Here is a 144,179-nt window from a genome sequence, read left to right as displayed (position 1 = left end):
TTCTGCTTGGTGAAGCTTCTCATCTCCTTCACTGACCTGGTTTGTCAACTCTAAAACCTTCTCTTGTAGGTTTTTCTTCTCCTCTTTTACAGACTCTCTAGGGTTTGCCCGACCTCTTCAAGGGCGTAATCATATAAATTCAGCGCTGCAGTGAGACGGTGAATCTCCTTCTGAGAGACTTCCAATTCAGCCTTTGCCCCTTCATCCCTGGTGGCAGGAGCTGCAATTGACCGCTCAAGGTTAGTCCTCATGTCCTGGAACTCTCTGCAAGTGACGCTTTGTCTTCTCCAAAGTTACACACTTGGCGATCGCTGCGGACAGACCCCTCTGTAGCTCAGTCTTAGCTTCTTACTCTTTAACCAACTGTTCGTGGAGGAGATCATAGTCATGTTTGGCATCTCACAATGCATCTTTAACCTGGCTCAAAGAATCATCAACTTTTTTTCTCATCTTTTTCCTTTGCCGTCTCCTTTTGAATCCACGCCTTCATCACTGGATATTCCGCCATTCCCAGGAGAATTCCGCCAGTCCCTATAGGCTGCAGAACATCTCAGCTCCCTTTGGAATTATGATTTCCTGATGTCGTAGGCTCATCATTAATTGTTTCTGTACCTTCCGCTGTCAGTCGCGAACTTTTCTTTTTCCTCTTTTCTTTCTTTGTTTTGTAAGGCTCTGAGGCATTAGCAGTACTGGGCTCACCTTCCTAGCTGGGATCTTCTGAGTTTTCTCCTCGCCCACCATGCATTGCTTGCTGTTGCAGTCACTGGAGACAATCCTCCTCATACTGTCGGTACTCTACATACTCCAGCACGTAAGGTCACGCCTCTTCCGAGTGCCCTAGGTCCTCGCAATCCATACATACTAGGGGCATCTTGCCGTTGCGTCGCACTGTCGCTGTGCAGCCTGGACTTCAGCAAAACATCAATTAAAACTTTTCATTCACCTTTTTCTTCCAGAATCAGTAAATTGCGTCAGTCACGTTTGTATTTGTTTTTCTGCTTCAGCACAGCTTTGCATCAAGTTTCACACTTTTCCTACATATGCTCTAATCACCTCTGGTAGTCTTATGCGGTGTGGCAGTCTTTTCTTCCAGAATCAGTGCCTCACGTAGGTCACCGCCTGTAGTCGTTTTTCTGCTTCAGCACAGATTTGCATCAATTCTTTCACATTTTTCCTGCATATACTCCAATCACCTCTGGTAGTCCTATGCTGTGTGGCAAACTTTACTTCCAGAATTAGTACCGCTCGTGGGTCACTGTCTGTATTAGTATCCCTGCTTCAGCAAAGTTACGCATCAATTCTTTCACACTTTTCCTGCATATACTCCAATCACCTCTGGTAGTCCTATGTGGTGTGGCAGACTTTACTTCCAGAATCAGTACCGGTTGTGGGTCACTGTCTGGTATGCAGCCTTGTTTTGTTGCTTTATCCAGCGCAGTGATCCTCTGCATGCGATTCTTCTGCCAACCTCTGGAGACGCTGCATCCCATATGCGATGGAGCGGCCTTTTGGCGAGGGCAGATAGACGCACAGACAGAGAGTTCTGCTTAACTATAGTGGTTTATTTGCCACCAAACCGCAACCATAACATTGGGGCTACTGCCCCTTTTAGGTAAAACACAAAAGAATAAAATCACATCCTATTCCCGTTAGGGAAACTAACTACACCAGCAGGTCCCTAGCTAACGGCGCTGGCCAACTAACCTGGTTCCCAGCCCAAAACATATAGAACAGTATTTAGGGAGTAATATAGACAGTCTTATCGGAATTGTAGGGATTTCTTCACAGGGTCTCCGTGTCGCTCCTTCACTCCTTCACTCCTTTAGGAACACCGGTTCTGAGGAGCGATCTTTATCCTGGGTGTGATTCCTAGCTGGACCACACAGGCCTGCTTCCTTCAGTCCTAGGGTCCATAACAGTCAGACTCTCCCGGCTGGGAGAACTTTCATTTCCTCTCTCTCTGTGGAGGAAAGCAGTCTCTCTGTCTCTGACAGCTCCTGTCTTTTATCCCTGTTCCAGCAGGAGTTGATTGTGCACACCTCCCTGTTCAGGTGTGCAATCCGACACCCGTGCAGTCTGGGAAGGGAGTTAACCTCTTCACTCCCTTACAACTGTGTATTTAGTTTTATTAGAATGATTGGCAAGTTTCTTGTTGTGTGTTGGTTTATGCCACAAATAAACGTGTTTTTGTTCATAATTAGTCTTGTGTCTCTCTCGAACTTATTCTGTTTAATGACCATGATGTTTTTGTCTAAGTTGTTAATCCTTGCGATTAATTTGGAGTCAAATTCCTTAAAACTGTCAAAGCGTTTACATGTTTGAAATTTTTCCTGTAAGTCTTTCACTTGCTTTCCAATATTGATCTTTTCTTTTTGTTTAAATTGAATTATCAAGTCCATTAATTTGAACGAACAATCGTCTAGGATCTTGCACCAGTCTTTTTCAAACTCCCCATTCTCAAAACCAAAGGTGCTTTTGTCAGACGGAGTCCCCTGGGTATGCGTTTAGTTTTAATATATGTAGCTATATCCCACCGGGCACCCAAGTCCTGAGTCAGGTACCTCTCCATTCGTGTAAAATGCAAGTCAAGTTCTTTTGTGCTATCAAAAATTGATTCAGCTCTGAGGTTTCTAGTGAAAGTATTAAAACAATTGAAAGCAAAATGTGATGAAGTCTCAGCCTGTGAATCCATCATGAGGAACCACTCACAAAATTATGCAATATAAATTCCAATGTACTATGTAATCTCAAAAAGCAATGTATAGTGAGTATAAATACAATCACTGAATAATATATATAATAAAGGAATGCATATATTTGCAATAGTCTACAGCAATCACACTGGGACCCAGAATAATAAAAAAAGAATGTAGAAAAAACGCCCAATTTCCGAGCAGCTGAACGTCAGAAAATTCAGATAGAGAATCACACTGCCATGCACTCCGGTGGGCGTCAGATCCAATAGGGAATCACTATGCCGGAATCGGGGAGAGGTAATATGGAAAATCCTTAGTAGTGCTGTGTCCTGCGACCGAGCTCCTATTAACACCAAAGTTTTTGGGAAAAAAAATTCAGCACATATAAATGTGCTCACTTCCTGCTTGTCCCATAATCCTTGAACCGCGTGGGAGGACTGTTCTGTCATTTTTACCACGCACTCATGCTTTAAATAAAGCCTTTTCTATTTTGCTATACCTTGGTACCCTGTTTTTTCAACTGTTCCTGTTTGTGGACAGCCTGGACATTGTTTGAATGCCCCAAATACATACAACATTGCTGCTGCTTTCCTGACTTCGGCGGCACCACAGGGGGGGAAGAGGAGGTGTTTGTAACCGCGGATTTGCGGTCTCCATTTTCTTCAAGACAGCAGGACAAGGAGGGCAACCACGATTCAAATCGGGAGGTAAGAGGGCTCTTCCTTACCTCAACCATCTTGTACCTAGTCCCCTAAAGCCATCCCTGACTTTCCTTACATCTGTGGGAGTAACTTTGGTGTTTTTAGGAGCTCGGTCGCAGTACCTTTTATAACTCCAGGACACGGCACTACGCCCTAAGGATTTTGCATATTACCTCCCGATCCGGGCATAGTGATTCCCCATTGGATCTGACGTACACCGGAGTGCACGACAGTGTGATTCTCCAGTGATTAAATTCACAGGCTCTATAGTCTCCCCGCTTGCGCACAGCTTCGGTACTGGTAGGGAGCCGGTATTGCTGTTCAGGACGTGCTGACAGGTGTATGCGTGAGCTACCGTTTGCCTATTGGGCGAGGGGAATCAGCGCGTCACTACTACGGCAGTTTGTAGGGCAGCCACAGCGCGAAGAGGGACAACAAGCAAGGAGTTGAGGGACTGTGAGGCGCGCACGCCGCTGTCATGCAGCGGGGACATAGCCTTAGTGTCCATACTCGTGAAGCGAGCGTACGGACACAGGGGTATGGTGCAATTGAAAAAATGTATGTACTCACGAGTGTACATACAGTGAGTGTACGTAAACCAGGGTATGCCTGTATATGAGATTTTGTTATACTAGGTATTTAAATAACTGTGATAAGGTTTGGGTTTCTTCAGTGAGAAAGTGCCACATCATATGAAAGATAATTCTCATGGAGTTCTACTCCTGCCTTCATGGAACTGTTTGTTTTGTGAACCAAGGCCCCTGTTTAATAAGATGTAAGGCATCCCTTCCAATGCCGGAGAAGATTTTATTCCTGAGCACCCATCTCCAGCACAGGGAAGTGGGCTTCACAGCGGGGTGTAGGTGATCTGATACTTTTTATTGGAACATCCTTCTTTATTTATCAATGTGAGTTAATTTTAGGTTTTAAAGCTAAAATGTTAAATAAATGTTGTTAACTTCTTGAGTGTACATATGACATTCTCTTTGTACCACTTATAGCTCAAACAAATAGCACACAGATAATTGATTGGACTTCAAAAAATCTCTTGATATATATCCTTGGTGTATGATAATATTGTCTGGGTATTCGGTAGCTGATAAATGCAGGCATATAGAAATATTTGAAACAGGAACCACAGTGTGCATTGGAGGCAAGGACTGACAGAGGCTTCGGTACACAGGTTTCCTACTAAGAGAGGTATTTTTACTGTTCTTTGTGCTACATATCCCCTACCAGTTGTTTAAATATATATCCCGTTCTCATTATTCTGTCAGTCCTTGCCTCCAACGCCAACTGTGGGTCCTGTTTCGAATATTTCTACATGCCTGCATTTATCAGCTACTGAATACCCCCGGCTCTCTTACAGACCACTTGATTCGGATCCCACATATCATTTTCTAATGGAGCTCCATGATTTACTTGAAGAGGGTAAAGTCCTTCAAGTTCTATCCAACAAGGAGTTTGATTATTTATATTGTTCACATCCCATTATTCCTATTTTTCACCACCTTCCAAAAATACACGTCACTTCACTCACCACTGGGACGCCCTATTGTTTCTAGAAAAGGGTCATTGGGTGAGCACTTATCTATTTATATAGATCATTATTTACAGCCTATTGTTTCCACACTTCCTTCACATATTCTAGACACTTCACAATCATTATCCATATTTCACAATTTTTCTTGGTCCCCCAATTTCTTGTGGAGGACACTTGTTTCTTCCCTATACATTATTATTTCACATTCCAATGGTCTTTGCGCCACCAGTCACTTTCTTGAGCTTGATCCTTCTCTTTCACCAGCACATGTCTCTTTTCTCTTGGATTGTATCCAATTCTTATTAACACACAACTATTTTCTTTTCAGGGGGTTTCTATCTCCAAATACGTGGGACTGCCATGGGCACTTGTTCTGCGCCCTCCTAAGCCAACCTTTCCATGAGTTGGTGGGGGGCGTCCCACGTGTTTGGAGATGGGAACTCATTTTGTCACTTCATTCACTTTTATTGTCGTTACATAGACGGCATTTACTTATTTGGAGTGGTTCTGTAGAAGATCTTAGATTATTTATCAAATAAATCAATGATAATTCACTTCATCTTATTTTCACATCACAGCACCATTCACACCACATTAACTTTCTCTTATTAAATTTCTAGGCCAAATGATACATATGAACATTTTTCGCAAAGAACATTCCAGAAATACCCTACTTCATGTTAATAGTGGACACAATTATAGTATATTTAAAGGTATACCCTACGGCCAATACATCCATCTAAGCCGTATTTGTTCCAATCTGGAGGATTTTCATTCCAGAGTGATCGAACTAACTAATCGCTTTATATCCAGAGGATACAATAAGGAAAATTTACACGAAGCATACCTTAATGCTCAGAACCAAAAAAGAGAAGAATTGATAGACTGTAAATCTATTCAATTAAGATTTCAGAGTCATAGGAGATATAGTAGAGCCAGACAGATTCAATACACATCAGATCTAGACCCTCCATATTTTATTACACAATTCAGCAACCAAGCATATGCTATTTAAAAGATCATAAAAAAGCATTGGAACACCCTTTCAATAGATCCATTATTGGGAGACATCACTGCAGTTAATCCAAAATTTGTTTTAAAAAAATCACAGACTCTGGGAAATATCATTTCACCAAGTATGATTAGGAATGATAAAAATACTATCAAAAGAGAATTTTTTCCTAAACTAACAGGATGTTTCTCCTGTGGACGCTGTAAAATTTGTAAATATGTGCTGAGATCCAAAACTTTCACTAATATGTAGGGGAATAGAATTGATAAGATTGAATCATTCATGAACTGTAGTACCGAATTCGTTTTTTACATGCTTGTTTGTGGTTGTCACAAGAGATATATTGGCTTAACTACTATAATGTTTAAACTCCGCATAATGGAACATATGAGATTAATCCTCAAAAGGGATTTAATACATCCAGTCTCTAAACATTTTAGTGAGTACCAATTTCAAATGTATTGCCATAGAACATATTAATTTTCACATTAGAGGAGGTGACAGAACAAATGCCCTATATAAGAGAGATGCATATTGGATCTTCTCTCTTGATACGTTGATCCCCAATGGGTTAAACACGGAGTGGGATCTTAAATACTTCCTATAATAAACATCAACGGTACATAATCTTTTACAATTTTCAACTGAGAATCAATTGAAAAACATCTCTGCTTAACATGTCCAAAATGTACGATTTATGCTTCTTTCATTCTTACATATTACAATGTTATGGACTATATGTCCTATTGTATATATGGTTTGTTTTTTTATACGGTGCTGTTCTTTAGACATATCTCATTTACATGGGCTGTTCTGTCAGAAACATCTATAACTTTCTAGATCAAATGTATTCATTACATTGATGAATTGCTATAGGTCTAGATTGGACTGATTGATTTCCCTGATAGATCATTTATTCTACTTTATAACATGGTCTCAAACTATATCTGAGAATTGCTTTGTTTTACAATGTTACGTATGTGGCTAACTAATGAGCCCCATTTTCTTTGCATTTCTGTATGTGTTCATCCAGTTTGATTAAATAATGTCTAATCCAGGGTCGAATTTTGACAAGAGTCTTTCCAGTTTGAATATATACCAATATGTATTAATGCTATTGATTCCAAAGAATCTTCTGAAACAACAATATACATACCCATCTATTATTATATCAATTGCAAAGTTAAATGTTCTAATACTTATATGACAGATGTTGTTCTAAGCACTACCAATTTAGTATATGAGACTATTCATCTGTTTTGATATCTAGTGTGTGGCTTAGCAGTTTTGTACTACAGTATATTCACTGTTATTAGGATCACACTATTATCATCTATTTCGCTTCTAAGATTCTTACCGGAATTAGACTCTGTCATATGCACTGATGCCATGACTTGTTAATTATACTATATCGTTTTCAGATGTCTGATTTTATAGGAGGGGCTGTATAACTTACCTTTGACTGTGCCCCAGCATGTTCCTTGAGAAAGCGCTGTATAGCGTGAAATGAATGGGAAGAGAGTTTCCCTGTTTTGTCGCAGTATGTTTTTTGTTTTTAACAATATAGTCCAATAAATGTTTTTTCTTTTTCCATCATCCAGTGAGTTGATCAGTGCTTTTTCCTGGGTCTTGCTGGTCAACCAATTTTCTTTTGCATACCTACGGTATGACATTCACTGGATATCACGAGTGGCCCTTGTGATGTCTAGTGAGCATCATCTTCTTGCTTATTTTCCCTTCCCACAACAGTGAACATGATCTGAACCAGAGAATAGAATCATCCTCTTGTAAGTTTACTGCCGTGGTGACTTCTCAACAACCTTAACACTATTCAAGTACGTGGTTATGAATTGTTGGGACCCTAGGGCTGTGCCTCTCCTACCTGTGAAAGGGTTAAAGAATAAAATGCTAACTTCTATAGCAGCTATTTTGTACTTTTGAATTTCTCTCATTGGCCTGGTTTCTGGCTTTGCCTTGTGAAACAAAAGATAAACTAGTATGGAAGTATAATATTTTTATACTATTTTCATGTATAACTACAGTATAACAAGGTTTTTGTTTTTCAATAGCCATAAGAAAAGGCATGCTTTGTGTTACAGTGCATTATGGATAGAAGTGAAACAGTGTGTATATGTAAAGGAAGGTTTTTTCCTTCCTTAAACTTTCCTTCACCTTATTAAAATGATGAATCTGTTCTTTGCTTGTTAGGTGGGCCCCTCACGTTTCTTATCTGTTAAGTCTCCCTTTGAAGAGTTAGGCAAGAGATATACAGCTGTCAGCCTTGAGGGGGAGGGAGGTGAGGTGTTCAGGTACCATACAGATTTCTTTGTGTTTAGTCTGTTTAAATATATAGCAAATATATAACCAGTAAAGACATCATATAAGATTAGAAAAGAGACACCCAACGAAAGTAATAAATATAGTGACATTATGAAATTAAGCATGCCCGGTTCTTTTTGGTGTATGTTAGATTGCTTAGGACCATTATTTCAGTTCATTTATGTTAGATCAGATAGCAATGTTTGATTGTATGTAAATGCACTCTTGCTGCAGATGTTGCAATAAAAGTCTCTAGACAGATTGCTTTACCTAAAGAATAACTGTGGAGCTCAGGTTTTCCTTGACAATCTGGTGCCGTGACCCGGAGCTATAGCTACTGTATAGCTTAGTGGGGATCCCCGCAGTATCGGCACGCCTTTTTGGCAAAACCCTAGGTGTATAAATAAGGTAAAAGAGACCTTTGTTTTTTTTAACAAAAAACTCCCTTTTTTTTTTAGTGTGGGTTCAAGGTAAAATAGTGTGTAAATATGCTGGGAGCATCCTCATGCTTGCCGATGCCATAATTTTTAAAAACTATTTCAGCAATCTGTTAGACAACTTTTTTTTTGTTTTGGTAAAACCGGTTAAAAACCTCTGCAGGTGGGATTATCTGAGGTGGGGGTTTCAAAGGGAAAACGCCCAGACTCTGGACCCCAAGGGGGTTTGGTCGGTTAGGACCTCTGTTTACGGGACAGTCCGAGGTGGTTTGCTGGCTCACAACAGGGATACACCCCCCATCCCGGATTAAGAATCTTAAATTGAGAGTCTCAAGTATTGCGAATCTCAGAGGGGAACATTAGGTTTAGGTCTAAGGTAGGGAAAATAGTTTCCTCAAAATGTTTTGTTAGTTGTCAGTCATATATGTTAAAAAGTTTGTTTGCAATAAATTACAATGGGAAGGAGCGTTTTGCCATATACAACCACACAACTTTTCTTATTCGTAAGAAGGTGAAAGCAAGGGTGTATGGTGCAACCTTCGGACCTTAAGTAATCCCCATGTGTCTGTGGTAGTGTAAGTATTCGGACTTCGTGAGGCTCTGAAACTAAGGTTATGTGAGGTAAACAATGTCTCGGGGTCAAGAATGCTAGCATAAGCTTACCCTACCTCTTTCCTCAAAGCAATAAGTGGTTTTAGGAGTCAGGTTCTGATACAGAAGTAGACTTGAGCAATCGTTATAAATCCTACCTTATGTGCAAGACCTGTATGAGAGTTGAATCATGGGAAAACTAGGCTCACAATTAGGTCCAGTTCCTCCTATAGGAATGAAAGCTTATTATAAGTATACAAATTACTATCCAGAAACTTGCAAGTCCTTCAAAATTTGAATATAATTAATTACTCACGATGATTCAAATTTATCATTTCTAGCCGAATTTTGTTTATTTTATTTATGGGTGTACTGACATAAATACATAAAGACATACATATATACATAAATAAATCAGTAGGGGCCAATCCAGCACTGCCGATACTTTTGCACGATCCATCTTAAATTCAAGGGAGGAGATGAAGTATTCAAGGAAGGAAATCTTTTTCTGTTCAAACTGACACTTCTTGAGCTTGGCAAAAAGGGAGTGATCCCAAAGTCTTTGGAGAACCTGTCTAAGCTGTGCCCGATGTTCGGACAAAGAACTGGAAACGTGTTGGATTGTGCCTCACAAACCACCGTAGGAATCGTGAAGGTGCAGCTCTTCCCACGCTCTATTGCCAGTTTACAGCCCGTGCTCGTGCGGGTGCTCGGGCACAGATGCAGGCTTGCTCTGGAGGATACCACTGTTATCCCATAACTACGAGGCTGTGCACAAGTAGAGGGGGAGACGGGGAGCTGCAGGTGTCCAGCTATACCACTCTCGAGGAGACAAACACAGCAGACAATCAGAGGTGAAGGAGATCTGGTGACGAGACCCCACAGACCCTAACTGTGATTGGACCAGGAGAGTGGAAGACAGAGATCATCGTCACTTGCTGGAAATCAATTGAAAACGCTGATATACAAGTGCTGTTTGTGAGTGCCACATTATTGTTTTATGCCAGTCAATTTTATTAAATGTATTGTACCATGATATTCTCTCTTCTATTTTTGTCAAGCCATTTTCATGCTTCATCTGGGAGCATTGTCTTATCTAAACTGCTGAAGCAAGCAACCATCAATCACCTGGAAACATATCTTTATTCAAAGAATTGAGATAACATTTGAATCTGTGAGTGTATTTATTTTATTTATTAGATAATAGAGTCATTTACTCACTGCTGTGTTTTCTGCATTTTTTTAATATCTGGAACCATAGCTTGATCCTACGCGCCGGAGGACATCTTTCTTTTACGTGTAGCCGGGTCCCCCTCTGCATGTCACCCCCCTCACCTTGCTGGCGATCGCGGGTGCCGCCGAGCCCAATGGCGGCCCCGTCGCCCAGTCGCAAGAGTGGGGGCGGTAGGATCCTGCTTCAGGGGGTTGCCGGGGACGTGTGCGGCCGGTTGCTAGGGCCGCAATCGCGTTTCGAGGAATCCCGGCGCTCCCAAAGCAGGGTACCGCCATCTTCTATGTGGTTGCGCATGTGCAATGGGATCCCTTATCACAGTGGCCACTACGGAGGTTGGCGCATGCACAGAACAAGGGCGCGAACGGAGGCCAATGAGAGGAGGGCTCCAGTTAAGGACTACAAGTCCCATGAGCCTTAGGGGACCCCACGTGATGCCAGGGAGCCAATAGGGCCGCAGCATCTCCCTGCAGAGGAGATTAGATACATTTCGCGGGGTTTTGCAGCAAGTCAGTCGGCGTCAGGAGCAGCTAGGGGAAGGAGGTAGGGTGCAGGAGTCAGTGACTCCCTACACTAGGCCAGCAGCCCCCTAAGCCCCAGATAGCCCTGAGCCACCAGTAGTATTGAGTTGTTTCAGGGACAGGCCCCAGGTTAGGGACCCTGCCCCTTACTATTGAGAGCCAGTTAGGGACACAGCGGACGCTGCGCTTCCATCCAGAGGCTTGGGATCAAGCCTGCTCAGCAGAGAGAGCGGAACCGTACCAAGGGTGGACCGCCCTCACAGATCTTCTCACCGGAGGAACCGGACATCACCCTAAAGCTCGTTTGATCCTTTGTGAAGAGTCTTTAACGCCCAGGTACCGTCGCACTGGGCAGGTAACGTTACGCACGTGCACACACAAGCGTACTCTCATATAGTGGCAGCGCTGACCACGGGACAAGGGGGGTTATTCTGTGGACATGGTGTGGGGGTACACGGTGGAGGGTGTGGGGATTATGCAATATCCTTATGCACTGCTAACCTTTAATGTGTTTAGTAAATGTTATGCTCATATATACAGTAAAGCCTGTTCTGTTTTACAACTGTTTGCTTAATGTGATTGTTTCCTGTGAGGGCCTCCTCCCACTCCGTTGGGATCCCTCCCAGGTGGAGGCGTTGCACCATGAGATTGTATTATATGTATGTACCCCAGGCTCCCCGAGCGGAGGCTTAGGCTCCTGAGAGCCACACAGGTATACACAGCAGGTAGTAGCGTCTGTATTCACAGGGAATACCCGTTACATTTGGAGGCACTGCTGAGATGTAGCCCTGGGGTGCCCTACTCAGTAGTTCACGTAATATCCTATCAGTCAGCATGCCTGCGCTCACGCCCCAACAAGTGGCCGACTGGGCCGAAAAACTAGGAGAGCTCCTGCGACACGTAGTCGCCGTAGACGGGGTGCCTGCCGATGTATCCATGTTTACTGTCTGCAGCGCAGTAAGGACATTACCTGGTCTGGCAGGTGCCCACCTCATCAGCAAGCATTACAATATTGACCAGCAAGAGAACACTCTACTGCTGGCCACCGAACAAGCTATACCCCCTGATAGAGGCCCATAAGTAGTGTATCTACCAGAGACTTTACCGCAAGGGTGCCCTCTAATTTACCCTGGAACCGTTTACAGTCACGCCACATCCCTTACCAGACATGCGGGTTGGGAAGGCAAAGATTTGGCCGCCAGTACACCCATCAGATCAGTGACTTTCTCTTCTGATGACTACCCCGAGTGACTTTCTCTTCTGATGCTAGGCAAGGAGCCACCAGCTGGGCCGGTAGACCGCCAACATCACCGGTCCCTAACAAGTTAATGAACAGCTTCACACCAACCCCTAACAGTCAGGGAGCGGGGATCGCAAGTTCCTCAGACAGTGGCGGCTCTATGCTAGGAGTGACATTCCCGCAGCTTGTGGAAGCTATATCTACGTCCGCCCAAGCTCAAAATTACAGGAAGTTGAAGGCATTTTCAGGAATGGTTCCTGTCCCCGCAGGCTGAGAAAGCATCGAGTCTTGGAAAGAACACACCCTCAAGGTGATCGATGAATGGCCCTGCTCTGAAGCGGTAAGACGTCAGAGAATCCTGGAAAGCTTCCGACCCCCGGCAGCCACCATGGTCAGTGCACAGCGCGACCAAGACCCTGATCTCTCTGCTCATCAGATGGTAGACTTGTTAGTCCAGATCTATGGCAAAGATGAAGAGGAGAGTGAGCTGTGGTTTAAATATTACGGTCACAGACAAAAGGAGAAGCAAGACCTGTCAGATTTCCTTCAACGAATTCAGCTAGTCCTGTGGAAATTGCGAACTTGCAGCCTCATTCTAGCCTCAGAGATGGACGAATACCGGCGCAAGCAGTTCCTCCGAGGGGCCATTCCCACGCATCACATAGTGATCATGATCTGGTGCTCACTAATGGAGGGGCCTCCCCCTACCTTCATGGACATTTTGGGGATCGTCAAGGGGCATGAAGCCTATACCAAGCTGCATGCAGGCACCAAGGTCAAAGATCCCCCTGCGAGTGACATCCCGGGAGCCTCCGCTCGCCGGATCAAGAAACCAGTCATAGAGGAAGAGGAGCCACCCAAGTCGCCCTCCATGAAAGGCCGGACTTCGGGAAGATCCTCCCCCACTTACCCAAGACGACTGGATCCTAAAGATATCGTCTGCTATGGTTGTGGACAGAAAGGCCATTTCTCCAGAGAGTGCCCTGAAGGAGTCAACCAAGAAAAGAAAACGCCCAGTAAAGGAAGCTCGGCTAGGTCCATGATCTGCTGGATACAAACCACAGAAGCCAAGACATCCGAGGCCACCCCTGCGCCTCCGGAAGCTCCTACTGACCTAAGCCCAGACGATGGAACTCCGGCCAGGGATGGTTACTGTCAGGTAGTCCCCTCTGCCATCGTGTGTGTGGTAGTAGAAGGAGTCTATGCCTCTGCTTTACTGGACACCGGGTCCCAAGTGACCATAATATACCGACAATTTTATGACCAACATCTTAAGCACTGTCCCCTGCGGTCGGCGGAACATATGAAGGTGAGGGGGGTGAGCAATGAAGATTACCCCATCGATGGGGTTGTGAGAGTTAAACTGGAGATAATTCAATTGAATACTGTATGGGCAAGAAACATCCCATGCGTGTGGAGGCAATGGTATGCCCCAAGCCTCAAGGACAGTGTCAGTACCCACTCATCTTGGGAACAAAGACGGATATAGTGCAAGCCGTAATCAGAGCCTACCTGAAAGAGACCAATGGCCAATCCACTCCTTGACCCTGTGCTGAGAGAGGAGTGCAACAGAGTATATACCTTAGAGCGTCACGGGGACCTCTAAAATAGTCAATGCGGATTGACGACCATTTTACCAGGGGGAGTGCAACGCATGGCCGTCTGGTGCTGTTATCCCGATCGAGATGAGACCGATCATCTGTTCTCTCTGGAGAGTATTCCTGAGGAAGAGATTCAGAGAGGGCATAGGGTAATATAAAGGAAAAACCAGGGGAGCGAAAATAGCGCCCCCAGGGATGTGGACGATGTAAGGAACGTCCTGAAGGAAATGGAGACCGCTGGGATATTGACGGAGTCTCGGAGTCCTTATGCATCACCCATAGTGGTGGTAAGGAAGAAGAATGGATCTGTAAGATTGTGCGTCGATTATCGAACTCTGAATAATCGTACAGTACCCGATCAATACAACCTTCCTCGCATTGAAGAGATCCTGAATGCCAATGGTTTAGTGTGCTCGACTTACGATCTGGGTACTACCAGGTACCTATGAGTGCAGAGGACCCCTGGGCTTCTACAAATTTACACGTATGCCCCAAGGTATATGTGGAGCTCCTGCTACCTTCCAGCGACTGATGGAGAAAACAATCGGGGACATGAACCCTCGGGAGTGTCTTGTCTACCTGTACGACATCATTGTCTTCGGAAAGACCCTGGAAGAGCACGAAGAGAGGCTGCTTAAGGTGATAGACCGTCTTGGAAAAGAAGGATTGAAGTTATCCCTCGACAAGTGTCGGTTCTGTCACACCTCGGTGACCTACGTGGGACACATCGTGTCTGCTCAAGGAATTGCTACCGATCCAGCCAAAGTAGAAGCGGTAGTGAACTGGCCGTGTCCCGAGAATGTCACGGAACTGCGATCATTCCTGGGTTTCTGTGGGTATTATCGCTGCTTCGTGGAGGGGTACTCTATGTCAGGAATCGGCGTTCTCCTCGCTTCCCACACAAAGCACTCCCTCTCCGCAGGGAGCCCCTGGACACACAAAACAATCCTGCCTAACCGGCCTCCACGGCTCCTCGCCCCTGCCGCCGTCGCGGGATCACTCCCCTCGGCGATTCCTCTGCTCAGCACCGGGCGCGCCCACGCCCTCCTGCACGCACACCTACACGCACGCCAGCCCCAGACGTTATGTGCATGCATTCCCAGCTTACAGAGCACACGCCTAACAGAGCACTTTTAACCACTGCTCCTGCAGTGAAGCGTCGCCCCCAAGCATCACACAGTTCCATGCAAATCAATGACTACACTCAGCTGGGCTGTAACACCTCCCTCCTATCAGGGAGGACTTCTTGCAGTCCTCCAGGCCTGCCCCCTTTTCCCATTGGCCTGCCCAGCTTTATTATGCCTGTGCTTCCCATCACTCGTCGCTCGACATAGTTCTGGATGGAAGCATTTGACTATTCTCTCAGTGACTCCTCAGGTATTGACATGGATTGGACGACTACCCCCTCTGGCTCTCGACTTTGGCTCTACTTGGACTTCGTGACTTCTGGCATCCCTGATCTTGGCAACGGCAATAACTACTCCTCCTCTACTACCGGTACCGGCAAGTATTGTCTTCCTTACTATACCTGGCCTGGCAACAATAACACCACACTCCGGACACGCTCCCTTTGCTGCTGGTGCGTGTATCCCTACGTCCCACCTCAGCACAGGGGACGGGTCTGGTCTGCGGGCAGCACCGGCGTAACATTATGTCAAGCCCACAAGATGCAGACCAGACCGAACTACAGCAGTTTCTCTCTAATCTGCTTCAGCAAAACCAGGCCATGGCGGATCAAATTGTGGCACTTACATGCCAGGTCGCAGTACTCTCAGACAGGGTACCGACCGTGACCCCGCCAGATGTAAGCCCCCACTCCGCAAGCGCAGTTAGCAGCTCAGATGTAAGGATTCCTCCTCCCAAGCCTTATGCAGGTTAACCGCAAGATTGTAGGGGTTTCCTAAACCAGTGTGAGGCGCAGTTTGAAATGGCCCCCCATCTCTACAATACTGATCGCAAGAAGGTAGCCTACATTTATAACCTCCTCACTGGCAGCGCCCTGGCTTGGGCTTCCCTGGTTTGGGAGCGACATTCTGACCTTACCCAAGATTACCCAGCATTTAAAGCTGAGTTTCAACGGGTATTCGATTCCCCCACTCGTCGGGAGATGGTATCTGTTTCTCTCCTCCAGATCACACAGGGACGGCAAATGGTGACGCAGTATGCTGTGGAATTCCGGACTCTAGCAGCCGAAACTAACTGGGGACAAGAGGCTCTCGTCTCCGTATTCTGGCAAGGCCTGGCAGATCCCATCAAGGACGAACTCTCTCGCCAATCCAGGCCGGATCAACTGGAGATCCTGATTGATTTGGCCGTCCGAGTGGATCAACGCATCCAGGTACGCCGCTCAGAGCTTCAGCGCACTCGCTTCCATAACTTTCAAGTTCCGTTCTCCAGTACTCTCAGCAGCATTCCTGTTCCCTCAAGTGCTACCACACCTCTTCGTCCTGCACTGGAGTTGCCAGAGCCAATGCAATTGGGGGTACAACGCATCCGCACACCGATACGGCAGTTCCGCCACGCCGGGGGATTGTGTTTCTACTGCGGATCCATGGAACATCTGGTTCGGGAGTGTCCACTGCGTCCGGGAAACGGGAACACCCAGTGAGTACAGAGGGGCTCTCTCTGGGTGTAATGTCTCCACGTCCCCTTTTTAAAGGTGAACTCCCTAAGAAATTTACATTTCCAGTCTCCCTTTCAGGCGATAAATTCAAGACTTCTACCGCCGCTTTCATCGACTCAGGAGCTGGAGGAAACTTCGTGGATCTTGAATTCGCCAGGTTAAACCGCATACCACTCGTGAGAAAGAAGGTTCCCATCGCACTCGTCGGTATCGATGGACGTCCTCTTACCCCGGCCCACATCTCCTTAGAGACAGCTCCCTTGCTTCTGTCCTCACATCTGCACAAGGAGATCTTAGTTATCGATGCCATTCACGCTCCTGGGATACCCATCACCCTTGGCCTTCCTTGGCTACAGCTTAACAATCCTCTCATTGACTGGACTTCCTCTGCTCCCATTTCTTGGAGGCCGAGGTCAGGCGAGACTCATCAACTGCTGGCCAATACCTCTGTTCCCGAAGTTATTCTACCTTCCGTTTACCATCAATTCCGGGACGTTTTCAATAAGGTACAGTCAGACCTCTTGCCGCCACACAGGACTTACGATTGTCCGATCGATCTAGTTCCAGGTTACTCCCTACCCAAGTCCAAGACCTACTCCTTGTCGTTACCAGAATCTCACGCTATGGATGAATATATCCAGGAGAATCTCAAGAAAGGCTTTATTCATCACTCCAATTCCCCAGCAGGGGCTGGGTTTTTCTTCGTCAAGAAAAAGGACGGGTCGTTGAGGCCTTGCATCGACTACAGGTGTTTAAACCACATCACTATTAAAAATCGTTACCCCCTTCCCCTTATTACTGAACTGTTCGATAAATTACAGGGGGCCAAGATTTTTTCTACGTGGTGCCTATAACCTGGTGCGCATCAGGAAGGGGGATGAATGGAAGACGGCCTTCAACACGCGTAGTGGACACTACGAATATCTGGTAATGCCTTTCGGCTTATGTAATGCTCCCGCTGTCTTCCAGGATTTCATCAACGACGTCTTTCGTAAGGTACTCAATATTTTTGTTATTGTATACTTGGATGATATCCTGATTTTTTCCAAAGATCTCCAGGACCATATACGCCACACCTCCTACGTCCTTTCCCGTCTCCGTGAACACCATTTGTACGCCAAGCTGGAGAAGTGCACTTTTCATCAGACCTCTACTCCGTTCCTGGGGTATATAATTTCCGATGAGGGGTTTATGATGGACTCCGGTAAACTTCAAGCAGTCACTGAATGGCCAAGACCCAACTCTCTCAAGGCCATACAACGTTTTTTAGGGTTCGCTAATTACTATCGTAAGTTTATACAGAGTTTTTCCACCATTGTGGCACCCCTCACTGCGCTCACCAAAAAAGGAGCTGATCCTTCTGCTTGGTCATCCGAGGCCATCTCCGCCTTCGAGACACTCAAGGAAGCCTTTATATCCGCACCTATTCTCCGTCATCCCAACATCGAACTTCCCTTCGTCCTGGAGGTCGACGCTTCTGATTGCGGCGCTGGTGCCGTTCTCTCCCAGAGACCCACGCCCCAAGATAAGTTACATCCCTGTGCATATTTTTCCAAGAAATTCTCGTCTGCCGAGAGGAACTATGACGTGGGTAACAGGGAACTTCTGGCCGTGAAGATGGCTCTTCAAGAGTGGAGACACCTGCTGGAGGGGTCAAAAGAGCCATTTACTATTCTCACGGACCACAAGAACCTTCTTTACATAGAGAACGCTCGACGCCTTGGTCCACGACAGGCTCGTTGGGCTCTTTTTTTTTCTCGATTTGATTTTCATCTGTCCTATATCCCCAGGACCAAGAACGTAAAGGCAGACGCACTCTCCCGTATACATTCTTCTGAAGAGAGGCCAGAGGAATCGTTGGAGACTATCCTTCCACATGAGAGGATTCTCGCCACGTCTACTTTCAAGAATCTTGACAAGATTTTGCACTCCCAGAGACGCATTCCCAAGGACTTGGTCGTTCCCGACAACAAACTCTTTGTACCATCCAAATTTGTTCCAGAGGTCCTGTCTTGGGGTCACTCCTCTAAATCTGCAGGTCATCCAGGTTTTAAGAAGACTACTGATCTCATTCGTCGGAATTTCTGGTGGCCAAGGATGTCTCAAGATATTCTGGAGTTTACCCGCGCATGCCCCACGTGCGCTCAAAGCAAGACTCTCCGTCAAAAGCCACAGGGTTTTCTGTTACCTCTTCCAGTTCCCGACCGCCCCTGGTCCCACATTTCTATGGACTTCATCGTGGAGTTGCCCAGGTCCAGAGGAATGAACACTATCTTGGTGGTCATGGACAGGTTCTCGAAGATGTCCTATTTCATTCCACTTAAAGGATTACCCACCTCCCCCGCCCTTGCTGATATCTTTACGGAGCAGATTTTCCGGATTCATGGGATCCCTTCATCCATTGTTTCTGACAGAGGTTCTCAGTTCGTATCCAAATTTTGGAGAGCTTTCACGAAGAGATTGGGCATCTCTTCTTCCTTCTCTTCCGCCTATCATCCTCAGTCCAATGGACAAACGGAGAGAATCAATCAATCAATCCCTGGAGAAGTACCTGAGATGTTTTATATCCGATTTCCAGGATGATTGGGCTCAACTCCTCTCTTGGGCAGAGTATGCCGTCAATTCTGCAAAAAACGAGTCCACCCGGGAGTCACCCTTCTTTATAAATTATGGGTTCCACCCTCCCTGTCTTCCCATCCCCAACATTCCTTCTGGAGTACCAGCCGTAGATGAACGCATTTCTTCCCTCCAAACCGCATGGTCCAGGATTCAGTCTACCCTTCTCAACTCCTCCCGCACATCGAAATTACAGGCTGATCGTCGTCGTCGTTCGGCGCCCAGTTACAAACCAGGGGATTTGGTATGGCTCTCCTCTAGGAATATCCACCTCAAGGTACCATCTCCTAAACTGGCACCTAAGTTCCTGGGACCCTTCCCTATTTGTGAACAAATCAATCCTGTGGCATTCCGGCTCCAACTACCACCCAGTATGAAGATTCCCAATATCTTTCATGTGTCCCTCTTAAAACCATTTATCTCCAGTCACTTCTTTCCGGATCAGACTCGTAAACCGGATCCCATTACTGTACAAAATAACGAGGAATACGAAGTTCACTCTCTTTTCCTTTCTCGCCTATCCAGGGGTCAGCTTCAGTTCTTGGTGCAGTGGAAGGGCTTTGGCCCTGAACAGAGATCCTGGGTACCTTCAAAGGACATTCATGCCCCGGCCCTTCTTAAATCCTTCAGGAAAAAGTTTCCAGGGAAACCGTTCTTGGACCGTCCTGAGGCCGTTCTTGAAGAGGGGGGTACTGTCAGGAATCGGCGTTCTCCTCGCTTCCCACACAAAGCACTCCCTCTCCGCAGGGAGCCCCTGGACACACAAAACAATCCTGCCTTACAGGCCTCCACGGCTCCTCGCCCCTGCCGCCGTCGCGGGATCACTCCCCTCGGCGATTCCTCTGCTCAGCGCCGGGCGCGCCCGCGCGCACACCCTCCTGCACGCACACCTACACGCACACCTACACGCACACCAGCCCCAGACGTTATGTGCATGCATTCCCAGCTTACAGAGCACACGCCTAACAGAGCACTTTTAACCACTGCTCCTGCAGTGAGGCGTCGCCCCCAAGCATCACACAGTTCCATGCAAATCAATGACTACACTCAGCTGGGCTGTAACACCTCCCTCCTATGAAGGAGGACTCCTTGCAGTCCTCCAGGCCTGCCCCCTTTTCCCATTCGCCTGCCCAGCTTTATTATGCCTGTGCTTCCCATCACTCGTCGCTCGACATAGTTCTGTATGGAAGCATTTGACTATTCTCTCAGTGACTCCTCAGGTATTGACGCTGATTGGACGACTACCCCCTCTGGCTCTCGAATTTGGCTCTACTTGGACTTCGTGACTTCTGGCATCCCTGATCTTGGCAACGGCAATAACTACTCCTCCTCTACTACCGGTACCGGCAAGTATTGTCTTCCTTACTATACCTGGCCTGGCAACAATAACACCACACTCCGGACACGCTCCCTTTGCTGCGGGTGCGTGTATCCCTACGTCCCACCTCAGAACAGGGGACGGGTCTGGTCTGCGGGCAGCACCGGCGTAACACTCTAGTCGAGCCAAACCCCTGAACAATCTTTTGAAGATATACCCCGAAGATACCGGAAGGAAGGCCACGTCGGCCCGTCAACCGTTTGGCGATAAGTGGACAACCGAGTGTGAACGGGCCTTCCTGAACTTGAAGAAAAGCCTGACTGAAGCACCAGTGCTTGCGTATGCTGATCCAGAACAACCATACGTTCTGCATGTGGATGCCAGTCTCAATGGACTGGGCGCTGTCTTACATTAGAAGCACCCAGAGGGTCTTCGGCCTGTAGTCTACATCAGCCGCAGTCTCACACCCAGTGAACAGAAATACCCTGTACACAAGCTAGAGTTCCTGGCTCTCAAATGGGCGATCACAGAGAAACTTCATGATTACCTCTATGGTGTTACGTTTGAGGTAAGGATGGATAACAATCCCCTAACGTACATCAATACTTCCGCCAAGTTGGATGCAGCAGGGCACCGATGGCTGGCAACCCTATGTAACTACAGATTCTCTCTGAAGTACAAGCCGGGGCCTTTGAACATTGGAGCTGACGCTCTATCACGACGACCAGGACTAAGTGCTACTCCCGATTATGATGAGCGGGCCAAGGATGCGAGCAATGTGTAGCATAGCGGCCGTCATCAATGATCAGGTGACCTTCTCTGAACTACCAGTTGCAGATTCGTTAGGATGCCAGTCGCGGGCTATCCCAGCCGCCTACTGCGATCCCAAGGGAATGAAAATAACCCATGACAAGGTTATAAGATGGAAAGACTTAGTGGACTATCAAATGAGAGATCCAGTAATCAGCATCATTCGGCAAGCTGTTCAAAGAAAGAATCCAGCTCTACTGAAAAGTGCTCCCCAAGACCTGATCGCGTTGCTAATGCGTGAGGTGGACAAGTTCGAGATAGACAATTGCTTGCTCTATAGGGTAGTCCAATATCACAACCACCCTGATAGGCGACAACTGGTTCTACCCCAAAACTTGAGATATATGGTGTTGAAGTCTCTACATGATGAGCATGGGCACCTCGGTGTAGAGAAGACTTTTGGGTTAGTCCGAGACCGTTTCTTCTGGCCCAAGATGCGGGAAGCAGTGGAACAACACTGCCGCCGTTGTTCCCGGTGTGTCCAACACAAGACTTTGCCTACCAGAGCAGCACCCATGGCCCATCTCAAGAGTTCTGGTCCAATGGACCTGGTGTGTATGGACTTTTTGTGTATTGAACCCGATACCCGAGGAATCTGTAACGTGCTGGTCATCACGGACCATTACACCCGGTATGCTCAGGCCTTCCCCACGAAAGACCAGAAGGCCATCACAGTCGCAAAAATACTATGGGAGAAGTACTTTGTTCACTACGGTCTTCCAAACAGACTTCACTCAGACCAAGGGCGAGATTTTGAGAGCAGTCTGATCCGAGAATTACTCAAAATGCTGAACATTGCCAAATCACGGACGACTCCGTACCACCCCGAAGGAGACGCTTTGCCAGAACGATTCAACAGGACCTTGTTGGACATGCTCGGAACCCTGAAGGGTGCTCAGAAAACAGAATGGAGTCGACACGTAGAGGCTTTGGTACACGCGTATAACTGTACCCGCCATGAGTCCACTGGATTCTCCCCATACTTCCTCAAGTTTGGGAAGGAGGCAAGACTCCCAGTAGATGTGCGTCTTCGAGTATCAACGGATGGGATACACAATGCTACCCATTTCAAGTATGTGCAAAGACTAAAGGACAATTTGCAGCAAGGTTACCAACAGGCTGAGAAGTCTACAGCTAAACGGAATGCTGGCAATAAGAGACGATATGACAATAAAGTAAAGTATCGGGAGCTACGTCCTGGGGACGCTGTGTTGCTTCGTCATCTGGGAGTCCCCGGAAAACATAAATTGGCGGACCGATGGAGAGACGGCGTATATGAGGTAGAGTCACAGATGCCTGGCCTCCCGGTCTATCGCATCAAAGACACTGACGGCCGGGTAAAGGTTTGGCATCGTAATCACCTTCTCCCCATCCCACAAGTGGGAGACGAAGAAGCAGAAATACTGGCCACACCGCTCAACGGTGAGTCCGACTTATCAGAGATGGGTCAAGAGACTGTAACCAATTACCCCAACTCTGAAACTCCTGAAGACCCTATGGAAGGACCCTCTCAAAGGGACTATTCAACGGAAGGGGCATCTCCCGGAGGAGCTATGGGTAAAGGGCCCCGTAGGCCAATGCCTACTAAGGTGGCACCAACAGGCCAGCCTTTGGACCCACAGAGCCCGTGCTTTGGGGCAAACAGAGACTGTTCAGAGACATTTCTCCCCTCAAGGGAAGAGGCTGAGCCTCAGGACTGTACTTATTACTCCCCAGAGGGAGTTGCTGAAGAACAGCTCCGTAGGAGCCAAAGAGTAAGGTACCCTCCAAACTGGATAACCTATGATCAAATTGGGGCACCACATTATGAGGCTCAGCAGTGGGCGAGCAGCAAAGTGCAGTCTGTCATTGTGATGTTCAATGAAATGTGCAATCTGATCTAGAAGCTGATAAGTTAAGATCGCATTTGATTGTTGCATTTTTATTATATAACGATATTGTGTCATTTTCATTATATAACTGTTGTATATAGTTATTTAAGTGTCCCAAGCGAGGTCGTTGGGGTTTTTACCAGGGGGAGAATGTAGCCGGGTCCCTCTCTGCATGTCACCCCCCTCACCTTGCTGGCGATCGCGGGTGCCGCCGAGCCCAATGGCGGCCCCGTCGCCCAGTCGCAAGAGTGGGGGCGGTAGGATCCTGCTTCGGGGGGTTGCCGGGGACGCGTGTGGCCGGTTGCTAGGGCCGCGATCGCGTTGCGAGGACTCCCGGCGCTCCCGAAGCAGGGCGGCAGGGCGCCGCCATCTTCTATGTGGTTGCGCATGCGCAATGGGTTCCCTTATCACAGTGGCCACTACGGAGGTTGGCGCATGCGCAGGACAAGTGCGCGAACGGGGGCCAATGAGAGGAGGGCTCTAGTCCCATGAGCCTTAGGGGACCCCACGTGACGCCAGGGAGCCAATAGGGCCGCAGCATCTCCCTGCAGAGGAGATTAGATACATTTCGCGGGGTTTTGCAGCAAGTCAGTCGGCGTCAGGAGCAGCTAGGGGAAGGAGGTAGGGTGCAGGAGTCAGTGACTCCCTACACTAGGCCAGCAGCCCCCTAGGCCCCAGATAGCCCTGTGCCACCAGCAGTATTGAGTTGTTTTAGGGACAGGCCCCAGGTTAGGGACCCTGCCCCTTACTATTGAGAGCCAGTTAGGGACACAGCGGACGCTGCGCTTCCATCCAGAGGCTTGGGATCAAGCCTGCTCAGCAGAGAGAGCGGAACCGTACCAAGGGTGGACCGCCCTCACAGATCTTCTCACCACAGGAACCGGACATCACCCTAAAGCTTGTCTGATCCTTTGTGAAGAGTCTTTAACGCCCAGGTGCCATCGCACTGGGCAGGTAAGGTTACGCACGTTCACACACGAGAGTACTCTCACATAGTGGCAGCGCTGACCACGGGACAAGGGGGGTTATTCTGTGGACACGGTGTGGGGGTGTGGGGATTATGCAATATCCTTATGCAGTGCTAACCTTTAATGTGTTTAGTAAATGTTATGCTCATACTGTATATGCAGTAAAGCCTGTTCTGTTTCACAACTGTTTGCTTAATGTGATTGTTTCCTGTGAGGGCCTCCTCCCACTCCGTTGGGATCCCTCCCAGGTGGAGGCATTGCACCACGAGATTGTATTATATGTATGTACCCCAGGCTCCCCGAGCGGAGGCTTAGGCTCCTGAGAGCCACACAGGTATACACAGCAGGTAGTAGCGTCTGTATTCACAGGGAATACCCGTTACATACGCTTGCTATTTTTGGAGAGACGTGGAAATCTCTCCTTGGACTCTGGCAGCTGGACTTAAGCATTACCATATTTGGGACAATTCACTACGTGAGCTATTGATGTGTTTCACAATATATTTTTTATATCAAATGTGCCAAATTGAAACACTTTTACTTAATTAGGCTCTGTGAGGATTCACCCCTGGTGTCTGGAGACCGTCTCCTCATCTAAAGGTTCCTGCCGTGACGAACACCCAGGAGGCGCAGCATGACGGCCCCGTTACGCGCACGCGCAGATCTTGCGCAGCCTGTCTACCCGTGGGCTCCAACTCCGCCCCCCGCTGTGGCGCGCGACTGGTGCGCTCATCCAGCCTCCCCTCTGACTCACGTCCCAGTCTCCGCCCCCGCCCCAGTGACGGACAGGACTGGCGTGGGAGTGACTTGTGCTCCAGTCTCCGCCCCCTGACCACAGTGACGCGCGCGGGTCGGCGCACGATTGGTCCCCTCTGTTCCTGATTCGGCTGCATCATAGGGCACACCTGTGTGCAACAGCAGCCTATAGGATTCGGTTTCGTGGTTCCGCCCTGGCTCTCCATTGGAGGATCTTCCTTTATATACCCTCTTGCTCCAGACACACATTGCTGAGCATAGTCTTGTGTGACGCCGTGCCTTGCTGCATTCAGTTACTGTATCTCCTACCTTGCATTGTCTTGTCTGTTGATCCTGCCGCTGCCTGACCCTGCTACGTACCTTGTACTCCGCACCTCTCTATTCCTGATCTGGATAGTATTCGAACTTCCACCATTCTCCAATCCCGACAATCCGCTACTCTCCAATCCTGAACTTGGCTACGTACCTGACGATCCGCTATTCTCCAATCCTGATCCGGCAAGTACCCTCTACTGCTCTCACATCTATACTTCTGACCTGGCTTGCACGACCAATCTACATTCTAGGTGCGCCCGCGTGGCTGTGGGTTGGCGTTACTCAATTCCCTACCTCAGCACCGCGGTCGCGCTTCGTTTGTGGTGAGCTACGCATTACAGCTCATTCAAACTCATAGGTTAGTGATTAGCGTTGCTTCATTTTCTTTGGGTGCTAAGTACATCGTGTGCAGAGACTGGGGTAAAAAAGGGTGCTGTAAGAGATGTGTGCAGAGGTACATATAGTGGAGACCAATTTGGGTGCAATTATATTTTGGCTTTTTTGAGCCTGTTCCTTTATCCAGGCAAAACATACACAAAATAACAAACCCCTATCCCTTTGTAAGGGCTAACTTACTTCCCCAGACCCTATCTGCAGGACTGGAGGGATATCCCCATTACCAGCCTATCACCCCAAAATCTCAGGAGGTACCTTAAGTAGGTGGCCTCCATGTCAGTCTCTGGCAGGTTCCTGTGTCCTCTGTGTGGCCAGGTCTCCTTCTGAGCTTCCCTTGGCCATCCCATCAACCTTCGATGCGGCCGGGAGGTTGCAACTAGAGCGGGTGCTGCTGCAGGTCGCGCAGACACTTGGCAGGAGGTAGAGAGTGCGGTGAGGCAGGGGGATGTGTTGCGGCAGGCGGGAGAAGCACTCCGGAGCTCCGGGGGGGGTGGCCCAACCACACAGGGGCTTATCCTGCTACGCTAGGATCCGTTTTAGGTAGAGGTGCTGCACGAGACCACAATCACCCCAGGCTCCCTGTGGCGGAGGCTCAGGCCTTCTGTGAGCCGACAGGTAATGGCAGTACCGGTAGCCCTTTTAGTTTTTGGGGAAAAAGGGTTACATCTGTATCCAGGAAATATAGGTCTGTGGGTGTCTGGATGTCTTGATCTCAGCACAGCCTTTGTGCTCAATACAGTGTCTGTGTGCAGGCTTATCTGCTCTCCTTCTGTCAGCCCAAATGTGAGCTAAGGAAAAACTCTCTCCTGTGTCTCACAAGAGGCTTTTTACAGAGCTCTCATTAGTCCAGGTGGAGACTAGTTAATTGAGTTGCTGCAATTAACTATCTTTCTGCTGGATTCTCAGATCTTTGAGGCGGCGTTATTTAAACAGGGATAAGTCCCTGTTACAGTCGCCTATTGTGGATATTTGTTCTATCCCCATGGGCTGGCGCCAACCCAGCCAACCACATGGAACTCTGAAGAGGATAGAACCGGCTCAGCTGAGGCTTCGTATGTGTGCTTCTCATTGTTCGGGTTGAACTTCCGGCCTACAATGACATCACTCCTTTGCAAGCATCCGGGGACCAAAGTCACACCTCCACTTGTGATTGGCACGTTCCATCCGCCCACTTTCCTCTCGATTGTCTGGGAGTTTAAAGAAACACAGCTGATTGGCTAAGCCTGCCTTCCTTCGTGATTTTGAATGGCAGCAGAAAAACTACATCTGCCGAGCCACTCAGGAGTTCTACAGTTGTCTGTGGTTAGTCTTGGGGGCCAGACACTAGCTGGATCTATGGGCAGGCAGCGATCCTGAGTTACAGGGATCTGCAGAGACGGGCTGAATCGCAGGGGAAATTCTGGTCAAGCTAGCCTCAGCAGCGCCCAGCGAACTTGGAGTTCCATGCTGGTTCCAGACAGAATAAAGTTGCGTTTATTTAACCCTTCGCTCTGTTTGGTGCTTGCGATCCCTGTGTAAATTGTTTGGTCTTCTGTGACAGTTATCTTTCCTTGTGATTTTGGGTAAGAGACTCTATTTCTCTGTACTGTAGGGACCAAAAATAGATTAACATATTATTATAAAATATTAGGTGTAGTTCAAACAAAAATTCAATGTATGCAATCAAATACAGTAGAAATTATTCACATGTAATAAGTTAATAGAAGTATATATATTAATCTTACATACTGACTGTTTTGCAGTTAACATTTCAAATAATTTGTGTGTTATATCATTGTATCAAACCACTTAGCAGTGATTGTATAATCTGGTGATATGGAATGTAATTTCAGAGATTAACAGGAGAAGATAAAAGAGGAGTTACTTGACACATTTTCCAATTCATTTTCTGTATTATCCAGTGCAGTACTGTATTTTGTACTATCTTTTGATAATTTGGATATTTTACCATGGAAGCTACCCTGAGTAGCTTGAATTCTGAACAAATGGAAGACAGACATGAATTATATTTTGCCAATGGAATAAAGGGTGGTACCTAAGAATCGCTCTTATGATCAAATTGGTGATGTTATACTTGCCATCTAAACAAAGTAGAGTATGGTGGCATATATGTAGCCTGGAGATTTATTTGAAATTCAATATGATCCCGCTTGTGCTGCAGATCAAAGTATGATAGTGCTCGGCCAGAGACGGCCTTACCTCTAGCAGGGTCCAAGGTGGCATGCTGGCCCCTCCTTCAGCATCACCCCATCTCTAGCAGCATGACAACATCATTACGTCACAGCGGTATGGAACATCACGTTGTCATGGTAATGCATCATTATGTGACATTGGGTCACCATGACAACGCGACACTGTCGCTCCAGAGAAGGAAAGACCCCTACCCCTAGACACCCCCCTACACACAACACATGCACCTATCTTGGGGTGAGCAGCAGTTCTGTGCCGGCCCAGGAACTCCCCAGCTCTCTGTCGGGCAGAAATCGTATCCCGGCACTAACAGGAGGGAGCGTGGGCCCCCCCAAAAACACTGGGCCCAAGGCACCCACCTTGTCCTAAGGCTAGCCCTGGACGGTTCACCTCTCACCAGGGGGCCGACCCACAGGGCTGAGGCAGGATATGGATAGAACTAGTGGTGAAGGAAATTTAAACTAAAAGCATGTGATCAGCGCTCAAACCTAAAAACCTATACCTAAATATTAGCTAAAATAACCAGGTGCTCTATAAAAATAAAAATAGTAAAGGGTCCCCTATAGGGAAAACCTTAATTATAATTCCTCACAACCTGTTATGGCAGGTTTGGGAATGGCTGCCTCAGGAATATAACAACCCTAGCCACAAGGGTTGTATACAATGCACAGAGAGATATATGACAAATAACACAGATACAACACAAACAGTGATTCCCTGGCGCACTATCAGATAATAAACCTGACGAATTGGAGTAGTCCCATGAATCAAAAGATGATATAGAAGAGATCCACAGTCCACAATGTCCCGTTCTTTTACACTGGACACTTGTCTGGAAATACAAATGAAAGAACCATTGCGCAGTACCCTATGGTCAATGTTCCACACCCCCACCGTTGCTATCTACTTACTTAAAAATAGATAAGAATGGGCCTCAAAAGGTTTCTTTAAATCTCCACACGATTGGCTCCAACTGATTCCTGCTGCTGGTATCACGATTTACACTTCCAGCATCAGCATCACCATACCGATTGGGAACAAAAAGGGGCACCAATAGTGTAACACTATAACATTTATTATTAAAAAAGGACAAGCATAAAAACATGCACTCACATGCCAGAATGCCCTATGCGTGTCCTACAACGTGCCGTCCGCTTCATGTGTAAGGATGCCGAGTGATTGCAGGAGGAGGCAGGAGCCGGCGTGATTCCCCGTTTCGTGGCCGCGACTCGGAGCGCCTAGTCCCTCCTCTGATGACGTTCCCCGCCAATCAACCTCCTTTCCTTCCACAGGGTCTGCACGTCGCAGCACGTACAGCAAGCTCCACCCTACGCGCGTTTCGTGACTCTGACGTCACTTCTTCAGGGGTAATGGAGCTGTGGGGGCACTTAAGGTGTTTTATACCTTTGTGCAAAGCTGACATGGGGTTCCCATTGGATGAATGTCTGATTGGGAACTCCTACTAATTGTCAACTTGTTGGCTGATAACAGGCAATTCGTGTGTAGCAGGTTTAACCACTTCATGCCTGGACAGCCAATAGCACTAAATAATCACATTCTAGCATGCTGTGAAATACTTTACAAAGACAAAATTGATACATCAGTGCCAATGCATCTAATAAAATACATAAGTAAAACTCTAATAATTATAAAAATAAAAAGTAATTAGCAACCTTGTGGCTTATTATTTCAATGTGCGAGTTGGCTATTTATACTAGCTCACTGTCAATGACAGCATATAGGACTCAGAGGTGGAAAGAGATTACTTTAATTGCAAAAATCAGATAACCTGGTTAGGCAATACTCAACAACAGCAGTATACAGACCTAACTATCCCTCAGAAATGCTGCCAGGTCAAATTCAATGTTGAGTCCTCTCGGGGTTAAGGTTTTGAGGGTATATATCCAGTAGCTTTCGCGTCTGGATATAAGATTGATTTTATCACCCCCCCTCCAATTCTGCTTAGGGCAGTCAATCCCTTTGCAGATTAACCCTTCCGGATTTTGTCCATGTTTATTTTTAAAGTGACTGGAGACACTATGTGTCTCCAGACCCTTTTTGATATTATAGACATGTTCCGCAAGACGTCGTTTCAATGGTCTACCTGTTCGCCCTACATATTGTAGTCCACAGGGGCACTCTAACAGGTAGACCACAAAAGGAGTCTTGCAGGAAATGAATGATTTAATGGGAAATTTAATACCTGTAACATTAGATTGAAATTGCTTGCATTTACTGCTGTACCTACAGCCAATACATTTATCACATGTAAAGAATCCGTCCAATTCCTTGAGCCATGTTGTACTTTGTGCTTTTGTGGAATTAAACGGACAGCTCGGGGATAGTTGAAGCTTTAAATTATTGGCCCTTTTGAACACTATTTGGGGGTGTTTAGGTAATATTGATTTAAGGATTGCATCCCCCTGTAGTATACTCCAATGTTTTCTAATTATTTGTGTTATTTTGTTTGACATCCCATTATATTTGGTTATGAAGGGGATAAACTCTACACCATCTGGTTGTTTTGATTTCTTATTGTCCATACAGATAAGGTCATTTCTGTCAATGTCCTTTACACTCTCTAAGGCCTTCTCAACCATATTAGGATTATATTCTCTCTGGATGAATTTATCCTTAAGATCATTGGCCTGCATCTCAAATATTTCTGGTTGAGAGCAATTTCTTTTAGTTCTTAGGAACTGGCCCTTGGGAATATTATTAATCCATCTATGGTTGTGATGGCTAGATGCCAAGAGATATGTGTTGGCATCTACTTTTTAGGATATGGAAACTGACCACAGGCCTAAATCCTGATCGAGGAGAATATTGAGGTTACAAGCCAAGGTCGGGGCAAGGTGCAGCAGTGTAGTCAGGGGCATGGTTCCAAATTCAGGCAGGAGAGAGGAAAATAGAGTCCAAATACAGGCAGAGGTTCAGCGAAGGCAAACCATAGCGGGAAAACAGCCAGGGTCCAGGAGACACATTGCTCAAGCAAAAGTGCTTGCTCGCGAATAGCAGCACCAAGGTCTGGACGGTTGCTACCCCTACGAAGTGTGGAAGCAACCCCGTGTAAGCCTTCAAAGTGGCGCCTGGCACCTAGTCAGCTAAGAGATTTCCCCCGTTACCCCTTGTTTGATGAGTGTAAGCTCTATTGCTGAATTTGTGCTGTGTCTGCTGGCTCCGGCCGGAAGAAATGTACTTTACTTGACTCCTGATGTGCCAACATATTCTGTAGCACAGTTAGAGTAAAAGTGCGTAAACTGGGGGGCGCAAGATTTTTTGGGGAGAGCAGCAGTTCCACAGGTCCCGTGCTGTCCCCCAAGGCATTTAAATTAAATGCCGGGGGATCGCGCGAGGCCTGTGTAACTAACTTACCGTGGTTTCCAGCGATGCGTCGTTACTGTAACCCGGCGGCAAATGAATGACACCGCAGGGTCCCGCGATGTCACGTTGCCATGGCAACATGTCACATGAACCTGCGGCATCATTTGACGCCCTAGCCGAGCAGGTGGGAGGGGGGGGACGCGAGCCGGGGAGGAGAGCAGGCAGGGGGCGCAGGGGGAAAAGATTGTACACCCCTGGGTTAGAGGACAAACAATCTGGATATATTTTTTTTATGGGCGGTTAAGGTAGCGTGGATACTTATATATTTTTAACCTTTCTCTAAAAGGGTGGTCAACAACAGGCCCCTCCAGCATTGAAAGTGTTAATCACTATCCTTAATAGTATTTTTCTACTATTAATAATAATGATTGTTAATAAGAATGATACAATGGACATGATCCGTTTTATTGATGTAAAAAATGTTTTGAATAATAATGATGACAAAAAGGATGATAATAATAATAATTATAGCGCACTTTCCCCACCCCCTGAGAGATGTGTGGCTTCGGTGTGTGTATATGGTGCAATACCTGTGGTGCACAGGAGATCTGAGTCTCCGCTGCTGGGAACCTGGGGTATACCTGAGTCGATGTTCGGTCGGTAGCGCCTCCACCTGTACAGGATTCTATGGTGTGAAATAACACTGCTACAGGACCCGCATACAATAAAACACACACTTATAAAAGATAATAGTTTTACTGAACATAAATAACCTAGGATATATATATAAAAAAAGAAACACAAAGTAGCGCCAACAAGCAAATAAATATATATCAAATGATATTAATATTGAGAGGTAATAATAACCTTAATAGTGTATATACAAAAATCAATAAATACTAAATGCAAACATATGAATACATAAAATATAAAAATAAAAGTCCAGTGTCCAAACCACACAAAGAGTTCTGACAGGTAGCACCAGAACAATGTACAAAGTTCAGGGGCCCACGGCAGCTCTCACATGGAATAACCAGTTCCACAGCAAAATCTATGAGAAAGACAAAATAGAGAGCGCACGCCCCATAGTGTAACACTGTAACATTTAAATGTGGGGAAGGGTGGATGGTGGGATTAAAAACACTCACAATAGACAAGTAAAATATAGGCAGTATCTTAATATATAAAATCGAAAGGTTGGTACTAGCTGCGGTGAATCTGATTGGTCCTCAGCCTCTGGCCAATCAGATTGGTGGCTATATGACGTCACCCAACTCTCTCTCCCTCCCTCTCCCCCCCCCCCCCCACCGGCTCCCGGACGGAGGGGAAGCGCGGCACGGCCCTCCTGCCCCAGCCGCCAACGCTCACTTCCCTCTCTCCCTGGCGGGGGGACAGGCAGTGGGCAGGCAGCCTCCAGAAGGACCCCCTTCCTCCTGCAGCTGCCACCGGTAAGATGGCGGCGCACAGCGGACAGGCGGGGGTGGTATTCAGTCAGGAGAGAGGGGGGGGGGGAGTTAGTCAGGAGAGAGGGGGGGAGGGAGTCAGGATAGAGGGTGGGGGAGAGAGTCAGGAGAGAGGGGGGGAGAGAGGGAGTCAGGAGAGAAGGGGGGGGAGAGAGGGAGTCAGGAGAGGAGGGGGGGAGAGAGGGAGTCAGGAGAGAAGGGGGGGGAGAGAGGGAGTCAGGAGAGAAGGGGGGGGAGAGAGGGAGTCAGGAGAGGAGGGGGGGAGAGCGAGTCAGGAGAGAGGGGGGGAGAGAGAGAGTCAAGAGAGAGGGGGGGGGGGGGAGGGAGCCAGGAGAGAAGGGGAAGGAAGCCTGAACAGCTGTGAAGAGGGGGGGAAGGGAGTTGAGAGGGAGGATGGGGGAGGCAGAACATTACATCACGGGCAACGCCGGGTATATCAGCTAGTGTGATATATAATCACCACCAAGGCGCGTCCAAAACCGCAGCAGAGAGTCCAAAGCAGGCTGGAGTAGATCTCACGAACAGCGCAGTCCCTCCGGTTCACTCGGTTCACTCTAAATCATCCAGGTAATTCTGGCATCAGAGTATGGCCTTCAAATCGGCCGTAAAGGATACACACAGCGTGATGATGTAATGTCGTAAAGTACGTCCCTGACGCGTTTCATCGCAACAAATGCAACTTTATCAAAGGGAATCCTTTGTGAGTGTTTTTAATCCCCCCATCCACCCTTCCCCACATTAAATGTTACAGTGTTACACTATGGGGCGTGCGCTCTCTATTTTGTCTTTCTCTAGGATATATATATATATATATACACACACCACCAACCAGACCACGCATGGCCCTACCCTCCAAAGCTCTGCTCCCACTCCCAAGGTGTGTGTGACAGCGCTGCCACACTATAGTGTTTGAGTTGGTGCACTGATGCGTTGGGTACCTGCCGGGTGATGCCACACCTGGGCGCGCAGATGCCACGATGCTGGGATCCACGGATCCGATGCTGATACTGCAAAGCCTCCGCCTCTACGTTGGGTGGGTCCCTCGTGGATTGTACCACCGTAAACAATGTCTTTATTAATGTAGGATGATCTGTGTCCTGGACCACAGGCCGCAGCCACCGTGCGGCGTCTCCCTGTGTCCCTAACACTAATATTGCTAAGCAGGGCAGGGTCCCTATCTGAGGGACAAGTCTCTATTGCAGCCACAAACTATGTGGGAGTCGGGGCATAAAAGGGGGTATCTGGCCTAGTGCAGATGCCACTGACATCTGCACATATAATTTACTCCTTCCTTGTCCCAGCTCCAACTGCCACTCTCCTAACTGCCAGCTCACACTTCCAGCGTCCCAGCTCCAACTGCCACTCTCCTAACTGCCAGCTCACACTTCCAGCGTCCCAGCTCCAACTGCCTCTCTCCTAACTGTCAGCTCACACTTCCAGCGTCCCAGCTCCAACTGCCCCTCTCCTGTCAGCTCACACTTCCAGCCCACCCAAAGTTCCAATCTCCCCTCAGGAGATTCTAGCAGTCCTATTGGCTGTCCTGTGTCATGTGTTGTGCAGCCCCTGAGGCTGCTGGAACCTTTGCATGCACAAACCTTTTCTGGGCGTGCGAGCGCACAAACAAATGGCGGCGCCCTTACCGGCTACCCGCCTGCAGCGGAGTTGAGGAGAGCTAAAGGGAGGACAGGGCTACATCATCATCATCATCATCATAATAATAATACAAATAATGACAACATTCTTCTATTAAAAATAAAATCAGAGCTTGGGAGAAGGTATGCGCTCTTCCCACGGCCGCCTCTAGATGTCGCTGTGAATGAGCGGCACTGGCTGTGAGTGAGGGGGAAGCGCCCTCTTGGCTACCTTCATTCCCGTCGGTCGGAGCATGCGCAGTGCTGTTGGTGCCCGCACAGTGCGCGTGCCTGGCTGCCACTTGTCCCGCGTCATCCTTCTCCCGGAGCCGCGGTGATGGCGGACAGCGCTAGTGAGAGTGATACGGACGGTGCGGGCAGCAGCTCGGCGGCCATGCAGACCTGCTCCTCCTCCTCCACTCCGGCGCCGGGGAAGTCAGGCGCCGCGATGTCGGCGTGCCGCCGGGAGGAGTTGGCGAACCGCCTGGCCTCGCTGCAGCAGGAGAACAAGGTGCTGAGGATCGAGCTTGAGACCTACAGGCTGAAGTGCAAAGCGCTGCAGGAGGAGAACCGCGACCTGCGCAAAGCCAGCGTCACCATCGTGAGTACAGGGCCCGGGGAGACGCGGGGCGGGGGTGCCGCAGATCAGGGGGCGCGGGGGAGACACAGATCGGGGCAGGGGAGGCACAGATTGGGGCAGGCTCATGACGCGGGGGTGGCGCAGATCAGGGAGGGGGAGGCGCGACGCGGATCGGGAGGGGGATGGGGGGTGGGAGGGGGATGGGGGGTGGGAGGGGGAGGCGCGGATCATGGCGGTGGGGGGTTGGCGACTCGCGGGGCTGATAGGAGTGTGAGGATTTGTAGGTGTCACCTGCTAATAACCATCATGTGATGGCCATGCAGGACAGGGCGGGTGAAGCGATTAGACCAATCCATTGCTTTTTTTGTTTTACATCCTGGGCCATGTTTGAGACGGTTTAGAATTTGGGTTGGCATATTTTGTTTGGGATCTTAACCCACTTGGTAGCTTTAAGTATAAACCTGAGTCATCTGTGCCCCCATAATTACAAAAGCGATGGTCATTTATTTTGGCGTTTTGACATCACGCATTCCTAATTCCTGCTCGGGCTTCGGCTTGGTGTGTTGGGTGCCAGTAAGGTGGAAACCTTGCCAGGGCGTTGCAGAGAAAGGAGTGATGCCAAAGGAAATCTTCGGGATAGGGTGGTTTATAAGAAGGGTGGTAGTGATGACTCCTGCTCCTAATTATCCTGAGGTATTCGTCCAAACAAGCTTTATGTAAAAATGAGACTACTGTACTGAATACCTGCAGATTGAGTCAGTTTCTTGTTACTTTTTCAAAGTTATCCCATGTTTGCTTTTAACAAATGACTCATTCAGTCACTTGAAGCCATATGTTGTTCTGGGAAGCTCCGGGATTTGTGTGGGATACTTTATGTACTTAAAAGTAAGATTGGGGCACTTTGTTTACATTTGTCATCCTAATTCCATGAGGGTTGGTTTGTACTGCAGCCCCAGCCCAATCTTTAATGGTGGCTGAGGAAGGAGACCGTGGAGACCCCAGCATGGGAATGTTGCTCATAAGCCTGAAATGACCCACTAAATCATGTTGATGTAAAAATAAATTGACAGAATACATTCAGGTATCTATATGTATTTAAAAAATGGTATCGCAGTGCACACCATACAAGTGAAAATGAGAGCATACTAAAGACACCATGCTGGCGTGCTGAGTGTTATCAGCCCACCTAACAAATGCTGTATCACAATGAGATAGCAATAAACCATACAGCACATTCAAAACAGGCTGCAAAAGCTATAGAAATGTAATGTAGATATACATATGAGCCAATGTTTGTCCCTTTGGGCCCGGCGGGGTTTCATAGGGACTGGAATGCTGGCTCACATGTATATCTACATTACATTTCTATAACTTTTCCATCTTGATTTGGTGTGCTTTGGTTTATTTTTATCTCACTTGCAAAATTGAGCAAGTTCTGCTTTGCTGCACATCTTCCTCAGCTTTCTGGGCCATATTTACTAAGCAGCCTTCTTCCATAAGGCACCTTAAAGTCCAGTAGAAATCTGCATAGTAAATATGTTCTCTGTTTTTATGGTTACGCTTTCTTATTGAGATGCTAACATAAACCAGACGCATTTACCAGACTGCCCTCCTACTGCCTCTCTACGTTCAGCCTACCAACCAATTAGATTAGAGCAGGGACTCCTTTTCCTAAATGTTACTTTTATGTCTGAAGCACTTCTTCCCTTTGTGTTATTTGTATTTGTTATTTATATGATTGTCACGTGTATTACTGCAGTGAAGCACTATGTACATTAATGGCGCTATATAAATAAAGACAGCAAGACAGACAGCCATACCCCAATGACCTGAAGTTATCTAGTAGTTTGAAGATGGGGGCCATAACTCATCCAGTCAGTCGATCCAAGCTCTTTATTACAAGGGAAGATTCAACATGTTCATGCAATTACATAATTTGAATAATAAAGTTTCAATTAACACTGTAGGCTAGTTGGGGCAGCTACTTGGAAGCTGGAGAAGACAGAAATATTGCTGTCACTTTGCTACTGATGATCCATACAAGTTATTCATGTAAAAGTAGCACTGTGAAATGGCCTAAGGTTATTGGGCTCATTGATCCAATTCTTATTTGTTGTACATTCGTCTCAAAGCATTTTGGCCCATATTTACCATGCGTGAAACTGACTCATACGGTGCTTTTTATGGCTTAGCACCACTTGGTAAATATGACCCTTTGTGCTTGATAGCTGTGTTTTACAATAGACAAAAGTGGCTTAAATACAAAACTGTCTTGTCCAATTGACCTGCAGCCATTTAATAGCCTTAATCAAAAGCCTGAATTGGTTCACTCGGTCAATTTGGACATTTTCATCACCCATAGCAATTACACATCAAGACATCTCTCGCCTTTCACAATAAGGGTGGAAACCCTAACTGGGGAAGGGAACCCCCACCATAAAGGGGAACATCACTGAAGGGACATTTGCCCCTTGCTGGGTTGAGGGAAGTAGGCTAATGGGAGGAGTACATAAGGTGGGGCAGTGGGAAATTACCCCAGTCAACTTGAAGACCAGAGGTCGTCTGGTAACATGCCCAGCACTTGATATTGCTAAAGCCTTATTGCCTAACGGGGTCAACTCACTGGTTCAATATTCCTAGATTTTGCAAAGGCTGTTGATACTGTTGATCATGTTATCTTGCTTAACAAACTCCAGAGCTCTGGAATAGGGAAACATGCTTTAAACTGGTTCCAGTCCTACCTATCAGGAAGATCCCAACATGTGTCCATCTCAGGCTCTAACTCCAACCCCTTGAATATGACCTGTGGTGTCCCGCAAGGCTCTGTTCTGGGGCCCCTACTCTTCTCAGTGTTCATCAATGATCTTCCCACAGCTTGTAAGGAAGCTTCAATACACATGTATGCAGATGACACAATCCTGTATGCACACAGCCATAGCCTCTCCGACCTTGAACACATACTTCAGTCTGACTTTTTGAGACTCGAAAACTGGATTTCCCAGAACAAACTGTTTTTAAACACTGACAAGACTGTAACAATGGTATTTGGGACCAAGACTACATGTTTAAAGCTTCCTGTGACTGAGCTCCAGATCAGAACCAATGCTTACACCACCCTAACTCCGGTTACTAGTTTTAAATACCTGGGCATATGGTTTGACTCACACTTAACGTTCGGAATGCACATTGGCATAGGTTTTGGATGTCAGGGTATCAAACTAGGTGTACTTTACAGGAACAAATCCTCCCTAAGGCCCGGGCCATAGAGGTGTGGGGAGAGCGGAGGCGCGCTAACGCTGAGGCTCGCCTGCTTCAGTCAGCGCGATTGCACGGACTTGCAGGCGAGCCAGCGTGCGCGAAGGGAGCCGGGGGGAGGTGGTTGGAGGCGGGGCAGTGACGTCGCTGGGCCAATCGCCCGCGACGCACTGACGTCAATGTCACGGCGCCGTGACGTTGACGCTGCTGTGCAGTGATTAGAGGTTTTCAGCCGACAGCGCGCTGAAAAACAGCTTGGCGCTCGGCTGAAACCTCCAACGCCTCCGCACGCCTGCGGGCGTGAGCCCCCTCTCAAGGCATCCTCATTGAGGATGCAGGGGCTCAGCGCGGAGCGTCCGCACGCCTAAGCACGGCTTGTCCTTATATGGACGCAGCCTAAGTCTGCTGGTCAGAAAGTGTATCGCACAGCAGATGCTAATGCCAATTATCGACTGGCATACGGCTCGGCACCCCAAACCCACCTTGGCAAACTTGATACCCTCTTGATACCCTCTACAGTTCAATATGCCGTTTTGTTCTCCAATGCAACTACAACACACATCACTGCGAAATGCTCAGACAACTATATTGGTCATCACTTGAGTCTAGGCACAAAGTAACCTTTCTTGTCTTGCCTTCAAAATCTTTCTGGGCAATCTACCCATCTATCTGAACAAGCTCCTCACCCATACCACATGCAGCACTTAACTGAGATCTGACTCCAAAAGACTGTTCATGGTCCCAAGGTTCAACAAACTATCCGGCCGCTCCTCCTTCTCTTACAGCGCACTCCACAACTGGAACAATCTACCGGAGACTCGCAGCTGCCACCAGTCTAAGCTCTTTCAAAACTAAAGCTGTCTCACATTTTAATCTGGTCTGTAAGACGAGTAATATAGTGGGCGCGCGCCTGTGTGAACGCTCGTGCACGTGACGCGCACTTTTTGTGTAAACACTCCAGGGAGCCTCACTTTGAACAACACATACACACACATACACACACATACACACACATACACACACACACACACACACTGTTTGGCAGAAGTTTGTATTCACAGCACCCAACGTGTTACTATCTATTGAAGTAATTAGGTCTCTGCCGCATTTGCTGGAGACGCTGTGTGTGTGTGTGTGTGTGTGTGTGTGTGTGTGTGTGTGTGTGTGTGTGTATATATATATATTTCTCCAATACTCTTCATAAAAAAAAAAAAAAAACATGTTCCTCACAGGAGCAGTATGTAAAAGTATCAATGTGTTCTTTTTATTTTAACAAGAATATTTCTTCCTAATGAGATATAACTGGCCTTGAAAACTCCTCATATCTCGACGTTTCCACTGAGAAAAGCACCCCCAAAATTGTTCTCATAACAGGGATAGATATTATTCCTAAATAGAAATAATCATAATCTTCTGAAGAAATCCTATGTGATGCAACACACATCCCCTTCACATACACACATATATACATACACACACACATACATTGCGGACACTGAGCAGTAGCGGCGCGAAAACATAGTTTTCAGTCTTCCCCCGATCGCCTGGCTCCACGCTCACTACCGTGCGAGTGCAGCCCTAGTATAGAACTGCTGGCTAACCACCGCCAATTATAAGTGCCGTGCATTCGACGCAGCAAGTGCGCCCTCTATATTACGGGCCTAACCGTTCCGCCTATAATATATATTTTCTTTGCATGCTATGTCTTGTATATCATGTATACCCTGTTCACTTATGTAACTGTATTTGTAACCATGCATTTTGTCATCATAACTCTGTGCCCAGGACATACTTGAAAACGAGCGGTAACTCTCGATGTATTACTTCCTGGTAACACATTTTATAAATAAATAATGCATAATGGAGGCAAGAAGGGCGGTTTCCATCACAACGGTAGTGTTAATGTTTGGTGAGCATCAGGTCAGTAGGACACCTGGTGTTCGGTTACATTCAGAGTATGCTAAGCGGACAGGGGCTTAGGTAGGATAAGATTTCTAGGTGGGGGGGGGGGGGGCGACGTTAATCATTTATTCCAGTTACTGTCTTGTGTCTTTTTTTTAACCCTCAGGCTGTCCTAATCTCTCTTAATGTCATGAACTTTATGGGCCCTTAGGAAGTTCAGTTAAAGTCATGTCATTATTGCTTGTTATCTGGGGGAATGATTGCATTCACTGCTCAGCTGGAATGTACATGGAGTCTCCTTCGCTTCCTTTTGTGCCACTAGATGCTGTCGCAAACCACATGATCTCTACCCCAAGCAGTCACATGGTTGTGAACCGAGTGCCGCTGGTCTTCTGCAAAGGGAAAGGGTTAAATAGTAATGGAGGCTCAATGTAAGACTATACACACTACTTCATTTTTCTGGACTCTGCTTTATTTAACTCGTTTCTCAAAGCATCCGTTGGTTTATGGACATGGTTTTTCTATTGAGAAGAGGTCATTGAAACAGGACTGCTGCATTCTTACAGACATAAGCCTTTATGTAACAGCATAATATGGCCAAAGCTAAACTCCAATTCTGACAATTTGTACTGTGGTTGAAACCACCTCTTGCAGGTATTGTGTTGAAAGGGAAGGTGATTCTGTTTCAGCCAATTTAGGAACCTGGTTTGGATGACATTTCTAGGATAATCAGATGCGAGTTTGAAACTTTTTAAGACGTGCCTGTGAAGGGACAGGGAGCTGGGGAGGTTAATCCTTGACTACATGGGTGCTTTTAGTGAGGGCTGCCAAGTAGGGGGCAGATGGGGCATTGCCTCTGGGATTCTAATTTGCTACCAGATTACTGTTGGTCACTAAAATTGTGCCCAGTTGTGTTTTTCTTTCTCAAAGAGTTCTTTGATTGAAGCACTATTGGCAAATGAAGGCTTACAAAATGGAGGAATGCTAAACAGGCCTGGTGTAGTTGGCCCAGTGAAGTAGCTGTGTATATTTGAAGCCTGGTGTAGGAATAAAGTGCAAACAACCCACAGTTGTACCCCTGAAGCAGCAATTTGCCCTACTGACACTAGGCTCTTGTAGTTTAGAAAAAAGAAATTAATTAACTGGCTAAAGGGCAGTGTCGCGTAACTTACTACGTGTATCTGTGTTGATAAATTACATTTGGTTGCATTTTCCAAATGCATTGCGTAATAATCCTGTAGTTTTAAAAATATTAAATAGTTACTATTGTGTTTCTTGCTGGGTAGCTGTAGGTTTAAAAAAAAAAATCAGATTTTGTTTTTTCCCCCCACAAATATTTTTTTCCAGTCCATGTGATTGTATGGACCCCCTGCTTCCTGAGGTATCTGCATTTCAATATGTTTTGGGAAACATGGCTGCTGGGAGCAGCCACTGTAAAACTACATCATCACCGGGAGTGGATATTGCAACTTCCTATTGGTGACTGCAGTGGCCATCTTCTCGTCTTTTACATACTCTTAATGCCTGTATGTCTCGGGAACCAGGATGGCAAAAAGCCTGTATGTGCAATTGTACAGCTCTGGGGACACCACACTTCAGGTTAGAAACAAATGATTTGATTTGGGTTACTGCTTTAACCCCTGTTGTGGTAGATTATGTTGTAGGCCCTCCACCCTGAAATATGTGTGTTTAATCTTATGTAGCGGTGCATTTTTATGGAATGTTTTTCAGTATTCGAATACAAAAGTGACCTTCATATGGTACAAACCACAATCCACAATCATTAACCCTTTTGGGGTCTGGAAGGCTTGCAGCAACCTATGCAGCACACTTTCTGGCTTGAGGGTCATGTGATCACTAGTATAGACCGTAACTGCTTATGTTAGACATGGAAGAGGAGGAACCTTCTATTTAATTTCTGCTGCCGTGTGAGCTCAGAGCTGCGGTTGCAATTGTCCCTGAAAGCGACCAAACGTCAATAACATTGTGGCAATATCTTAAGGCACCCAGGGCCGATTCAGCATGGAGAGAGTAGCAGAAACCAGGAGCGGGTTTAGCGGTCTTTTGATCACTGGAACTCTGGGGCCTGTGAAGTCCTATGCGGGCTGATCAATGATCCCGCTTAAGAAATAAGATAAAGGATCGTTTGTTTCCCCTCTTCACTTGAAGCCCACACCTGACAGACATATATAGTGAGAGCCATGACAAGGCAGACACCTGTTCACAGGTCCTAACACTACCAGATAAAATACTAATATACCTCTATTAGGATTACAATTCTCATTTACCTCTATTAGGAGGGAGAAAGACCAACATTGGGTCTATATCCAGTAAAATGAAAGAACCTGCTGACTTGGGAAGTGGGAGGGGCGGGCTTGACCTGGGAAGGAGGAGCCACTAACCTCCAACAGCTGAGACAGCTGAAAATAAGTTAAACACACAGAACCCCAGCAAGCTCATTTTGTTAACCCCTGAGCCCCCACAAAATATATATGTATATAAGTGTCAAAAAGGAGCGCTAATGATCGTGGCAAATGTATACAACAAGCGACAGAGAAGCACAATGCTACATCCAATATGACAAAAATACACAGTAAAATACTTATATATGCTCTTGAAAAAGGGTAATTTAGTTTAACCCTTTGGCCAAAGCATTGTAAGCCTGTGAGCCACGACACGGCAGACACTGTTCACAGGTCCAAACACTACCAGATAAAATACTAATATACCTCTATTAGGAATGCTTTGGCCAAAGGGTTAAACTAAATGACCCTTTTTCAAGTATTTTACTGTGTGTTTTTGTCATTGGATGTAGCATTGTGCTTCTTTGTCGCTTGTTGTATACATTTGCCACGATCATTAGCGCTCCTTTTTGACACTTATATACATATATATTTTGTGGGGGCTCAGGGGTTCTCAAAAAGAGCTTGCTGGGGTCCTGTTTGTTTTGTTAGACATCTATACTAGACAGCGGGTGACTAATAACTACTTCGATCAAATTTGTTAAAGAATGTGAAATGAGCTGTGATGGGTGTTATGATGGGACCACGTGCTGTTTCACTTATGAATAATTTAGGTTTTCATGAGATATACAGGATAAAGTGATATATTGTTGATAATTTCTTTGTAATTGTGAAAAGGGGACCATATTGATAACTTAAATATGGACTGTGTGTGTATCTATCTATATCACATAAGATATTAATCCATTAATTTCAAGTATCGGATTTGAATACTGTAACACTTTAGTATAAGGAGGCGGTGTGATTTATGCGAATAATGCCTTTGGGCTCTGTCCTGTATTATATTGTATTATATCTGCATTTGTGTGCTGAAGCAATTACATTTGAAACCAATTTTGATAAAGATAAATAAATGGTAAATGTAATTGCATTTAGGGTTTCTTTTAAATTAAGTTCCGCTAAATTACATTGAAACAATGTCATGGAGCATTAAAAATCAAATACAAATTGTGTGAGAGGCATCTATCTAATCCCCAAGAAGTTTCCAATTGGGTTTTGAAATATTGGTTTGCTTTTTGCCGTGGGCTGACTTCATATTGATGGAGCACCTGCAAATGTGTTGGGTCTTTTTAAATTTTTTTATATAAAATAAAGTGAATTTCATAACGTGCTGTAGACTAAATGTTGGACATTTTAGAGATTTGTAAGTGCGTTATTTCATTTTTGGTAGCACACTGTATGTGTAGCGAGGCAAGATGGCTGCACACACCAAGTTGAATGCCTGTACAGGCAGATGTGGTGTAAGGTAAAAAAGGGGGTAACCCTCAAGAAGGTCCCCCTGGGGACTGAAACGTTGTGCTAAATGTTTTTGTTGAGGCTCTATAAAGTCTTTTATTCTACTACTTTGTAGGTATTTTGGATCACAGTTGTGAGCCTTATAGACTTGCATAGCTATTTTCCTAATCATAGTATTGGGATACATACATTTTACATTTTATAGGTTAAAAGGTTTAGTGGTTAATTCTGCTGCTGCTCTTCCACCCAAACATGCAGCTCATGCACCCAGTCTAGCCAATTTCATGAGTTGTATGTGGATTAGGATGTCTTTGCAGGTCCCTCTAGCATTAAATCTACCATTGATCTAATTAAATCACAATCTCATTTAGCCTCCCTCGCTTTGAATAGAATTGAACCTGGTTTATGATCAGATACGGGTGAGCCTTCTCCATGAATATGGGCTGAGATACTTTCTATTCATTTTTGCTATTCAAGCCTTCAATGTGTTTCCAGAGCTTTCATTGTCCCCCTCATCTACCCCTCTTATGCAAATATCTTGCTCCATAGTCCAACATACTGTATACAAACCCTCAAAATGCATTTTAATATAATCTGTTCATTAGGGGGGCAAGGTATTTCTTATTTGCATGTCAACTGCAAGATCTGGTTGGGTAAGGCTCTGGGTTGGATCTGGTAAGGTCTGCTTGGGCTATTGTCATGACAACTGGTTACCGCCTTCATCGTATGGAATCTTTAATATGGAAAACTCCCCCAGGTTCCCCATCTTGCTTTGGTGGGTAGGAAGGTTCTCTGATATCAGGTCTGTGGTGGTGTAAGTTGTGGTAAGAATGATCCACGTGTGAACGTCTTGTGGTTGTTTGTTTTTTTTTTTTTTCCGCACAGCCAGGGCTTATTTTAACCGGTCAGATCTGCTTTAGGGAGAGGTGAAACCTGTAAGGCTGCTTCCTTGCGTTTACACAGCACCGCTTGTGCTCATAGCTGGAGCTTATTCAAGAAACTGCTTGTATTGATGCTGCAATATATGTGATTTATTTAGATTTGATTCACATGAAAATGGAAGTCAATGTAACCGAAGTGTGTGTGTGTGTGTGTGTGTGTGTGTGTGTGTGTGTGTGTGTGTGTGTGTGTTTATAAGCAATATAGAAACGAGGTTATTTAAAGACAATGGCAGCAAAGGTGAAACGTTCTGCATTTGATAGATTCTCTGTATTGTATGTCTTTATTTATATAGCGCCATAAATGTACATAGCGCATCATAGTAGTAATACATGTAATCATATAAATAACAAATAATATATAAACAACAGGTCATGGGAATAAGTGCTCCAGACATAAAAGTAACATTAAGGAAGAGGAGTCCCTGCTCTGAGGAGCTTACAATCTAATTTGTAGATAGGGAGAACGTACAGAGACGGGAGGGAATACATTTTGTCTCCAATCCCCATTTCTGTATCACTGTGCTTTCTGTGGCAAAGATGCAGAGAGATTTACTACATCAAACTCTTTTTTTCTTTGAGGGTAATAGATAATTTGTTCAGACACATTCGATATGTAAATTCAACAGCTTTGTTTTCTAAGTATCTGTATCTGTATAAGTAAACTGTCCCCAGGAGAAATATCAAGTCAGTCAAACACTGTTCCAATATAGTTTTGCGTAAATGCTAAATTAACTGGGTGAATCATTTAGTTATTAGAAAATGTAAATGTTTGGAATAAAAAGTGCATTGAAAATATTTTACTCTGCTAAAATTTAAACTGTTTTTTATGTATCCAAAATAAATTACAACCTTTATACAACTGAATTATTTACAAGCCTATTTTAAAAAGTCAGTTGGTGATTAATCACAAATTACCTTTGTGTCTACTGTATGAAGTCCAAAACAAATACAGAATTTAAGTGTGGCGTCGCACTCGGCAGTTAAAGAGATTTAAAAACATAATGGGAAACCACTTTGCCATGCAGCATCTTCTGGTTTATCATAAACCAAACTAATTCCATAGTCTGACTGCGGGAAGCACAAACATTATACACTTCCTTTGGCAGGACTCGCTGATCTGACAGTCATGTAGAAGGGATTCCAAAGTCTGTTATCTGGGGTCTTATAAAGCAAATGTTAGAAGAGGGGGAAAAAGCCATTATTTCTTCAGAATACCTGGATAAGTTGCAGCATGCGATGAGGATTAGAAAAAACATTGCGTAAGCATTTAAAAAACAAACTGAGCGTACATTTTGCAATTGCTTAAGTCTGAAAATACTGCTCTGAGCGTGTTCTATCTGGATCCAATGATATCTGGTGAATCTTCATTGTCTAATGATGTTGGCATAATAGCTAATGAAATTGGCTCCAGAAAGAACAGGCCCTGAGTTTAATATGTGGGTTTCACCTTTCTATCCCCAGAGCTGTATCAGTGTGACAATTATTTTAACCTGCCAGCTAAGCAGTCTATAGAAAACTTATAGATCTAATATTTTCAAGCTGTCTCTTACTACTGATGGCCTCTCTGGTTAAGGATTGACAGTTGATGATATACTCAGTCATGACTAATGCTCAAATACAGTATAATACTGTCATTAATAGTCTTCCAACTTGCAGAAACTCAAACACTTGCTCTGTAAGAATTAGTTGCCACTTTAAGGGGTAGTTTTGCTTAGCAACATGTTCTAGAATAATAAAGTGTACTAGCGGGCTGAGCAGAATTACTTTTACTTTATCTACCTTTGTAGCAGGCGCATTATAATTTAAGATCCGTTCAATAACTTTGGCGATGTAGGACAAAGCCACAAAGTAATAGATTTCTCAATAGTTGAGAACCTTTTTTTAATGTATTTTAATCTAATGGATTTACAGTGTGACGGCTTTTAAATAACAGTGGGTATCTTCACAAAATACGTCTGCGCTGATTCCTATTACCAGCACTGGTACTTGTGAATGCAGAGTATCATGTGGCAGATGTCGTCATGCTTTACTGTTCCTTGTTTTAAATTGCTAATAGATTAAATGAAGCATATAGTAATACAAATGCACAACAAACCCATGCTTTCTACCAAAAAGGAATACAGTGGTATATACAGTTGTCCCTAAGTGTAATTGTCTTCTTGTAACAAATCTAATAATTTGTAATGCAGAAAGGTCAGATATTGTTTTCGTTAGGATTTTCAGAATGGTTTTCTTTTTAGTGGGGATCATAGAAACTAATGACTGAAGTGAGTCCTTTACCCAAACTATCGCTGCCACAGAACTAAGCAAAGGAAGAGCTGTGCAGTTGGTCAGTGACAGATCCTTTTGAGCACACTGACGTCACCCAAAAGTTGGTATCTAACACACGTTCAACTTTACTTAAAGCAGCAAACCCCCCAAAAAACAAAAATGAGGTCTAAACATAACCTCATGTTGTCGTGATCTGTTTCCAACTTTTCATCTGTCGTATTTTTCTTTTTATCAACTGATAACCCATTGTTTGCTCGGTGTGAAAGGCCGCAACCATTTTAACGTCCATGGAAGGGGGAGGTCGGCCCGCAGGTTTTCAGCATCTGTTATCTCCATAATTAAACTACAGGATTTAAAAAGGGTTGGATTGCCACAAACAAGACTTTTTTTTTTTTAATGCTTAGCAGTTTCACCTACCCGTACTTGTAAAGAGAATGTACGGCATAATTGTCTTTCAGACAAGGGGCTGCTTGTCCTCGCGATTCCTGTCATTATTTTTGAAAACACAATGCAGCAGCCTGACGGGTGCCAGGGGGTGACTGTTTGGGCCAATGTTTAAGTGGGTGGGCAGTTGGGTGGCATTAAGTTAATTCGACCTCCTCCCAATTTCATTTTTGTGAACATGATATAGATATATTAATTACAGTAATTACTGTTGGTTGTCGCAGCTGTTAGTGTCGCCATTTGATATTGAGTGGGATATTTAATGTTGATGCTCTGTACTGGGAGGCAGAGCCTTATTTAAATGTCCAATTGTGAGGTTTGATGTTAAAAGTAACTTGTTAATAATATGTATCCTGCTAGTTTTACCACCATACTTTATTCTTCTTTATTTGTTCATAATGTGACATGCGATGTGTGCTTGACATAAATGACATGGTTTAATGTCAGCTAAGAGGTAAATTGCTTTGGCATTGTGTGCTCGGTCTAGTTTATGAGGGGGTGAAGCAGGCCTTCTGTGGGCTGCCTTCTGGGCACTTCATTACATAATGGCCAACAGACTCTGTGCCCAAGCCAGTGTCTGAAATCAATGACGAAGCATCACTGCGGCACAAGCCACATGCTTCAGACTTTGGCTTGGGCACAGACGGCGTCTGTTTGCGATTATGTAACAGACTGCCTAGCCCCACAAGAGTAAAGTTTAACAGCACTTTAGTGCCAGGCTACAATAGGGAGGGTTCAGTTAATCATTAAACTGTTGACCAGACCTACACTGCAGCACCAGCAGCCGCTCCCTACAACGCCAAAATAATACATATACTGTCATGCTGGGCACTGCAGCATTTCTGCTCATTTAAAGTTGCAGTCACTGCTATCTGATGGATTTATTTTTCTCGTATGTATGTATGTCTTTATTTATATAGCGCCATTAGTGTACATAGCGCTTCACAGTAGTAATACATGTGGCAATCATATAAATAACAAATACAAATAACAGGTCATGGGAATAAGTGCTTCAGAGATAAAAGTAACATTACGGAATGGTGGGGAGAACGTACAGAGACAGTAGGAGGGCATTCAGGTAAGTGCTAATGATGACTCCCATACAGGGGTTGCCAATGTTATCTCCCCTCCCTCCCCCCCTAACTCCCCCTCCCTCCCTCTCTTCCCCCCCCCCCCCCCCCCCCCGGCCCCTCCATGCGATATAAAGGTAAATATTGTATGCGTCAAGTAGACGGTATGCATTACTTTGTTTTCAATGTCGCACACAGTAAAAGTTGCGTTATCGTTGTCGTGTCATGAGTAATAATGGCTATATCTGTATCAGGTACACCTCAGCTATACAGGTGGGAGCTTCGTGGTTCAAGCCATTCTTCCCCTACAATAGACTGAAACATATTTGCCTCCTAAGGGCAAATACAGTGGCCACGTGCGCTACGCCACGCGCGCACGCCACTTCTAATTGGCTGAGGTTTGTCAGCCCTTATATACAAGGGCAATGAGCATGCATCCGGCCGACAGCAGGGCAGACGTGGAATAGAATGATTTCGCGCCACTACGTACGTGCGTGCGTGCCTGTGTGCCTGTGTGCGTGCGTGTGTGCGCCCAATGTTAATAAATATTTTATTTTTACCAATGTGGGGTTTTTTTTTTAAAATAAATTACACAAACACACACACATATAAACACACAGTACCTTCTCAGCTCACAGCATACACACAAAAAGCACACACTATACAACAAGCCTAGGGCATTGCAGGCTAATAATTGTAATAATTGTACCATGATTGAGATTTTCTTCGTTCTTTATGCAAATCCGTATCAGAAATTATAAAACAAATGGAAGGTAAAAGTGTTTTTTTTTTTTTTTTATATTAAGTAAGTGGATGTTTAGTTTAGTTAAGGTAAGAAAAGAAGAAATCTATATAGACTGAGGAACCATGCTGGTGTAATGTGCCTTAGGGCTCAATTATACCAAATGCTGCTCGGCGGCAGCACTCTTCTGTGACGTCACCCAGTGCTGCCACCGAGCAGAATAGTGATTATATCAGGGAGCCGGTGGAAAGGAGGCGTGACCGTGAGCAATTCGCCCTCATTGGTTTGAACCACTCACGTGACGTGCCCGTAGCCAGTCAAGAACAAATCTGCAGCTTGCGCCAGGAGACAGCCGCCCTGCAGCTCCATGCGGCGCGCACGCTTCTGCAGGAATGTGCGCTGCTATTGTTTGTTTTTTTTTTTTAGTTGTTTTTCAAGCGCACGGCGCTGCGACACTCGGCGCCACACACGGTTTCCTGTATAATCACAGCCTTAGAAAGACTAGTGAAAATATATTTTGCATTGAAGCACAGGGGAATGGTTTAATTACAGCCGTTAACTTAAAATAGTCGTTGATTATAGTTTGGCAGGCGATCGCTTTAAGGATTTGTTGTTTGGAGTGTGACATGCTTATGCGGCACTTTTTCTGGACATGTAATTGATATTGACAAGCTTGGTGCTTAATTAGGATCGTTCCCACTTGAGAGCAGGGCTGTGTGTATCCACAGAAAAGAAAGCGTAGTCTAATTTTGATAAAAAATGAATTGATGCATCAATAACAAAGTTCTTTCACATTATTTTCTGTCGTATTTTATCGTGATGGTGAACGGACACTCCTGTGCATGAAGTCCTCTGCCCATTCCTAGAAAACAAGGGTTTATTTTGACTTAAAAATCACTTCTTCATATCCTTTTGTCTCCATCCTTTTGAAGTTTATTTTCAATATCTTCATGTCATTTACTTTTAACGAAATAGCAAAAGGTTAAGGCTATGGATTAAATGAATGCATTTCCTTTGCGATCGCAGAAGTCAAACATTAATGAAATTATCAATAAATCTTTAATTTTCTCAAAAAAAAAAAATTATTACAATATAGCTTTGTTACCTAAGCATACCAATTTCTATTTTACATTTGATAGATTTGTTCTGTCTCCATAAAGAACCAACCATCTTTTTAATTCACGTATTCCTCCAAAACAAAATTTGGACACTCTAAATGGAAGCATTCCTATTATGGTTTTGTTTTCATATATAGTTTTTAAAAACATTACAAAAAAAGTTTGCAAAGGTTTTGTGTAAAAACTATATATTGGGGCAGGACGGCCTCGTGGTGGGGTCATTAAGAGGCCACACAATGGATTATGCTGGGGCCATGGTGCTGTCGTCCGCGCGAAGGCTGTGAAGCGAAGCTGGTGCTTTCCCTGTCCATGGTGGAAGGGACGTGCCTAGGGGCGTCACAAAGCTGGTACTCCCTCATTGGGCGAACCGCTCACGTGATGGGCCTGTCGCGCCAAGAAATCAGTGTCAACTGATTTTTTTTGCGCCGCATGGATGCGATCACTGCCTTAAGGCAATCTGATCGCTCAGCGTGCAGACGCCTCCGCACGGTCTGCGGCACCATGGCTCCAGTCTTATGCTGTAAGCTTCAGTGGCTTCTCCTCCACAAACTCAACAAACATTGGGCACATCTTCCCTTTAAGGCAAAACACAAACCATAAAATCAAAACCTACTCCCCTTGGTAGACTTACTAGACTGCACAGGCCCTAGCTGCTTGGCTGGCCAGTTACCAGACCCCAAAACCTACAACCCAATATCAGGGAACAATATTAAAGTCCTTATCTGGGTGTGCTTGTTCGGCGTCTCCGGTATCTCCAGGCAATCCCTCAGATGCAGGCTCTGTAGTCCTGCTTCCAGGATTTCTTTCAGGTCCACGTCTGCCCTGTTTCTGTTTCCTGGGTTTCATTCCCAGATGGTCCACAGACCAAACAGTATCCACCTGGTTGGGGAAAAGTATCCCTCTGTCTCAATTGGCTGCACCTGCAGCTAGCCTCTCCTCGAGGAATTTAATTGCCTGCATGCTGGACAGCACACATACTGCACTACTCCAGCATACAGAGATAGTGACGGACAATATCTATCCCTCCCTCCCAAATGTCTTTCAAATCTAGTGGTGTTTTTCTGCTTTGACTCCTTTATTGCTGGAGTGGCTTTTACAATTGTTTTTGCTGGGGTCTTTCTGTAGTAACCTTAGTCTTATTTTTTAATTAATTAAAAAAAAAATGTCAACTGAGCATATTACAGCATCAATCCCGCCCGCTAGATTGTATTTTCATTTTAACCTGGCATTCCGTGGTCCCCTGACCTCTGGAGACCCCTTGGTTTCGCAAGTTACAGGCACTGAGGAAAATATAGGACACAATGGCAGCAGCGTCAGGCTCACTCCTGCGGCCAATGGAAACTTGCAACATCGTTGGGAGACCTGCATGGTCCTGCAGGGTCAAAGCCACTACAAAAAAATGAAGTCATATTTTACCGGCAACAGGGTTCCCGGATCAGCTCTGAGGGGCTCTGGTTCAGGTAGGGTGAAGGGGAAAAAGTTGGGGTTGATAAAATATCATAGTGAGCTCTACTTAGTGGACAAAGACGAACCTTTGGGCAAGGTCGAATGTATCAAGGTAATTTTAGTATTAAATTAATACAAGAAATACATTTTCATTCTGCCTCTATCGTCGGTTTATACATCTTTTTTTCCCTTGTTGCATGTAGCGTGCAATTTGGGCAATGTCAGAAAGGCATTAAATGACACAATCTAAAAATATAATTTTTATTAACATAATACAGCTAAACCCCGTTATAACGCGGTCCTCGGGGTCCACCCCGAGACCACCGCGTTACTAACGGGGTCGCGCTAATTTAAAAAAAAAATGGCCGCCGCATCACTGTTTTTACCCGCGGTCCCGGCTTCCCCCTGCCACCGCGTGACAGGAGATGGGAGGGGGGATTCCCCTCCGGTTCTTGCTCCCCCTGCCACCGCGTGACAGGAGATGGGAGGGGGGATTCCCCTCCGGTCCGGCTCCCCCTGCCACCGCGTGACAGGAGATGGGAGGGGGGATTCCCCTCCGGTTCCGGCTCCCCCTGCCACCGCGTGACAGGAGATGGGAGGGGGGATGCCCCTCCGGCTTCCGCTCCCCCTGCCACCGCGTGACAGGAGATGGGAGGGGGGATTCCCCTCCGGTTCCGGCTCCCCCTGCCACCGCGTGACAGGAGATGGGAGGGGGGATTCCCCTCCGGTCCGGCTCCCCCTGCCACCGCGTGACAGGAGATGGGAGGGGGGATTCCCCTCCGGTTCCGGCTCCCCCTGCCACCGCGTGACAGGAGATGGGAGGGGGGATTCCCCTCCGGTTCCGGCTCCCCCTGCCACCGCGTGACAGGAGATGGGAGGGGGGATTCCCCTCCGGTTCCGGCTCCCCCTGCCACCGCGTGACAGGAGATGGGAGGGGGGATGCCCCTCCGGTCCGGCTCCCACTGCCACCGCGTGACAGGAGATGGGAGGGGGGATTCCCCTCCGGTCCGGCTCCCCACGCCGCAGCACAGGGCCCTCGCGCCGCAATACAGGGCCCCCTGGCCCTGCCGTAGCGCAGGGTCGTCCTGCCCTCCCCCCCCCCCCATGCCCCCCCGCGCTGCACCGGGCCATCCCACCAGCCCCCGCAGCATCGGGGGCCCCCGCAGCAGCCATCATCCCCCTCCACCGCAGCACCACCCCCACCCTGCAGCCACATGCCTCAAAAATCATCCCCAAGGTAAGGTAAGGCTGATTTATGTATAAGTGTAGTGTGTGTGTGTGTGTGTGTGTGTGTGTCAGTGTGTGTGTCAGTGTGTGTGCAGTGTGCAATGAGCAGTGTGTCAGTGTGTGCAGTGTGTCAGTGTGTGCAGTGTGAGCAATGAGCAGTGTGTGTGCAGTGTGCAGTGTGTGTGCAGTGTGTGTGCAGTGTGTGTGCAGTGTGAGCAGTGTGTCAGTGTGTGTCAGTGTGTGTGCAGTGTGAGCAGTGTGTCAGTGTGAGCAGTGTGTGTGCAGTGTGAGCAATGAGCAGTGTGTCAGTGTGTGCAGTGTGAGCAGTGTGTCAGTGTGTGCAGTGTGAGCAATGAGCAGTGTGTGTGCAGTGTGTCAGTGTGTGCAGTGTGAGCAATGAGCAGTGTGAGCAGTGTGAGCAGTGTGTGTGCAGTGTGTCAGTGTGTGCAGTGTGAGCAATGAGCAGTGTGTCAGTGTGAGCAGTGTGTGTGCAGTGTGAGCAATGAGCAGTGTGTCAGTGTGTGTGCAGTGTGAGCAGTGTGAGCAATGAGCAGTGTGTGTGCAGTGTGAGCAATGAGCAGTGTGTGTGTAGTGTGCAGTGTGTGTGCAGTGTGTGTGCAGTGTGTGTGCAGTGTGTCAGTGTGTGCAGTGTGTCAGTGTGTGCAATGAGCAGTGTGTGTGCAGTGTGTGTGCAGTGTGTGCAGTGTGTGTGCAGTGTGAGCAATGAGCAGTGTGTGTGCAGTCAGTGTGTGCAGTGTGCAAAAAAAAAAAAAAAATTTAAATTTTTTTTTTTTTTTTTTTTTTAAAACGGGAGCCATGGGAAAACCGCGTTATAACCGAATCGCGGTATAGCGAGGCGCGTTATAACGGGGTTTAGCTGTACAATTTTAGTATTCTGTCTTCGTGTGAAGTCTTAGCTGGTGTAACCTCCCTGATTTATGGTTTACATCTGGTCTAAAAAGTGTTAATGTAATTAACCTTTACAGTGCCCTAATGACAGAGCATAGGCCCTGGCACGCCTATATCACGTACCTGATATGTCTCTTGCACTTCTTTCCTTGGGGTTGATCCGGCTCACCGCTATGGAGCTGCCAGCCCGATCAAAATCAGAGGATCACCCTCCCCTTCCATTTCTGGCATCTGGGGGCTCATGGCGTTGTCCGCCCCTGGAGGAGCGATTACATCATCTAGAAGTGCTGGATGTAATGTGACGCTCTAATGTTGCGGGGCCCCAGGCACTTCACATTTTAATAAGCTTCCTACACAAGCACACGTTATTTCCTTTATACATGTATGTGCAATTTGGTAACGTATATTTAAACATGCATTGGTGAAAACGCTGATACAAATTTTCACTGTGTTCCTAATGAACACCAGAGACTGTTCTTATTATGGTATTCACCATTAGCTGTAAACCTTTCACTGGAAGAGAGCTAGAAAAAGACATACATCACTTCATCAGCAGAAATTCCATGTACTGTGCCAAGAGGCAGGGCCAACTCAGGACACTGCATATGGAGAGTGTATGTGGGCAGTATAAAATAAATCGGACTATCTGATCTTCTAACTAATGCTGAGCTTAACCATGTTGGTATTTATTGCTTGATATTAATGGTGAAAAACCTATAGAATAATCGCCCCCCTCTGAAATCAGGATGACCAGGTCTCGCATGAAGCAACATCAGGTGGGGTGAAATTGTGACTTCCTATTGAACGACCGCAGTGGGCCATTTTTAAATGTCCAGGAAGAGGACCAGCAGTTTGGCTCCGAATGAACCACTGCTACCCCAACCCGCCCCCTCCCCCCCCCCCCCCACAGTTATAATTCTGCAAATACAAGACACTGGAAATTAGCCGGGATTACGGATTTAAATTGTATAATTATGTTTCTGTTTTTAAAACTAGGCCTCTTCCATGACATTGAGAAAATGCTGTATAGGAATCAGTGTTTCTAGCTCCCTCAGTGCAGAGTCCTGTTTGTATAGAAGAACCAGACAAGCAGAACAATACATCATTTGCTCGGAGGAATGTTTGGAGATTTAGAGGGTGAGGCACAAATGCCAATTTTATGATTCTCAGTTCATCTTTTTTTAATAAAATTCTTACTCTGCTAATTGTAATTTATTGATTTGTACAGTGTGTACTGTAACATTGGAAAACCTTATTGAAATAAAAGCCTACATTATACTTTGTGTGTGTGGATGCAGCTTGAAATGTTTTGTAACTGATGGTAGATCTTGTTAAATGTGGCTAAAATCGATAGTGCAATCTAGAGCTCGTTAGTACTGCTAATAAAATTTTTACTTTTGCATTTAATTATCAGATCATGGGCTGCACACACAATATAGAAATAGTGGTAATATGGTTCTCACACATACAGGGTAGTTCTGTCCCCACTATTGATAAATATTCAGAAAACAATTTATATGTAGCACACAAGTCGGCAGAAGGCCGCGTTTATAGTCCCGCCAACGTTGCGTCAAAACAAATGTATTGAATCCGTCGCGTGGCATATAGTAGGAGCGGCACAACGGCTTGGTCGCGATCCATGGTACGAGTCAAATCAATTAGATTTTTTTTCCGCGACCGCAGCGTGATGTTAGCGTCGCCAGGACTATAAGCGCGGCCTAAGGCTTAGATTATACCAAGTGCTGGAAAGTGGCTGCGCTATTCTGTGACGTCACCAAGCACATCTTGATTATATCGGGGGGAGAGAGCAGAGGAGCCGTGGCTGTGAGCGGTTCACCCTCATTGGCTGAACCGCTCACATGACACGGCCGTCGCAAGTAAAAAACACATTTCTCGGTCTCTTCCCCAGCCATACGCATTGCAGTACGTCGCACTGCGACTGTCACCAGCGGTATGAGCATTTTAATCGGATGTAAGCTACTTGTTTTGACGCCGCCGCCGCAAGCGTTTTTTGGGTATAATCACAGCCTTAGGCTAAGATTATAGTTGCCGCACGCGCAAAACATGCACTAGGTTGGAGGCGACTGGGAGGCGTGGCGGAGGTGTCACGTAAGCGCTCCACCCTCATTGGATGAACCGCTCCAGTGACGTAGCTGTCCCGCGAAAAAAACAAAAATGTAATTGTAATTTCAAAAATCGTGTTCTTTGTCATGAGGTGTGGGAAGGTCTCTGAGCTTTGCAACTTGGCAGACATGGGGATCAGCTGAGTTGTGCCATGTTATTTTAATCTCTGGTGGGGGGACCATGAGGTTCCTGAGATACTTACTGGTGACGTTGTGTAACTGCCCCTTTAAGGCAAGCATGGTCATTCATGTTTGTGTTTCCTATAGGCCAATAGATAAGCAGTACTTCCTCTTTTGCAGCTTCCTGTTGGGCAGCCATTTAAATCACCACCAGGGAGTAACACCAGTAATTGCATTTGTAAGTATTATATCTCAGGAGCCATGAGTCCCTACAGCTGAAAACGCGGTTTCTAGTCCTGTTTTAACAAATAAACAAATAGTTTGGATTGCTACTTCCGATTTTGTGTTCTGAAACATTTTTCACGTTTCAACAATTTTTTCCAGAATTTCCATAAATGGCAATATATAAAGTATCATGTGAGCTTTACATTTTTAAAGGAGCGAAACTTTCAGAAACCCTGCTTTGTATTTAAACAACTCATGCCATTTTTTTAAAATTCAGTTTATTGAATTTTTCAGGGGAGGGGAAAAAATAAAAATGGACAGTGGGTAGAAAAGGAGGGGAAGGGATACAGTTTCAGGTCACAACTCATGTACATCAAGATAAAATAGTACAGTCTAAATGATGGACAAAATATAAACAGCATCGTCACATTAACTCTGCCCAGGACATACTTGAAAACGAGAGGTAACTCTCAATGTATTACTTCCTGGTAACACATTTTATAAATAAATAATAGCTTCACGTAAAATGTTATCAACCTTGCCTAGGCCTTAACCTGGGAATCCTCGGGGTCAGGATCCCGGGGACGCCGTGCCTTTTTTAATGAGTTGAGTAATGTAACGAGCATCCTTTGCTTGCTATTGCAGGCTCTGAGCCCTGCCCTCTTCCCAGCATTTGCAACACATTATCGCAAACAGGAAAGTGTTGCACTGTTCCCAGCATGAGGCCGGGATTATACGGTCCGCTTGCTTGCGAGAGCGCACATGGCGTGTAACACGACCCTAGCACAAGCGGTCTGTATACTCTCCTTTCTAGCAATGTTGGGGGGGGCGGCCATGACGTCATGTGGCTGGTTCGCCCTCTGGCTGACCGACGGGGGGGACAGCCGGTTTTGGTGTCAGGGGGCCCTCGGACCCACTACGTGTCATTGTCTGCGGCTCTGCAGGAAAAAAAACCAGCTGAAATGCTTTAGGAGAGGGGAGCCAATCGGGGCCTTCCTCGTGGACGGGGACTGATATAAGCAACTGCACAAGCGGGAGAAACATGTTTGAATCCTCCCGGCTGTGCAGCTGCTTATTCACACTGCACACGCACTTAAATGCTGTACTTAACTGTAATTTTTGTATCTATTACCCTGTATTCTTGTCTGTACAGTGTGTACTATTGTGTGTTGTGTCCCTGTGTGTCTTGTGTGACTGAGTTTCCCCTCCGGCCCTAACTGAGCCTACTGGCTGCAGATCCCCCATTTGCCATTCCACGAGCTCCCCCATAACCCCCCCCCCACCCCCCCCGGGCCCTAACCGAGCAGGCAATCAACCAGCCCCCCACCCCCCTACCTTCCCAGCATTCTGCCCTGTCCACCGCGGCCCGTCTGGAGCTGGTTCCTCCTCTGCTGCCGCCCGATACAGCAGGCTGCAGGCCCCCACGTGCCTAACAAAGGGGATCATCCAACTCTTCCCTGCCCGCAAAAATCCCATACTGTACTTTACCCCTTAGGTCCATACTTAACCCCCCAGGCCTATGCTGAACCCCACCCCCCAGGCCTTTTGTCACATTGGATGTAGCATTGGGTATCTTTGTCATTTATTGAAAATATAAAAATAAACAGCATTGTAATGTTTTTTCAGTATTACAATAACAAGAAAACAGTTAAGTAACAGTTGCGTACTATTTTTTTCCCGTGGTAGGTGTGCTATGGGTTGGGGGGGCTGCTCCTTTCATTTTTCCTGGACCCCATGATTTCTGTTGGCGGCCCTGGACTTGGCCACAGCTCCGCCACTGCGCCAAAGACAAAAATATTGTCTTTTGAAAACGCGATCCCGCTAGCACGCGAGCCGTAGGGGCGGTCTCATAGGGAGTCGGCAATTTGTTTTTGACACGAAACACGTGGCCTATAAGATGAGCCTGAGATTGCATCTGAGGTGAAAGCTGTACCAATGGACAACGTTACCTATAGCAATATACGCATATACTTTAGCTGCTGCACCGACAGAAGGATTGATTCAGCGGAAGCCATTTCGTTAGCCCTAAGAGCAGGAAATTTGGCAATCGGTCATAAACAAACTGATCAATCAGCAGCTTAGTTTAGGAAATTTTTTTTTTTTTTTTTAATGCATCAAATGTTTGGTAAATTTATTTTGAGAACTTTTAAAAAATGTTCAGCAATTTAAAAAAAATAATAATAAAAAAAGGCAAATTTCTCTTGGCTTGCAAACTTCAATGGAAATGTTGCACAGCTTTAGTCATAGTTGATTTAAATTAGCACAGCCAGAAAAAAAAACTAATTGCGTTTTTTTTTAATTGAATGAAATCTACATTTTTTGGCGTCCAGATTGTAGGGCCCTTAAATTGAATCCCACACACACATTTTGAAATGAATGACTCTGTTCTCAGAGGTTTGTGAAGTAAATATAACTTGTTCCTCTCTTCCAATACTCACATACCTTATTTTTATATAACCGCTATCTAACTCCTTTTTTAGGACAGCTTACTCCAGCCAGCTCACATCCCTTAGCATTATGGCATTTGTAGAGCTGTTCCCATTTCCAAAGCAGGACTACCTGCGAGTGCTTATGGGTAAAGGTTAAAGGTGCTATTCTTGTTAATTTGCAAAAATAACTTATCAATGCGGCTGTCTTTTTAAATAAAAATGTAAACATATAATCATACATAAAACAAACATTTGTATTCTGAACACAATATAATGTTCTAACAAATCTACGTAAGAACCAGCACTCACTGTCTAATAGCTAAATGATGAAAACAGTTGTAATGCAGAATAAACATTTAATAATAAAATGAACCAGAAATAAATCAAATGTGTTTGCAGAAACCAGTATCACAAATGGGCATGTCACAAAGTGAGGGGTGGGGGGGGGGGATAGGAAAAGGGGAAAAACATGAAACACAAGGAATATATACAAAAAAACGGAGAACGGCATATAATGCTCCCAGCACTCATAAATGACACATTGAAAAGGATATATGCCAAATGTTTTAGAGAGAGAGAAAAGCACACACCCCTAAGGGGTACAAGTAAATAACAATACCAGAACACGTGATAAGGGAGGAGAGAAAAACAAGGTGAAGGGAAAGGTTTGGGTGGGGCATCGGAGGGGTGGGGGGGGGGGGGGGTAGTGCAAGCAAGGTAAAATACAGGGGATGGGGGGCAATGTTTCAGGATAGGACCCCTTCAGGCCCGTTCCCAAAAGTCAAAAAATGTCCAATGGTACTTTTCCCTTGACCCTGTAAAACTCCCTATAATACAATGCAAAAATAAAAGCAAAGACAAAGGAGCACCTTGTCTTCCCACACTGAGAGTGAGCAGAAGGGCTGCCAGCTAACAGACATCCACAAGCACCCACGGGGTTTGCATCAACACCCAGGACTTTCACTGGTCGGTACAGCCATATTATTACTGTGCTCCTTTGAGCATTTTTCCTGTGCTGTTGTTCCCCGTTGCCTGTCAGTAAGTGAGCAGTAATTAAGCTTTATTAAGGTGTGCACCAAGGATACTTTGGAATTCTTACCTTATGGTCTGTGAGACTCTCACTGATCTTTAATCAGGAGCTGCATATTCATCTTGCTGGAAGGTGCCGGATTGTTTGCTTATCCTTTCCCCTTGGGGATGAACTTTATTTTTGCTTTATATTATATTGGGTGTTTTTACAGGGTCAAGGGAAGTACCATTGGACATTTTTTTACTTTTGGGAACGAGCCTGAAGAAGGGTTCCTATCCCCAAAACGTAGCCCCCCACCCGCTGTATCTTTACCTTGCTTGCACTACCCCCCTCCCCGTCTTCCCTGCCCCACCCCACCCTTTCCATTCACCTTGTTTTTCTCTTCCCTTATCATGTATTCTGGCATTGTGATTTACTTGTACCCCTTAGGGATGTGTGCTTTTTTTTCTCATTAAAACATTTGGCTTATACCCTTTTCAATTTGTCATTTATGAGTGCTGGGAACATTATATTGTGTGTTTGGAGGAAGTGGGGTTCCTCCTTGTTCCACGCTGCACTATCCAAATGTACTTTAGCTCATTGTTTGATTTCTGTCTATTTACTGTTTTGTTAAACATTTGTATTCTGTTTCATTCGTGCTTCTATAGAAGGGTATGAGGATTTGGGGGGAAAAGGACTATTATATGTTTGAACTACTGTTCAGTGCAGTGATATCACACAGGATAGAGTAACAAGAATAAGTCAAACCTCTCCCATGTCCTTTGTTCCCATGTTTAAAAACTAATTTACATAGTTACATAGTAGATGAGGTTGAAAAAAGACTTCCGTCCATCAAGTTCAACCTATGCTAAATTTAAACAGATACTTTATCCTATATCTATACTTATTGATCCAGAGGAAGGCAAACAAAAAACCCCATTAAGGGGAAACATTAATTCCTTCCTGACTCCAAGAATTGGCAATCGGATTAATCCCTGGATCAACATCCTTCCCATGTATACTTATTTGGTATATCCCTGTATACATTTCCCATCTAAAAAGATGTCCAACCTTTTTTTTGAACAAATCTATTGTATCTGCCATCCCAGTCTCCATGGGTAATGAATTCCACATTTTAATTGCCCTTACTGTAAAGAACCCTTTCCTTTGTTGCTTGTGAAATTTCCTTTCCTCCAACCTTAAGGGATGACCCGAGTCCTTTGTACTGCCCGTGGGATGAATAGTTCTTTTGAAAGCTCCTTGTGTTGTCCCTGAATATATTTGTATATAGTTATCATATCCCCTCTTAGACGCCTCTTTTCTAATGTAAATAAATCTAATTTATCTAGCCTCTCCTCATAAGTTAGATTGTCCATCCCCTTTATTAATTTGGTGGCTCTTCTCTGCACTCTCTCTAGTTCCATAATGTCTTTTCTTAGGATTGGTGCCCAAAATTGTACTCCATATTCAAGGTGTGGTCTTACTAATGCTTTGTAAAGGGGCATAATTATGTTTACTTCCCTTCCATCCATTGCCCGTTTGATGCAAGATAAGATCTTGTTTGCCTTTGCAGCTGCTGCATGACATTGGGCACTATTGCTAAGCCTGCTGTCTACAAGCACTCCTAAATCCTTCTCCATCAAGGATTTCCCCAGTTTATCCCCATTTAATTTGTAAGTCACCTGTTTATTCTTGCTTCCCAAATGCATAACCTTACTTTTATCTGTATTAAACCTCATCTGCCATTTACCTGCCCATTTGAAACCTTATTTAAAGGTACTTAAATGTATTTGTTAACTTAACAAGAATGTCACCCAGATATAACCACTTAAACGTGCCACTGCCTCGTTCTAGTCTTTGAATTAACTGGGCCTTTTAAAAAAGGGACTGGACCACACATGAACATTTTGAACTATTTGTTAAGTATGTTTACGGTTGATGCATCTGAAAGTCACAATCCTTTTGCTACTCTTCATTCTTCAAACATGTACTTATTAATTTTCAGAAGTCTTTTGTTTATAAGTTTTCCCCGTAATCCATAAACCATTTTAGTTGTCTTTCTTTCGAGCAATCCCCTCCCCCCCTCCCAGGTTGCTTTCTGGAGATCTTCCCTTACAGCTAGGGATTAAGGGGGAAAGAGAGAGAAAATAGATTGTTGGTTACATGAAGGGGAAAATAAGAGTCAAGGGAGGAAGAGAGAGACACTGGAGGAAAGAAACCGAGAAGGAAGGAAAGAAGTGGAAAGGTGAAAGACATTGAAAGACATTGAAAGAAGGAAAATAAGGAGATTTAGGTAGAAGAGAGACACGAGGGGAGAAAAGACAATGAAGGGGAAAAGATGGAATGACACAGGGTGTAAGAGGGAGACACTAGGAGGGGGGGAAGAGAAAAGAGAAAGACATGAGGTGGGGGGGGGGAACAAAGACAAGATGGGGGGGGGGAAAGCAAAGACATGCTGGAGCAAAGTTGACTGAATGTGATTGTCGCGAAATTTGCAGGGGCCTCAAAAAAATCTGTTGGCGGCCTTGAGCGCGAGGCAGAAGTTTGAAAATGATCAGGACTTCCCTCCACCAGATTGTAGGAGTAAGCAGTTCATTAGAAAGCACACATGACATACATTATGTATCCGTTACATATTTTGTATGGCTGCAGTTCACTGAGGATAAGTGGCACTCCCTCACGCTCAAGTCTCTTCTGTTTTGGGAAAAGGTTATTGAGAATTGTTACCTTCATAGTTTTCACTGCTCCTTCATAATTCCTCCCTGCTCAAGACAAGATGTTGCTTGGGTTTAGTATTTCTACAAGTCGAGTGTATAAAAAATATTTGAATTGAGGCATAGAAATGTGGAATTTCCACCTTACAATTACCAAGATCCATTAATTCAAGTGCAGCTTCACACAATGCGCCCTGTAATTCAGTTGTTGAGACTCTTCAATGCTCTGACGAATGCCCCATGTTGCAGGGTATGATATTCACATTCTTTTAATTGCCCTGTTGGGCAAGTAACAGTGAATTTTAGATGCAATATCAATATTTTGCTGCTATGATCTGGCAGCCACCCAGAAAATTCACACCCTGGCCCTACTATTATTTATTAACAGGCTTTGTAACAATACAGTGAGATACATGTTCATATGCAGTAGGGCCCCGCTTTACAGCGTTCCGCTCAAACAGCGTTTCCCAATGTAGATTCATATTCATTAGGTTCGGCGCTTGTTCCGTTTTTCAGGTGATTTTCGGCATGACGCGCTCAGCAGGTGAGTATCCGGCGGTCACTAAGCAGCAGGTTTAGCGCGTGCGCAACTCCTTGTCAGATGCCATTTGTCAGCGAAACAGTCGGGTTACAGCTCTGTATCTCAATTTTCAAAGGTACAATACAGTACAGTAGGGCCCCGCTTTACGGCGATTTCCGCTTTACGGCGGCAGCCTGGAACGGAGCCCGCTGTATACACAAATAACAGAGCAATGCGGAATCGCCACATACAAACATAAAATGCATATTATATGCACATACTAGGTGTCTATATTATTGTGTACATACATCGGGTAAACTATAAAGCCCTTTTTTTCTCTCGTTATTTCAATGTGTTATTAATGTTGTAAATGAGAAGAGAAGAAATGAAACTTAAGCCGCTGGGATGAAAATATGGTGAGATTTCTACTAAAATACCAGCAAACCGGAGCTCATAATAATCTGAGGACAGACTGGATCCCATTGCTAGGGAGACTGGATCCCATTGCTAGGGAAACTGGAGGCAGGACATGATAACTGTAAACTGAGGGTGTAGAGATTTTGGCAGGCCATTCACTAGCTAGCAGGTGTTTAAGGTCCCCATATACTGAGTTACGTGATGTCAGGATAATAAAAGCTAATATTAAATCCTCAGCTTTTATAACTTAAAATAGTCTCCAGATCAGTGAGATAGTGAGGCTTAATAACACATTTAACATAACAATAAACAGATAAAGTGAACTTCTCCCAGGGTTTTATGTTTCACCAAGGTGAGCAGTCGTGTGGAGCCATTAAGAAAACATATAACAGAATCAATATAACACTATAAAACAGCATAGAACAGGAACACAACAACTCCAACCATGTCTAGGACACTGCGATAAGGAACATGTTATAGCCACACAAACGTTGCAGCACACGCAGAGTTAAACTTTAACCCTTTAGCAGTGATCAATTAAATGATTGTCTATAATATGCGATATTTTTCCCGAATGTAAGAGGAGCGTCCATAGCGAGCGGATCCACCATGAAGGGCTGCCCCCCTCTGTATACAGGAATCAAACGGTCATGTGCTGCCAATTCCACGCTGCCGGCTGTAATCGGGGGTACAGCACGTTCTCTCAGGGGGCAGCTCTGTCATTTTGAAAAGTAAAAGTTTGTTGTCCAGAAGGAAGAGAGAAACCTTTCTCTTTTGGTATTTTGAAGTGGTCATTTGCCGGCTCAGTGACTTATACATCACTGGACCACCAGGGCTGAGCTGGGTGGGCGGCAATATGTGGCGGCTCAAGATGGAAGTCGTAGTCTGAGACCGCTGCTGGTAGGGTAAACTCACTGATCAGATGTGCCCGGTAAGGGAGTTCTTCCACCAGACCTGTAAGCAAGAGCTGGCTGACCGTTAGATCAGGTAAGCCCGAGATAATCATACTGCTAGATCCTGTCTCTAAAACTTTGTCCTGAGGCTGAGCATTGACGCCTCCTTTCTGCAGCGTTACCACCCTGGGGTATTCAGGGGTGAGTTGGGCTGTGGGCCGTGTCTGCTCTTGTCCAATCTTTGCAGGGATTACCACCCTGGCGTATTCAGGGGTGAGTTGGGCTGTGGGCAGTGTCTGTTCTTGGCCATGCTTTGCAGGGATTACCACCCTGGGGTATTCAGGGGCGAGATGGACTAAGGGCAGTGGCTGTTCTTGGCCATGTTTTGCAGGCATGGTCTCTTACTGAAATAGTGGACACCTCCATTCAGCAATTTCTTTTTTCTGAGTATCGACATATTCCCTCATATTTTGTCTAAATTCTTGCATTAACTGTGTGGCTAACAGTTCTATATAATGATCATCAATTGTAATACCTTTTTGTTGCATCCTCCCGGTCTGCGTGCGTGTATCCTCCATCTTAGCTGTTAAGAGAGGTGTTGTAGCGAGAATCTGTGATCTGAGGCAAGATGCTTCTGCTGGCAGGCGACAGCGACACTACTCGGGGCTCACCAAAAGCTCAGTCCACAGCTGGTAGGTCCCACAGCACAGGCAGCAGCACCCACAGTAGATGTGATAGAGGAAATAAGGATCCCTAGAGCTGGCAAATACTCACATAGAGAGACAGTTTATGTAACACGCCCAGGGCATGTGCTTCCCTGAAACTGCTACTGAGGCACAGGGTTAGGCCTCAGATTTTCTTTTAAGTATTGACTTCTGGGGAAATGACCGATCAGATCGATAATGGTCTGAGTAAAGCAGGCTGATGGTACACTCCCTAGCGATGTCTTTTAATCTGCACTTTAGCTGTAGTACACCAGCAATGTCTGCAGATTGTTAGTAGGCCGAATGGGAGCTCCTGATAAATGCAGCCATCTTAGAGCTCTACCTCCCGGAAGTCCACGTCCCTGCCATCTTTAATGGGGTTAAGGGTCTTCAAAAGGATTATTTTTCTTTTAGACTGTGAATTACAGGCAGATGTAGAATCTGATTTTGGTTATATTGTTCATTCTGCTTTTCCTCTGTGTGGGTAATTTTCTTTTGACGTGTGCATCTGCTGTGGGCTTCATCATTAAACATCTTGTTTTTAATTGCTATGGCTACCGTTTCTTAAATCGGGTCCTTGGCTAAAGAATTGCAATGCTTTTGATCCGCAAATGACTTGCTCCATCCTACGGTGTTTAATGATTGATGTGGACTATTTATTCTTCATAGTCGGTGCCTGTTAGCGAAGTAATGATCATTGAAGCCGTGGCTGCTTGGAACCTAATGTTTCATGTGTTGTATGCTTTGCAGCACGGGGCTTGAAGCATTCACATTAAAGTAAGGTTTACTGAAACATGAAAAGCACTGACATGTAGCCACTCCTTTACCATATATAAAGTTGTGTGATTGCAGATATATGCAGTTGCTTTTCAAATGTAATCGCAAATGCTTAACTCTGGGCAGCATTGGCTCTGGCCCTGATTAACGTACGTGGGCATGAAACATGTCGGCTCCGTTTTTTTTGTCACTTGGTCCGATGGGTGAATAAAACTGATTTTTGTAGTTACCCTCTCTGCAGAAATGTGTGTTCTGGTGTCGCGTCGTGTTTTTCAACTTCCATTATAACGACAATTAGTACTGAATATGTAGTCTATACCAGGAGTGATATTTTAAGGACTGAGCCTCTGTGCTGAAGCAGGGATATACTTTAAACCTGACCTGTAAATGGCCTTTGAGGATTGGTGTTGGCCACCCTGGTCTACTGGGCACTTTTGTTGTTACGTTTTTATCTAGCTAGCAGATCTATTCTGAAGAGGAGCTCTGGGGCCAAATAGGTGGGAGTACGTTAATAGTAATTCTATTTGTTTTGTATCCCACCACTGTAGTGCATGAAAGCAATATTCTCACAGGCATGTGCCTATTAAGTATTTTGGCTCTTAGCTTCTTGGGCTAGACCTAAAATATTAGGATAATTTATATTAAGTATGTGTTCAAGATGAAAGGGGAAGATAAATGCAATTTTGTGTGTAAAAAAAAAAAAATCCATGTAAAGAAACATTAAGTTGGGTAAGTGGTTATTGCACCTTTTAATGTGACCGGCTTTTCAATTTGAAGCCTGACATGTTTAATTGCAGCTGCCCTAGTCGATTCATGGAGATGTTCTGTGCTCTCTGAAAAGGTCGCAAATTCCCGATAGGAAAACTGGCATAGCCATCCCGACAAGTGTGACGTTTTAAAGGAGTTACCGTTTTATAAGTGTGATGGTGACAGGCTTTACAAAGCTACAATGGAATGTTGTGGCTCAAACATAAGTTTGGGAATCCTAAACCACTGATCTTTTACGACTACTCTGTTCCCTACCATTGGATTACTATTCACACCACCAAAAGGACTCCACAATCCAGATACATTCCAAATTGTAATTGTGTGATTGCCAATGTTTTTTTATCATTTGTGATGTAATGCCAACTCTGAGGTCTCCATTTTGTCCCTTGGGAAAATGGGATTTGTAGGCCATTCTATTAAGATATACAAGACGACTTAAACTTAACATGTCATAAACAGAGCTCCTCATATTTCCTCCTGGCCCTACTACCTCCTATATTACTGTTGGGAGCACAATCATACACCCAGTAGCACAAGCACGCTGCCTACGGGCAGGTCCATACTGCCAGAGACCACGAATAGGCGTCCGCATGGGGCGCGATCACCTTGCATAAAGGCCTTGATCGCGCTCATAGTCTGCGCGGGCGACAGCAGGAGGGGGCGTGCGTCGTGCGAGAAATCTGGTGAAACTGATTTCTCAGTGCGAAAGCTAGGTCATGTGTGCGGTTCACCCAATGAGGGCGAACCAGATCCGTAACGCACCTAGTCACGCCGCCCAACGGCGCGTCTACCATGGGCAGAATACGCACCCACTTCACGCGGGTGATGTCACAGCCTTCGCACGCCTCTGCGCAGGCGAAGGCTGTACGGCCTTAGCCTAAGGGTCACACTCTACTCCTCTCACATTCCAAAGGTAGCTAAAACCTGTTGTTTTTACCCCCACAATATTACACAGATACGCCTTTTCCTCTGTTGCGCGACTGCTAAAACTCTGACACAGGCCCTCATTCTCTCCCGTCTTGATTACTGTAACCTCCTGCTGTCCGGCCTTCCTGCCTCTCGCCTGTCTCCCCTACAATCTATCCTAAACGCTGCTGCCAGAATCACTCTACTCTTTCCTAAATCTGTCTCAGCGTCGCCCCTGTTGAAATTCCTCTCCTGGCTTCCCATCAAATTCAGTATCACACACTAAATTCTTCCCACACGTCTGGAATGAAGATTCCCTGAATATCCGACTAGCACCCTCTCTATCCACCTTTAAGACCCGCCTTAAAACACACCACCTTAAAGAAGCATGAGTATCCCCGCTGCTGATACTTTACACCTCATACTGTACGTCGACCGAGACCCCCTGAGACGCACTTTCCAGAACACCTTCCTACTGTCTCTGTACGTTCTTCCTACTTTCCAATTAGATTGAAAGCTCTTCGGGGCAGGGACTCCTTTTTTTTTTTTTTTTTTTTTAAATGTTACGTATGTCTGAAGCGCTTGTGTTATTTGTTTTAATTGTTATATATATGATTGTCACGTGTATTACTGCTGTGAAGCGCTACGTACATTAACGGCTATATATAAATAAAGATATGCATGCACAGATGAAGCCACTTAAAGTTAAAGCAGCAAAAATGTGAAGTCTTATGTTTTGTTTAAAATAAATCTGTTCTGGAGTACTAGATACATTTTTTTTTTTAATTGTAACTCTTAATGCCATTTTAAGGAGTTTTAAAGCATCCTTCTTTGACTTCTTAAGGGAAAATGTGTAAATTTCTATTACTTTCACTAAAACACTACTTTTCCCCCTTCATTTTCTGCTCTTGCTTTTGTCTTGGTTGCTGTATGCGTAGTTAGAACATTTCCCCCCTGGCTCCTGTGTTATGCGCATCGATGACTGACCTGTCAATCACCACTGGGAGCGGCATCATGGCCCCCCAGATATATCAAAGCTGGATCTAGCGCGCTGGAATCAGCAGAGGTGGTGATTGGCAGGTCCAGTCACCAGCGTGCAGCTCTGTGAGGAGAGCACAGGGGTGGAAGACTGGAGAGACACAGGCTGTCCGAGGGCTTGACGCAGAGCACTCAATGCACACGGAGTCAGTGTGGCACAGATACACACGCACACAGCCGACGGGTGGGAGGGGGGCGGATAGCCAGAACACCGCTGCCCCAACGCCTAATGAAACGCTGGCTCCTACAAATTCTGTCTGGCTCCTAAGTATTTTATATTTTTGGCCACCTTTGCTGTATGTATAGTTATATAGTTATTTATAGCCATTCCTTATGTTTTTAACATCATAGATAAGGAAATTTCACTTTAGCTTTATTTATTTCTTTTTAATCTCAAATATCTGTACTGATTCTTTAGACGCTCTCAGCTCTTTCCTGGGGACTGCCCTTTCCAGAGTGTAGGATTATAGTATTTTCTCATTCAACCATCTATGAAAACGTTCTGTTCTAATTTTGCAATTATTGCAGCACCGCTAACACATTTTTGCCTTTGTGGCTCAAAAAGAAACCTGGCAAGGACATAGATATCCACAGAGGAGACGGTGTCAATGTAAAATTAGCCGAGGCTCTCTAATTAATGACAAAAGCAAATGGGCAGAGTGAAACCGTGACATCTGTCCACTTGCTTTAATCACGGATTAGTACAAAAGCTCCACGTGCGCTTCCAAACTCTGGGGGTCTGTCCTTGCCAAGTTTTGTATTTGTTACCTATATTCCAATACATTGGTAACCTGTACCCCAAAACAGATCTATTTTTTTAAATGGGTCATATTTGAAATGACGTTTTTTCTTTTCGATTAATTATATTGATGTAAATAAAGAGTTGTAGACGATGGAGATTTTGAAGCATCGTATGAGCGTAGTTGAAATGAGTTTTACTTTGCTTTTATCATTCTCAATGGAGCGGTCTCCCGTCTCTGTTTTACCTCCCTCCACACTTTTTGACATGGTTTGGGAAGCATGGCTCCCGAGATACATGCCTGTAAAGGTAGTACTGGTAGGCAAGCCTTCTGTTATGGCTTCCTTATTGGCCGACGTGACGAAAGGCATTTAAATATGCGGAATTGCTGGCTTTACCGTTTCCGGCATGTATCCTGGGAACTGATGACCTCAGAGCTGAAATGAGCGTGGTTAAGCTCTGGGAACCCCATAATTCCCACTCAGGGTGGGGCAAGGGGGATAGAGGGGGGTATGCAGCTTAAACGGCAATTCTCTTGTAGTTTTATATTGATGAAAAACATGGTTGTACAGCAGGCCTGCCCAACTCGTAAAGTGAGAGGGGCCGAACTGCTCCAAGGAAAAAAATTTTGGGCCGCACGGGTTAAATCATAATCATCATCATCATCATCATAATCTCTCCTCCAGCACCTCTCATCATCATCATCACCATCCTCATCCCCCTCCCCTCAATATGACACTCTCTCCCAATCCCCTCAATATGACACATTCTCCCCCTCCCCTCAATATGACACTCTCTCCCCCTCCCCTCAATATGACACTCTCTCCCCCTCCCCTCAATATGACTCTCTCCCTCCCCTCAATATGACACACTCTCCCCCTCCCCTCAATATGACACTCTATCCCCCTCCCCTCAATATGACACTCTCCCCCTCCTCTCAAAATGACACCCCCCCCTGCAACTCACATCCCAGCCTCCCCCTGCACCTTAGATCACTTACTCCCCTACACCTCACATGTCAGCAGCCCACCCCCTCACATGTCAGCAGCCCCCCCTCACATGTCAGCAGCCCACCCCCCCTCACATGTCAGCAGCCCACTCCCCTCACATGTCAGCAGCCCACTCCCCTCACATGTCAGCAGACTACCCCCCCTCACATGTCAGCAGCACACCCCCCCACCAGCCCGTTTTTCACAACCCCCCCCCCACCAGCCTGTTTTTCACCCCCACCAGCCTGTTTTTCACCCCCACCAGCCTGTTTTTCACCCCCACCAGCCCGTTTTTCACCCCCACCAGCCCGTTTTTCACCCCCACCAGCCCGTTTTTCACCCCCACCAGCCCGTTTTTCACCCCCACCAGCCCGTTTTTCACCCCCACCAGCCCGTTTTTCACCCCCACCAGCCCGTTTTTCACCCCCACCAGCCCGTTTTTCACATGCCCGTGAATCGCCGCCATTTTTTTAAATGTTGTGCAGGCCTGTTGTCCAGTATATTTTGCAGTTTCCACTAACACATATCCTGTTTTCTTACCTTTAATTATACCACATTTATGATGTTAAAATATTCAAATTGCTTAAAAAAAAATGTTCCTCTTATAGTTTTGCTGTTTGAAACACCAACATTGAAAAACATGTAGAAAACCAGCAGAGAACATTACAGCAATGAGTCTCTGCAGTGTACTCGAGTTAAGTTTGCTATTTCCCAACAATTAAGACCTGATACTTCTGCTACATGGTTAATATGAACGTGATGATGAGAGTCAGTACTTGATGCTGTGTGCCTCACCCTCCCTTTACAAGTGTTTCAATCCTAGGTGAGTGGTGAAAGTGTTTTTCAAACCCTGCCCTAGGAGATATGGAAAAGAACGTACTGTTTTTGGTTTTGTTATAACCTGTTCCAGATAATTAAAGAAGGTCAGAAGCATTTACCTGTGATTCAGACATGATGGAAGGATATTGTTATGGCTGTTATACTAGCAGTGTAGTACAGTACCTGAAAAGGTCAGATTAATTGTACTCTTTGCAGTGTAAATGCATGAGATGTTTTTATATCCATTCCATGGTGGTCTAATGAAAGATAACAACCTACAATTGATCTGACCTTTTGTGGTACTATTAGCTTTCACTAGTCCACCATGGAAATGATTTAAAAACATCTTATGCAATGACATTGAAAAGGGTCTTGTCCTCATATGACCTACAAAGAAGCTATCTTTTCTTCAGTGTCCTCTGGCAGCCAATACCTGTCACTACTAGCTGGGGTGGTACGAGTTCTGGCGCAGGTAAAAAGGTGGCATGACTGTTACCTGGTCAGTTATTTGTATCCTACCTAAGCGGTGGAAGGATATCTATCTACCTTTGCCACCAATAATTTCACACTGCCAGGGTCCCACTCATGTTGATCTTTGCTGTGCAGAAGAATTAGGAGCCAAGCACAGGGCTGGTCTGTTTTGTGGTCTGAGACCCAGGGTTGCCCCTCCTCAATCTCCACCATGTGGACCAGACGTCCCGCATTGTGGAGTGGGTCATTTGGTCGCGACCAAACGGCCGCCGCCGATCATTCTAAGAGGCTGCGAACGAGTTGTTTACGGAAGGCGGTCCATCTTTGAATAACTGGATGAAATCCTCTCCCGTGCAATCTTTAGAGAAATGAAGATCCCAGACTATTCTCAAACCAGATCTCAAGTGTCCGTAGGTTTAGAAGTTGTCTCTTGGGTGGCCTTTTCTGAGCTGGACTACAAACTCCTCTCTAATACTTGACATGGTATTATCGTTACCCCTATAAAAAGTGATACGAACTAAGGAAAATGGGAAGGGTTCTCGCTCAGCTAGATTAAGTCATACACTGTAGGAGCAGTGCTAAACTGGGATAAGGCATAACCAGAAAAATGAAAGAAAAAGATCCCAGATAGAAAATCACTGAAACCTCTGCTTAATGGTGTAAATAAGATGAGTAGTGAGGTTATTTAATACTTGCATTTTATTAGTAGTTACATTTAAAATAGATTTTGACTCGGATATAACGACGAACTACAAATAAGTACCAGGCATACCCCGCATTAACATACGCAATGGGACCGGAGCATGTATGTAAAGTGAAAATGTACTTAAATGAAGCACTACCTTTTTCCCACTTATCGATGCATGTACTGTACTGCAATCATCATATACGTACATAACTGATGTAAATAACACATGTGTAACAGGCTCTATAGTCTCCCGCTTGCGCACAGCTTCGGTACAGGTAGGGAGCGGTATTGCTGTTCAGGACGTGCTGACAGGCCCATGCATGAGCTGCCGTTTGCCTATTGAGAGATATGTACTTACTCGCGAGTGTACTTAAAGTGAGTGTCCTTAAACCGGGGTATGCCTGTAGTACTAAGAACACTTGGGTCTACTCGCCCCTGATCTGCTGTACAGTATATGGTATTCCAGTGACTAGAGTAAATCTATTCCGTGCTGACACTGTCTGGCTATGGCTGAGTGCTGGGCTGGTGTGAACCTAGATAGTAACTATGGCTGCCACGGCACTTAAACAGTGGGTCATTGTGTGGATTGGCTTCCAGCGAAGTATAGGAGATCTGTGTATATGTTCAGGCAGCATTTCCACGTTTTGCCAGAATAGAACACGCTGCACGCTCGCAGGGTTTTTTTAGGAAATAGCTAGGGCTGCCTCTGTACATCAAAGGTAAGTAATTGCAAAGTATAGGAGATAATCAGTGTATGTGTTCAGGCAGCGTTTCCAAATTTGGCCGTGATATAACGCATTGCACACGGCTTTAATACAATTGCTGTCAGCAGAGACTGAACTTTGATACTACTGTATGTTTGCTCATGTTCGTGAGTGCAGTGTGTGAGCAGATACAAGTGTATCTTGGTAGAAACTCATGACGTTGCAGGTAATATGTAGCTAGGTACGCTACAGGATCAGTTCCAATGTTTGTTCCAGCCTATTGATGCATTCCACTGAAATCTCCAGCACTGAACAGTAAAGTTACATACCATTAAACCTTTCACACACCATAGAGTGAATTGAAGTTATAAATTAGTTGGTGCATTACAGAGTGCTAGTGCACCATTCAGTAATTCACATGAGACCCGATAAAGCGATGAGGAAAATAAAATTAGAAGCTGGTGGTTTTATAGGCAAAATATCAGACGCATCTGAGAAGCTATCGGCTGTACCCTACACTTGGTGTCACGGACCATATCCTCATAATCGCAGAAAATGATGTAATCACTGGTAATACAACGCGCCAATGTACGTATCGTGCGCATAGCACGCTTTCTCAAGTAAAGTGTACCTATTTAAGCTCGCCAACATCGTTCTGTAAGTTCACGCTTTCCTAAGGCTCAAACCTCAATCCCGCCTACAGTTTTTGCACGTCCTTGTCTCCTAAACTCAGTCAGAAATGGTTCCGTGGGCCGGATTCGATCTCTGATGGTTCTAGGTCCATTTTATTTGTCGCGGGAAGACCAGGTTTCCCACGCTGCAAAACAAAATTCCTGGGTTTTTCAGACCAGGTGATTGATTCCTTACTTAACTGTATATTACAGAATATGGAAGATAATCTTTAAGTGGTGTCACAACCAGGAGATTACTCCTCTCCAGGCAACAACTCCACAGATCTTGGTTTATACAGCCAGGGCTTAATAAAATGGCTAAAGTCTGCTTTATTAAAGGTACTAGTGTCAGTATTGGATGTCCTTCTCTAAATCCTCTGCTGTGTGTATTATATAGTATATGCAAGTGATCCAATGCTAGGTACAATCCATCTCTAAATCCTCTGCTGTGTGTATTATATAGTATATGCAAGTGATCCAATGCTAGGTAAAATCCATCTCTAAATCCACTGCTGTGTGTATTATATAGTATATGCAAGTGATCCAATGCTAGGTACAATCCATCTCTAAATCCTCTGCTGTGTGTATTATATAGTATATGCAAGTGATCCAATGCTAGGTAAAATCCATCTCTAAATCCTCTGCTGTGTGTATTATATAGTATATGCAAGTGATCCAATGCTAGGTAAAATCCATATTTGAATGCTGTTTTCTGTCTACCCCTAATCAAATTAAGTGTTGCCACCTAGGCAGGGAACACCCTGTGTAGAAAACCATTTGTTTGAATGTGCCTCAGATGTGCTAATTAAGCAGACAGAACAACATTGTCAGGTGACTTTTTAGGCCTATATAAACCCAGTCAGAACAGCTAGTCTGCTTGCAGCCCATATCCAAGTAGCCCATTATAAGTGGCATGACTATTGAACAACTGAAGTTTAAAAGGAAGTTCGAAAGAAGTGGACACCCCATCTGGCCCTGATTCCTGCATTTGAACTACGCTGGAAAGGAGGATATCATCAATACCAGACTGCATCATTACTGCTGTGATGCTGCCTTTACCATTTATATTTGCTGTGACTTCACTTCTTCTCAAATTATGCACTTCTTTTTACCAGCCTCAGTATGTCTCAAACTCTATTCATATATCTCCATCTCTCCTTTCTACACCACTTCTCAGTTCACATGAACTCCTTTCTTACCTGCGTCCTCTGACACCACACAGCGATATCCCCTGCAATAAAAAACACCCCTACAAATCCTCCTCACACATCCTCTTTCTATCCATGCTTCTCCTCCTTGCTTCTGGGGATATCTCTCCCAATCCTGGTCCCTGTCTTATTTCAACTTGCTCTCGTCCTCGCCTCCCACATGCAACTTCTACTCCTTCTGGTGTCAACCCCTCCAACCTCATACCCATCCCCTGCCACCCACCCTCCTCTCTCCCTTTCTCCTGTGCCCTTTGGAATGCTCGCTCCCTCTCTAACAAGTTCCTCTCTGTACATGACTTCTTTCTCTCTCACTCCCTGCTTCTCTTTGCTATAACTGAGACCTGGCTCACTCAGTCTGACTCTGCTCTGGAAGCTGCCCTCTCCTATGGTGGCCTTTCCTTCTCCCACACTCCGCGCCCTGATGGCAGGGGTGGAGGCGTGGGGCTCCTGCTCTCCTCTGTCTGCCGTTACCGAACCCTTCCTATTCCCCCCTCTCTTGCTTTTCCCTCCTTTGAGGCTCACACTGTCCAGATCTTCTCTCCTCTCCCTGTTCATGTGGCGGTCATCTATCGCCCACCTACCTCTACTCATCCCCCTTCTGCCTTTCTCTCTCACTTTGAATCCTGGCTCTCTTTCTTTCTCTCCTCAGACTCCCCTGTTCTTCTCCTTGGGGACTTCAATTGCCACATTGATGACACCTCTCTCTCTTGGGCTTCCCGCTTTCTTTCTCTTACCTCTTCTTTTGGCCTTCAACAGTGGACTGCAGCCAGCACCCACAAGGATGGCCACTACTTAGACCTGGTTTTCACTAAAAACTTCTCTCTCTCTGATTTCTCCATTTCCCCTTTTCCTCTCTCTGACCATCATCTCATCTCATTCTCTTTATCTCGCTTCTCCCCTTCTCCACCTCCATCTACACCCCGGTTCTGCAGAAACCTGCGCTTTATTCACTTACCTGACTTTGAGTCCACTTTACACTCCTCCCTCTCCTCTCTCAGCTCTGCTACAGACCCTGACAACCTGGTCAGAAAGTACAACTCTGTCTTGTCCTCGTCTCTTGATCTACATGCCCCACTTTCTCTCTGCCGCCCTCGCCCTTCTAACCCTAGACCCTGGCTAAATTCCCACACGCGCATGCTGCGTTCCTCCACTCGTTCCTCTGAACGCCTCTGGAGGAAGTCTCACACTCTCGCAGACTTCCTTCACTACAAATTTATGCTATCCTGTTTCAACTCTGCCCTCTCGCAAGCTAAACAAGCCTACTTTTCTGCACTAATCAACATGCACAAGTCTAACCCACGCCGACTGTTCTCTGTCTTTGATACTCTACTCAAACCACCCTCAGCTGCCTCTCCTTCCTCCATCTCCGCTCAGGACTTTGCTGACTATTTTAAGGAAAAGGTGGAATCCATACGGCAGAACATCCCCTCTGTTTCTTCCCCCCATCCTACACCTCTTCCTAACTCTCCTCCTGCCTTCCTTGAGTCTTTTTCCACTGTCTCAGAGGAGGATGTGTCGCTGTTGATCTCCTCTTCTCCCTCTACCACTTGCCCTCTTGACCCCATTCCCTCCCATCTCCTAAAACCTCTAGCTCCTACTATAATCCCTACGCTTACACACATTTTTAACTCCTCCCTCGGCTCTGGAACCTTTCCATCCTCCTTCAAACATGCAACAGTCATACCATTACTCAAAAACAGCAAGCTTGACCCTACCTGTCTTTCTAACTATCGACCTGTCTCCCTCCTGCCTTTTGCCTCTAAACTACTTGAACGTCTTGTATTCTCTCGCTTGCTCCACTTTCTCAACACCTATTCTCTCCTAGACCCTCTACAATCTGGCTTCCGCACTGCTCACTCCACCGAAACAGCCCTCACCAAAATAACTGACGACCTCCATGCTGCCAAAGACAGAGGTCATTACACTCTGCTCATATTACTCGACCTCTCTGCAGCATTTGACACCGTGGACCACCCTCTTCTCCTCCACATTCTCCATACTCTAGGTATTCGGAACAAAGCTCTATCCTGGATCTCATCCTACCTCTCCCATCGTACTTTTAGTGTCTCTTCTGCTAACACCTCCTTCTCCTCTATTGATCTCTCTGTGGGGGTACCCCAGGGCTCTGTCCTGGGACCTCTTCTCTTTTCTCTGTACACACTCTCTCTAGGTGACCTAATAACATCTTTTGGGTTTAATTATCACCTCTATGCCGACGACACACAAATATACTTTTCAACACCTGACCTTACACCTGCTGTACAAACCAAAGTTTCTGAATGTCTCTCTGCTATATCATCCTGGATGGCCCTCCGACGCCTTAAACTCAACATGGCTAAAACAGAGCTCCTCATACTTCCTCCCAAACCTGGCCCTACTACCTCCTTCCACATTACTGTTGGAACTACAATCATTCACCCAGTAGCCCAAGCACGCTGCCTAGGGGTCACGTTCGACTCCTCTCTCACATTCGCCCCTCACATTCAAAACATTTCTAAAACTTGTCGCTTTTTCCTCCGCAATATAACTAAGATACGCCCTTTCCTCTGTTGTTCGACTGCTAAAACTCTGACTCGGGCCCTCATTCTCTCCCGTCTTGATTACTGTAACCTCCTGCTGTCCGGCCTTCCTGCCTCTCACCTGTCTCCCCTACAATCTATCCTAAATGCTGCTGCCAGAATCACTCTACTCTTTCCTAGATCTGTCTCAGCATCTCCCCTCCTGAAATCCCTCTCCTGGCTTCCGATCAAATCCCGCATCTCACACTCCATTCTTCTCCTCACTTTTAAAGCTTTACATTCTTCTGCCCCTCCTTACATCTCATCCCTAATTTCTCGGTATGCACCATCCAGACTCTTGCGTTCTTCTCAAGGATGTCTTCTTTCTACCCCCTTTGTATCTAAAGCCCTCTCCCGCCTTAAACCCTTTTCACTGACTGCCCCACACCTCTGGAATGCCCTTCCCCTCAGTACCCGACTAGCACCCTCTCTATCCACCTTTAAGACCCACCTTAAGACACACTTGCTTAAAGAAGCATATGAATAGCACTGTGGATATTCTAAACACGGTACATAATGCTTGGCCCCCTGCAGACGCACTTACCAGAACTCCCTCCTACTGTCTCTGTACGTTCTCCCTACCTACCAATTAGACTGTAAGCTCCTCGGGGCAGGGACTCCTCTTCCGAAATGTTACTTTTATGTCTAAAGCACTTATTCCCATGATCTGTTATTTATATTATCTGTTATTTATTTGATTACCACATGTATTACCGTGCTATGTACACTAATGGCGCTATATAAATAAAGACATACAATACAATACAATAGGCAAATATCTCTCGATTCTATGGTGTCTAGATTCATCAGGGCAACCATTCGAATTTAACCACGGGTAAAGACTCTCATACCCTTATGGGATTGGAATCTGATCTTGGAGGCTTTCACTTCAGTGACTTGTGATCCTTTGAGTATCCATTAAAACACTCCCCATCAAGACCGTAATTCTCACAGCAACCAATCAAGTGGAGAATTGCAAGCAGTTTCATGCAAGGAACTCTATTGCCAACTTCAGGATAAAAGTGTCATGTGAATAGTTCCTCTCTAAGGTGATATCCGAGTTTTGGATATCATGGTCCCTTCTTTTTGCCCTCAAACTTCTAACGAAAAGGAGAGAATATTACCTAATCTGGATGTAGTTAGAGCATTGATGGCCTATAACCAGAACATAGCTAAGTTTAGGAAAACCTTAAGGCTGTTGGTACTTTTTCCAAGGCCCCAGAAAGGGCAAATGGCCTGAGGCGTGTCTATTTTACAGGGGGATCACAGCGGCCATCAGTGACGCTTATACTTGTGTAGGAAAGGTACCACCAAAAACAATTAGGACTCATTCAACATGGGCTATACGCCGCTATAGCAACTTGGTGGAGAAAGCACAGACCTGCAAAAGACATCTGTAAGGCAGCAACATGGTTCTCATTGTATACATCTCCATGCCTTGGCTGATACGATATTTGGGAAGAAGGTTTTTCAGCCGTATGTACTCGCCCAATCTATTTAACTGCTTTGGAACACATCGGCTGTTGGCTGCCATAGAAGGACGCTGAAGAAAATCGGAACTTTAACTAGCGGTATTTTTGTTTCTTAAAGTCCTCTATGGCAGCCTACTTCCCGCTCTTGTTTTTCTTTTTATGTCTCTTTTGCTTCATTTGTGTGTCTTTTTAGAAGCCAAATAACTGATAAATTACCAGGGAACCGGACAGACTTCCTTTATACCTGTGTCTGAACTCTTGTCTTACCCCAGCTAGGAAGAGTTATATCCCAGCTGTAATTTGCTGCTATATAAGTCTTGAAGAAACTGAAATAGCAATACTTACTTTTCCTATTTTTTTTCTTTAAAACACTATCCTATTTGTGCAACCAATTTTCTGGATCAGAAAAGCATTAAACAATGTAACATGTTCTGTTCCATTTTTTTTATTTTTTATTATTTTTTAATAATTTAATGGTATTGCAATTTTAGGTCAGAAAGAATTAATTTTTTATAAGCACAATAACATCACACAGATCAGCGGTGCGCAAACTGTGGGGCACGCCCCCTTGAGTGAGCGCAAGATAATTTAGGGGGGGGGGGCGCGGGCTGCGTGCGGGGAAACTGGGGGCGGGCAGAGCTTTGCACGGGCGGCCAGAAGCTCCGTGCTGAGGCTGCTTCTCTGCTCTGTCTGTGTCAGAAGGGGCTTTCCTTCCCTGCACACAGACATCCCCTCCTCCTCCTGTGTTACCCGTCCCAGTTTTCAGCAGCATGGGGCACAGGAGGAGCAAGCTTACTGGTGAAATCTGTGACTTATGATTTTGTGTCGTGTGTGATTGTGTGATTGTGTGATTGTTTGTGTGTGTTGTGCCGGTGTTGGTTGTGATTGAGTGTGTGTTGTGATTGTGTGTTTTTTTGCGCACACGCTGCACACGCCACGCTGCACACGCCACGCTGCACACGCCACGCTGCACACGCCACGCTGCACACGCCACGCAGCACACGCCACGCAGCACACGCCTCGCAGCACACACCTCGCAATTTAATAATACCAGCTCTAATGGTGTTGCTGCTTGTTTATATAACTTTTATCCAATCATACATCTTGTTAAATGTTTAGTGGGAAAACAAGTTTATCACCTCCCTAGATTTTATCTATGATGTAGGGGGTTGTTAACCCTTGAGTGCATGCCATATGGGCCAGGTGCTTTATTTACTTGATTTTATTAAGCTGCCTTTACATGGTTCTCATCTCCCTCTCCTCTTTCTTTTTTAGTCTTGTTTAAATATACTTAAAGGTGCAGCTCCTGCACCCCCAGTGCTTAAATGAACTAGTGACAGTGATTCATTCTGAACGATTAATGCCTTCATTTCAAAAGGCTGCAAGTTTTTGTAAATTATTTTTAACTTGGTAAAACATGGAAGCCTCAGACTTGGGAGAGGTTTGCTTTCCTCTTGCCTACTCCCTTTTTGTGATGTCCCTTATCCATACGAGCTTGATATCACTCCATTCCTCTCACTTTAACTTTAGTGGCACTCAGACAGGAGCGGGATAGACTAGGGTTGTTTGTACCCCCCATTTGGAGTCCCCGATGAAAATGAAAACTTGATCCATTTCCAAGAGCGACGTAATTTTTGCTTTCAGTATGATTACATTTCATTAAGGAAGACAATTGGATACATTCGATTTACAAAAGGTTGCCTTTGTATAGAAAATACCTGTATCATAAATATTGCACATGAACACTTGATTATGCTGATGCAATGTCAGTCCTCAAAATAGTGTCATAGGTAACTAACAATATTTTTTAATTTAATCATATTCATGCCAAACAGTGCCACTTTACAGAACAATATGACAATATTTAACATAGTTACTCTTGTTGCTTTACTGTTTGTAGGTAATGAGCGTTTATTGGGAAAAAACATAATCAAAGCATAATCCCATAAACAGGATTGATTTTAAAACGATTGTCCCATACTGACTCAACTATAAACAGGTTAGAACCTCCACCACAGCCGCCCACACGTAATTTGAAAAACATTGGATTAAAAGGTTCCAAGTTTCCTAGTTTGTGCACCCTGACTGGTAACAAATTCCAAGACAGCATGGGGCATGGGTTTATGTATATCATAGTCTTACATTTCTATCTCTTATAATAAATTACTCCGTCTAATTCTTTTTATTATTAAACCCGATACTGTCTGTTTATCAAGGAGCTGTGATTAATACATTATCCCCTTTCTATGTGTTTATAGGTTTCCAAAGAGGAAGTACTCATGAGACGAACTATTGTGTAGTTCAAGATCTTAAATTGAGTGTTTGTTTTTCAATGGATTGACATTTTGAATGTCAAAGGGGTTAGGTTTTGTAAAAAGAAAAAATCCCCCAATCTTTAGTAACTATTCTGCCAAGATGACATTTGTCATATTGATGGTGTTGTCTATAGCAAAATGTATGAGTGTTCACCCCATGTCTTTGAGACTTTCACATCAAAATCCAGCTGGTGTCTCTTGCTAAACATTTCAAATCTGGCTTTATATAAATTTTATTTTAACCATGGATAATTCGTCACATGAATGATAGTGTTCCCGCACATTGTGTTCGTCACATTTATTTATTTATTTATTTATAAAATATTTTACCAGGAAGTAATACATTGAGAGTTACCTATTGTTTTCAAGTATGTCCTGGGCACAGAGTTAAGACAAATAATACATGGTTACAAATACAGTTACATAAATGAACAAGGTATACATTATATACAAGACATTGCATGCACAGTTAAAGAAATATATATTATGGGCGAATGAAACAGTTACAGACCAGATTAAAATGTGAGACAGCCTTAGATTTGAAAGAACTTATACTGGTGGTGGATGTGAGAGTCTCTGGTAGGTTGTTCCAGTTTTGAGGTGCGCGGTAAGGCCACGTCCATAGATGGACATGCCGTGCTGAGCCGTGCGGACGCTCCGCGCTGAGCCCCGGCATCCTCAATGAGGATGTCTTTAGAGGGGGGGCTCACGCGAGCATCAGCAGGCGTGCTGACAAGTTGGATTTTTCAACCGACAGCCAAGCTGTTTTTCAGCGCGCTGTCGGGTGAAAACATCCAATCAGCGCGAAGCAGCGTCAACGTTACGGCGCCGTGACGTTGACGTCGGTGCGTCACGGGCGATTGGCCCAGTGACGTCACTGCCCCGCCTCCTGATCGCAGGCGCTGTCTCGCCTGCATGTGCATGACATCTCTCATGCTTGATCAGGTGAGCATCAGCGTCCGCGTGGCTCAGCGCTGCTCCACGTTCTATGGACGAAGCCAAAGAGAAGGAGGGGAACGGCCGGATACTTTGTTGAGCCTTGGGACCATGAACAGTCTTTTGGAGTCTGATGTGCTGCAGGTGGTAGGGGTGAGGAGCTTGTTAAGGTAGCTGGGTAGCTTGCCCATAAAGAATTTGAAGGCAAGACAGGAAAGGTGAACTTTGTGCCTAGACTCGAGTGATGACCAATCTAGTTCTTTGAGCATTTCGCAGTGATGTGTGTTGTAGTTGCATTGGAGAACAAAACGACAAATTGAATTGTAGAGGGGGTCAAGTTTGCTAAGGTGGGTTTGAGGTGCCGAGCCATATACTATGTCTCCATAGTCAATAATTGGCATTAGCATCTGCTGTGTGATACGCTTTCTGACCAGGAGACTTAGGGAGGATTTGTTCCTGTAAAGTACCCCTAGTTTGGCATAGGTTTTGGTTGTCAGGTTATCAATGTGCATCCCGAATGTTAAGTGGGAGTCAAACCATATGCCCACATGCATGATAGCGTTCCCGCACATTGTGTTCGTCACATGAATGAGTGTTCCCGCACATTGTGTTTGTCACATGAATGAGTGTTCCCGCACATTGTGTTTGTCACATGAATGATAGTGTTCCCGCACATTGTGTTCGTCACATGAATGATAGTGTTCCCGCACATTGTGTTGCCTTTTTACTGTGTGGTTGGTAGTGACTTACTTTTTAAAATAAGATTTGACTTTAGTTTTAGAAGAGAAACTCTACAACATTGGTTGACGGTAATTAAAATGAGTACTTAATACAAATATTCTCTTACACATTAATAGTGGGGAGAGGGTAAAGATTGGTTCATACTAGTCTGCGCTAAAGTAGGGGTTAAATCACCTTAGTCTCTACAAGGAATGTTTGGATGCCACAGCCGCCGACATGCGGGGGCCGGACAGAACTCTAGTCTAGGGGCCCCGGGAAATCTGTCCGCGACCCTGTGAAACAGCATCATTGTTCTGGAGAAAATGTGACCTCATGGACCATCTATTTTATGGTCCAGACTCTATTGTATTTATGTGTATCAAAGCAAAAGGGGGGCCTGTCTGGGGGAAAACCTAACGCATCATAGTGTAAATCCTTTTGTTTCAAATTAGTTCTTTCATACATTTGGTGAAAATGTTTGCCTTGGAATTGTACCAATTGCCTCAAAACATGTTCCCAAATAACTACACTGTATTGTAATTTGATTTTTCTAAATGAAGTATGTATGTAGTCAGATCGCATTCTCTGTGACCGCTAATTTGACATTCTCCGTAGTGCTACAAATGAATATGGGAGCAAAACATTTGAGACAGTTTGTTACAAAGGTGCCGTTCACTTTTCTTCTCCGATTGAACTTCGTTGTAGAAGAAATTGGCTTTTAATAGTTATCGTTCTTTCACAGCAAGCAAGGGCGGAGCAAGAAGAGGAGTTCATCAGCAACACATTGTTTAAGAAGATCCAGGCCTTGCAGAAGGAGAAGGAAACCCTTGCAGTCAACTATGAGAAAGAAGAAGAGTTCCTTACAAATGAGCTGTCACGGAAACTCGTGCAGGTGAATATCAGCTTTCCACACTTTCCCCTGCTCTGCTATTAAAACGAGGCATGTCAAGCTCCATTTGGGAGCACCCGTGTACAGTACAACCATCACCACTAAGACAATAGACTTTATTTTCCAACTAGTATCTGCCTGGCCTGTTGGTTAGAATGACATTTTTACACAATCCATTCACACAGAATACCCAGAATCCCACCCTCTCCCCTAGTGCTGATATAGAGCAGTGGTGCTTCCTTCTTTTTTTTTGCTATGGTATGCGTTGAGATACATTTTTATTGTACCATGTAGACTTGTACAGTAACGCCTACAAACCATAGCAGGAGCATTTCATTAAAAATCATTAAAAAAATTATATAATACTGCATTCTCACTCTTTCCCCCCCCCCCCCCCCCCTCCACAAACTCTGTCCTTTTTTTAATGATGTTGAATGTATTAAGCTTCTTTGGGTTGCTATAGCAGCTATTTAGGAAGCTACACCATTTCCTGTTTAGAAATAGGCAGCCATTTTGCGAGCCAAGGGAAGCAGGATCTTCACCTATCGGTCACAGCACAGTGGGCCGGTTGGCAGCTTAGATAAGTGCATTTGCGTAAAATTTATTAAAAACTAGCTGATATACCCGGCGTTGCCCGTGATTTACCCCCCTTCACAGCTGGCTGGCCCCCACGTTCACAACTCCGTTCCCCTTCACAGCTCCGCCCCCCCTCTTCACATCTGCGGTCTCCCCTCCCTGCACCCCACATCACTCTCCACCCCTCGTGGCCCCCACATCAGTGTCCCCCGCCTTGCACATCACATCACTCTCCGCCCCTTGCACCTCACATGACTCCCCCCCCCCCCTGCACCTCACATTACTGCCCCCCCCCCCTGCATCACCCCAGACCCCCACCACATCACCCCCCGGCCCCCACCAAATCACCCCCCGGCCCCCACCACAGACTGTCACACACACACACACACACACACATTGTCACACACACACACAGACAGAAGTAAGAGGCAGTGTAACACACACACACACTGTAACACACACACACACTGTAACACACACACACACACAGTAACACACACACACACACACACACACGTCACCTCTCCTTCCGTCCGCCGCCATCTTACTCCGCGAGGGAGGAAGGGGGTCCTTCCGGGCGCCGCCATCTTAGGCGCCGCATGTCCACTGCCTGTCGGAGCACCGGGGAGGGGAGCTGAGCGGAGCTCCGGGGGGGGGAGCTGAGCGGAGCTCCGGGGGAGAGCTGAGCGGAGCACCGGGGGGGAGCTGACACGGGGAGAGGAGGAGCGCGGGGGCGTGCGGCGCGTGCTTGAGAGCCGTGGGGGGTGTCCCGGGCGCTCGCTCCGCTCCCCCGCTGACTGTGTGTGTGTGTGTGTGTGTGTGTGTGTGTGTTCACTCCGCCTCAGGCCAATGAGAGGTGCGGGGGTGGGCGGCCCAAGGGACCAATGAGATTTCCCCTAGGGACACAGGAAGATGCAGACAGGCATACAGTGCTTTCACTAATATATAATAAGATAAATAAATTGGGCAGCGAGAAATGGCCCTTTAAAGTGGTAAACCGTTCACTGACGTGTGTAAGAGGTACTTTACAGCAGCAAATCCCCCAGAAGCCTCTTTGCTTTTAACTCATACAATGTTAGTATTTTACCCCACGAGTATCCTGCTCTTTAAAAAGAAACGGTGTGGAAAAGCATGGTTTTCTTCATCCCTAGCTTCTGGTGTTGCCATTTTATTCTCCCGCTCACTGAATATTTGAAACCCTTATATTTTCTGAACAAAGCATCAAATAAAGAAAATAAAAACTTTTACTGGAAAGATCAAGCAGAGATCTCAATGCAATTACAAAAATAATTGCAGAACAATGCTGATGCTTTATGTACTCTGGATATTAAATATTACCTGGGCTCCCTATTCTACAGTGCTAAATGATTTCCCTTGTTGGTAATTATAACTCTAATTTGTAGTTCTTCGTCGCCTGTAATCTTTGTTAATGTAATAGAAATCCAAACTACTAGAGATTAAATGAGACCGGAAAGTTGATGAACCATGTACTGTACAGGAAAGCTATGAAAGGCTATGCACTGCGGCAGTGCTTTTCAGCAGCAGGTCCCAGGAACACATGGGCGCCACCAACAGGTTCTCTGCAATTTTCAGGTCATTTGAAAGCTACATAGTTACATAGTAGATGAGGTTAAAAAAAAGACATGTATCCATCAAGTTCAACATATGCTTAATTTAGATGACAGATACTTTATCCTATATCCGTACTTACAGTATATTGATCCAGAGGAAGGCAAACAAAAAAACCCAGAGTCATATCATCCAATGATATCTCATAAGGGGGGAAATAAATTCCTTCCTGACTCAAGAAATTGGCAATCAGATTACTCCCTGGATCAACATCCTTCCAATGTTTATGTATTTGGTATATCGCTGTATACCTTTCCTTTCTAAAAACATGTCCAACCTTTTTTTGAACAAATCTATTGTATCTGCCATCACAGTCTCCATGGGTAATGAATTCCACATTTTAACTGCCCTTACTGTAAAGAACCCTTTCCTTTGTTGCTGGTGAAATCTCCTTTCCTTCAACCTTAAGGGATGGCCCCGAGTCCTTTGTACTGTTCTTGGGATAAATTGTTATTTTGAAAGCTTCCTGTACTGTCCCCGACTAAATTTGTATATAGTTATCATTTGTATATAGTTGTCATATCCCCTCTTAGATGCCTCTTTTCTAAAGTAAATAAATCTAACTTAGCTAGCCTCTCCTCATAAATTAGATTGTCCATCCCTTTCCTCATAAATTAGATTGTTCATCCCTTTTATTAATTTGGTGGCTCTTCTCTTACAATCTCTAGTTCCATAATGTCTTTTCTAAGGAATGGTGCCCAAAATTAGACTCCATATTCAAGGTGTATTCTTACTAATGCTTTATATAATTGTGTTTACTTCCCTTCCATCCATTGTCTGTCTAATGCAAGATAAGATCTTGTTTGTCTTTGCAACTACTGCATGATTTTAGGCACTATTGCTAAGCCTGCTGTCTACAAGCACTCCTAAATCCTTCTCTATACATGATTCCCCTAATTTATTCCCATTTAATTTGTAAGTCCCCTGTTTATTCTTGCTTCCCAAATGCATAACCTTACATTTATCTGTATTAAACCTCATCTGCCATTTTCCTGCACAAGTTTCAAGTCTCTCCGAGACCCTCTGGAGAGAAATTACATCCAGCTCTAATTCTACCACTTTACACAATTTAGTATCAGCAAAGATGGAGACTTTGCTCTTGATGCCAACCTCAAGGTCATTAATAAACAAGTTAAAAAGCAGGGGTCCCAGTACCGATCCCTGAGGTACTCCACTCAAGACTTTAGTCCAACCTGAAAAAGTTCCATTAATGACAACCCTCTGTTGTCTATCCTTCAACCAGTTTTCAATCCAGGTGCATATATTTTTACTGAGTCCAATTTGCTTTATTTTGTACTCTAACTTCTTGACTGGAAACGTATCAAAAGCATTTGCAAAATCTAAGTAGACCACATCAACTGCTTTACCCTGGTCTAAATTCCTACTTGCCACCTCAAAGAAACAAATAAGGTTAGTTTGGCAAGATCTATCATTCATAAATCCATGCTGACAATTACGAATTTTATTTTCGATTAGGTATTCCTGAATTTTATCCCATATTAAACCTTCAAGTAGCTTCCCCACTATTGAAGTCAGGCTTACTGGTCTGTAATTCCCAGGTTGTGATCTAGCTCACCTTTTTAATATAGGCACCACATCTGCTTTACGCCAATCTTGTGGTACTGCGCCTGTGGAAATGGGGTCCTTGAATATTAAATGTGATGGTTTAGCTATTACTTAACTTAACTCCTTGAGAACTCTTGGATGTATGCCATCGGGGCCAGGTGCCTTATTTACTATAATTTTATCAAGCTTCCTAGGAACTTCTTTCTCAGTTAACCAATTGTTCGTTAATATAGAGGTTGTGTCTTCCTCCTGCGGCACTACTATTGAAATTGATTCTTCCCTGGTAAACACAGAGGCAAAGAATTTGTTTAATACCTCTGCTTTTTCCTTATCTCCAATAATCTGCCTTCCCATCTCACACTGAAAGGGTCCTATATTTTCTTTTATGATTTTTTTTTTATTAAGGCACTTACATAACTTTTTAGGGTTGATCTTACTTTCTATTGCAATCCTTTTTTCATTATCCATTTTTGCTACTTTGATTGCCCTTTTGCAATTTTTGTTACATTCCTTATAATTCTGATACGATTTCTCCGTCTCTTCTGACTTCAAGAATCTAAACACCTGTCTCTTCTTGTCCATTTCCTCCCCTACCTGTTTATTTAGCCACATTGGTTTTGACTTAATTATAAACAAATATTACCCAAGGGTATACACTCTGTGCTTTTCTTACAATGTGTTAGACTGCCCATCTATCTTCTACATATTTCCCTGCAAAAGCATCATCCCAATGTATTACTTGTAGATTAGTCCTCTGTTTAATAAAATCTGAATTTCTCAAGTTTACAGTCTTTGTTGAACCCAAGTAATCTGTTTTTTTTTTTATAATTAATTTCAAATGAGTCCATGTTATGATCACTGTTACCCAACTTGTCATATGTGGAGAATTGTTCCAAATACAGAAGAATTTACAATCAGACGCGCTATTAGAGAGGGTTGGGGTTCCTTACAATGCATCTGATCTCAGACGCGCTATTAGAGAGGGTTGGGGTTCCTTACAATGCATCTGATCTCAGACGCGCTATTAGAGAGGGTTGGGGTTCCTTACAATGCATCTGATCTCAGACGCGCTATTAGAGAGGGTTGGGGATCCTCAGAATTTCACAATATAACTATAGCGTTCCTTAACCCCAAAAGGTTAAACACTGTACTAGAGTAACATGGTTACAAGAATGCAGAGTTGGCAGCTACTTACTTTAACATTCTTATGCCCTTAAACTGGTGGTCCCCAATGATTATGCTGCTGGTAATCAGTTTGTCCCTTTTATTGTTGGGAAGCAGAATGTTCCATTAAGATATGTTGATAATCAATACCTATTAATACTGGAATGTTTTCAGATGTTTTGCAACTTTTAGATACTTAATAGACCACATACATTTATTATTGGGTTACAACTGGTGTCATTTTGCTTCTCGAAACGGTACATCAGCCCAACAGAATCACACTCGGACATCCCTTCCTAATTTCAATTTATTAAAGAAGTGCAGAAAAATATTAGGCTGTGTTCGTCCTTGAAGTATGTGCAACAAACTGTTCAATACCCCCTGAACATGAGATGCCAGTCAGACGTCAAATGGCATTAGTTACCATAATGATGACAATGTGTAGTTTCATAATCAGATTGTTCATCATGGGATCATTGATCAGTAATCTCACTGTACCAGTGAACGTAATGTTCAATCTCTCCTTAAAATGTTTTAAGTAGTACATAATGTATAACCGATGCCACGATTTCACTTCTAAATTCCAACTTTTAGTTAATGATGAAATCATGTATCAAAAACACAGACACTGTGATAGTCCCCCCACCTTGGTTTGAAGCACGTATGACTGTGTTGTTAATTCTCGGCTTCTGTTTTGACTGTTTCCCAAGACATACTTTAAAAAATAAAAAAAAGAAGTTTGCTTATATCTATCTTTCCTGTTAATATATATTTTATACGGAAATTAATTAAATAAATGTAAAATGTACTAGACAAGTAACCCATATAGCTTAAAGTTAATTTCTTGGTCTTCATGTTTGTATTATTTTATTTATTTATTTATATATATATATATATATATATTATACTATATTAGTGAAAGCACTGCCTGCCTGTCTGGATGTCCGGTGTCCCTAGGGGAAATCTCATTGGTCCCTTGGGCCGCCCGGCCCCGCACACCTCTCATTGGCCTGAGGCGGAGTGACGGGCCACACGCGCACACACACACACACACACACACACACACACACACACACACACACACGGTGGGGGGGTGTTGCATACATTAGCTTGATTATGTAGAGGGGGGCGCGAGCAGCTTGCAGGGAAACCTGGGGGCGCTCCGTGCTGCTGCTTCTATGTCTGTGTCTTGCAGAGGGGGCGGGGCCAGAAGATCCGTGCTGCTGCTTCTATGTCTGCCTTGCAGAGGGGGCGGGGCCAGAAGATCCGTGCTGCTGCTTCTATGTCTGTCTTGCAGAGGGGGCAGGGCCAGAAGCTCCGTGCTGCTGCTTCTATGTCTGTGTCTTGCAGAGGGGGCGGGGCTTCTCTCTGCACACAGACAAGCACTCCTCTTCCTGTCTGCTTCCCGTTTTCAGCAGCATGGGGGGTTGGGGGATCGGAGCATGTGGCCCCCCCAGGTGAAATTGTGGACTGATTAAGTGTGTGTGTGTGATGGTGGTGGTGGGGGGGGGGGGAGTGATTGGGGGGGGTGGGGGGGATTGAGTGTGTGTGGGGGGGGGGATTGTGTGTGGGGGGGGATTGTGTGTGTGGGGAGTGGATTGTGTGTGGGGGGGATTGTGTGTGTGTGTGGGGGGGATTGAGTCCCCCCCTCCCTGCCCTTTGCCCCCTCCCTGCCCTTTGCCCCCCCTGCCCTTTGCCCCCCCCCCTCCCTGCCCTTTGCCTCCCCCCCACCCCCCTTCCACTCCATGCCCCCCCTGCCCTTCCACGCCCGGGCAACGCCGGGTATATCAGCTAGTATATATATATTTTTTTTTTACAGTAATTTGCTGTTTAAAATCTCTTTAATGGTTTGAAACATCATTTCATTTGTAACATCTGATATACTATATTTTCTATAATAAAGCACGAAAATTGCTGCAAAACGTAAGAACTACAGACCCCACACCAAAGCGAGCCATGTTCCGAAAACGCCTGTTTTTCTGTTCTTTGTCTCATAGTTGTAATAGTTTAAAAAATACCCAGTTACAGTACCTCATCATGCTCTGAAATTTCGCCCCAAAGCCGAGGTAAGCTGTACAATCCTAGTCATCGTGGTGGCCTTTTATTAGGCTACTCTCTTCCTGCGGTAATGGCACTGGGTTAGAGGCTAGAGAAGACAGACAAACCAAGAACTGGCAGGCTAAAATAAAGTATAATAATAATAATAATAGCATGTTCTTGTATAGCACTGCTAGTTTTACGTAGCACTTTACAGAGACATTTTTGCAGGCACAGGGCCCTGCCCCGTGGAGCTTACACTCTATGATTTTGGTGCCTGAGGCACAGGGAGATAAAGTGACTTACCCAAGGTCACAAGGAGCCGACACCGGGAATTGAACCAGATTCCCCTGCTTCAAACTCAGTGCCAGTCAGTGTCTTTACTCCCTGAGGTGCTCCCTCTCTCCCTCTAATACAGCTGCTATCGCGTTCCTTTATTTGAATAAGAGTTGGTACTAGCTTTATAGCTATTAAAGTTGATATTAAAAATATTCTGTAATTTAACACTCGTTGGTTAATTAAAACATTCAGAAATTTAACAAACCAGGAATTGTTTATCTGACATGGTTTAAGTACAGAGATTTGCTTTCTAATTATCTGCTAAGAAAACTTCAAGATTTACAAAAAATAAAAGCTGATCAAGTTGACAGAAAACACACAATTTTCCTTGCTCATACCTCAAAGGACTAATATATGAAACGAGCAAGTCCACCGTGATGTAAAAGGCAGCGGTGCCAACCAAGTAACATGGTCTGTGTATAGTGTTGGCCTTATTAGCGCAAGCGCAGCCAACTCCAGTCCTCAAAGGCCACCAACAGGTCAGGTTTCCAGAATATCCTTAAATGACCTGTTGGTGACCCTTGATGTTTGGAGTTGGCCACCCCTGTATTAGCGGGTATTTAAGAAGGTTTATTTTAAATCTGCTATAAAGTCTGAGTTGTATTGTAGAGTCGTTACTAAAACATAAAACTGGTAGCACAGAGTTCAGTAATAATGTTTAAAATGTTTTGCTTGCCATAACATATATATTTATTCTTAAAGCAGCAATACCCCGTTTTTTCCCCCACCAACCTGAACCACGGGGTAACCCAGAGCTGATCTGTTGTCACTGAACTCTACAGTTCCCGACACAACTGAGTTTTTGTTTGTGAATGTCTGACAGAAAAAAACGACAAAAATGGCTGCGTAGTCACCACCTCAGTTGCAATGTCATCTCTCGATGTTGCAACTTTAAATTGGCCGCCGGAGCAAGCTTGGCTCCGTGGCCATTTGTGTCCAATATTTTGAGAACCCGGGGGTCCTCAGAGGTCGGGGGACCATGAATCTGGTCCGTTGCAAGCAAGTAAAAAGACCACTACAAATAAAATCGAGCTGTGTGGATTTGCCCAACATAGCTATGTATTGAATGTTTTAATATAGTAGTATGTCATCGATTTAATGGCCATGAAAGTTGTAAAGGAATGTGCACCGCTTTGTACTACCCTTCTCATTTTTCTTCTCTGGCTGATATAACCAGCAGAGCAATCAATATTTTTAGGATGACAAAAAATGACACTAACCAATTATTCTGATCTTTTATTTATACTGCACCAAGCTATTAAACGGCAAAATACAGTGAGAATGTTAAGACAATACAAATAATATTCCAACGTTAACATACGTAGGTAAGGAGGACGCTGCCCCAATGCTCTGCGGAGCTTACACTTGTTGAAATCCCCGGGAAGCTTGGTGTATGTAAAGTTTTTATTAGAAACGTTGTCTTTGACCTTCATGAAGAGACTGTATGAAGAATTTGAAAGTTCATGTTACAAAAGATTTAAAGACATATTGTATGCATGTATATTTTTATTTCTATAACCCCCGCAGCTGTACTTGGCGCTTTACAAGAGACAATACAGTACAGGGAATTATAGGACAATAAGTTCATCAAATAACTAAGATCAGACAATAGGAAAGGAAATCCCTGCCCCAAAGAGCTTGCAATCTTAAGTGGTATGTTGGGAAATGTAGCGACAGCAGGTGTGGGAATACGTGCAGTATTAAAATATTTATTTGCTGAGCAGTCTTCTGACTTAAGATACCACCACTTAGTAGATATGTGGCCTTATAAATGGGTACCCATAAAAAAGCATGTCATCTTTTTTTGTTGTGTTTCTTTTTTGTCTACATGTTTTAGTTACAGCATGAGAAGGCAGAACTTGAGCAGCACTTGGAGCAGGAGCAAGAGTTTCAAGTGAACAAACTAATGAAGAAAATAAGGAAACTGGAAAACGATACCATCTCCAAACAGCTAACACTAGAACAGGTAAAATGCCAGTAGTTTCTTGCAAATGTTTGGGCTGTTCTCATTTCTAAGAAGTATACTTGTTTTCAAAATACACTGTTCGTGTTGATTCTCCTGAAATGATCTGGTTTTACATCAATCGAACAATAAAGGCCGACCTTTCCTTGTGTCTTCAGGACAGGAGAAGGTGAGAACTAGTTTACTAAAATGGATCTGTTGGCAGACAATATCTTTAGCTGAAAAAGGCAAATTAACACTTGAGTAGAAACGCTGAAAGCGAAAACGATCCATTCTTTCGACCATTTCAGTGCCGGAGGGGCCGATGCACCGGAGCCCCCCTTCAGATTGTGTTCACCGTTGCTGTGGAGCAAGTGGACACAGTCTCCCCAAGAAAACAAGCAAAAATGGCATGACGTTAGGGGTTTAGGGGTTAAAAGCTTGAATATTTTCACAGCCACTGGGTGGTGTTAGAAATGTAAGTTTCATTAACCAGAATAATATATTTTTGGACTGGGTGTGCAGGGGATTCCACAGTGAATAACAGGTTGTAGGGGGCCATAATGGGAAAGAATATATAACAGGGCTTGCATGATAAATGCAATAAAGGATATAGAGGCAAATGACAAGTTTTGGGTTATATGTATTTTAAAAATACAATTTGCTCTAAAAACAAACAAAGCAGTAGTATTTTTGACAATCCGTTCATAAGAGATTTCTCTTCCCCCCCCCCCCCTGTATATATCACATACGCCACACCTGTGAGCACGTGACTGTGAGAAAGGGGTTAATACCTGAGCCATCATGCTTCCTCATTTACCTCCCCGCAGGGCCCTCACAATGGGCATTATCTCCCCAAATATTCACAGCTCCATATGCTGCCATGGCCAAGAATGCCAACACAAATCTGCTAAAGAAAAGGTTTGGATAAATTGATTTAGGTTAATCGATGATGAGAAATTCACATGATCAGAACAGATGTAATGCATTGTAAAGTGACGTGTGAATTGGGTTGTCTTTTGTCATGGGTAGAATTTTAGCATGTTATTGCCTCTTATTTTGATGTCTCCACATGCATGTGATAGTATGCAAAGGTTAAAAATATGATTATTTTTTAAAAGGAGTAGCGCTCTTTATTTTTATTTTTTAAGTAGTATAATTTTTTTTTTTTTAGTTCTTGCTCCACTGTTCACGAGTCTGGAATAGAGAAAGGGTATTTACAGGAGTTCTGTATTCCAACTTCTGCTGTTATCAGCGTTGACCAGGAGGGGGAGCACCTAGTACGTGCTTTTCACTTGTCAAATGGAAGTACCTCACATGCCTGTGACTATTGCAGGGACGGGATAAAGTTCAACCCTTTCAGGCTTCCTGGGTGATGTCATTTGCTATTAGAGCCATTTACTTTTGCTATGTTAGCTCTACAAGCAACTGAATACAGGAGCTTTACGAGGTAATTTCCCCATGGCCCTCTTCAGTGCCACAAGTCTGCCAGTGCTCATTTGTTACAGATATGGGGTTTCCACTGAATGTTGTATCTGAAATTAGTACAGTACCTGTACAACCTTAAAAGCTCTTACACGTCTGGGTCCATGTATTGTGATAATGCCATATAAATCAAATGAGCAAATAAAATATCTGCACTATATCATTTAACTGTATAATCACTGTGTGTGTCAGTCTCAATTGAAGTGAGCTATGTTTTAATCCATTACATATCAATCTAAAAGAATGTCATTTTCCTCCTGAATCATAAGTTTCGGCATAGCATCTTTACATTAATTCAGTAGTGGGGCCTTACTCATTAGGCTGCCCCGAGTTGCATATTTCCAGTAATTTGGTTTCTCTGCGATTTGATACTATTCCAGCCTTAAACCAGAGTATTTTAGATCACAATGGTATAACCCTTCTCAATAATAACACTGCATAGGTTCAATTTCTAATACAAATATTCTTCTGCACCCAGCTAAGACGTGAGAAAATTGATCTTGAAAACACATTAGAGCAAGAGCAGGAAGCACTGGTAAATCGCCTTTGGAAGAGGATGGATAAGCTTGAAGCAGAGAAAAGGTATGTTTCCAAGGTGTCCTTTGGGAAGTATGTATTTTCAAGCGATAGTCCAGACTCTCAATATTCTGCTTCTAGATTCGCTAAGCTCTGTTGGACATTAACTCATGTTAGTGACATGTTAAATAGGCTGTTAATCATAACGCAGTATTCACTGAATCAAATAATGTGATGTTAACCAGGATCTATTCCAGTAAAAAGCATGACGTTATTTGTAATGGCTGCTATTCTAAATGGCAAGCATATGTCTCCACAGCCTAAATTATATTTATCGCATCATTTCCGTTAACGCCGGGAGATAATGATACTGTAAGTAAAGCCAGTCATACGCAACTCTGGCATTACTCCCATCCAAACCAGGAAATAGGACTCGTGCGAGAGACAGACTAAGACAAATGTAGGAGATGGCCCAATTACTTTTAGAACTACGAATATATTAGCCAAGGGGGCGCGGTGGTTACAGAGATCCCGCACTCTTCCCCATATCATTTAAATGTACCGCCTGGGAGCGCGCAAGTCCTCTGTAACTCACTTACCTTGGCTTCGGGCGACGTCATTTGACGTTTGATACCATGGAAACAGGGATTTAGTGCAGGTGAGAATTAAACATTAAAAATAAGCGAGCAGCCGGTTTTGCTGCTCTAACAGCATGATGAATAGAAAAAGGTGATTACCAACCTCAGTGACAAGTGAAAGAATCACAAATTTATATAATTGTCACAAATAATGAAACCATAGGGTGTAGTCCAGCTCCGATGAAAAATACTTATTTCAATTGTTGACTAGAATAGAGGCATATGATACGGCGCACAAATACTGCCTGGTTTATCCAAAAGAAAGGAGGGAAAAAAGAGAAAAATATAGTGCAACACAGCCAATGATAAATATCAGCAAAGGAAAGAAAAAGCACAGTGTCCCTCTTAAATTGGAGGGCAGGATGAGGGTAAAAAAAAAACCTCTTCCAGATTGTGGCAGGATTGTCAATTGAAAGGGTCCAGAACCAATTGGAAATTGTAGAATTGAAAGGGTCCAGAACCAGACAGCAAGTTCTCCACTCAGAAAAATAAGTTCCTACTTTCATGTCATAAACTGATATTTGAACCAGTTTCTTCTACTGGACACCAGTCTTAACATCTTCTGAATTGTTTGCTCCAATTAAATCCTATTTTTGTAAATGACTGGTATGATGGTTTTGCATTTGCAAAACTGAATGGAGCAGACCAGGAAGCCAGAGCGCCTGCGTTCCTTTCACACTGTATACTGCCCACTTACGAGTCTAGAACATTTACTATTCATTTAATAAGGAGCCAAGGAAACTCATTTTATTTTGTTACTGCCGTGATAATGCCCTGTTGATCGCTTTATTACTGGCAAGGCACGCTGAGTTTATATGTATGCAGCAGTTTTGGGTCCATTCTGCAGTTAGTGGAAGCAAATGAGAAATTTGGTGATGAAAGGAGTTGCTTGGTAGGCATATTGGCTTTTTTTTTAGTGTTGCCCTTACAGGCATTAACTCCTCCGATTTTCTGGTCATATAAGAGCACTTATGCATTTTCCTCTGATGTCTAACCTTGTAAACATGGCATCTTGTGCAGAATTTTGCAGGAGAAATTGGACCAGCCTGTTTCTGCTCCTCCGTCGCCGCGGGACATATCGATGGACATCGACTCTCCCGAAAACATGATGAGGCACATCCGATTTCTGAAGAATGAGGTAGAGAGGTTAAAGAAGCAACTAAGAGCTGCTCAGCTGCAGCGTAAGTACACCACTTTATTTATCACTTCCTTTTTCCCCCAATCTCAAGTGTTGGGTGGAGGGGAATAATTATCAGGCGATAGAGGGCACCTCTCAAAGTTACCAAAATAATCGGCTTCCTTAAAGAAATCTAACCATGCTTATCGTCACAATCAATGCAATATCCTGCGATTTGTTTTTTGTTTTTTTAAATCAGTTGCATATAGTATTAAACCAGGGTTGCACAAACTTCTCGAGCTGCGTCTCCCTGCCCGGGAGCCGCATCGTGCGCGACCCTTCCCCCACCCCCCCCCCCTCCTAAAGACCCGCCGCCAAATGACGTCACGGGTCACGTGACCCCACAGTGTCATTTGATACGTGTTGCCATGGCGACACGTGACATCACATGCCCCTGCGGCGAGACCAGGTAAGGGAGTTAGAGGCCACACGCCTCACTCAGCATTTCATTTAAATGCCAAGGGGAAGAGCGCGGCGCCTCTGTAACCGTCGCCTCCCAACCCACTGTGCGCACCGCTGTATTAGACAATACTTACAAAAAATGTTTTAACTCAATGCCATTTTCAAGGAGCTTTAATATACTGAACATCCTTTGATTTCTATAGCATGTTTTAGCCCACTTCCCCGGCAGTGCAAGATCTTTGTAACACTTTCCTGTTTGATAATTTGTTGCCAATATTCCCAGCGGTTTGAGCTGCAAACTAACAATAGATATTACTTTAGTAATATAAGAATACATTGTAGCTGTTGAGTTACACAGGCTGAAGGATTGATTGAAACTGAAAGGCAGCCATTAAGTGAACCCCGGGAAGCCGGATCTTTGCGGATTGATCACAGGAGAACGAATCGATCAGCAGTTTATGTAATTGGTTTTCAATAACGGTAATGAAAGGCTGCATATTTTAAAATAGATTTTTACCGTGCCGCTTGGATTGCCTCTTTAATGCAGATATTTGGCTTTTCAGATTTCTTTGCACACCCCCCTCATGTTCCAACATTCGAGGTTTAAAAAATACAGAATTTCCATTTTAAAAAAAAGTCTAATTTGTTAAAATAATAGTCTGTTTACCCAGATGTAACACCTTATACAAGTCAGAAGGAGCTGCCCCTGTAATAGCAACACAATACACGTGTCATTTCAGTTCCATGTTACACTGATAATGGAATTATGCACACTTTTGTATTTAACCCCTTTGTGTTAGAAGGGTAAATAACTACTAAGAAATGAAAGTGTAATTTAAATGAATTCTCACGCTTTTACTCTCCTCTCTGTGAACGACACTTTGCCTGTACGAAGTAAAAGTCCTGCTACTTGTTACTATTAAATCATGTTGGCCCTAAGAAAATCAGCACCTCTCAGCTCTAACATATTTTTAAAAACAATCTTAACTCACATAAGTTTCTAAAAAATAGCTGAGAATTTGAGTGGCGCACCTGCTTAAGGAATGTGTTAATTACCTTTTTTAATGAAAATTAATGATGCAACAAAAATGGATCCATTGAAATGTATTAAGTAACATTGCAGTAGATATAGTTGGTGGTTACCGACCCATATCACGTTCCGCTTTGGAATTAAGCACACTTGGAACTTTGGCATCACACCTGTGACACGGATGAAGTGTTGTGTGTTTAAAGTCCTTTTAAAGTAACGCTTTTGTTGGGATGCAGATCTCTGCAGTAGTCATTGCCCAACTACAGAAAGAGCAGCCTGTAAATAAGTCACAAACCTTTAACGTTATGAAGTCACATATTGATACATTGTACAGTATCTGCCAAAACTTTAACCTTCTCGACTGTCCCGTACTGAAGAAATAATTAATAACTCCCAGAATGGCTTGCACAAATTAAACCAGTACTCCTCCCCAAATGTTGTATTTGTTTTGTTTTTTTAACCTTGGAAGAACCTGGTTGGGGGGAGGCTTCGCACTGAGCTCAGCTGTGTTGCCCCCTGGTTGCCGGTAAAATTGGCTTTCCATTTTCTTCTAGTTACTATAAACTTCAAATATCGCCGCATATTCACTAAAAAAAAGCTCGCAAAGGCCTCTCGATGATATTGAAGCGTTTTTTTGGCCGTTAGAGTGAGAAGGCCCCATGGCCATTTTGTGTCCATCGGGCACAATTGGGGAAGGATAAGTTGCCATTTCAAAGTTAGTAGTTAAAGAAACATGGTTTTCCAAGGGACTAACAGTATTTTTCAACCAGGGTTCCTAGGGCATCCCTAAAGGGGTCCCTGCAATTATTTGAAAATTGCGTTAAATACAGAAGAATTTACAATGCATCTGATCAGAGTTATTAGAGAGTGTTGGGTTCCTCAGAATTTCACTTGGGAACCCTTAAACAAAAACATTTAGAAACCACTGGTCTAACATAATCCCCAAGTGATCATCGTCAATTGCACCATGCTGCCAAGTACTTCTGTACTTCTGTACATGTAAAGCATTGCCCAGCGGCGTCTTTTAAAAAGAACTAAAATAGCCAAACTCTTTACCTTGTTTATCGTTAATGATCTAGAGATACACAGACAATGGTTTAAACACCCATTACAAAAAAATCCTTCCATCTTGCCTCTGCAGGGGAAGGGTTCTGGTTAGAACTGCAGTAGCCTTCTTCAACTTGAATTATTCCTTCATCTCAAAAGCATTTTTTCCTGCGAATTAGAAAATGCTTTACTAGGGAACAGAGAACAGCTGCAGATGGATGCAGAGTGTTGTGTGGGTGTGTATATAGGTGTTTTAATGACTGAGAGGACATTGAGATTGGCAATTAGTTGAACTTGTTGGAAAGCCCAAATGTTTATGGTGAACTCTCAATCCGTTATGCAGAAAAAGCTGGGTGTATAAATATGTAGTCATACTCACAACAACATCATATTCCTGAACCATTCTTTTTTTTTTTTTCGTTTAAATACTATGCGATAGAATATATGTTTTACCTCCCCATGTTGTTTTTTCCCATGCTGACTAATTTCTTTTAACAGAGCGTTTTAGTCCTAACAAAAATAACCCTGAAAACCTACAATCAATTAACTGCCCAGAGGCATGGGAATTGTGTGCTTCAATGGTGAATTCTAGGAACCCATACACGGTTGCACTTGAGATGGTTGTACCAGTGGCATAGTAGGTCATGTGGTCATATTGCAAAGCGGTGTTTGGTTTAAATGGGCCATCATATTGCACACCAGATAGCGCGTTGTTTTGGGCTCCATTATAAAATATAACATCCAATGGATTTCCTTTTTATGTAGTTAATGTTTTTACATTAAAGTGTTCCTGGGCCTCAACGTAGCATTACACAGATTTTGACGTACCGCTACTATATTTTCTGAAAGTAGATAACCGAAGGTATCCTGTGATGGATCACATTAAACGGCCATAGAAAGGATACAGTAGAAAAAACTTATGGCACAAAAAGAAAAAGAATACATAGTACAATCTGTAGAAAAATATGAATCCCCCCCACTCTCTTACACTAAAAAAACTTCCTTTATATAAAGTTTTATGAATTGCAGATTGCTGCTCCTTGTCATGGGACTCCAGTACGCTTGTCTAGTGGTACATTACCTGGTTCCGTCCTCCGTCTTGTGTCCTTGGAACATCCTACGCTTTTCGCCTGGGCTATACCACTGACAAAGGCAAAACGCGTAGGGTGTTCTGGGAATGTGGGACAAGACCAGGCCAAGGTGCTGGGCCGAAAGTGCTTGAGTCACATGACGCTGAAGTGTCAGCAATCTGGCGCTACGGTGATGAGGTTTTGCAGAGTGGCTGTGATTCTTCACACATCTGAAATGCTTTTAATGTTGATACACATTGTGAGTTTGGCACGCTTATTTTAATCTTGGTAAAATTGAAACTTTATTACGCCACGTGCGCTGTTTTCTGTATCCCTGTGATCCATTGGGAGTCACAGCAAGGAGAAGGTGGAGGGGGATGTCCAGATGTCCACCATTCTTTGCATACACCTTCAGATAAAGGAAGTTTTTGTGAGGGTAACATTATAGAATTGGGACATTTTCTTCACTGTACCCTGGGTGAGCATATATAACGCAGGCTGGAGGGAATGAAATAAACAGTCTAGTCACTATATTGTAATTTTGTTTTATTAGATTATTTTTTAGATTTTTGGCTAGATTTATTGAGCTAATCAGTTATGTCTATTCCACCAGTTATAAAAAGGCCGGCTTCACATATTGCCTTTTTTCATGACAGATAAAATACAAATTGTTAGGTTCTCCAGTGCCAGATTAATGTCCACTTTGACTACCCCTCCCCAATACCGTTTTATTCTTACAAATAAAGGATATAAATGAGGCCTCCTCTCCGCTGCCTGAGTGATCGCATCACCCATAGAGCGAGGAGCCCAGGGAGACTGCATGGAGCCCCTGTGTGAGAAACAAATGCATCTGTTGAGACTCGGGCCCCTCCCTGCTGCAGTAAAGAGGGGGAAGCAGGGCGACGTTTATAAACCTATGGGACACTCGCTTGCAAAACTTGAAACAGTGAAGGGGTTAATATGGCTGCTAAGTGCCTCACTTTGCAACATTAGTAGACCTGGAACCTGAGAAATGTAAGATGTTTTTTTCTGTGAAGATCTTCTGTAGTGTGCATGGGAAACAGCTTAGCCGTCTGGTGGAGTGGAGGAAGTGAGAATAAACAGCAGAAGTTGCCATGTGAAGGCTGCAGGCTTTGAGCCTTTCTAAATGCAAATTAAAATCAAATCGAAAGCAGCCAGGAAAACAATAAGGTTGGTGCCAGGCAGCATCACGTGACATCCCTTTGTCATGGCAACGCGGCGCCGTTTGCCGGTGCGGCGCCATGATGAGGGACCCTGCAGGAAGAGAAGGTGAAGGAGCAGGTAAGGGGCCCCACACCACGTCTGCTCGAGCCGCACAATAATCCCAGCCAACACTGGGTACATAACTATCAATTTCCTCACTTTTTATCCTTTTTACGGTAATGGATGATGTTGCAATAAATTTTTTTTTAATAAATACCAGTATGTATTCTGGGAAAATCAAATATGCTGCCCCATGCTTAATTAATATGTATGCTAACGTACTTGTAGTTTGAATCTTGTGCAATGCCTTGTGTATTCCGTTTTTTCTTGGTATTTGCAAGAGATAAGAAAGGTTACCCCTTCTGGATAATCAGATTGTGAAATCCACACTTCCTTTCGACCTTCATCATTAGAACAAGGTCTATTTTAACAATTTACAGCTGTTGAGTTTGTTAAAACATTGCAAGTATTTTAGAACATTTTTGAGCATTGCCTGTTTAGTGTTCCTTGAAATATTTTCCCTTGTGCTCATATTTTGAGCTGACAAGATTTGTAGATATGTTTTTCTGTATATTATTTAAAGGTCTCAAGTGCCTTTCTGATTAAATGCTCCCATATTCTATACATATGTAACCAACATCTGCAGCGTGACATACACAATGCACCAGCAGTACAATTTCCCATCAGTTTCCCAAAAATCAGCATTGGGAGTGGGCACTGAGGCCTGCGTCTTTTGAGGCCTAATTTTTCATTTTAATTACATATGTATACATTTCAAACTTGGAAATGTATAAGCACAACAAAATAACTACACTATCCCTGTCCGTGCTGCCAAAAAGATCCTCAACACTACAGGTGTTGATTCAAGAGAAAAAGTTCATATGGCCAAAAATGTCAAGGTGCAAAAACAGGAACCAGGATAAAGGTAGAGGATAAAAATGTGTTGTTTTTTTTATGGAGTGGCGTGGCTTTAACACTGAATAAGCAAGTTGCATGTCTGCCTAGTTCCGCCAGTAAGGGGGGGAAAGAAAGCAAAAAAACAACCAAATTCGCCCCAGGACAACCCAAAACGCACTCCTAATCAATCACTAACCAGAACCCTGAACTTGGGGTTTAAAGGAAACTGCGACGGAGGAGCAGCTGCCGATTTGGGAGACGCGGATCTCCCGCTCTGATTCAGCGCCAGGTGGCCACCAGCCAGGGGAGGCATGCCGAGCGCGAGTGACCGAAAGGACAGGAACCAGAGAGGAGCGGACGTGCACGGCTGCAATAAACTGTAAGCTAGCGGCAAAATAGAACGGAGACGGCGAGGAGGGGGGTGGGACGAGAACCGGGGAGGTGCACTGACAGAGGGGAACGGCCATCTTGTGGAGAGGAGTCGCAGGGACGAGAGGCAAGGCCAGCAGACGGAGGAGCAGGAGAGAGTGCCGTGATCCACCGCGGAGGTCCATGACTGCGGGTAAGAATAGGAGGGGAGAAATGGAATCGCGTGTTAGTCCTGATCCTGTCACAAAATGGCCGCCGGCAGCCTGTGAGAAGAAAGGCAGAGATGGCAAACCCTCAAAAAAGGCCATACCGCATTTAACAACTGCATATCAGTGACTGACCTAGCAGATATCCCCAGATATCACTGTTCTGTCACCTGGCCCCGACGGACAAAAGCATCATAGAAAAGCACTGGAGACCCCGCAAATGTGGCACTGATCAGAGGTGAACTGAAGCCACCCAAGTCTATAAGCCTAGAAGGAGAGAAAGGGATGACAGTTATATCTGAAGCACTTTTTCTGATTTGTATTATTTGTTATTTATGATTGTCACATGTATTACTGCTGTGAAGCGCTATGTACATTAATGGTGCTATATAAATATATATACATACATACATACAGTTCCTGGATACATACGGCCACTGACACCAGAGAGTTAAAACAGGGAAAAATTTAAATTTACAAATCTTGGCGGAGCAAACTAGGTTTGGAGATGAACCCACATGCAAGACACTATCTAGAAAGGACCAGAATCTCATGAGACCAATCTAAGCACCTGAGCACAATTAATAAATAGACATCCTCAAACAAGCAGAGAGAACAAAACAAAATAAGAGCCCAGCACAATAACGAAATGCCCCCCCCCCCCCCCACCACCAAACCGCAAAAGCCAGAGGTGTCAATATTCTTCAATAGAAGAACAATGAATGCGACCACGCCAAGAAGAGAGGATGTGGCCTTAAGAGAACAGGAGGTGGTGGAATCGGACACTGACCCAGAGAGAGAGTCAAGCATCAGAGGAGACCTGAGAGAATGGGTCAAAGAAATTAAACAGGCATTCCATAAAGAGCTACAAGGTGCCATGAGTGGTCTCAGGTCTGAGATTTCGGCAGTAGAAGAGAGAACTAAAGGCCTTGAAGAAGCTACGAAGTGTCACAATATCAGATCACCATGGACTTGGACATCAAGCTGCTTAAGGAACAAATAACGGAGCTACAAGAGGCACAGGAAGATGCGGAGAACGGGTCCAGACGGAACAACATTAGGATGAGGAATGTTCCAGAGACGACAGGATCTGATGTCGCCTGGTCTTATCTACAAAGACTTTTCCAGAGCATACTGCCTGATGCCACCACAGAGGCTGGAAATGGATATAGCGCATAGGGCGCTGAGACTACGAGGGGAGAGGCCCTAGGGATATTATAACCAGACTACATTATTTCTCAGTGAAGGAAAAGATACTCCCCAAAACCAGAAATCTGAAAACAATGATTTGACGTTGATATCCAGATTTTCACGGACATTGCGCCAATAATACTGGCTAAAAGGAGAAGCCTGATAGAAATTACGGGTTTACTTGGAAGCCGTGCAGTTCGATACCTGCGGGGATTTCCCTTTAGTCTCCAAGCTTCACATAACGGCAAGCGGGCTTCAATACGGAGACAAGCTGATGACCCGAAATTCATCAAATCCCTGAAGTTAGAGGTCGCTCCTGAAATAAGACTTCAACAGGCACAGCCCCTCCCAAGGAGGGAGGCATGGAACAGAATGGAGACCAACTAAAAACAAAAAAAAACAAGGAAAGCGGCCCAGACCCAAATACATCCAGAGACGAGACAGGCCCAGCACATTGAAAGTGAAGTTCTCTCAAAAGAGAGAAAAATAGAATGATATATTGAGCATTCGAGGAGACTTAACTGGACTTTTATTCAGTAATCCAGAGACAGTTAGCAAAGTTCAGGAGAAAAGTTGGCCGACGAGCATGCCTTATAGACTGGTCCAGAACCTAAGTGGACAATGTAAAATATTAGTTTTCTTTTCTTATAAATGTTTTAATTAAGCTAGAATCTAGAGCAGTTAAGACAGGAATTCTAGATCAGTTTATTGATTGTTGACTAATAGCTATCCAGCAACGGCAAAACCAAAGTTAAAGTTTATAATATGTGTATTTTGTTCAGGTTGAAAGAAAGTTTTTTTTTTTTTTTTTTTCACTTAGAATCTCCAAATAAGATTCCTATCAGTGGACACACAGGTTGGGACAGAATAGACTAGATGGTGCTTATGACGGGCTTTGGATCTTGGGTATCAAAACCCGCCCCACCCACATTTCCCCACCCTACACACCACAATCATCCTAAAGGTAGAGTCAAAGACCCAGGATACATATGGGCTTCACCCTCACCCAAGTTAAAAACCCTATGCCTTTTCCACCCAATTTTTACCTAACTTTTCTCCCATTTTTTTCAACCACATCCAATCATTTCCAACATTACTACACCAGACTACATCGGGCCAATGACGTGAGTATGTATAGAGCCCTAGGCTTTATAAAATCGAAAGAGGAAGCAAAGATGCGAAACACAGAGACAAAGAGATAATGGACTGAATTCACCAGGGAAAAGAAGACTAATGATACGAGATTTTAAGAAAAACCTCGGGGATATCTATATTATATTTAAAAAAAAAAACATCTAATAAGTGAGGATACAGCAAGACTATAGAATGTTTCTCCAAGATATATCATTCACCGGCCCAGAACAAAAAAGCAGGAGTCTCGATTCTTTTTAGAACTACGATACCATTCTTTAGAAAAGCTAAAAAGGACAAGTCAGGAAGGATGATTATTTCGGGTACACTAGGAACAGTAGACATAACCATAGCAAGCATGTATGCCCCCAACGAGGACCAAGAATCTTTCATAGACAAGGCCCTCCACACTATTACGCAACATAAGAAAGGACGACTAATAATCGGGGGAAGATTTAAACACTGTATTGGACGCCACAAGACAAGGCAAAACCCTCTAACAAAGATTACAACACAAGGCTAAAAAGAGACGGGGCTGAAAAAAAATTCTTGTTGAGAATGCCCTGATACACGTGGAGGTGATGAATCCTACTTCTAGGAGTTACTCGTTCTATTCAGCCCCACATGACTAATATACAAGAATAGATTATATTCTAATTTCTAGAGACCTGGCAGACTGCATAATTAGTGCAGACATGGACAATATCATTTGGTCTGACCATGGCCCAGTCGTGCTAACGCTAAAATATATTAAAAAAGGGGGTCTCCTAAGGGGAAGTGGCGGCTAAATGATTTATTATTGGGGATGCCCGAAACCAGGGATACCATAGGAGAAGCTTTACGAGAGTACTTCACACAAAATGACAACGGGCAGGTTAGCAAACCTGTTTTATGTGCAGCTCATAAGGCAACTATGAGGGGTAAAATTATTAGTATAGCATCACACAGAAAAAAAGAGAAGAACAAGAGATTAACTAAATGACAATTTGAAAAAAAAACGAAGAAGAATACCAGCAGAGACTGTCCACTGACATTACAGAGAAAATGGAGGAATACAAGCGGGAAATAAAAAATATAATGTTAGAGGACACAGAAAAAGCAATGAGATGGATGAATCAACTCTATTAGAAGAAGGGCAATAAAGCTGATAAATATCTAGCAACGAAACTAAGGAACAAAATGTCCAGCTTAAATATATTCAACCTAAAAACGGACCAGGATAAAACGACCTTTAATCCGACGGAAATTAATAGCGAATTCGTAAAATACTATAGTTACATAGTTGAAAAAAGACATATATCCATCAAGTTCAACCTATGCTAAATTTAGACAACAGATACTATATCCTGTATTTACTTATTGATCCAGAGGAAGGCAAACAAAACCCCAGTGAAAGATCATCCAATGATATCTCATAAGGGGAAAAAAACATTCCTTCCTGACTCCAAATATTGGCAATCTGATTATTCCCCGTATCAACATCCTTCCCATGTTTACTTATTTGGTATATCCCTGTATACCTTTCCCTTCTAAAATGTTGTCCAACTTTTTTTGAACAAATCTATTGTATCTGCCATCACAGTCTCCATGGGTAATGAATTCCACAGTGTATCTACCCTTACTGTAAAGAACCCTTTCCTGTGTTGCTGGTGAAATCTCCTTTCCTCCAACTTAAAGGGATGACCCCGAGTCCTATAGAAGCCTATATAATTTAAATGCACCAAAGCAAACAGATCTAGGACAAAAGGGGAGCATTGATCAATATCTAGATACATGTGAACTTCCCAAGCTGGACAGCCAAACAACAAATCAACTGGACACCAAGATAACAGACAAAGAGATCTCGGAAGCTATAAAATCCCGCAATTTCCAAAGCCCCAGGCTCGGACGGATTTTTTTACTTGCACAATATTCTTACTAGTAGGTGTTGTGCTAAAGGTAATGGCAGGAACCTCGCATCTGCCAACAAATACACAATAAGAGAGCGTTCCTTCGCCGCACATTTAATACAATTCTAAGCATTCTTTGCTGCTTTATTTGTTTTTATTTTTCACTGACACTGCAAATAAAAATAACCTGAATTAAGCAGCGCATAATGTCTGTAGATTTAACATGTGTGTGGTGTGTGTATTTTCTCTTGTATAGTGCTGACCGTGTACGCAGAAGTATTGCAGGCACAAATACCTGTCCGGTAAAGCTTACAATCTATTTTTTTTTGTTCATGAGGCACAGGGTGGTAGTGACTTAACTATGGTCACCAGGCTCTGACGCCAGGATTTGAACCAGGCTCCCCTGCTTCAAACCCAGTGCCATTTTTTCAGCGTCCATGCCACATGTATGTATATAGTGGGAGAGATGTACTGTATATAACTAGCTTTATATATCTAAGATTTGCAAATGTCTTCAAGTTGGCTTTACCTTTTCCCTTACATTTCGTATTTTTGCGAAAAGTTCATATTGCTCAAAATATTGCAGATTTTTACTACTTTACACCTAGATTGAATGAACATTGAACTACAGTATATGGTCACATAACCTTGCACATTGACTTTTAATGTCTAAATACTTTACAATAATTTTCTCTAGTCTTTTGTATTATGTTACTGTGTTCAACAAGCACAGGGAAATCCTCCTTCTCTCTCCCTCCCCATAACTTTATTTACCATCTGACAAGGACAGATGGCATAGGGGTAAAGAAAACATTTGATTGACAAGGAAACAGATGTTTTTATGTTAAAACTATGACCTACATCAGTGGTTTTCCACGTGTTTTTTTTTCCCCCCCATCTTGAGGCACCCCTACTGTACATCAGTACAGGGTCACTGGGAGAAAGAGGCACAAGAGACAGATTGTCAGATGTCGGGGAGTAAGGGGGAGGGGGCACAGAGGCGTCGGAGGACACACAAACCCCACATCAGAGCAAAACAAATACAAACACCCCAGAAGAAAACACACACACCCCAGAGCAAAACAAGCACACACACACCCCAGAAAAAAACACACACCCCCACCCCAGAACTAAACAGACGCGTGTGCCCCTCCGCACCCCAGAACAAAACACACACGCGCACCCCCACCCCAGAACACACACGCACCCTCTCCCCAGAAAATACACACGTGCCCTCTACCCCACACCAGAACCAAATGCACGCATGCCCCCTCGCCACCCCAGAACCAAACGCACGTGCGTACCCCCTCCCCACCCCAGAGCTAAACACGTACGCACAGAACAGAGACACGCAGTCTCACCTCTCTACTACCCATTCTGCATCCTCCTGCTGCTTGTCCACACTGGAGGCTCCTGAAACCACTTCCTGATTGGCTACTGCTGGGTAATGCAGCTAATCAGCATAGGAAAAACTGCCCAGCCCCTTAGCAACTGCCCTGCTCTCTCCCTGCTCTGTGAAAACGGGGAAATTCCACGGCACCCTTTTGATTCTCCCACGGAACCCCAGGGTGCCGAGGAACCATGGTTGGGAAACACTGGCCTACATACTTGCAAACTCAACTTACCACTCTGCTTCTCACATCATGAATTGGATTGGAGAGATAAAAACATTGCATTGATTGGTATCCGAGTCTTACTACAATGAGTGCTAGAGAGATAATAGAAACATTATATAGTACAGATGTAGCAGACTTGGCTGTTTTACAAGATATAGCAAGATATCCTGTTACATTGCAGGGTATCACAGATTCCATGCAGTGCTTGTTCAGAATATTGCAAAATACCCCAACAATATCCCACCAAAAAAAGAATGCAGCTTTCTACATTGGTATATGCCCAAACAAAAATATGCGGACATCTTTCCTTATCCACCCATCTCTATTATTTCAGACACTGAGAAAATGGCACAATATTTGGAAGAGGAACGCCACATGAGAGAAGAGAATTTGCGGCTTCAGAGAAAGCTACAGCGTGAGATGGAGAGAAGAGAAGCCCTATGTAGACAGTTATCAGAAAGCGAATCCAGTTTGGAAATGGATGACGAGAGGTTTGTTTTCTTTTGGCGTTAATGTTTAGAAAAATATATGTAGATATTAATAATTATAGGTTTGTCTTTATTTGTACGGAGGGGGTGTTGAAAGGAGGCGCCATAATCACATTTATATTGGCAGTTCTGCCTTTTTGTGGCTGCCTTGTGTTAAGCTTCATGTCACTGCGTAACACTCCTGCACCCTTTTCTCTCGGTTTCCATGTTTTATGCATCATGCCAGCTGGAAAGGAGGGCTGAGGTTCATGTCACAAGTTTCACTACCAAATAGTCCCTAAAGACTACAAATGACTCCCACAGTACAACTGATCCCAGTAATATTATAATATAAAATGAAGAGCTGTTGAATTATTACGGTATTACGGTCATGCCAGTATATTGCACAACTTTAGTAATGACATCAGTGTTAAGTACATCTTTCTGGGAATCTCTAGTTGGAATAATGCCTAAAGAACATAATTGCAGTGCTGAGCAGCGGTTACTGCAAAAGGAAGCCAGTAATGTGTTGTACTTCGACTATTTTCTTTGTAGATGCAGCCAGAAACATATTATTTTAATACTTTTAAAGCGCAATTACAAGTTTGAAAGGGAATCTCTTCCACCTTGGGATGTCTCACTAATGTTGGTTTTTGCGTTCCTGTTCTCTGTGGAGAAATGATATTAAACCAGTAATGCGCGGCCTCTGTAAAATGTAGGTGTATGACTTTATTTTTTCACAGCCTTTTTACGTTAAGTACAGAATTTCAGCTCTGTCTCTAAGGCCGTGTTTATTTTTTCTACCCTCTTAGTCAAGACAAGTCTCTCTTGTCCCTCTGATGGTCAGTGTCCTTTAGATGTGTAAATGTCTTATGGCAGGTGTGATATATCAAATGTAGCATGATCCGGTCCAGTTGTATGGTAACCAGAGCATGATTGCCACAAATAAAATAAGTCCCTTGAAACGTTAAGCGGGCCCTACTGATTTTCTGGAGCAGATGGCCTGACCAGGGAATTTCCCATGTTATCATGTGAAAGTGATTAGTCCAGGTCAGTCACATTACTTCCGCCTTTCTCTGTGAAAGTTTGTGTGGTTGCATTCACTCTTTCTCACTGGGGTAGTGCCAGTTTGGGCATAGCACAAATATCCACAAATAGTAGTAGCTAATTGTAGGCTAGCGATTTTCCTTTCCTGTGCAATGGCTGTAAAATTAGGGTATCTTCTCCATACCCACTGCAAAAGGTTGTTGCATCAAGTTAGTTCGGTTAACAGTTCTGATCATCCAGCATATCTCATTTGCTTCCCATGGAATTTACAGCATGGGTACACCTCCCTGACTATCAAGGTGAATGTGTGAACATACCCAGCTGTTTGAGAAATTCAGTAGATCAGCATAATTATAGGTGGCCTGGAGATGACCGTTGTTATAGGTTCTCCACTGGTGACGTGTCTCTCTGGTGCCTCTGGAAAAATAGATATATTGGCAAAAGAAACACAAAAATAGAATCAATAGATCCTGCTATAAAAAAATACTTCCAAAAGTGACCAGGCGTCATTGTATGTGTGTGATATGGGATGCAAGTGTTGTTAATAGTATGTGTGTGTCTCCATTCTATACAATACAATCACAGACTATAATTTCAAACTATAACTAAACAAACTATAACTAAACAATAGATTATACGAGTAAATATATCATTTCTTCTCTCTCCCAGGAAGGCAGATTCAGCCGTTTTGTTGAAATATTCACCACTCCCCTAAGGATTGGATTCATTAGTTTCAGCCGTCAGCAGGATCCAACACCTTTCGAGTATGGGAGGCATATATCCACATAGATTTCCCGTACACTTTAACAGCAGTGTTGGTAGTCAGGATAATCTGAAATGGTACCTCCCAACGAGCTTCGAGAGGGGAATCTCGGACGTGCCCTTTCACCAATACCCAATCTCCTGGGTTCAAAGAGTGACTGACCTGTAGGGAAACTCTTCGTACACCATTATTTAGACATTCACTGTATTTCATCAATCAGTCAGACATAATATAATAATTTGCTGCTTTCAGATCTAGTGGAGGAAAACTCCTCATACTCATTGGTCACCCTGTAATTATTTTGTGAGCACAAAGTCCATCTTTTCCCTTTCCCATTGTGACGGTAGGGGTAGCTGGCTGACCTAATAAAAAGAAATCCCATCTAGTTACCCCTAAAAATAAAATAAAAAAAAAGTATAACTTGGCTGGCTAAGTAATGTATATTTCAGCACAATGTATGTAATGTCTGGGGAAGTACAGGGAATGTGGGCTAGCTGGGTGTAATTCGAAGTCCTGTCTTTTACATAGATACCTTATGTCTGTGTTTATCCCTGTGTTAGCAATTCCCCCCAGCTTAGATACTTGGTATTGTGTGGTGATGAAATTAACATGTCAGCCCTGCAAATGATGTTACAGATGCAGCGGCCGTTATTCGAACAAATCATGGGACCACTTTTGTGTTCTCTGCTATATTCCACGCGGCATTAACGCGGCCAATCACACCAGACACCCATATTTATCGCGGTTGCTTTGTTTGAATTTCATGGATTCTGTTTTTGTGTGCAATGAAATGAATGAATTGTAATGTGCACAGTACTGTGCTACTGTGTCAATTTCAGGTGTTTAAAAACCAGAACACTAAAATGCCATTTTCTGCACTCGCGTCTCAATGCCGGTACGGTTCAAAGAAATCGCGCGCCATGACATGGGTATTCCGAGGTATACAACGTGTGAAGTGTGCATTTTGTATGTGCCTGTTCCTGTCATTTCTATAGAGGATGTTTCTGTAATCCATTTAGCTGAGCTGTTCCATAGAAAAGATATGATCAGGACAAAGGTAGGGGACTAGTTAACAGAATTAGTCACCAGGTCTGAGCCCCAGGCACTGTTTCTCTTTGCTGGCTGCCACTGATCAATGTTAAAGGATATAGGGATATATAAGGGGCACTGCTGATCAGAGCACTAATCCATCTGAGAGACACTCTCGGGAAGAGTGTGGGGTCCATCTGAGAGACACTCTGGGAAGGAGTCTGGAGTTTGACTGTGACAGCTGGAGATGCATGTCAGAGTGGCTGCTGTGTTTTCAGCACTCTGATATCCTAAAACAGAGAAGCGGCCTGGGTAAACCCATTTGAAGCAGGTCCCTGCACGTAGTGAGACAAGAGACTTCCTCTCCAGGTCCCCAGTGTGGTAAGTGTATGTTATATTGTGTATTTGTGTATTTGCTGGTTTACCCAGAATAAATTCAGTTTGTTAAATTACTTTGTCCTGTACTTAGTGATGATGAACCTAGAAGGTTTCGCTGTTAAAAGTACTGGTCTCCCGTGACACCCATATCTCTGATCTCCTTGAAAACGATAGAAAGTTTATCAGTCCAGGTTAGTCCAGTTTGCTCACAAGCCTTAGCCAGACAGTTTTTTTTATTGTTCTGTTCATTTGTTATACTGTGCCTGAGGCTTGTGGTGGTATGGGCAGTGCAATTTCTGTTTGGGGTTCACAAATCTGGCCTCCTTAAATATTTTATTTGCAAATTCTTTACCTTGATCAAAGTCCAGCCTTTCCGGTATACCCCAGCAGGGTATATAGTCTCTAAAGATAATCATTGCCACTGTATTTGCCTTTTTATCCTTGGCTGGGTATGCTTCAGGCCACTCACTGTACAAGTCCACTTAGCACTAGACAATATTTATATCCTTTGGCAGGTGGTAACTGTATAAAGTCTTTGTGTGTGCGCCTCATGGTTGTGGTGTGTGTTGTACCAGCATAGGTGTTGCAATGTTGTGCAGTTTTCATATACTGTTTGCAATAACCTTTTTCACAATTTAGTTAAATTGTGATAGTGTCTGACAATCTCTCTGACAATTTGCCACTACTCCCCCCTTGTACAAGTGACAAACCATGGTACATGTGTGCACGAAAAGGCAACAAATCTTTGGGAGCCATCAGGCGGCCGTCCTGGCTTCTCCAAAAGCCATCAGGGGATTTAATACACCCTGCTAATTTCCAGTCCTTGTTAGTATGCAGGATTCTGCAGATAAGATCAGAGAATGCGGGGAGTTCTCGTATGGTAATGAGGCATAGTTCATAACAATAGGCTGCTTGGCAGTAGCATCAGCAAAGGCATTTCCCCGGGAAATGGGGTGAGTGGCATTGGTGTGTGCAGAACATTTCATAACAGCCACAACATACAGAAATAAAACAACATTTAGCAGAGCAGCAATACAGGATGCATTATTAACAGGTGTTCCGGCAGAGGACATAACCTCACACTCCTTCCATAGCTTGTCAAACGTCTGTCAGAACACCCCAAACATACCGTGAGTCAGTGTAAATATAGACTGTCTGGCCCTTGCTTAGGGTGAGAGCCATTGTGAGTGTATCTCCACCATCTGGGCTGAGCATGGGGAGTGTAAAGGACCATTCTGCATAACTACATGGTCTCTGTCTGTCCCGTGCTGTTGTGTGAGAACAGAGAGGGCAAATCATTGCCGCTCTGTAAAATACAGATAGTTTTTTTTTTATCATAGACTGGGAATCCTAATGCTGGAGCGGAAGCTAGAGACTCCTTTAACTCCTTAAAAACCAACATAGCTGGTTTGTTCAATGTGACGGAGACTTGTTATTTGTGTGATGGTGATCTGGTCAGATATTCCTCTAAGGGAGCTGCTGGATGGGCATAAATTGTCTGCAAAAACCAGTCATGCCCAGGAGCCGCGTAACTTGTGGGCTGTAGTAGGGACGGGTGTGTTCCTGATACTTTGTACCCTAGTAGGTATGACGGCACGGGCATTGTGTGAGGGCAAATATGCCAAATAAATTATCTGAGCTTTGTCTATCTGTAGTTTATCGTTATTAAACTTGTTGCCAATTCCTGCAAAAGACGACTCGGGTCATGTGTATATAACGCCTGATCCGTAAAATACAGCAATAAATCGCCTACATACTGTATAAAAGTGGATCCTCTTGAGAAGGTTGTTGCTAAATAAAAATTGCTGACTTCCCTTTCACACTTCATGGAAAGATTATTCTTTCATACTATCTACTAAATCCTTCCTAAAAACAAATATCAAACAAACTGAAAACATTTAAAAAGAAATCACCTTTTCTTTTTCCAGAAATGAGAAATGATTTTGTAGGCAAATAATTAAATGATCCTAAAAAATGATACCTGTATAGATTGATGCCCAAATCTACACTAAACAGTAGTGTTTATCTACACTCATGGTAAGAAAAACAAAACAGTCTGATTCTTATTTCTGCAACAACGAAAAACTAATTAAATGAGAATCTCCTTTTCTATTCTTATAATTATAACCAGGGCTCGACAAATCATAAGAAATGTTGCTCGTCTGAAAAGAAAATGCTCTCGCCAACACCCCCAAACCCAGCAATATATGTAAGATATTCATTATGCGCTCAGTTATTCAACTCACTCCTATCCACACCTGTCACTAATTTGGCGTTTAAGTGATTAGTTATCCTTTGTTAAAATTTTTTGTCATTTTCCTTTGGGGATCAAATGATCAGAATATATCATTCTGTAGGCCTATTAAGTACCTTGCTTGCCTCTGACATATAAAACTGTTCTAGGTACTCTGGTGTCTCCCGGTCAGCATCATTAGAGCAACACAACTTTTTATTGGCATAATGCTGTTTAATAACAAAACTGCTTTATTGTGGCATTCTGGATGCTAACAGAGGTTGTATAGGGTGCTTTTCCATTGGTCTGTTAACAGTTAACCACAATGTCCACTAAAGACCGTTCAAAAACAAACTTTCCATGTGTCATCACTTACCACTCTTTCTACATACTGCAGGTTTCTAATATTACATGCATCAATGCAATCCTTATTTTTTGTTCTGGCTTCTCATCTGTCATCCCTGTTTTATTGTTATTGCGTTCATTATAAATGTATGATCCCTGTGTTTCAAATATGTATGAGCATAAATGAAAAGCGAATGCTTTAAAATAATGAGCTGGTTGTGAGAGCACCGGATTTTATTCCAATAGGCCAAGTTACTTATCACGTTTGTGCTAATTACATTTTATTTTTAATTGGTAAAATGCCAAAACTTCGCAGCGAGAAGCGTACAAATATTATGACTGGTTAATAATTTAGCACCTGGTGTTTTCGGAGATTGGTGTATAATTGTAACTTTATGCAGCAGAGCAGCACTCAGCTAGTTTTATAAGGGGGCCAGACATTGCGTATAAGATTCACTAAAGTATTGGAATGTAATTTTATAAATATTTAAAAAATAATGGTAATACGGTTGTGTACCAAAAATGTTCCAGTATTTAACTTGCAGGTATTCACCTTATCGTAACCCTTCTGCTGCCACAGGGGCTGGCAATGCATTGCACATCAATTCCTTGCAGTGCCCCCTATGAGCAAAAGGGTTACGTGCGATTTAGTGTAAAATATCGCACGGAGCAAGAAATTAGCAGGGTCACTCTGATGCACTTTGCAAGCCAAATGGGCCACGAGTTGGTAAATGTGACCTTTAAGCCTGATGAATAACTGTGAGTGTTTTTTCCCCCTAGGTATTTTAATGAGATGTCCGCACAGGGACTAAGGCCGCGCACTGTATCCAGCCCGATTCCTTACACACCATCACCAAGCTCCAGCAGGCCTATTTCTCCTGGTAAATTGCTATACTTTTTAGTGTTCCTGGCAGCACTGACACTTGAGAAATGTGAACAAGTTAATTTATTTGAGCTATGGAAAAAGTATACAAATATATAGTCTTTTTATATAAATGCACGATAATGAATGTCTTGCTTGGAAAACATAACATAACTATATCTAAATCAATATAATAAAAATGCTTGAGTAATAAGTTTATATATATATATATATATATATATATATATATATATATATATATATATATATATATATATATATATATATATATATATATATATATATATATATATATATATAACACTTGCTGACCTGTACCCTGTGGTTTGACTTTTAACTATTTTTTGAACTCTTTCATATACTCTTGCTGTACTGTTGTTGCAGTTTTTTATAGCATTGATTGCTTGTGAGGTTATCGTTTTGCTTATACATTTAGGGCTTAGCTTATTATTTTTTAGGGTTACTGGGGAAAGGGAAGTACCTTTTTGTCCCTTTGGGGATGAGAGGAAACAGGCATGAAGAAGGGGTCTGTCCCCAAAACGTTGCCCCCCCCCCCCCCCCCTTTTTATCCCCATTTTTTGCCCCTCTTTTTTTCCCCCACTTGCACACCCCATCCCTGGGTTTTGTCCTTTTGCTACATATTTTTGGGGGTGTTTTATATTATTGTGTTTGCGTCACATTGCTCTTTGTATATAACTTTTACATACATTAAATACTTATTTGATTTGGCATCTTTCCGCTTTTTGAGATTTGTTCTATTAGTCAGAGCGTGAAAGCAAATATTTAAAATGATCATGCAAATGTGTGAATCCGAATGCTAAAGGCTTAATATTCAAAATAGACTAAATATCCACAAGTGCTTGTAAACAATTTTGGAATAGGTCACAGGCAACATGTATAAAATAGTTTGACAATAGTTGGAAAAATTGCTTTAGTAACCACATTTAGACAGTACAGGGGGTTTTGCTTCCAGTTCTCTACTAATTATTTGACCCCTGGATTGCCAATTTTAGCATTATTTTTGACCTGCAGCAAAACCTTTGATACTGTAAAGTCATCTTGTCTACTTCAGTTAGTGAAAACCGTGATTTGTCTATTTTTGTTAGCTGAACAAACTAAGTGGCTTTAAGCTGTAAGAGCAAGAAAAGTGATCTAATTGGCAAACATCTCCGAAACCCCTTAAACAGTAAGAATATTAGAATCAAGCCAAAGTTCTGAGTGCATACAATGATAATATAAACATTATTTTTTGCTTCTGATCTTTGATTGTTTGCTTGTACTGAAGTACTTAATTTGTGGTTTGAAGAGGCTTCCGAAAAGTTTTCAGTACTTCACAGGTTTACACATCAAGAAGAAGCCTCTGAGGTTATGAAAGCTCGATCACATTATTTCATCTATAAAGATCCCTCATGTTGGTCCGAGGTATCACAACCTTCAAAAAATGTACGACTTGTGCTTAGACATACTTGTGGGTATGGTGAGAAGGAGCAGGCATTTACGAATTGTCAATTTCCCGCATGAATTTCTTAAGAACCAGTTTAATAATGTTGAGTTGATTTTCAGTTTTACAGCATCCAGAACTGTATTTAAGATGTGAATCGGGTTTTGTTTTTTGCAATAAGTACATGTATAAACTCTATGGGAGGGGTGCCCTACTCCAGTCTTCATGGGCCAGGTTTTCAGGGTATCCCTTCAGCACAGGTGGCTCAATCATTAACTGAGCCATCTGTGCTGAAGTAGGGTTATCCTGAAAACCACCTTGCCTGTTGGCGGCCCATGAAGACTGGAGTTGGGCACCCCTGCTCTATGGTATGTTTAATACGCATTTCCTGTTTTGTTTTTAAGTTGCGTTAAATTGTTCACTGCTACCAGGGCCTATGGGATATTGCAATGCTTTTCTAATCTTACTCGCACTGAAGTGTTTAATAGATAAAATGTACAGAATGAGCATTAGTGGTATTGCAAAACTTAGTGATGGCCTTGCTTTCTGTTTGTTTTCTGTTAGGCTTGTCGTATGCAAGCCACAATGTTGGCTTTACACCTCCAACATCCCTGACTAGAGCTGGAATGTCCTACTTCAACTCTCCAGGTTTACATGTGCAACACATGGGAGCATCCCACGGTATTACAGTGAGTATTGGAAACCAAACAATGCCTTATTTGAAAGTGGTCTCACAGCCTGACTTAAAGATAAAGCACTTCATTAAAATTTTAATTTTCAGACACACATTTTGAGCAACAAAATAAAAACTGGGGAGTGGTAGGTTTTGTGCACCTATCTTGCAGGAATTCGGTTTGTTAGCACTTTAGAAATAATCAATAATATTGATAATCCATCAAGAAGATGCATTTATTCTGCTGTGCTGCACACCGCGTTCTCTTCCTAGCAGGGATTTGGGACATGGCGAACAATTGATACCACCACATGATATTGTTGAACTCAATTCGAAACCCAGATTCCCTATCCAAAGTTTTCAAACAAATATAATTGAAAGTCAATAAGAATAGTTAAGTGACTGGGGCCCATATTATGCATCAATGTTAAGACAAGTGTTCTGACGCGCTGCTCCATTTAAAAAAAAAAATCTATATATATATATATATAACACCACTGTCGAGCTGGTGTATTTTGTGGCAAAAATAATGGTGCACACATACGCAGAATGTTATTGATATCAATGTGTTGTAACGTGTCCCTAACTCCCCATTGACTACTCATCCTACACCTACTGTGAAGGCAGGGGCAGCATGGCACTCCAAATAGGTTTAAGCATGCACGCTGCCTCTTCCTGTCAAGATGAAGACCCAGTGTAAGGGTTAATGGGCCATCCCAGGGTTGTAAAACATCCCAACCCTGGTAGTGTACTGTATAACGGGGAATTATGCAGGTTTCTATGTCGTTTTCACTGTTAATGAGTTATCTGCACAGGGACAATGGGGAGCTAGGAAAGGATGCACCCACCTGCTGGGAGTGTACACACTCCAAGACCGGAGCATTGTTCTCTTCCCTGTAGCGAGTGCGTCTAATCCCGCTGGGAGGCCTGGAACAGCACTCTGGGACCTACCCTGTTGGTGCGGTACCCATTGGGTTGTTCCAATTCCCTCACAGAACCCGCCCCTCAGGCTATCCTTAAATTCTGGCTCCACTCCCACTCCAGATTGGTCTGTTCCAGATGCCCCTCTTGCTCACTGGATTGAAAGGACTCAGCTGATTGGTCAGTACCCGTTCCTCAATGTTTCCAAATGGAGGCCGGGGAAGTATAGAAGCAGACGCCAATCCGAGCGCCACAGTTGTACCCGGTTGCTCTTGGTGTCGTGAGACCAACTGTATCGTGAACTGTTTGTGGAACGGAAGCCATCTTCCCTTTTAACTATGATTCAGACTTTAGGGGTGGCATCCAGGGTAAGCTAGCTTCTGCAAAACCCTGCACCTAGCAGTCTAGGAGTCCCCTGTAAATCCCTGTTTTCTGGGGTTATTGTTGTGTTCTTGTGTTGGCTCCGACCAAATAAAATTAGGTTTTAAAAACCTCTGTGTTCTGCCTTGTAATTGCGCTCCCAAGTAGCTTGGTCAAACCCAAATTGTCACAGACTTATTTCTGGTGGTAGAGTGGGATTGCCAGGCTCAGGGCTGAAACATTTGCTTGTGTTCCAGTACTGAGGTCTGGGCTAAGATCTCAGAACCCAGTTTTACAGGAGCATTGTGTTGGCCGCATGTCGTCGCCCCCCCTCTAGTTAGCTTTAACCAACAGAGTACAGGCCGATGATGGCTGGCCGATTCAGAGGCTGAATCAAGAGGAGTTGGTGACTGTCATGAGATTGGTGTCCCCAGATCGGAGAGAGTCTAGTGACTGAGCTGTACCCCAGTGGCCTGCCTCCTCATTCGGACAGATGTTGACCAATATGGGGCCAATGCATCCATGGAGTAATGTATCGCTATCATCCGGTACGTGGGTTATTATATGGCCCCCGACCAGGGACCATCACCCCATCGTTGCACCTTGCTGGGAAGTCTGGAATACCCACAGCTTACCTGTAACAGTTTCCACAAATGTGACGAGGCTAAGGAAGATGAATGAATAGATGAAGAGGACTGCCATTTCCACCAGCTTCCCAAAGTCGATTAGGTGAAGATCCTATCCCATCAGACGAGCGGGAAAGTGGCCGAAGCTTACCATGAGTGATATGGAAGAGGCTGCAGTGTACGAGGTAGTAAAGTCCGTCCTCGCCTAGTGCGCGTTCACATCGGTGTACTATCAACTGCAATTTTTGTCCCTGCAGAGATCCCAAGACACAAATATAAAGTTTGTGTTCCGCTTGACACACTATATGAAGCGGTGGGTAGCCAGCAGCGAGACCGCTACTGTAAAGGAACTGCAGGATATGTTTTCTAAGGATTGAATTCTCAATGTGGAACCTGCGCTCCAATGCCAGGTCAGTTATAGGTACAAACTTGTGTTTAATCCAAAATGAATCCACAACACCATAGGGAGTAACAATATGAAGAATGACGTCACTTATCTTGTGGTATGGTTTCCTTAATGGGGACCTATATTCCCTGAAGGGACTGGGCAAAGGAACAACTCCCTGCACAGAACCTCATTGGGATGGGCCCTGGAACACAATTATGCCACAAAGTATTAAGTCCAGTTGAATAAAGTCTGTTACTCACATCTCTGGAGTCTCCCCATCCGGTATTGGCGTGTGGAGCGTGCTGCAACTTGTTAGAAGATCCAAATAAGCATCCATAGAGGTAAAGGCCCTTTACCTCTATGGATGCTTGTTTTCTAAGGAGCCGTTTCTGCTGAGATGTCTCCCCGAGATACGTGAATGGGTCCTAAACCGCAAGCCTACAACAGCCCAGCAGCGAGATGGCCGATGACTTCCTCGCAGTTCATCTCTCCCTCTGCTGTTGGCATGAGCATATGTGAATCACGTGCCCTGCCACAATGCGATCAGCTAACCCTGGTTTTGGGTCACCCTCGCTAATCCGCGCTTGATCCCATGTGGAGGTAACACCTGCAGGACAAGAGCACCAGGCGGTCCAAACCTTCCAATTGGTAACTAACCCTCTGGAATCAGCACACCCCATCACCCTTGTGGGTAGACCCTAGAGCGACAATCGTATGATTCACATCTGCTCAGTGACTGTTGGTTCTACTTTAGTGGCTTGTCTGCTTGGCACCAGGCTGAATATGAACATGCGCCCCAGCTTGGTCCAACTGGAGCAGATTTTGCTGGATAGGCACACAGACATGCTGATGGAGCGACACTCACCATCTCTTTGGCCCATGTGTTCCTTGCTTGGGGAGCAGTCAAAGTTAAAGGGAAGTGGGATTGTTAAATGGCTTGCCAAATTAAGTTTTGCTGGCCAATGACCTAGGACAGTTTGTCTGCGATTACGCCTCCCTGGTCACCCGAAACCAAACTCTGCTGGCGACTAAAGAGGAAGCTCCCCGGGTTACCAAGCAACCCCATCCCAATGTGCTAGAGGAGACTGGGGAGCGCCAACCTGACTTATTACCCCCTTCTCCCTGCCCCCCATCCCTCACTGACTAGGGTACAGAGCAGATCCTCGCTTTCAGAGAGACCCAGTGGTCTGACCCGGGGTCATGCAGTAGTGCGCTGCTGAGCCTACCTCTGAACCCGGGGCACATCAGGTCCTGTGGAAGCAAAGGTTTCTGTATTGGGAACATGTACCCAGTGCTCCAGATGGACGCTGAACAGGGATACGCTAGTGTATCATCCCCGCGGTAAACCAAGCCCAGCTTCAGTGCTTGGCCCATGATATCCTGCTTGCCGCTCATCAGTGTTTACTCTCACGAAAGCTTGCCTGACCCATAATTTTTACTGACTTGGAGTGGCACAGGAGGTAGCAACCTTCTTCTGTATGCCAGTGACATTTGCCAGCAAGAAGACAGGGAACCAGTCCAGCGGGTGGCGGTGGATGGCCCCTTATGATCCAGAGTCGGTCAGGGAACACGTACATCATCACTACAGTACATTTTACCACTAGGTACCCCGAGGCTGTAGCTCTCTCTTTGATCAAGGCCCAGAACTTAGCGGAAGCTCTGAAATATTTTCACTAGGTTAGGTTTACCGAGCGACAGCCTCGCTGATCAGGAGACTCAGTTCGTGCTGGAACACCCCAGTGTATTTGGGCCAACTGTGTGGTTCAGGAATGAGATGAAAGAAATCTGGTGCTTCAAACAAACGATTGTCCCATATGTAAATACAATCCTATTCTTCTGTAAGAACCTCCTTTCATGTATATGTATGAATCCAATATAATGCAAAATAGCCTGGAGAATGGTGCACAGTGTCTCGCGTAGGTAGAACACATACAGCCTTGCTGACACCTGAATATATCTCCTATTGAACTGACAGACAATATTCCAAGTTGCTGGATAATAATATAAACATAAAAACTCACTGTAGAGTCCTGGAGTATCCTGGATTAGGTCCTGGGACGTGCTTATCCGTTGGTTGAAGATAACAGGAACAGCAAAAAATGGAGAAAAACTGAGCACCATATAATGTATTGATGAAGCGCTATAGGCGGGAAACGCGTTCTGTTTCCTCCATCTCGTGGTTCATTATTTTATTGTATGTCCAATAAAGTCTTTATTATGAGGTAGTCCCCTCTGGATCCTTATTTTCAAGTGTGTGGTTCAGCAACTTCGCACAGCCCCCTACCATCCCCAGACGAATGGACTGTGCGAGCAGGTTCAATGGCACCCTTAAGCAGATTCTAATAGCATTCGTGGAAGCCAATGGAGTCTAGGAACCTCATCTGCGGCACCTATTCTTCGCTAATAGAGAGGTGCCGCAGGCGTCAACTGGCTTCTCCCCATTTGAGCTTATATATACGTGTGGACTGCTTTTCCTGTTCAGTGAGGGCTGGGAGGAGAAAACCGCCACGACTGATACCTCAGTGGTTCAGTACGTTGTGAAGCTCGGAGCAGCTTGACGTTCTCATGGGGCAAGCACAGGCTACCTTCAGTGCAATTCAGACCAGGGCACAAATGCTAGTATGACCGAGATGCCTGTAGTTGAAAATGTTGCTATATGCAGCCAGGCGTTTATAGTGGCAACGGACCATAACCCCTTCAGTTGAAAACACCTGGGTGTTGGCGGGGAAAACCACAAGTTGTTGCAGTGGAGCTTAAACCTTCAAGTTGATATTATCTGGAAGCTATATAGCAACCTTGTTCATTTTGAATTCTGCTAACAAACATGTTAACTTATTGTTTTTCAGAGACCTTCTCCACGGAGGAGCAACAGTCCTGACAAGTTCAAACGTCCCACGCCTCCTCCATCTCCAAACACCCAAACTCCAGTGCATCCTCTGCCTCCTCCACCACCTCCAGCACAACATGCAGTCCAGTCTGCTGCATCGCAGTCTGTCACTTCCCACAATTCAGTGCACCCTCAGCCCTAGTGCATGTGCTCTGCAGTCTCTTCATTTTGAGTTGGACTCATAACATGGAACAGTTTACTAAAAGCCAAAGGCTTACCTGGCATATTTGGATTTGACTTTATTTGCACTGAGGTTATATAGGCTTCACTGTTTAATTGTGTTGTAAATGTTTGTCTAAAATGCAGCCAGTGTTGTGGGTCTACAGCGTTAACTTCTCAACACAATTTCCCATCCATGTTTACTGAAACTACATGTACATTCTTTCTCTGGCTGGAACATTTGCTACTTGGTATTGAGCAGGACAAACTTATTAAATGTCGTATCATGCTGCTCAAGCTTCCTTACATGGCTTTTAGGTTTGTTTAATAAAAGGGATGCTACCTTTTGATTGATAATTATTATTATTTTTTTCACTAAAGAGTTTGTATAAGAATTATTAGGCATGTTGAATTGAGCTTTTTCAGTTTTATGGAATATTCCAGGCATACCAGAAATAGTCACCACATTTCAGTAATATGGATGTGACATTAAGTGCACAAGACTAATAATTGAGAAAATACATGCATTGGAATCCAGTCATATTAAGCCTATATTATTACTATGTGATGACAGTCCAGCTACTTGAGATCTTTAATACCATTATAGTTGCATGTTTCTTACAAAGCCTATGAAAGCACATTGGTAAAGTTACAAATCATGTGCTAGTCAGGATACTTTTATGGCTTTAGGGAGTTGGGGATAAAGTTATTCAGTGCCTGTAACTCATACATTTTATAACCACATATACATAAACCTAGCATAAGTTCTGTGTCCAGTGCACACAAGACATAACGGATGCAAATTCACAAACCAAATTCTCGTCTATTAATAACATTATCGTGAACTGTGGGGAAACTTGTTAAAATATGTGGAATGTATTGTAAATGGATCTTAAGATTTAATTGTATCAGTTTTAGGTAACCCGTAAGCTGTCCTCAAATCCATTTCTGACTGTCGCAGTATTTAGCCTTTTTTTTTTTTGTTTTTTTTGCGAACCATGAGATGAGCTGTATAAACTTGGATGTACGGGCAGCCTAAGCATAGAGTTTTGTTTAAGAAAGAGATTTGCCATCTTACCTATGAAAGATTGTGGCTTTTTGTTTTCCAATGTATTTTAAGTAAAAAAAAAAAAAAAAAAAATATTAAAATACCATATGATTTGAAAAAATAAGTTTTAGAAATGTATTGGCAACATGGGCAATAACTTAGTATTGCTTGGTAGGACAGGACAGATTACAGAAAAAGCAGCACAGCTTGGCACTAATGAATGCTTATTTAGCAGCATACTGTAAGCCGGTACAATGTATAAAGAATTATTTTCGGAGTACATTTTTTTTTTTTTTTTTTTTCATTTAGCACAAATAAATTGTTTGGTTTCACTTTGTAGTGGAACAGGATGTGTTTTCTTTCTCCTCTAAAGAAAACAAAAGGAGAGGGTGTTATAATTTAATCAAGTTCAGTTGTGTGAAAAATATATATATTGGTGTGTATATACAGTGTGTAAAATAATGTGCAGGATAAAACTAAAGTACAATACAAGAAAGAAAAAAAAAATCAGAGCGGTCTCCATATATGGATATTGTATATACAAAAAAAAAACAGATATCCAGGGCACTCATCATGAGTAAATGTATAAAAATACTTATCTTCCAACTGGGTGCATGCAGTAAGGCCAGGATCACCATCCAGCCCCAGGTAATACAGCAAAGAAAAACCTGCAGCACTCGCAAAGATGTATCTAAAGATATACATTTGTTTCATCCAACAAGTACCAAAACAAAAATGTGGATGACGTTTTCAGACAAACATCGCTCTGAAGTAGGATCTACACGTGAGCCGGGCATGAAAACCACGCCCACTTAATGTGGCCGATTGTGTCCCCACCAATTGGCTCTGCAACCTGAACTTTTGCAGTACAGGGGAAGCCCCATCCCCTGCCAGCAACCATCTGTCTCTTCAGTTGGCTGGGAGTACATCAGATGATTGCTGAGCAATGGGCAATAACTGCTGGAGGGGGAAGGAGAAGACACAGAAACAATATGCACAATAAATGTTCATTTGCAGGAAGGAAAGAAAACAAAAAGGGGGAGGGCACGATTATGATGTGCATTATGTATTAACCGAAATCATATTTAAAAAAAAAAAAAAACTTTCTCTCCTCTACTCTCTCTCCTCCCCCCCCCCCCCCATATGACTCAAAATTAGTTATGACTTATCGCCAAATCGAGGTGTGTGTGTACACACACTCGTAAAGTCATTCATATTGACATGCATTATAACCATAAAGCCTAGAGAGACTTACTTGACTATGGTAGGTACCTGATATCCAAAATCTATTGTTCATGGCAGTCAGTGGTGAATAATGCAAGGTGGTAAGTCATTCCCTCAATCATGTACTGCCCCATATCACATGCCCACACACCGGGGGGGGGGGGGGGGGAGAAGAGCTTGGATGGTAAAGACAATGTGTCGGAAATCCATCTGAACTGTCAGGACCTTCTAAATCAAAGAGGGCAACTCTGCACTAAATGATAGCTTACAATTTATTATTTATCAAATGTTTTACCAGGAAGTAATACATTGAAAGTTACCTCTCGTTTTCAAGAATTTCCTATTATGATCACAATACATGGTTATATTAGATGAACAGAGGTTATACAGACAATTCACATACATTTCATATACAGATAGAGTTGGAAAATTGGGTACAGGGGCTAAAAGCGCTGATGAGTTTCAGATTGAAATACAGCAGCTTTAACATCAGTAAACGGCTCACGCCCTTTGGCTGCCCTTCGGCTGTGCCAAAGGCTGTCCGCCTTTAGGGCGCCAAAGATATAGACTGAGGGGTTCAGATTGAATGCAACTGTGGTTTGAGTCCTTTGTCCTCCAAGGGGCATTAACATTCCAGAGGTTGGGGCTGACGAAATACAGCAGTAAGCAAATGCAGATATTAACCCTTAGCATACTGGTTCTGTGCAGAGGGGAGCAGCTTTTAGGGAACCCCATCAGGCGTCTGTCGCAAATGTAGATTGAGAGGCTCAGATTGAATGCAGCTGTGTTTTCAGAGTTATTTGTTTTCCAGGAGCATTAACATTCCAGAGGGTGGGGCTGATGAACCAGCAGTAAGCAAACACAGATCTATTGTTAAAGAGCAGAGGACTCCTAATAAAAGGGAGACCACTCCTTGGGTAGCATTTATGGGAACATCCTAGAAGGCTATGAGTGCAGATGACATCATTTGTGGGTATTAAGTGCCCTACGATGCTCACTACTCACCATTTGTGCATGTGCTCATGCACTGGTAAATAATTACCGCCGTTCATATGTCAACCTGTAACAGCAATCACATTATATTGGTCAAGTTATGTCTATTAAGACCATGTGGGTGCAATGTACCCAATTTCCTTTTCTTGAGGAGTCATTCTTTTATTACCTCCCCGTCTGTGTTTCGGAACCATCTCAATGATTTGGATGTGGAGTTGACTAATGTGCCCCGCCTATAAGAAGTGTGCGGCACAGGTTGGTCCAACAACTTGCACCTAATGGTGGATTTGTGTTGACTAATATGTTCTGTTGCTGTCTGTGTAGTTTCAGCTACATATGCCAACCCGCATGGACATTTAAGGAGTTAAAATACAAAATCAGAATTGCAAGTGGTGTAGGACATCAAGGACTATCTATGCCCTGTGTGTGAATGTTTGCCCCTTCTGAACATTACCACATTGGGTACATGCAAGGCAAGGGAAGTGTGGAAGTATAATAGTATAATATTTTTATATTAATATATGTATTACTATATGAAAAGCCATGCTTTGTGTTGGTGTATTATGGATAACAGTGATGCAGTAGACTAGACATATGAAAGAAATTTTTTTTCTTCTCTGAACTTATTCTCACCTTTATAAAAGCTGACTCTTTGTTATCTCTTCCTAGATGGGCTTCTCGCTTTACTTCTTATCTGTAAAAATCATTTGAGCAGTTGGGCAAAGGAGGGGGAAAAAACAGCTAACGGTTTTGGGGGGATGCGCATAAATTATCTATCTTTCTTTCTTTGTCCTGTCTAGTTTGCAAAAAATAATTGGTAACTATGTAGAAATAAAATAGGATGCCCGATGAAGTCATATGGGCGGGCTTTGCAAAATGATGTGTCCATGCCCATTACTTTTTGGGGTATAAGTTAGACTGCTTTGAACTATCTCAGCTGTGCGATTTGTGTTAGTCATCCAGCAGTGTGTGATTCGTAGTAAATGCACTCTTGCATACAGCTGATTGCAATAAAAGTTCTCAACCAAATCGCTTACCCGAAAAGTGTGAACTCAATTTTTCCATGACAAGCTACCCCTAAACTGAGCTCCCTTAAACCGGGCCCCCATGACTTTCATGAGTCCCAGGTCTGCGCATCCCTCATGGATGGTGCCTTTCTATAGGTCATTAGTGGAGGACTGAAAAAACTACACAGTGCAAGGTGCGAATCGACCAAATGCCAGTGCTTTCTTATCCTACTTATGGTAGAACTAGCAGTGCTATATGTACTGACAAATGGGATGTGTTTAAGGATCAACATTTTAGGTCGTAACAGGGCCTCCCTATCTAGACCCTGAATTCTATCCAGGGGGATCCTTCAGCCTCTTGGGGAGAGTATCGAACATAGGGATTGTAGATTCCTCCACTGTGAGGGACAATCTCCGTTGTTGAGAGATAATGCCCTGTGTTTCGACTCTTCCCCAAGATATCCTGAATATGATTCTTAATCTTGGGTGTCGGGTCAGCTGGCGGTAGTTTATAGTTATCCACCTCAGAGAGTTGGGCTAAAATCTACACCCTATATCTCTACCTCTTCATGACCTCTAAGGCCCCACCTTAATTGTTTGTGTTCCCGTCTTCTGGCAGGGTTTCCCTCCCTGTCTGATCAGCCCCGATTTGCCTTCTGGTGGTGGATGTTGTTGAGGGCCCGGTCTATAAAAAGACGCATCACTGGACTGGTACGAATGAGATGATTGTGGGAAGTCCACTCTAGATCGATATTGTCTTTGGACGGAGCGTGATCCACGCTGCACCTCAAAGTTTTGATAGGTCCACCGGTATACCCTGTTGGCCTCATACTCCTGGATATCCCTCAGGAATTTTCTTCTTTTCCTCATCTCTATCGCCTTTCGGAAGTCTTCAATCGTTTTATCCACTTTAGTTTTGATGGTTTCTATTTCATTCAGAGGAAACTTTAACTTATCTTGTTTTTCACTAGCATAATTTTTTACTTCATCGTAGTGAGTTCTTTCTGGATCTGCTCGATCGTAAGAATATCAAAAGAACTTTTATTAAGAATTTGTTCAATTTGTCTATATGCCTTATTGTCACTGAATATAGTTGTCTGTAAATTTACCCTCAAACCACGTGGTATACACTTAACCCTGTGATATTCAGCCAGGGTTACTTCATGTTATTCCAGGTTAGTCTGCTGCTGTAAGTCTAACATTACAACATTTGAGACGATTGACACCTCACTGAAAATTTAGACTTGTATTTAAATCAACTTTTCAATTTCTTCCCTCTCTTCCCTCAACCTGGACTCGTACTTTCGTCTTAACTGACATTCTATGTTACGATTTTGTTCCTTGTGAGGTAACTTCAACTATGGAGAAAAACACATTCAACATCCTAACCTAAATAACAGATATAACGTAATAATACAGAACAATATGGCCAAACCACAAAAAATAAGTTGTTTAAGCCACATTGCCCAGGACAAAATTAAACTAGAAAAACAAGTGGTGAAAGTCCATCCTCCTCCTGCATAGGGTTGGGATGCCGAGAATTGAATATGCTGAACTAGATCATGAATGGTAATGTTGTTATCGGGTATGTAGGTACAACATTCTTTCCCTATGATAGCACATGTTCCCCCTTTTTCTGTCAATAGATAGTTCCACACCATTCAATTTTGCAAAGCTACAGTTCGTATAGCAGACATTTCCATGGTTAGTTGTCCCAAAGCGTCTGCCGTGTCATTGCTGATTTGTTCCATCAGGTTGGCAAGGTCTCTTGATTTGGTCAACAGTACGCAGAAGACCATAAATTTGGAACAAAGTGGAAAAGAACCATAGAATTGTTTGCGCCCTGAGATTTGGAGAAATGGAGTACTGGAAACCGGAGATAACCTGTCCATCTTCTACCGCCCACACAGCTGATGTCACAGGAAGTGACGTGGGAACCATGAAGGAGCACAGATAGGAGTGGGACCAGCTTAGAAACCAGAGAATCTTCTTACATTGATATGCGCATTTCTTTTGTGCATAATGTGAGTGCACACTTGTTACCTGTTATGTGATTCCACATAAGTATAGACATACTATACTATTGTGAGTCTCCCCTTTTCTTTGAGGAACACTGGAGAAATTGGCTTCATTTTCTGGCTACCCACGAAGTTGCATTGCACCTTGCTCCAGTCCAAGAGTCTGGGTCTCTGACATGCCATCTATATAGGAGGGAATTTGTGAGTGTACCACTTACCCTGTTTATAACAATTCGTGCTAGGGGCCTTGGTTCTGCGCACCATTCCCCTTTGACGTAGGCGCTGAAGCCTAGCGACCCCGGCGCGTCTGCACAGCTCTAGCTCTTGGTTACTGTGGCCCCCTTCACTCCATAGCTTTTGCCATTAAAATCCGAACGGAAAGCTTCCCAGGCACCCAGGTCGGCTCTAAGTTCTTTAGTGACCCTGATGCGGTGCAGCGGGCGGGATATCCCGGCGGTCGACCTCTCTAATTTCCTGCTGAAAATCCTGCCCATGGGTATGACCCTACATGCGAAATTTAGGAGCCCGAGCAGTGCCTGCATCTGCCGTAGTGAACCTACCTAGCACCCTTGCGAATGGGGGGGCTTGTGCAAGAGTTTTTATTAAAGTCGCAGCATTCTGATTTCCTGGGCTTCCCCAGTGGTTGACTAGATGGAGGGAGCAAATTTCTCCGGTGTTACCCGGCGAACCCATAAGTCAAGGCCCTTAGTACCGAAATTCCAACGGGGTTCCCATGTATCTTGTGCCTAAACATTCGTAACATGCTGCGCCCCCATATGTTTTATATGTGTTGTATATAAGGTCTATGTATTTAAGGATATTCAAACCCTCCTCTGGGTGCTACTCCAGCAGGCAGCTGGCTGACGCTAGGTAACCTCTTAGCCAGTTGTCACTGGTTTTATGCTTATTCTCTCATCGCCTGCAGCCTTTGCTTTTCCCCTGGCCTGTAACCCCTCAGTAGAAAGGTCGTACATGTCCGTGAACTTCACTTTTATTATCTCACTTTGGGTGTAACCCGACTGGAGAGAGAGGTCATAGCGCAGGCGTGCGTGTACTTCCCTTTCATCGCTGACGCTGTCGTCCTTATGTTTGGGGCCTTGCTCTCCCCGCTGCCTCCTGCGTTGCCCCGCTTGACCTAGCCTTAAGTGATCGGTTAATCACTACTAGCTCTCTTTAGGAATTTATACCCATGGGCTTGTGTAATTGCGCTGTGCTCTCAGACTCTGATATGTCGCTGACAATGCATCGTTATTATCCGTACTTGACTAGGATTTATTTCCTTACCTGGAATCTCATTGCTCGGGTCAGCGCTTTGCGCTGACCTGGACCTGAAGCGCGCCGACTGGACTCGGCGTCTGTCCACCTCCTCGCCATGCACTAGTGAAAGGGGTAGGGATCCTGCTCCACATCCCAGGTGTGCGATGACCACCCATTGGCCGCCGCTTCCTGCGAAAAATTGAGAGGACCCAGCCTGCGACCCCCTGCGGGATCCAGGGTCTGGGTCACCTTTAATCCCCCACCCGGTTAATCTGCCCCGAAAAAGCGTGACCCATGTGTGGGAGGAGCAGGGGCCCCCCGACGGCTGTGGCGGTTATAAATCGAACCGCCCGAGCCCCTGCCAGCTGGAGGTAGGTAGGTAGTTGGGTGGGACATATGGTGGTATATTTAATATGGGTGTGACATATGGTGGTTGTAGAGGGAGAAAGGGGGTGGCCCGGTATTAAAGGGGTTGCACCCCATATGGCCATCCCCTGACCTCACCAGAGAGACAAGGGGTTAACTGGACTGCGGTCCAGGGATGAGGTTTGCACCTTGTTGTACCTTGAAAATGTATGTTCCCCTGTTCCCATGTTTCATTATAAGCATGTATTTTAATGTTTTAAAGTTCATTTCTGTATCTCCAGTTCTGGAGGTCGCAGAGAGTTCATATTTGGCCAATATGTGGAGTCACTGTAGGCATTAAAAACTGGCAAAGGTCGACCCACTGAGCCCACCAGAATGGAACTTATTAATATGTGTAGATATTAAAGTGTATATGTATTTTATTTTGGATCTGTTCTGAAAATGCAGATGCCATTTGCTAGGCTAATAGGTCATGAAGGGCAGACGGCTGAGTGGCCTAAGCACGGTGATCAAAAGTTAACTGCCTTGATTGTTACCCAATGTCTAGGGATTACGTATTAATCAATCAACAAAACTCTGCCAGTCTAATTGTTACCTGAGGGCATGGGTTAGTCTGTTAGTCTGTGTCTCCACATTAGAGAGTGGATACAGGTAATTGTTCACCAATAGGCTGTGTTCAATGTTAAGAATAGGGTTGCACAGGTATATAAACTGTGTCAACCCTACAGTTTTTAGTTGTGCTTCTGATACCACCGTGAATGTCACTGGATTGCTTTAGTGTGCTTCTGATTCCATCTTGAATGTCACTGGACTGCTGGAGAATTGCTATTGGATACTTCTCCATTCCCCAACCCTAAATAAGTGTTACCCTCTTGTCTGTTAATTGTACTATATTGATGTGTTCACCTTTATTTAAGGAATAAAATATATTTTATTATATCTAAGCCTCGTTCAGTTCAACCCAGATATTTGGTGTTCATTATATCTTGTCATAAGCTACCGTGACAAGCTCTATAATTAACTGGTGGCAGCGGCGGGATTGAACTGAACCTGTATTACAGTGTACGGTAATTACCCTGTAATATAGTGGGAACTCGAAGGGAATTCAGAGTTCCTGGGACTAAAGATATTGAACACACAGTAGTGCAACAGTTAACACAAGTTGTAACACCACCTCACTGCTGCGACTGAACCATGAGCGAGGCTGAAGGCTCATCCAACATGTGGACCCGAGCTCAGCTGAAGGACAAGTGCCGTGAATATGGACTGCCCTATGAGAACCAGGAGGTCGCAGACATGGTTGACGCAATCGGTGACTATGAAGCCCGGCTTGCAGAGCCTCAGGATACGGCTCAGCTTGCCCTTTTACAGCCATCCGGAGATCAGGGAAGGAACCCAGTGCCGGGGCGGCGGAATCTCGGGGAGGGAACGAGTGCACCTCCCGGGAGCAGTGCAACAGGAGGGGTACTGGTTGCTGCGGCTACCAGTCCGTTCACCCCTGAAATGTTGGCACTGATTACTGCATGGGGAGGCAGAGGGACACCGGAGGAGCGGCTGTAGTTTATCACTATGGCAGTGAACAGACCCGCTTATTGCCCCCCTGTCCAACCCAACACAGATGAACTCAAGCTGGACCAGCACAGTCTCACCAAGTTCGTGGAAGGCACTGACCAGATTGACAGTTTCTTAAAGAACTTTGAAACGCAGTGCCGGCGGTACAAAGTGCTTCCCCAGCATAGGGTTGCACGTTTGGACCCCTTACTGTCCGGCTTGGCTAAGCAGACAATGATGGCGCTTCCAGATGAGTATGCTGATGACTATGAACACCTGAAAGAACTGTTATTGTTTCAGTACGGTTTTACCCCTGAAGCCTACCAGGGTAAATTCCGGCATGAAGAGAGGCAGCCCCAGGAGTACTATGTCACCTACGTGACCCGCATGGATTTGTACGGGACACGCTGGGTGGAGGGCTATGAGGCATGGACTTACCAACGCCTGCTGGACCTCATCTTTCAGGAGCAGCTCATGGAGCTGTGCCCGCCGGCGGTGAGGGCTTGGGTGTACGACAAGAAGCCCAAGACTTACCAGGAGGCGGCGAGGCTTGCAGACGACTATGTGGCCAGCCGAGCCCTGATGACCGCCAAAACAGTAGCTGCGGTGGTGGCGGCACCAGCCAGAAAGTCTGCCAATACCCCCCAATGGACTCAGAGGCCGCCTGCGGGCAGCAGTCCACCGAAGGCGGGGAAGCTCCGGCACGAGCGCCGGTGCTACAACTGCAACCGCCCTGGTCACATCAGACCAGATTGCCCGGAACCCCTGCGTTCCGGCGGACCCCATCAGGTGCAACGCACCCCAGCTGCGAAGCCGGTTGCCCGCGTGCGGGTAGCTTCCACCAAAGACTCCGGACCGGTCATGGAACCAACTCCCAGCGAGACGTCCCATGCAACACCTGTTGCCTACAGCCAGGAGCGGAGGACATCTCAGCACGGACCTGCAGCAGACGGATGGCCAGAGCAGACATCTCACCCCGGTCACAGTCGGTGACCGGCAAGCAGTCGGCTTGCTTGATTCAGGAGCTGCAGTGACCCTGGTCCGACCTGATATGGTCCGGCCAGAGGAATTGATCCGAGGCCCTGGGATACAGATCACTGTGGCCGACGGAGAGCCACGGTTCCTGCAAGTGGCCAGAATCTTTTTGGATTGGGGGGAGGGCCAGGGTGTGCGGGAGGTGGGGGTTTTACCCGGTTTGTATGCCGATGTTCTTCTTGGCAACGATCTGGGACCGATGACCTGCACCTATGACCGAGTGCCCAAGCCCGCTGCAGTGGCGGCGGTTACCCAGAGCCAGACCGCGGCAATGGCGGCGGCGCCAGTCCCCCAGCCTTTGGGACCAACGTTAGCTGAGGGCGCAGAGGAGCCCGGGGAGGTAAGCCAGGATCAGTTGCAACCACAGACTGACTTACTGTTCCCCCTCACCCTTCCCCATTCTCCGGACAATGATATGACTGGGAGGTGGCCAGAAATAGGAGCCCAGTTTAGGGAGGCCGTGAAGATAGATCCTACCCTGGCCGGCGTGAGACTTCGGGCGTCCGAATCTCAGGCAGGGGAAGGCACTGAGCACTGCCTATGGTATAAGAGTCCTGTATAGAGAAGAAGGGAACCCAGGGATAGAGGAGGGATTGACTGGTAAGCGACAGCTAGTAGTGCCCCAGGGGTACCGACAGCAACTGTTACGGGGTAGCTCACTCTATTCCGTTAGCGGGACATCAGGGGGTCAACAGAACATGAGCCCGGTTATTAGAGCGTTACTACTGGCCGGGGGCATCTCGAGATGTGGGCAATTTCTGCCGCTCTTGTGATGCCTGCCAGCGAGTGGGTAAGGCGGGCGACCGTGTGAAGGCACCCCTGAAACCCTTCCAGAAAGTAGCGATGGATCTTGTAGGACCCCTTATGATTCCTAGCAGGTCAGGGAAGTGCTACATCCTCACGGTGGTGGATTTTGCCACCCGGTACCCTGAGGCGGCAGCGCTTGGCACCATAGATGCCAAGTCAGTGGCAGCAGCTTTGCTGAACATTTTTTCTATGGTAGGTTTCCCTAGTGAGATCCTAACCGATCAGGGGTCGCAGTTCATGAGTGAACTGTTACATTGTCTCTGGGATGCATGCGGTGTACAGCACCGGCGCACTACCCCTTAACATCCCCAGACAAACTGATTATGTGAGAGGTTTAACGGTACCCTGAAGCAGATGCTTCGGACCTTTATAGAGGCGGAGGGGAAAGACTGGGAGATTCATTTACAGCACTTGCTGTTTGCCTACCTAGAGGTACCGCAGGAATCTACAGGCTTCTCCCCCTTCGAGCTACTATATGGCCGCAGGGTACGTGGACCTCTGGACCTATTCCATGAGGGATGTGAAGGGGAGGCTACTGCTACTGATGCTTCAGTGATCCAGTATGTAGTAGATCTCCGAGACTGGTTAGAGATGCTCATGGCTGTGGCCCAGGACCACCCCAGGGCCGCTCAGACCAAGCAAAAGCAATGGTATGACCGGAATGCCCGTAGCAGAGAATTCATCCCAGGACAGCAGGTGCTTGTTCTCAAACCCACTCGGGAGAACAAGTTAATGGCTGCCTGGTCGGGACCGTACCCGGTCATCCGAAAGGTGAATGAGTGCAACTATGTTGTACAGTTAGAGCCTGAGAGGCACAAGACATATCACATTAACATGTTGAAAGAGTACAGAGCACCGAGTATGGGAGCAGGGATGGCCATTTGTAGCCCACTGCTGGAGGATCCGGCGAGCAATGCTCTGCCTGATCTCCTAGGGGAGGCTAGGCAGGGACACACTGTGGAGCAGGTGGAGATAGGGGCACAGTTAAGTGCTAGGCAGAAGGGAGAAGCCAGGGACATGCTAGCTAAGTATAGGGCCCTCTTCACTGACATGCCAGGGACCACACATCTCACCAAACACCCAGTGCACACAGGGGACCTGCGGCCTCTGCATAAGCATGCGTATAGAGTGTCAGCAAAGGTCAAGACCAGTATGGAGAGGGAGATAGAGGTGATGCTGACCCTAGGGGTTATTACTCCGTCCCAGAGTCCTTGGGCAAGTCCGGTATTCCTAGTTCCTAAGAAGGACAAGACCACCCGGTTTTGTGTGGACTACCGCTTGCTCAACGCTGGGACGGTGTCAGATGCCAATCCCATGCCCCGCATGGATGAGTTACTAGATGAAATCGCGGGGGCAAAGTATCTGACCACTATGGATTTGAGCAAAGGCTATTGGCAAATCCCACTGACCCTGGAGGCTAGGGAGAAGTCAGCATTCATCACTCCAAGTGGCCTCTATGAGTTTTTAGTGATACCATTTGGGATGAAGAATGCCCCGGCTACCTTCCAACGCCTGGTCAATAAGTTACTGGAACGGATGCAGAGCTATGCCAGGGCTTACTTAGATGACATTGCTGTCTTTAGTAATTCCTGGGACTCCCATTTAGGACATGTAGCTGTGGTGCTAGATAGGATCAGGGAGGCTGGGCTTACCTTGAAACCCACTGTGTATGGTAGGGATGGCAGAGGTCCTGTACTTAGGGCACAGGGTGGGTGGAGGGCACCTCAAACCAGAGCCAGCTAAGGTAGAAGCCATAGTTCAGTGGCCTGTTCCAAAAACCAAGAAACAGGTCATGGCATTTTTGGGCACCGCAGGGTACTATAGGAAGTTTGTCCCACAGTACAGCGCCGTGGCCAAACCTCTGACTGATTTGACTAAGAAGCAACTGCCTGTGCTTATCACCTGGACTCCTGCCTGTGAAACTGCTTTCCAGGCACTGAAAACTGCGCTTGCTGGGGCCCCCATACTGGCTGCCCCAGACTATACCAAACATTTCCTCATACAGACTGATGCCTCGGACTATGGCATTGGGGCTGTGTTGAGCCAAGTGGGGGACGACGGTAGAGAGCACCCTGTGGTGTACCTCAACCGAAAACTACTTCCCAGAGAGGTGGCCTATGCCACCATTGAGAAAGAGTGCTTGGCCATTGTGTGGGCGCTCAAAAAGCTCCAGCCCTATGTGTATGGAAGGGCTTTCATGGTCCTCACAGACCACAACCCCCTGAGTTGGCTGCAGAGGGCATCAGGGGAGAATGCCAAGTTGCTAAGGTGGAGCTTGGCCTTGCAAGAGTTTGAGTTTACTATTCAGCACAAAAAGGGTAGTGAAAACAGCAATGCTGATGGACTTTCACGTCAGGACTATCCCTCTGAGACTGAGTTCGTTAAGGGTGCCAGCAGTGCCCCACTCCCCGTTAGGGCCAGTGGGCCACAGGTCACCCATTAAGAAGGGGAGGTGTAGAGGGAGAAAGGGGGTGGCCCGGTATTAAAGGGGTTGCAACCCATATGGCCATCCCCTGACCTCACCAGAGAGACAAGGGGTTAACTGGACTGCGGTCCAGGGATGAGGTTTGCACCTTGTTGTACAGTGGTGGCAGCTTTTATTTGAAGAAAAAAGGAATAGGTGCAAAACAGCGCTAGGGATACTGATGAATAAATGTTCAGGCAGCCAGGTGAATGACTGGTGGTACAACCAGTCAGGGAAACAGATGAAACAAAGGGGTTAACCGGCGCCAAAGAGGGTAAATACCAGTCCTGTTGTGACAGTCCAAATACAGTCCTTGGGATGATGAATGGTGATGATTCTCACCTCAGCAGTGCATATGTGAAAAAAGAGAAAGAGAAATAATAGTGCAGTAAATCAACACAGGGGGGGGGGGGTGATCACAGATATTGACAAAAAACAACAAACAAGACATACAAACATATAACACTAGCACGGCCTAAATATTAATAAAAAGCATATTTATTGATGTGGAAATGTGCATAAACCGCATCCGGAGGGGTAAAATTGCAACCCTACTCACAAAATGCTGGAAAGGTACAGGCAGATCTGCTGTAAGCAGCTGGGCTCTCAAGATGGCGACCGGAGCACTTGTGCTGGCGTCCACACGTGACTAGGAAGCCAGGCAGATGACTCAGATGACGAGGCCTCTGGGCGGACGTGACGTCACCCCCGTTGTGTATTCTCCACCGGCTCACAGGACTCCAGTCCTCCAGTCCTCATCAGCAGCCGCAATATCGCCGTACCTCGGTTCAAAACACTAGTTGGAGACTGCAGAGTTTCTCCTTTGGAACTGCAGACTTCACCACACTGGAACACTCTAAAAACTTGAAACTTCCCGACGCGTTTCGTACGCATGCGCGTACTTCTTCAAGGGATGTGCTTGTCTGATAGTCTCTATGGTATATATACCCTCAGTCCAAAGTCCTGGTTGGTTAATTGGATAAGTGGTATTAACCCCAATTAGGGCTAATAGACAACAGCACATAAACAATGGCCTATGCTAATCAACATACATAACAAACATACAACATTAATTGGGATAACAGAAAAGAGAAAAAAAACGTTAAAAACATTTAAAAAGACATTAAAAATATAAACAGTGGCAGAACAAAGAATTAATGACTTAAAAATAAGTGATTATAAAAAGGCTTTGAGTTCAAAGTCGATATTCATTCCCTTAGGGGAGAGGGTTTTAAGTTCATATATCCAGTAAGCCTCACGTATACTGGCCTGCTGGAGTCTACTCCCCCCTCTAGGATTAACATCAACCTGCTCAATTGCCTGACAGATAAGACCCTTGGGATTCTTATCATGGTACAGAGAAAAATGATGTGAGACACTATGTGTCACTAAGCCCCTTCTGATATTGTAAATATGCTCATAGACACGTCTCTGAAAGGTTCTCCCTGTTCTGCCCACATATTGCAAGCCACAAGGGCATTGCAATAAATATATAACATATGTGGAGTGGCAGTTAATGAAATTATATATAGGGTAACTCCTATTAGTAACATTAGATGTAAATTTTTTTGAATTTTTACTAAATGAACATGCTACGCATTTTACACAGGTGAAGAAACCTTTTAGATTCCCTCCTAGTTTCTGCTTTCTTTGGTTCACCGGACAACTGGGGGCTAGTTTAGATTTTAAGTTATTAGCCCTGGAAAATATAATATTGGCTTTTTTTGGGAGGATATCTGCCAATACTTCATCTTGTAATAAAATAGGCCAATATTTATTTATAATTTGTTTAATTTTTGGCGCCATTTCATTATATTGAGTGATGAACGCTACCTGGTTGTGACGTGTATTTATTGTTTCCTTCTTTTTAACCTCATATTGAAGTAAAGTGTCCCTATTGATCTCATTGACCTGATTAAAAGCCTCATTTAATTCAAACTCTTTGTATTTTCTATTAATGAATTTATGTTTTAGATCTTCTGCTTGTTTTTTAAAAATCTCGTCTTCTGAACAGTTACGTTTAAGACGTACCAGTTGTCCCTTTGGAATATTTCGCAGCCACTGCGGATTATGGTGACTATCCGCGCGCACATAGTTATTTGCCTGCACAGGCTTAAAAAAGGTTTTTGTGTGCAATATGTCATCTTTGACATATATGTGGAGGTCCAAAAAATCGATGTGTTCAGTACTAAAACTACATGTGAATTTTAAATTAAGGTGATTGTGATTTAAATAAGTGCAAAAATCATTTAAAGAATCCTGAGTGCCTGACCAAATGAAAATCACATCATCAATGTAGCGCCGCCAGAGCACCAGGCTCGCTCTTAGAGGACAGTTGTTCCAAATGAACTCCTCCTCCCAACTGTCCATGAATAAGTTGGCATAACTAGGAGCGAACCTCGTGCCCATGGCGGTACCACATTTCTGAATGTAATAGTGAGAATTAAAGGTGAAATAATTATGTGTTAAAATAAACCAAATACTCTCCATCAAAAAATCCCTCTTGGTGCGTGAATAGCCACTGGAGTGTTCCAGTTTGCGAGACACGGCCTGGCATCCTTGATGATGGTCAATAACTGTGTACAAGGATGTTACATCAGCCGTGGCTAGAATGTATCCTTGCTGCCATTTAAGATCTTTTAGAATTTGTAGCGTATGTGTCGTGTCTCGCAAATAGGACCTGCCACCAGTGACTACCGGTTGAAGATGGTGATCTATAAATTGTGAAAGATTTGAAGTGAGGGAAGAAATACCAGAAATAATAGGTCTCCCTGGAGGTGCAGTTAAATTTTTGTGAATTTTAGGTATAAAATAAAATAACGGTGTGCGTGGAAACTGAACAGACAGAAATTTGAACTCATCCTCACATAATGCCCCACTATTTACACCAGAAGTCAACAATTCTCCCAGTTCGGCTTTGAAATGTACCAAAGGGTCACTGTTAAGGGGGAGGTATGTGGTCTCATCTCCCAGTAATCTCATGGACTCTTTTAGATAATACTCTTTGTCCATGACCACAATACCCCCACCCTTATCAGCCGATTTAATAACAATCGAGTCATTATTCTCTAGATTTTGGACTGCCTCTTTTTCTTTAATATTAAAATTATCTTTTTTGATTTTGTATGTTCTACATGAGTTCTCTAGATCTATGCTGACCATTTCTACAAAGGAGCTTACTAGATGTCCTTGTGCGAACTTTGGATAGAACGTGGATGCTTTTTTAAAAGTTTTTTCTTGAGGATCAGCAGTACTGCGTACCTCTTGGATGGGATTGGTTTGGTTAGTAATTTTATCCCTAGCAAAATATTTTTTCAGGGCGAGTTTGCGGGCAAATTTGTGAACATCTATGTAGAGATTAAAACTATTTGGTCCACAGACTGGAGCAAACTTAAGTCCTTTATTGAGTACTTTTTTCTCAATGTCGGTGAGCTGGTACTGACTTATATTAAAGATATTCGGATACTCTTTTGTAATTTTTACCCGATTTCTACTAGTACCTCCTCTCCTCCCTCGGGTCCTGTCTTTCTTTTTTTGTGGTTTAGTGGAGGTTGGATTTCTGATACATGTTTGATTATTTCCACCTCTGGGAAGATGTGATCTCTTTCCTTCCTCCACTCTAAAAAAGAAAAATTTGATTTAATGGCTGGTGTGGGGAGTGGTGTATACGAGATGCTCTCCACATCACTCTCTGATCCTATATCGGACAGCAATGTGTATCTATTGCTGACCGTGACAGGAATTGATTGTGGTAATGTTAGTGCATCATATCGCTCCTTGGCTCTTTTTTGTTGCAGATATAGATTTTTATCATGCAACGGTTGTTTAACCGGAACGAACGGTGTGGGAACCAGTACATTAGTGGAGGGTTTTTTTGGGACATTGATAGCTCCCTTTTGTATAAATCTGCTCCTTTTAGCATTGGATTCTTTAGGTCCTATCGTTACACTGGGTTTCTTATTATCTACATTTGTAACATTAATCTCTTTGGATTTCTTTGCCCAATCTCTCTGACAACCAGTGTCATAGTCTTGTTTATCCCTGAAAAATTTTTGTTGTTTGATTTGAACTATCTCTAATTCAGCCTGATCTAGCATTTTGTGAGTAGGGTTGCAATTTTACCCCTCCGGATGCGGTTTATGCACATTTCCACATCAATAAATATGCCTTTTATTAATATTTAGGCCGTGCTAGTGTTATATGTTTGTATGTCTTGTTTGTTGTTTTTTGTCAATATCTGTGATCACCCCCCCCCCCCTGTGTTGATTTACTGCACTATTAATTCTCTTTCTCTTTTTTCACATATGCACTGCTGAGGTGAGAATCATCACCATTCATCATCCCAAGGACTGTATTTGGACTGTCACAACAGGACTGGTATTTACCCTCTTTGGCGCCGGTTAACCCCTTTGTTTCATCTGTTTCCCTGACTGGTTGTACCACCAGTCATTCACCTGGCTGCCTGAACATTTATTCATCAGTATCCCTAGCGCTGTTTTGCACCTATTCCTTTTTTCTGTGATTTTTTGTTTTGTACATTTGGTGTTAGCTGCTTTTATATTTATATTTTATTGATTGTAAGTGTCATCATGAGTTCTCTGTTCATGAGATCTCGTCATAATGTCAATGTTGATCATATCTTTGGTGATCCTAGCTCAGTCCAAGGTATAGAAAGTGTGACTGAAGATTTCCATCCAATACTTGCTCAGTTAGAGAAAACACTAATGCTAGAAAGCAAACAATGGTGGGAAGCCACCACACTGAGCAAGTATTTGGAAAATCACCGTATCCCTAGGGGGCTTAGGGTTCGAAAAAAGCCCACCGGGGATGCACATAATGAGGGCTTCATGAGGGAATGGAATGAAATATTAGATCATTGTTCATTCTCTCTCATGAAGCTTTTGGTGCATCAACGGAGGAAAACCCTAGTCGAACTGGACGATCATATATTAGATATGAAGATCCAGTTAGATCCATATAAAGACAACAAAGAGTTGCTCGCTCTAGAACCGACTATTAAGAAAAGGCTAGATCAGGCTGAATTAGAGATAGTTCAAATCAAACAACAAAAAATTTTCAGGGATAAACAAGACTATGACACTGGTTGTCAGAGAGATTGGGCAAAGAAATCCAAAGAGATTAATGTTACAAATGTAGATAATAAGAAACCCAGTGTAACGATAGGACCTAAAGAATCCAATGCTAAAAGGAGCAGATTTATACAAAAGGGAGCTATCAATGTCCCAAAAAAACCCTCCACTAATGTACTGGTTCCCACACCGTTCGTTCCGGTTAAACAACCGTTGCATGATAAAAATCTATATCTGCAACAAAAAAGAGCCAAGGAGCGATATGATGCACTAACATTACCACAATCAATTCCTGTCACGGTCAGCAATAGATACACATTGCTGTCCGATATAGGATCAGAGAGTGATGTGGAGAGCATCTCGTATACACCACTCCCCACACCAGCCATTAAATCAAATTTTTCTTTTTTAGAGTGGAGGAAGGAAAGAGATCACATCTTCCCAGAGGTGGAAATAATCAAACATGTATCAGAAATCCAACCTCCACTAAACCACAAAAAAAGAAAGACAGGACCCGAGGGAGGAGAGGAGGTACTAGTAGAAATCGGGTAAAAATTACAAAAGAGTATCCGAATATCTTTAATATAAGTCAGTACCAGCTCACCGACATTGAGAAAAAAGTACTCAATAAAGGACTTAAGTTTGCTCCAGTCTGTGGACCAAATAGTTTTAATCTCTACATAGATGTTCACAAATTTGCCCGCAAACTCGCCCTGAAAAAATATTTTGCTAGGGATAAAATTACTAACCAAACCAATCCCATCCAAGAGGTACGCAGTACTGCTGATCCTCAAGAAAAAACTTTTAAAAAAGCATCCACGTTCTATCCAAAGTTCGCACAAGGACATCTAGTAAGCTCCTTTGTAGAAATGGTCAGCATAGATCTAGAGAACTCATGTAGAACATACAAAATCAAAAAAGATAATTTTAATATTAAAGAAAAAGAGGCCGTCCAAAATCTAGAGAATAATGACTCGATTGTTATTAAATCGGCTGATAAGGGTGGGGGTATTGTGGTCATGGACAAAGAGTATTATCTAAAAGAGTCCATGAGATTACTGGGAGATGAGACCACATACCTCCCCCTTAACAGTGACCCTTTGGTACATTTCAAAGCCGAACTGGGAGAATTGTTGACTTCTGGTGTAAATAGTGGGGCATTATGTGAGGATGAGTTCAAATTTCTGTCTGTTCAGTTTCCACGCACACCGTTATTTTATTTTATACCTAAAATTCACAAAAATTTAACTGCACCTCCAGGGAGACCTATTATTTCTGGTATTTCTTCCCTCACTTCAAATCTTTCACAATTTATAGATCACCATCTTCAACCGGTAGTCACTGGTGGCAGGTCCTATTTGCGAGACACGACACATACGCTACAAATTCTAAAAGATCTTAAATGGCAGCAAGGATACATTCTAGCCACGGCTGATGTAACATCCTTGTACACAGTTATTGACCATCATCAAGGATGCCAGGCCGTGTCTCGCAAACTGGAACACTCCAGTGGCTATTCACGCACCAAGAGGGATTTTTTGATGGAGAGTATTTGGTTTATTTTAACACATAATTATTTCACCTTTAATTCTCACTATTACATTCAGAAATGTGGTACCGCCATGGGCACGAGGTTCGCTCCTAGTTATGCCAACTTATTCATGGACAGTTGGGAGGAGGAGTTCATTTGGAACAACTGTCCTCTAAGAGCGAGCCTGGTGCTCTGGCGGCGCTACATTGATGATGTGATTTTCATTTGGTCAGGCACTCAGGATTCTTTAAATGATTTTTGCACTTATTTAAATCACAATCACCTTAATTTAAAATTCACATGTAGTTTTAGTACTGAACACATCGATTTTTTTGGACCTCCACATATATGTCAAAGATGACATATTGCACACAAAAACCTTTTTTAAG

The 144,179-nt window shown here is 44.3% G+C and overlaps 1 protein-coding gene across 1 annotated transcript; it reads left to right on the top strand.

Annotated features, from left to right (window-relative positions):
• Nucleotides 1-34,429: 34,429 nt before the first annotated feature.
• CCDC6 (coiled-coil domain containing 6) lies at nucleotides 34,430-124,588 on the top strand. Its single transcript, XM_075612959.1, has 9 exons — nucleotides 34,430-34,774; nucleotides 83,512-83,661; nucleotides 92,807-92,935; nucleotides 94,875-94,978; nucleotides 96,571-96,731; nucleotides 109,134-109,290; nucleotides 115,842-115,942; nucleotides 117,950-118,074; nucleotides 123,200-124,588. The coding sequence occupies exons 1-9, from the start codon at nucleotides 34,511-34,513 to the stop codon at nucleotides 123,380-123,382; spliced, it is 1,374 nt and encodes a 457-aa protein (XP_075469074.1). The 5' UTR covers nucleotides 34,430-34,510; the 3' UTR covers nucleotides 123,383-124,588.
• Nucleotides 124,589-144,179: the final 19,591 nt, after the last annotated feature.

Source organism: Ascaphus truei, chromosome 8, assembly GCF_040206685.1.
Source record: "Ascaphus truei isolate aAscTru1 chromosome 8, aAscTru1.hap1, whole genome shotgun sequence".
Lineage (NCBI taxonomy): Eukaryota > Metazoa > Chordata > Amphibia > Anura > Ascaphidae > Ascaphus > Ascaphus truei.
Note: the sequence above shows the minus strand (reverse complement) of the source record. Positions and strands in the feature narration are given on the sequence as shown.

Excerpts from the sequence above, each read along its gene's own strand:
- CCDC6 (XM_075612959.1), top strand. The coding sequence starts at position 34,511 with ATGGCGGACAGCGCTAGTGAGAGTGATACGGACGGTGCGGGCAGCAGC. Across the intron at positions 94,979-96,570 it reads AAGCTTGAAGCAGAGAAAAG|AATTTTGCAGGAGAAATTGG; the intron begins GTATGTTTCCAA and ends CATCTTGTGCAG. Across the intron at positions 118,075-123,199 it reads GAGCATCCCACGGTATTACA|AGACCTTCTCCACGGAGGAG; the intron begins GTGAGTATTGGA and ends ATTGTTTTTCAG.